This window comes from Prunus persica, chromosome G7 (genome assembly GCF_000346465.2).
Source record: "Prunus persica cultivar Lovell chromosome G7, Prunus_persica_NCBIv2, whole genome shotgun sequence".
In the NCBI taxonomy this organism is placed as follows: Eukaryota; Viridiplantae; Streptophyta; class Magnoliopsida; order Rosales; family Rosaceae; genus Prunus; species Prunus persica.
Genome location: NC_034015.1, coordinates 2,144,116 through 2,279,008, shown reverse-complemented (window position 1 = coordinate 2,279,008; position 134,893 = coordinate 2,144,116). Strand labels below are relative to the sequence as shown.

At 38.2% G+C, this 134,893-nt stretch overlaps 10 protein-coding genes and 1 pseudogene across 14 annotated transcripts in view; 6 read left to right on the top strand and 5 right to left on the bottom strand.

Moving 5' to 3' along the window:
• Positions 1 to 1,439, bottom strand: part of LOC18770850 — a 2,370-nt gene extending 931 nt beyond the window's left edge. The window contains exons 1-2 of the mRNA XM_007203758.2: positions 1,013 to 1,439; positions 135 to 393 (exon numbers count right to left, since the gene is read on the bottom strand). Coding sequence (XP_007203820.2) covers positions 135 to 393; positions 1,013 to 1,201 — 448 coding nt within the window. The 5' untranslated portion in view covers positions 1,202 to 1,439. The remainder of the gene's footprint in view (positions 1 to 134; positions 394 to 1,012) is intronic.
• LOC109950220 lies at positions 20,109 to 21,182 on the top strand. The gene has a single exon (XM_020568300.1). The coding sequence runs from the start codon at positions 20,109 to 20,111 to the stop codon at positions 21,180 to 21,182; it is 1,074 nt and encodes a 357-aa protein (XP_020423889.1).
• LOC109950219 lies at positions 21,689 to 22,423 on the top strand. Its single transcript, XM_020568299.1, has one exon. It carries the CDS (start codon positions 21,689 to 21,691, stop codon positions 22,421 to 22,423), a length of 735 nt encoding a protein of 244 aa, XP_020423888.1.
• Positions 24,069 to 27,993, bottom strand: LOC109950218 (inner centromere protein A-like). The gene is made up of 5 exons (XM_020568298.1): positions 27,361 to 27,993; positions 27,049 to 27,183; positions 26,911 to 26,973; positions 26,746 to 26,808; positions 24,069 to 26,653 (listed from the first exon to the last, which is right to left on the bottom strand). The coding sequence occupies exons 1-5, from the start codon at positions 27,985 to 27,987 to the stop codon at positions 25,760 to 25,762; spliced, it is 1,782 nt and encodes a 593-aa protein (XP_020423887.1). The 5' UTR covers positions 27,988 to 27,993; the 3' UTR covers positions 24,069 to 25,759.
• Positions 40,675 to 44,105, bottom strand: LOC109950217 (putative dynamin-related protein 4A). The gene is made up of 3 exons (XM_020568297.1): positions 44,022 to 44,105; positions 43,657 to 43,930; positions 40,675 to 41,898 (listed from the first exon to the last, which is right to left on the bottom strand). The coding sequence occupies exons 1-3, from the start codon at positions 44,103 to 44,105 to the stop codon at positions 40,958 to 40,960; spliced, it is 1,299 nt and encodes a 432-aa protein (XP_020423886.1). The 3' UTR covers positions 40,675 to 40,957.
• On the top strand, positions 44,148 to 50,940 carry LOC18771053 (annotated as a pseudogene).
• LOC18771166 (dynamin-related protein 4C) lies at positions 65,352 to 68,036 on the top strand. 2 transcript variants are annotated; one of them, XM_020569099.1, is made up of 2 exons: positions 65,352 to 65,367; positions 65,772 to 68,036. In XM_020569099.1, exon 2 carries the CDS (start codon positions 65,774 to 65,776, stop codon positions 67,814 to 67,816), a length of 2,043 nt encoding a protein of 680 aa, XP_020424688.1. In that variant the 5' UTR covers positions 65,352 to 65,367; positions 65,772 to 65,773; the 3' UTR covers positions 67,817 to 68,036. The 2 variants fall into 2 exon arrangements, with proteins under 2 accessions (XP_020424688.1, XP_020424687.1); XM_020569098.1 differs by lacking the exon at positions 65,352 to 65,367 and adding an exon at positions 65,496 to 65,582.
• Positions 69,491 to 71,841, top strand: LOC18770806 (cation/calcium exchanger 2). Its single transcript, XM_007204520.2, has one exon. It carries the CDS (start codon positions 69,807 to 69,809, stop codon positions 71,532 to 71,534), a length of 1,728 nt encoding a protein of 575 aa, XP_007204582.2. The 5' UTR covers positions 69,491 to 69,806; the 3' UTR covers positions 71,535 to 71,841.
• LOC18771593 (cation/calcium exchanger 1) lies at positions 78,808 to 80,991 on the bottom strand. Its single transcript, XM_007204036.2, has one exon. The coding sequence runs from the start codon at positions 80,673 to 80,675 to the stop codon at positions 78,912 to 78,914; it is 1,764 nt and encodes a 587-aa protein (XP_007204098.1). The 5' UTR covers positions 80,676 to 80,991; the 3' UTR covers positions 78,808 to 78,911.
• On the bottom strand, positions 81,261 to 87,761 carry LOC18771124 (protein EMSY-LIKE 4). 3 transcript variants are annotated; one of them, XM_020567831.1, is made up of 9 exons: positions 87,129 to 87,761; positions 85,180 to 85,346; positions 84,906 to 85,015; positions 84,592 to 84,781; positions 84,380 to 84,469; positions 83,132 to 83,368; positions 81,879 to 81,950; positions 81,673 to 81,730; positions 81,261 to 81,586 (listed from the first exon to the last, which is right to left on the bottom strand). In XM_020567831.1, exons 1-9 carry the CDS (start codon positions 87,130 to 87,132, stop codon positions 81,492 to 81,494), a joined length of 1,023 nt encoding a protein of 340 aa, XP_020423420.1. In that variant the 5' UTR covers positions 87,133 to 87,761; the 3' UTR covers positions 81,261 to 81,491. The 3 variants fall into 3 exon arrangements, 2 of the variants coding, with proteins under 2 accessions (XP_020423420.1, XP_020423421.1); XM_020567832.1 differs by lacking the exon at positions 87,129 to 87,761 and adding an exon at positions 85,455 to 85,542; XR_002272447.1 differs by lacking the exons at positions 81,261 to 81,586; positions 81,673 to 81,730 and adding an exon at positions 82,106 to 82,230 and having other exon boundaries at positions 81,880 to 81,950.
• LOC18771173 (polyribonucleotide nucleotidyltransferase 1, chloroplastic) overlaps positions 131,391 to 134,893 on the top strand; it is a 20,637-nt gene continuing 17,134 nt past the window's right edge. The window contains exons 1-2 of one of the 2 annotated variants that reach the window (XM_020568593.1): positions 131,391 to 131,747; positions 132,526 to 132,594. In XM_020568593.1, the coding sequence (XP_020424182.1) occupies positions 131,475 to 131,747; positions 132,526 to 132,594 (342 nt within the window). In that variant the 5' untranslated portion in view covers positions 131,391 to 131,474. The remainder of the gene's footprint in view (positions 131,748 to 132,525; positions 132,595 to 134,893) is intronic. The other variant, XM_020568592.1, reaches the window with a different exon arrangement.

Below are 134,893 nucleotides of genomic sequence, written 5' to 3'. Positions count from 1 at the left end.
AGACCATACTAAGCAAAACAAATTGCAACTTATACTTGCTAGAAGTCAAATTATAAATGGGAGTGCAAGAATGTCCAACGTGCTTGCACATGTGTCTGTAAAACTCATCTTTTTGAGGAAGAAAAGTTATTTACCTAGGCAGCGGACTTTGACAATAATGCCCTGGCTCTCCAATATTGAATCAACATACAGGCCTGAACCAGAACAAGTGGTGCAAAGGATGGCACCTTTGGCTTCACAATCAATGCATCGGGGCTTATTTCCAATGACTTTCTCGGCCAAAGATATCCCAATAGGCTTCTCAATTCTCTCTTCTGGTACGGCCATATCATAACAAAACAGAGATTCAAGACTATTTCTTCGTTTATCCACATCCCCAGCCGAGCACTCAGCCTATAGCACCAAATAAATGTTGAAAGAGATTTAGACTCATCATATACTTTTACGGAAGAATGTATGATTACAGGATACTTCAAATCTCAATTAGTTACAAAAATAAATAAGTCTTCAATCTATCCTCAATGTGTACATAAGGACACACAGCTGCATGCACAATCATGCACACACTGAGAAATGGAACTCTAGATAGCATTAGCAATTTGAAGAACTAAATTAATTCATACTGAATGTCAACAAGAAGGAATTAAAAACCAAAAAGAACCAGAAAATCAACAGATACTTGCGTTAAGCACATGCCCATGTGTACTTTGATTGGTTATATTGCTCCTTCTAAATTCATTATCTTTGATCTTCAGGTTCTGTAAATCTTTATCAACAGTAAAATCCAACAAAAATAAAAGGTTATTTGCTCAACCAAAAAAAAAAAGAAAAAAAAAAGGTCAACCCACAAAAATGCAAAAGTGAGAGAAATTAAAGAAACTCCTAGGGATGCCAATTCGATGAGCAACCAATACACTCCTACTTTCTCCAATGAATCAACAACTCAAAACAGAAATTCCAGGAAAATAAAAGAATATGCACGAAAAGAGAAGGGCAAGAGACAGAAGCTAACCCCATGTGAAGAAGAACGAGAAGCAGAGCCGTTGGGAGAGATGGCAGTGATTTTGGTGATGGCCCTAGCTCGTTCGAAATGAAACGCAGATGTAAATTTGTCATTGAAATTCAATTTTGTCGAAGAAACAGGGATGGCAGTAATCAACGACGCCATATTCACAGCAGCAGCAGCAGCAGTAGAACCCATTGATTAATTTTGAGGTTAACTAATGATCACATAGACATTACAGGGAGGGAAAGAGAAACTAAAAATAATATGTGACGAAATAATATGCAAAATTGAAACTAAAATGAGCAAGAAGAAAAACTTTGGTGTAATCGACTGGAGATTGGTTTGTTGGAGATTGGTTTGTTGGTTCTTGATGTTATCGAATAATTCTTTTGGGCTGAGGATGGCAGATGGCTCAAGCTCACATGTCTAAGACCCCATTGAGCCAAAAAATGGCCCGGTCCTGCTTATTTAGGCTTGCTGAGGCCCGATCAAATATGTAATATAATATGCGATGAATAGCTGAGATTATAAATAAGGATTAAGGGTTCCCCCTAAACTTGTGTTAAGGCCCAAATATATTTCTAGCACAGGACGACACTTAATTTGGGAAGAAACTCAACTTGGGTTAGCAAGAGTTTGTTATATACGCCTGCACACGTGCCACGCCAAGCAAATAAGCAACACGTCACGCTACAAGTTTAAGTGGGCCCAAGTCACGTGAATGTCTGGGGCTTACTGAGCGGGTTGTGGTATGAATAGTTACGAGTATTCACGAGACTCATTGATGGTCCAAAGAGTGGAAGTTTTGGGCTACTTGGGAGCACCAAAACTCAAGCCCATTCTTTGAACCCAAACATTTAGGTAAGTATGAGAGAAAACCTAATAGCCCATAACCTTAAGAAAAGGCTCAAACATCTTAGAAAAATATTCAATAGCCATAGCCCATAAAAAATCCCACATCAGCCAAAGCTTCTAGCAGCTTGACGAAATCAAAAAGAACTCACAAGTCGCTGGAAACAAAATAGCCCAGCCCAGCACCTTATAAAATATCCAGCATCTCTGTTAAAACCAAATCGAAGCCAAACTATCAAAACCAAGCAAACCCATGTGCTGATCACCTTTTTAACTAGCACATGGAGGAGTCCAGCTGCCTGAGGACCGTGGAACCCCAAAAAGCTGCGTGCCTATGGGTTTAGGCTAGGGAAATTTCACCAAAGAAGATTAAATGGAAGAAAGTGAAGAAAAAGGGGAGGGAGGCTTGACAAAATTAAGGTTTCCAGCGCCTATAAAAGGAGCCACTTTCTACCTAGCAAAAACGACCGATCAAAGGCAAGCATCCCCTCTACCTTTCAATTTCATGCCTTGTTCTTCCATCTTCTTCCTCTCTCTCCCAAAACTCATCGAAGGCAAGCAACCATATCTAGAGGGAGAGCAAGCATCACCTCTCATCTCTAGAACCCTTCAATTTCAAGCCATGTTCTTCCATTGCTTCCCATTTTCTCTTCTGTCAAGCCACCCAGGAGCCTGACAAAGCTTTTGTCAAGCTGCTGAAAATCTGTTAAAGCCACCCATGCTTCCATCTTCTTCCTCTCTTTCCATAAACACACATCTAAAGAGCAAGCTTCATCTCTCATCGCTTAAACCTCTGCAATTTCGAGCCCCATTCTTCTATCTTCTTCTATTTTCTCATCTGGTAAATCATTCCAGAGCTTGACAGAGCTTTAGTCAAGCTACCGGAAACTACTCAACACACCCATTGTTATTCCTTTCTCTTTCTCTCTCTTCAACGAACCCTCTTAGAAACCCTTCCCCTTGCCTTAGAATCCCTGTTTCTCATAGGAAATCGCAGCTCTTTCGCTCTCTCATGCTAAACTCATGAATGCTCACCTCCCATGCCACAAACTTCTCATGCCAAGCCAAGAATTTATCTGTAAGAGACTATTGGTTTCATTGGTGAAGAAGACCAAGGTGTTTTGTAAGGCTCAGCTACCCTTTAGAAACATTCTTGGGGTCTGATCCTTGAACTCAGAGTCTAAGGGCAATTTTATACATTTGGCTCTTTACAGCAGCCCAAGCCCATCAGTAGCTGCCAGAACGAAAAAGCCCCAACAACTTGCTTGCTACTTTCAATTTGCACCCTGAACTTTTGTTTGGAAAATTAAGGATTCAAATAATTTTTTAATCAACAATTCCCCCTACCGTCTAAATCAACTTTTTAACATCCAATAGTCCGTCAAATTGTCACTGTTTCGTCTCTCCACCTTAATAACTCCAGTCAGCCCCTTTCCCAATCACACAAGTTGTCTATTTAAAAAAGAAATAAGAAAAATAAAAGTCACTGAAGGGTCAATTCGCATGAGTATTAGTAAATGAGGGTTTGTTTTGGGGAAGAAGAGATTCGACGATTCGGCACTGAATAGATGATTTGAAGATTGAGGGTTTCAAATCGGTGAGATTCTTGAATATGAGTTTTGTGGATTCGACAAAATATGGCTCCGATTATGGGTAGTAGTGGTCGTCCTCCAAAGTACAGTAAGTCTTCTTTTTTCTCTTTTTGAATCATTGTGGTCCAATGACGTCAGTAGAATAGTGTTTCTTATCTCCCTTCTGTAAAGTAGTTTAGCTGAGATTCTTCATTTTTGTTTTGGATGGTATTCCTTTCTGAAAATGAAATATATTTGTGGTCCCAAGGGTAGTGCATGTGATTTGTCTATGCTTGATCTATAATTTTTGGTTTTGTCTGATGTGAGCAAGTTTTTGTTTTGTCAAAAGTAAATGTGTTGTTATGGCTATAATTGTAAGTTGTTGGGGACATTAAGTGTTGTTATGCCTTTGTAGCTGATCCAGATAACTTTACTATAGAGGTTCACCATGGAGGGAATTTTAAGAAGGGGAAATATTTGGGTGGTAGGGTACAATGGATAGTAACTGTATTGGGGATCATTTTTCAATGTTGGACATGTATGACATTGCTACATCACTCTGATATAACCAGTTGAAAACGTGTTTTCACTATAGGAGCACAACAAAGGATTTTTTCCACTAGAAACATATGGCTATGTACTTAAGTTTGTGCAGTAAATTCCTTCATATGGGGTTCAGAATTTGTACCTCTCACATAAGCCAAAACCCCCCTGTTAGAGAGTCAAGCATCTGTTTCTACACCTACATTTCACTTTGATGGTTCGCTTCACCCAAATTTACACCAAGTTGATGTAGAAGTTGATGTGAATACTTCAGATTATGGTTAGTGGGGTGATGGTTGAGATAATTTGTGGGAGATTGAATAAGATCCTGGTGAGTTTGTGGATGTGGCAGGTAGAGTTTGCTGGTTTGAATGTTGCAGATAAAGGGACAAGCTTTAATGTTGTGGTAGACACATTGGATGGTGATGGTGATGATGAATTTGAAGATAATGATGAAGATCTTAATGAGAATTATGAATATGTAGATGAAGATAGTGATGGAATTAGGAAGACAATGATGAGGATGTTGAAGAGGATTTAATTGCTGATGTAGAGAAGCGTGCCAAATTGAAGTTTCAGTTCTTAGACTATGACTATGAGCAATCTGAGTAAGAGAAGGCCAATGAAGAAGTAAATGTAGATGATCGCGATTTTGATAAGTATGTGGTAGATGAAGGTACTGAATCCTTACATAAAGAGCTTGGAGAGGCCTCTAGTGGCGAGTACCATTGCAATTCAGAGGATTTAAGAAGTCTTTCAGAAAAGGAAGAACATGATGAAGTTGAAGGGGTGAAAAAACATAGCCATAGAAGAAAACCTCCAAGGTTTAAGTAGTTCAAAAGAGAGACGGACCTAGTTGATCCCCACTTTCATTTGGGCATGGAATTCCCAACATGCAACAATGCAAAGAGGCAATAAGGTATTATGCTGTTGTAGCTATTAGACCTTTGAAATGGACCAAGAATGATTCAAATAAAGTTAGATTAATTTGTGAAGGAAAGACTATCCCAAAATGTCCTTAGGTGCTTTATGCATCTCATGTGGGAAAGGGGCCAACTAGGAGGATCAAGAGGTACAAGCCTACAAATACTTGTGGAAGGCTTCAAAAGACAAAATAAGCAACTTCTACATGGTTGCCTGCTAGGTTTGATGAGCAGCTACAAGATAATCCTAACATGAGTGGCCAATTTCATGAAGCTTGTGAGGAAGCATTATGATATTGATATAACTGAAAATTAGGTTTTTAAAGCTAAGAGATTATCTAAAAAGAAGACACTTGACAACATTGAAGAACAATACGCAAAATTATGGGATTATTGTGAGGAGTTAAAGGCCAACAATCCTGGTAGCACTGTGTCAGTGAAGACTTAGTTGCAAGGTGAGGATCCTATTTTCCAAAGGATGTATATATTTGTTTTGAAGCATTAAAGAAAGGATTTGTTGAAGGTTCTAGGCCAGTGGTGGGTTTTGATGGGTGTCATTTTAAAGGAAGTCATCCAAGATAGATTCTTACAACAGTGGAGATATATGCAAATAATGGGATGTATCCCATTGCATTTGCTGTGGTTGAAGTTAAGAATAGGGAGACTTGGGCATGGTTTATGCAGATTTTCTTTGATGATATTGGGATTGAAAATGGCAAAGGCTAGGTATTCATTACAAATAAGCAAAATGAGTTAAGAATGGCTATTAATGTTTTGATGCCAACTGCAGAGAGAGCATAGGCATTGTGGAAGGAATTTGCACAACAATTTTAAGAGTGCTGGACATAATGAATTAGCATTAAAGCAGAGGCTTTGGGCAGCAGTTTGGGCAGCAGTTCGGGCAACAACAATACCTACTTTTGATGTTGAGATGGATAGGATGTTATCTGAGTCACATGAGGCTTATAAGTGGCTTAAAAATAGGCCAGCATCTAATTGGAATAGATCACATTTCTCATGCAATGCTAAATGTGATATTCTTCTTAATAACTTGTGTGAGTGTTTTAATGCTGCCATTTTGGAAGTAAGGGATAAGCCCATTGTGAGTTTGCTGGAGATAATTAGAATATATCTCATGTTCAGAATGGCTAGACTTAGAGAATCAAAGTGGACATAAGATGTTGGACCAAGAATCTTTGGAATTATTGAGAAGAATACAACTGACAGTGGTCAATGCATTACCAATTATGGTGCAGGAAAATATCAAATGAACAACATTCATGGTGGTATGTATGTGGTGGATTTAGACAAACATAATTGTTCTTGTAGAAAGTGAAATTTATGTGGAATCCTTTGTCTATATACTATGGCTACTAAAGTAAAGAGAGTGATGAGGCCTCTTGACTTTGTTCATGCCCTTTACAAAAGGTTTGCCTATGAAAGAGCTTACGAGGGCTACATTTCTCCAATGCCTAGTTCATATCATTGGAGAAAAACTGGACACAGACCCATCAAGCCTTCTTTTTATCACAAACAACTAGGAAGGCCAATGATTAGCAGACAAAAGGAAGCTGATGAGATACCAAGAGGGGCAACCAAACTGAGGAGGTATAGCATTGTTATAACTTGTACCAAATGTGGAGTGCAAGGCCACAATGCTGTTAGTTGTACAACACAAGTAAGACATTGTTATAAGTTGTTCCAAACTAATTTATTAATTTCATACATGGAACTGATTTATTTATTTTCATACATGGAACTGATTTCAACTGCTTTCATTAACTTGTTGACTGTTTTAACAATAAAGGGACAAGCTTCTACTAGAGGAAGGCGAGGAGGAACAAGTAGGCCAAGAATAGCAAGAGGAGTTGCTCCAACAAGTGAGGGTTTAAATGGAAGTGGTCAGCAACAACAACCTCAAACTTCAATCCAGCCTAGGAGTCAAAGTCACCCAAAGTTTGGTGCAAGTCAAATTCAATGTTTTATAATTCTGGGTGGTTTTGATGGATTTGACCTTATTTAATTTATCAAATAGGTAAGAAAAGGAGGAATTATCTCCCAAGTAAATCAAGCTTCTACCTCACAAGGCCCAAGACCTTATTTTGCATGGAGTATGCCTCGTTAAAATCTTCCCTCATTGGCATCATCATCACCATCCTTCATATTTTCATCACCAACATTAGTATTTCCATCACCAAATGAATGGTGAAATGTGCCGCTTGGTTCCGCAAAGAAATCTGACACATCCAAATGGGTGATATCCATAGGCTCAGTGAAATCATAAAAAATGTGGCTGAAATCTATGAAGTTTGTTTCTTTTTCTTTTCCCTTTCCCTTAATTGATGCTTAATAAAGATTAACAAGGTGCTTCACCGTACGACAGTTACGAGACCAATGTCCTTTCATGCCACACCTACAGCAAGCCTCGTCATTTTTCTTTTCAGAATTAATCTGCATACCTTTTCATTTTCCTTGTCTTTCTTCATTGTTATTCCACGTCTGGTGGTATGGTGCACTTTTCTTATTTGATGCCTGATTGTGACCACCTTGGTTTTTAAAATTATAATGACCATGGCCACAACCACGACCATGATTGCTTGCATAATGATGCATTTTGTATTTGCTTCAGGAAATGGTTTTGAGCTTGTTGGGTGGGAAATGATGATTTTTCATCAAAAGCTCTTTGTTTTGTTCAGCAACAAGGAGACATGAAATCAGTTGGGAATATTTTGTAAATCTCTTTATCGGTATTGCTATTGCAGGAGCATGTTGGATGCTTTAAAAGTTGTAAATGTTTTCTCCAACATATCTTCATCAGTAACCATGTCTCCACACAACCTCAGTTGAGAGACAGTGTAACGACCCGGTCCTAAATAAATTGGTAATTATTAATTTATTCATATAAAAGACCACTTTGCCCCTAGAATATTTTATTGGGTTCGAATTTGACTTTTTGACCGGGAAGGAATTTGGGAATTTCAACTATACAGTTGCGTAGAGCATAACGAGATGAGTTAGTAGACACATGGTGGGCTCGAATCAGAGTTGTAACGAAAAAGATACGATCAAAACATCGCCAATGGCAAAATTGAAAATTTTCCAAAGTTGGTTTTTGATAAATCTGATTTTTTTTTCCTTTCTCTCTCTCTCTCTCTCTCTCTCTCTCTCTCTCTCTCTCTCTCTCTCTCTCCCTCTCTCTCCCCGCGCACACATACACACATACACACACACACACACACACACACACACACACACACACACTCTCTCTCTCTCTCTCCTCGATACCATCTTTCTCTCTCTTCGATTCACGGTCGTCCGGGCACAACAAAACGTGAGACTGGTCATGTTCGAAGCGGTTCGACATCCCGGTCACGCCGCACCCAAAATCATGACCGGAAACCCTGAATTCCAACCACAGTTTTGACTGGTTCACTCGGGAACTTTCTGCCATAGCACCGCTCCGATCGCTGCCCATTCACGGCGGATTAGGTATGGTTCCTCACCCATTTTTCTAGCTTTACCTGTCTGTTGCATAGGATTGGGTCGATTTTTCGCCTAGGAATCGGATTTTGAAATCTAGGTTTTGGCCGAATTGCAATTTGAAATTCCGGCCGGTTGTTGTCCAAATTGGACCTTCTCGTAGTTAAATAAAATGCTCCACTCGTCGAGTAGGACCTATAGTTGGGAGGGTGGCCCATGATTTTGAGATTTTCCAGTGATGCGTAATTGCTTTGGACACACACGCGTTGCCGGCGAGTGTGGCGGCCCACGGGTACTGTAGAAAAAGGGCATTTTGTCCCGACGCGATCCCCTTGATGTCACAAGGGCGTAGGTGTGCTCGGATTCCAATTTGATTATCGTTTGATCGTTGATCGAATTTCGCCTATTGTGCGTTATCCGGGTTCGATAGGTTTGAACCGTTAGATAGTCTTGAATTCAATATATGTTAATCTAGGCACATCTAGGATCGTGTAGGAATTCACGGATCGTGAATCGGAGCCCCAAATGTTCCGATTTAATTACTTAAAGTTTATGTTTTATAGTAACCGTCCGATCGTGTGATCGTGAGCGATTTGACCGTTCGATCCAGACCAAACTTGCAGGACTTGTGTCCTAGGCCTTGTGGAACCTATAGGAACTTTTGGATCGGAATTTGAAGGTCGTGGGCCCTGTGTGCCCGTTTGACCAAGTTTGGATAGTTTGACCCTTGGTTGACCGTGAGTCTTCTGAGATAGTTTTACATTCCCATAAGGGTTAAAATGATCATAGTGACAGGTCTTGATCGTTAGTTGACTTATGTTGATTATGTGGGATTAGGATATTAGTTTACTGTTTTAAACTAGGGGAAATCGGAAATAAATATTATTAATTATTGTGGAAAATGATATATGATTATTATGTCACATGTGGCATAGGATTTTCGGGCGTGCTGACAGACCCCATACGTGGCATTGGATTTTCCGGCGTATCGGGAGATTATGTGATAGTTAGGTCTCACGTGGCTTAGGATTTTTCGGCGTGAGGATAGACCCCATACTTGGCGTTGGATTTTCTGGTGTATGAGGAGATTATGTGATTGTTAGGTCCCAAGTGGCGTAGGATTTTTTGGCTTTAAGACAGACCCCATATGTGGCGTTGGATTTTTCGGCGTATGGGGAGATTATGTGATGGTTAGGTCACACTTGGCGTAGGATTTTCCGGCGTGTTGACAGACCCCATACATGGCGTTGGATTTTTTCGGCGTATAGGGAGATTATGTGATGGTTAGGTCACACGTGACGTAGGTTTTCCGGCGTGTTGATAGACCCCATACGTGTCGTTGGATTTTTCGATGTATGGGGAGATTATGTGATTATCAGGGAGATGAATAAAGGATTGTTATGTTATATTGGGAAAGACATGTTTGTAGAAAGAACTATGTGTGACTTGATCCTTCAGTAAGGGTACGTAGGCAGCCTAGGTGCAGCCGTGGGTTAAACTTGGACCTTGTCGTTGGTCCTGAAACTTGGTTGATACCAAGGTGCAATTGAATAGTTGTTTCTACTCTCGTTTGGCTAAGGGAGGGTTGTGCAAATGTGTTTGGGTCAAACATGTATAAATATCATTTTGGATTGTTGTACGAGTTGGGCTGAGGCCTTAAACAACTTGCGTTTGTGTTAGGATGTTAAACATCACAATATGGGAGGTTATGTTATCTTGATTACAGTGGGCATTCATAAAATTGTTGAATTCATTACCTGCATTGTTTAGAGTATTATTTGACTTAAGAGCGTTGTTGATGGTTTTGCTTCGGATCATGATAAGCTCATAATTTCACACATTTGCATGCCTTCTTTCCTTAGTAATTTTGTTAGCTTCTCTTTATTTTAAGTCTCTTACCTATGTTTGTGTGCTTTGTAGGTTAAGATAGCAAGGGGATGACATTTGATATAATTCATGCATGTTAAGGGCTGAGTGGCACAAGAGGAATATGGGCTTAAAGACAAAACCAATTTGTGCCACACTCCTTGTCAGTCCAGTTTCGTAGGTCATCTTGCAGGCCTCCTTTCAGTAACTTACACAGGTCGGATGAGGAGACATCCTTCATAGACGTTGTTCCAATGGGTGTCTATTATAACATATCCAAATTTCAGCCCAATTGGATAAATCTGGAGCCCTCAACACGTCAAAGACTGAACCAAGTTCACTGAAAAGTCATAGTTGGCTGCCATCATATTTAATGTGGCTACATCCCTAGAGCCATGTGCTACACATTAGAGCAGCCACACATGGGAGACAAATCAATATGGGCAGCTAGAATTGGCACATGGGCAGCTGGAGTTGGCATATGGGCAGCTAGAATTGGCACATGGGCAGCTGGAGTTGGCATATGGGCAGCTGGATTTGGCACATGGGCAGCTAGAGCAAGTGGAAACAGCTAAGAGAGGTGTGCTTCACCAGCCAAAGGGGAGCACGAAATTGCACTCTATAAATAGAGAGTTGCACACTCATTCAAGGGAAGAGAGGAGAAGGACTAGATGGTGGCAGCAAGGTAGTTCCCAGGACAGCTCCAAGGTCCCTTCTCTCTTTGTGGTGAATCTGAATGTGTGTATGAGAGTAATGGATGAAGTGAATGTGTGTGTCTGCCCTCTCTTCCCTTGAATGAGTGTGCAACTCTCTATTTATAGAGTGCAATTTCGTGCTCCCCTTTGGCTGGTGAAGCACACCTCTCTTAGCTGTTTCCACTTGCTCTAGCTGCCCATGTGCCAAATCCAGCTGCCCATATGCCAACTCCAGCTGCCCATGTGCCAATTCTAGCTGCCCATATGCCAACTCCAGCTGCCCATGTGCCAATTCTAGCTGCCCATATTGATTTGTCTCCCATGTGTGGCTGCTCTAATGTGTAGCACATGGCTCTAGAGATGTAGCCACATTAAATATGATGGCAGCCAACTATGACTTTTCAGTGAACTTGGTTCAGTCTTTGACGTGTTGAGGGCTCTAGATTTATCCAATTGGGCTGAAATTTGGATATGTTATAATAGACACCCATTGGAACAACGTCTATGAAGGATGTCTCCTCATCCGACCTGTGTAAGTTACTGAAAGGAGGCCTGCAAGATGACCTACGAAACTGGACTGACAAGGAGTGTGGCACAAATTGGTTTTGTCTTTAAGCCCATATTCCTCTTGTGCCACTCAGCCCTTAACATGCATGAATTATATCAAATGTCATCCCCTTGCTATCTTAACCTACAAAGCACACAAACATAGGTAAGAGACTTAAAATAAAGAGAAGCTAACAAAATTACTAAGGAAAGAAGGCATGCAAATGTGTGAAATTATGAGCTTATCAGATCATTTGAAGGCCGGAGGCTGTCTATGTGAATTGCATGTTGTTATATTGTGCGTGCTGCTTGTTGGGATATTAAATTGTGAACTTTGTGCAGGTTGAAATTTGAGAAATGTTCAATTTACAAGGGAGACTATGCTGGAATTTCGGTAGAATGTCTTGTGCCTTTATTCCTTTTTGAAAAAAGAGGCTACAGTTTTAGTGAGTGGGCCCGACATTAGAGTGATGTCGGGATTTCCACAGGATTCGTCTTAGGTTTTGAGGAATTAGGGGCGGGTCCTGTCAGACAGTTTTGAACATTGCTGAGTTATACTCATTCATTGTTTTGAAATCCTATAAGCGCGGGTGCATCCAATCATAACGAGCCTTTGAAAGAATTAAACTCTTTTGATGGTCATACCTTTCTTCCAAATTTTTCCATAGGATAGTGGAATCCTTCACCCCAATGTATTCAGATCTCAACCCTTCATGAATGTGATGGCGAAGGAAAATCATAGCTTTCAAGCGATCCTGCCGAGATGCTTCATTTTCCTTCTTCATGGTATTTCCAAGATCCTTTGCATTCAAATGAATTTCAGCATCGAGGATCCATGTCAAATAGTTCTTGCCATAAATGTCAAGTGCAACAAACTTAAGCTTCGTGAGATTTGATATTATTGAATACGTCTAAAAAAATAAAATAAAAAAATTTCAGAACTAATTAATTGTCATGAAAAATTAAAATATGCCTCAATAATAAAAAGGTTATCAAATTACTAAAATAAATAAGTAAATGAACACATGCGTAATTAGTCACTCAAAGCTACATGTTTGAGTTCTATACTTCAAGCTGTAAAATAATTACATAACTTAGAACTTTGGGTTTCGTATTTCAACATGAGATTTGAATTTTATGTGTGTGACAAACAATTGTTTCGCCTATACAAACATTAACATCCACCATCCCAATTTCTTATTGCGATTCATATCATTATTATAATTACCATGACAGACTCTCATACTTGGAAGATTTGATATTCCATCACATTGCTCTCCTCAGTTGCAAAGGTAAAATAGGTTGAGTTTTTATATCCTGAAGAAAAAAAATTATGGAGGATCTTCAGCTGGACACTTCAAAAAAATTGAACGCGCACCTATACGAGCTTGGTTGTTATTTATTATGCATTGGAAGTAGGAAATACAAAATCAACTCTTCACAGTTAGGTTGTTCCATGCTCCAATTTCAAATATGATAGTTGCTCCATTAGTTATGTAGATAGGAACGACATGAAATTTGAATTTTTTGTTTTGTGTGATAGAAAATTGTTTCGTGTGCCTCATTTAGCATACGTACTTTGACATCCACCATCGATCTCAATCTCTCGTTAGGATTCATGTTATTGGCATAGTTACCACGATAGACTCTCTCATTCTATAGCTTTTCTTAAACGCTATTATATATATTCATAAATATTCTGTCTCATTTACTTTCCGTGCAGCTTTAATACTCCCGCACACATTGTCCCTTTCACAAGACTTATGACATTAGCCTTATGCTATATACCCAAAAAACCAATGAAATTTTGGTTTAAGCATCATTATTATATACCCAAAACCTATTTTCCAAGCCTCCTCTTCTCAATCCTTCTTCAAATTCAAGTTTAATTGTGCGAGCCTCTTCTTAATCCTTGCCTCCACCTCCATCAACTTACTCGTAGTCAATAAAAAAAACTTGCTTACAATCTTACAGAGAAGTCTGAAGCTGCCATACGTTAGCCTTGCTCGCCCTTAATTACGCCTTAACTCTTGACAACTCTCCATCATTAGCAACAGTCACATACTCTTCTGAATACTTTTCCCCCCATCTCCATAAGTTACTTCTTCACTCTCAGAAGTCTCTATAATGCCCACATCCTTCTCCCCAATCTTATTTTTCATAGCAATCGCAGACTTCCTTTTTATCAAGTTAATCTTGTTCATCTTCCCTCATACGTCGACATGAGATTTGAATTTTTATGTGTGTGATTAACAATTATTTTGCCTATATGTACATTGACATCCACCATTTTTGACAACTCTCCATCATCACCAGCAGCCACATACTCCTCTCTCCATAAGTTACTTTTTCACTCAGAAGTCTCTATAACGCCCACATCCTTCTCCCCAATCTTATTTTTCCTAGTAATCGTATAATTCTTTTTTATCACGTTAATCTTGTTCATCTTCCCTTATACTTCGACATGAAATTTGAATTTTATGTGTGTGACAAACAATTGTTTTTTCTATATGTATATCGATGTCCACCACTCTTGACAACTCTTTATCATCACCAGCAGCCACATACTCCTCCTCCATCTTCATAAGTTACTTCTTCACTCTCAGAAGTCTTTGTAATGCTTACATCCTTCTCACCAATCTTATTTTTTCTAATAATCGTAGACTTTTTTTTATCAAGTTAATCTTGTTCATCTTCCCTCGTACTTCGACATGGAATTTGAATTTTATGTGTGTGACAAACAATTGTTTCGACTATATGTACATCGACGTCCACTGCTCTTGACTACTCTCCATCATCACCAGCAGCCACATACTCCGCTGAGTACTCTTTCCCCATCTCCATAAGTTACTTCTTCACTCTCAGAAGTCTCTGTAATGCCCACATCCTTCTCCTCGATCTTATTTTCCTAGTAATTGCAAACTTATTTTTTATCAAGTTAATCTTGTTCATCTTCCCTTGTACTTCAACATGGGATTTTAATTTTATGTGTGTGATAAACAATTGTTTCGCCTATATGTACATCGACGTCCACCGCTCTTGACAACTCTCCATCATCACCAGCAGCCACATACTCCGCTGAGTACTCTTTTCCCATCTCCATAAATTACTTCTTCACTCTCAGAAGTCTCTATAACGCCCACATCCTTCTACATATGCTTCATCCAAGAACGGAAGAGCATACTTAGCTCTAATACCAATCACTACTTACTTCTCTAAGATTTTTTTTATCCCATTTTTATGATGTACCTCAAAATTTTGAGGAATTTGTGCATCTCATCCTACAACTAAAGAAGCTATGACGTTAAACTCTTGAATTCCGCCTTGCTCGCCCTCAATTCCCCCTCAACTTTTGAATAAAAAAGCTTGATTACAATCTTACAGAGAAGTCTGAAGCTGCCGTATGTTAGCCTTGCTTGCCCTTAATTCCGCCTTAACTCTTGACAACACTGCATCATCACCAGCAGCCATATACTCCTTTGAGTACTCTTCTTCTATCTCTATAAGTCATCTTCTTCACTCTCAGAAGTCTCTGTAATGCCCACATCCTTCTCCCCAATCTTGGTTTTCCTATTAATCACAAACTTCTTTTTTATCAAAGTTAATGTTCATCTTCCTTCGTACTTATACATGAGATTTGAATTTTATGTGTGTGACAAACAATTGTTTCGCTTATATGTACATCGACATCATTGCAATTCGTGTCATTGTCGTAGTTACTACAATAAAGTCTCATACTTGGAAGATTTGATATTCCATTGCATCGCTCTACTCCGTTGCAGAGGTAAAATAGGTTGAATTTTTATATCCTGAAGAAAAAAAAAAAAACTATGGAGGATCTTCGGCTGGACACTTCAAAAAAATTGTACGTGCACCTGTACGAGATTGGTTATTCTTTATTGTGCATTGGAGGTAGGAAATACAAAATCAACTCTTCACGGTTAGGTTGTTCCATGCTCCAATTTCAAATATGACAGTTGCTCCAGTAGTTATGTAGATATGCCTAACATGAAATTTGAATTTTTTGTGTTTGATAGAAAATTGTTTCGTCTACCTAATTCACTATACATACTTCGATATTCACCACTCCAATATCTCGTTGGGATGCATGTCATTGGCGTAGTTACTCTCATACTTGGAAGATCTAATCTTCAATCGCATTGCTCTACTACAGTTTAGAGATAAAATAGGTCGAATTCTTGCATCTTGAAAAAATCATGGAGAATCTCCAGTTGGACACTCCAAAAAAACTGCATATGTACCTGTACTAGGGTGGCTGTTGTTGATTAAGCAGTGGGGTTAAGAAATACCAAATTAACTCTTCAGGGGTAGGTTGTTCCATGGTCCAATTTATGATAGTAGCTCTAGTAGTTCTGTAGATAGAACCGACATCAAATTTGAATTTTTTGTGTGTGATAGACAATTGTTTCACATGCCTTATTAACGATACGTATTGTGACACCTACTAGCCCAATATCTCGTTATGGTTCATTTCTTTGTAGTGTCCACAATAAACTTTCCTACTTAGAAAATCTGATCTTCGAACGCATCGCTTCACAGAGGTGTAGAGATAATATTGGTCAAATTATTGCATCCTGAAAAAAAGCAAAGGAGAATCTATGGTTGTCACTTTAAAAAAACTGTATATTTACATGTACTAGGGTGGTTGTTGTTGATTACGCTATTATTCACTCGAGACGACAAAGAAAAGAGGAAAAGATGATGGGTAGGTTTTTTCTTCGAATGAGGGAGTGAGGAGTCTAATCTAAGAGTGAGAGAGATGAGTTGAGTGAGATTCATGTGGCGGCTAAGATTAATCTCAATCCTTAAATCCTAGCCGTTAGATTAATCTAACGGCTATTATTTGTGCAAATATAATTAAAAATATATATTAAATTAATTAATTATGTATATGTAGATCGGTTCGATATACCCTCGTTTCAGGTTTTAAAAACGGCATCGACAACCTCAACAGTCGGTCGGTCTTTAAAAACTAGCCTAGTTTGCGGTCGGTTTCTTCTTGTCGGCACTACATCAGCAAGTTGTTAGTCTGTTACGTTTGTTTTTCGAATTTATGCCAACCCTATTTATCACAAAGAGAAATTGATTCTTTAGTCTTTCCTTAAAGGTTCTTTCAATTTCAGGATCATAAGGTATTAATTATATAGTTTTTATCAAAAACAACAAAAATATACCCCATACTTTCATAAATAACAGTTTTTATAAAAACTTTCAAAAATAACCAAAAACTCAGTTAAATAGACTCAAATACCCTCAAAACTACATGAACCTAAGAAGGAAAACCCTATTAGATAAAAGTAGGTGAGTGACGCAGGGCAAAGCTACACCCAACAAGAAAAGAAAAACAAACTGAGGTCCTTTGATTTCAAAGTCTCCTCGACTAGAACCTTTGTCTGTGGCAAAACCCATTGAATTTCACAGCCATGGCGAGCACCAAAATTCAAAGGATTATGACCCAACCCATTAATTTGATTTTCTGGTTCCTTCAAAAGTAAAGCTCACATTTAGATTTGGCTCTTGATTGAAGGCCGAATCATTGGTTTTGATGTGTACATGAATTTGGTTCTCTATGAAGCTGAAGAAGTGAGCATCAAGAAAAAACCAGAAAGAAATTGGGTAAGGAAACCGCATCTTAAGCAATATCGGATATTTTCAATTTTGCTATGGATTATTTTCAAAACTCTACTTTAGATTGCAATCCCTTTGTTTTTATTTGAACAAGTTCAATTTTTTTGGAGCAGTTCTTGATTTACAACATTGATGACAAATGGAGTACCTTTGCTGATTAGAAAAAAAAAGGCATGGGGTACGGTTGTCAAGTGGAAGATCCTGAGGGAGCGGTTGGGGATGGGGCAAATGGCCAGTGAATTCTTGGGTTGGGGAAGATGTTGCTAGGAGTTGGTTGTGGGTGGTGGATGTGACCTAGGGAATCGAGGCCTTGAGGTGGGGAAAGTGGCTTGGGCGTGGAGGTTGACAAGGTGGTGAATTGTTGAAAGAAAGAAAGAAGGGAGAGAAGAGTGGTGGCAACTGGGATAGGCGAGGATGGTGGTGTATTGTTTTTTTTTTTTTTTTAGTTTGTAGGTTTACGTGTGTTTTTGTTTCGAGGGCATTTGAGTATATTTAACTGAATTTTTGGCTATATTTGAAAGTTTTTATAAAAATTGACATTTATGAAAGTATGGGGTAAATTTTGGTTATTTTTGATAAAAACTCTTAATTATACATGGATAGAACGATGACCGTGCATCAACTAAACTAAATACAATTTGTTTTTTCTTTGTTGTTTTGAAAAGAAAACTAAAAATTAATATAACTAAGAAACAAAGGTTAACTAAAAAAAAACCAAAACAATTAAAAATATATATAAACAAATAAAACTTATTAAAAAAAAAAAGAGGGAGGAGGGGGGGGTGGTGTTGTAATTAAGGGCGATCACACCAAGGGAAGCTAATTCGCAACAAGATAGCCCACAATCTTTGTTTCTTTTCTTTATGTGCAGCAATTTAAACTTCCACCAATTATTTCCTTGACTCTTACATAAAATAAAACCAACCAAGTTAAGACATCACAACAATAACTGAAAAAACAAAACAAAAGAAAACAAATAACTCCTAATCTAAGAATTATGATAAGCAACAATGATAAAAGTAGATTGAACAGTTCAATACCTGGAGAGATTGAGCTGGATTTTTGGCAATAATCGAACCCCATGTTTGCTTTCAGTTTTGGCCTAAGGGCGTTATAGTAATTTGGAACCGCATAGGTCGGTTTGGCTTCGTTCTTCCAGATACTTTTCAATGAATTCGAACTGAAGCAGACATCATGTAAGTCTCGATTTTGGTACCAATTCGTAGGAAAAACCAGATTGAATCAGATACTTTTCGATGAATTCGAACTGAAGCAGACATCATGTAAGTCTTGATTTTGGTACCAATTCGTAGGAAAAACCAGATTGAATCAGACTGTGTCTATTCTTAATTAAAATCAATGATAAAAGCCTAACAAACTCAATTAAAATTCATATGAATTCAACCAAAATCTGTGTGGAATTTATGGAAATCAATTAAAATCCATTAATCTATAACTCCTTTGAACTCATTCAAATCTTAATTGAAGACTCACGACTCTTGAAGAACTTATTTTTCATTCATTATAAAAATAAAATATTATTGAATGATATAAAATTTTACACACCTTAAAATATTATTGCATTACTTACTGAATCAAGGACGTCTGCGTGAAATTAGATGATGCATGGGTGAATATAAAATAGAAAAATATGTAAATGTCAAGAGGTCTGGTTCAGTTACCAAAGGATTGCACTTGTATTTTGTCATTGCTGAGGCACATTCAAGGCTAAAAATTCGTCAATAAGGGTTAGTTGAGTTGGTAAGGATTATTTTCTTCGCCCACAAGACCTAGGTTTGAGTCTCGCTGTCGACAATCTCTCTTGGTGGATAATCTGTAAAAACCAAAAAAGGGGCTAAGACTCCCTATGTAATTCCTCGAAGTGGCCTTGGCATGCCCTGGTTATAAATGGGGTAGCCTCCCCTCCCATAAACTTTTCTTCATTAAAATAATAATGAAAATTTAACCAAACTATCCTCCACATAAGCTAGCAATAAAAAGAAAGAAAAATTAGGTTTTAGACATAATTAACTTTATTAATTAGTTTGTAAGATATTGGATATTTTGGTTTTAGTTTTAATACCTAGGAAAAAATTACTATTTTGGATTAGCCCAAAGAGAGGCCCAGATTCGTTGGCCCATTTGTAAACCTATACAGTAAATGACGCTTTTGCCCCTGAATGTTTAAACAAGGCGCGACTTCTCTGTTTCGTTTTCGTTCTCGTTCGTTTGGCAGCAGCTTCGTGTTCTTCTCTGTTTCGTCTTCGAGCTCAGTTGTTTGGCAGCAGATTTCGTTCGTTTGGCAGGCAAATTTCGTTCGACGACGAGCAGCAACGACGAGCAGCAACGACGACGAGCAGAAACGACGAGCAGCAACGACGACGAGCAGAAACCACCACCAACAACGACAACCACTGACGACTATCGAAGCGATTTTCACTCTCTTGGGAAAAAAACAGTAAGAAAATGACCCTCTAACACAGATTTGTCTTCGATTTTAGGGATTACACATTTTTGCTGTTGTTCTTTATGCAATGCAGTTTTTGGAAAAATGGATGAATCGTTGGATTCAAAACTACTCTTTGTTTAGGTTTTGCTTCGTTTATAGGGATTAACCATTCAAAATCGTTGGATTCAAAATTTCTGGTTGTTTGTACTAAATTTTGAACCAGAAACTGCAATGCAGTTTCTGGTTCCATAATTCAATTTCAGAGTGCTTTTTGCTAGGGTTTATGGGAATATTATAACTGCTCATGAAGTCAAACGTGTTTTGATATTCAGTACTGTCTTTGCATTTTGATTTCTGGTTGTTTGTAGCAAATTTTGAACCAGAAACTGCAATGCAGTTTCTGGTTCCATAATTCAATTTCAGAGTGCTTTTTGCTAGGGTTTATGGGAATGTTATAACTGCTCATGAAGTCAAACGTGTTTTGATATTCTGTTTTTGTTTGTTGTTTTGTTTGCATTTTCAAGGCTAATGGAGGTGTGTGTCATTGCCAAGTGCACATATAAGTCGGAAACCATCATGTTTTCAGTTTCATCAGAGTCATCCATGGTTGATATTTTGAAGACTTTGTGTCTGAGGTTTAGGGGTTTGCAGTTGGGTTGTTTCACATTACGGTATTCGGTGCCCAGTTATCCGAGTTGTTTTCTAGAAACGGATAGCGATTTGGACTTGATGAGGACATTTTTGTTGATATCAAATGAGAAGACTGTTGATATTTTAGTGAAGGATTTATGCGGGAGCAGTGAATATAGTGGTGATTTTTGTGTAAATAAGGAGTTGATAGCATGTGAAAAGGGCGAGTCGTCGTGTTCTAGTACTGTCGAAGACAGAAACGAGTTTTTGGGCAGGTCGAAGAGAGCAAGTGCTAAGCCTTTGTTGTCGAATGAGTGGGAGACATACATACATCATGTGGGGCAGAAGTTTGACGGTGGTGCAGAGGAGTTCCGGTTGAAATTGTGCAAGTACGCTCTTGAAGTAGGATTTAATTTTGAATATGCCGGCAATGACAAGAAGCAGGTGGTTGCTGTTTGTTCGAATAAGAAATTGGAGGGTTGCAGCTGGCGTGTTTATGCTTCTCGTTGTGAAGCTACTGGCAGTTTTGTAATTCGGACGTTAAATAATGTTCATACATGTGCGGGTCGGATACGGGAATCAAAGAGTAAGATGATGAGGTCTCGTGTGGTGTCCTCCCTCATTGTGGACAGAATTCGTGCAAAACCAGAGCTGAAGCCAGTTGAGATTATACACGAGTTCAAAGATTATTATGGTATAGACATTTCATACTACCACGCATGGTTTGGCAAAGAGTTAGCTAAATTGGACGTTCACGGTGATGAGTCGAAGTCCTTCAACGAGTTAGTGTGGTATGTGGACGCCGTAAAGGAAACTAACACTGGTTCTCTCTGCACTCTTGATTGTGAAGCTGGAATTAATCGCTTTCGACGGTTTTTTGTGTCTTTTGGTGGTTGCATTGCTGGATTTCAATATTGCATACCCTTGTTGTTCATTGATGCTACGTTTTTGAAGAGCAAGTACAAGGGGTAGCTTCTGTGTGCTTCGGGAAAGAATGGAAATCAAGGTATGGTTACTGTAATGTATTGCAGATTTTCATTTGTTGCAATTTTTAGCAGAAACTGCATTGCAATTTCCCTTTTTTGAGCAGATTTGTTTTCATAAACTGCACTGCAGCTTCCTTTTTTTGCTTATACTTGTGCTTTTGGTTTTGTTTTGCAGGGTTTTATCCTCTAGCTTTTGGAGTTGTTGATTCTGAGACAGAGGAGAATTGGACTTGGTTTCTTCAACATTTGGCTTCTATATTGCTACCGATGGGGAGAGTGGTGACCTTTTTCTCGGACCGCAATCAAGGTTTGTTAAATGCAATGGGGTTTGTGTTTCCCGGATGGCCTCATTCTTACTGTTATTATCACCTCAAACAGAATTTGATATCAAAGTACCTGAAGTCAGGTTATGGGAAACTGCTCCAAGACCGTGTTATCAATTTATTTAGTAGATGCGCATATGCTGTTACGGAGGAAGAGTTTAAGGTAGCAATGGAGGAGTTGGTGATTGTTGGGAGTTCGAAAGTGAAGACATTTATATCTGATTTGTCTAGAGATCACTATGCCAACGCATTTTTCAAAGGAATGCGTTATGGGGAGATGGCAAACAGTTTAGCGGAGTCCTTTAATAATTGGGTTGGTGTGTTTCGAGATTTGCCGGTGCTACCTTTGATAGAAGGGATTCGACAGAAATTGATGGTATTGAATTCTCAACGAAGAATTGAAGCGGAGAAGTGGACAACAGTTTTGTGTCCGGAGATGGAGACTAGACTCTGTGAAAATGCGGAGGCCGGTAGGACTTGGGCAGTTCGTCGTTCTAATAGCACTGTTTTTGAAGTATTTGCTGATTATTCTGTGATGGTTGATCTCGAGCAAAGGACTTGTTCTTGCCGTCTTTGGCAAATTGACGGTTTTCCTTGCACACATGCGGTGGCTGCAATCCTAGCAAAGAGAGATTCAGTTTATGATTACGTGGAGTGTTACTACAAAACCGACTTCTTTCAAAAAGCCTATGAGAGTCCTATTTTTCCTATTCCAGATATTGGGAAAGGATTGGGCAGCAATGGTTCTGCCGCTGGAGTTGTGCTTCCGCCAATTACAAAGAGGCCAGCCGGAAGACCACCAACAAAGAGGATCAAAGTTTTTGGTGAATTTAAAAGGCCATTGAAATGCAGTCGGTGCAGTGTTGCTGGGCACAATAGGAAGACTTGCAAGGCTATTATATGAACACTCCTTCTCATTTGACAATTTTTTATTTTAGATATGGTTTAGCGAATATATAGTCAGTTTCTGCGTTGCACTTTTTGCAAAAACTGTATTGCAGTTTTAGTTGCTTGTAATTGGCTACACCGCGTCTAATTGGATATTGTGATTCTTTTTTGAAGTTAATGAAAATTATACAATTGTTTAATGAGTGAATATTCGTTTTCGACTGCCATTCAATGCTTGTTTTCAGATTTTGAGCAGATTTTGTTGCAGAAACTGCATTGCAGTTTCTGTTTATTTCAGATTTCTGTTTATTTCAGATTTTGAGCAGATTTTGTTGCAGATTATGAGCAGAAACTACATTTCAATGCTGACCTACTTAAATGTGTTTTGAACAAAGTTTTAGTACTTTGATTATGGCTTTGGCTTTTGGGTTCTTTTCACATTTTTGGATATTGTGATTCTTTTTTGAAGTTAATGAAAATTATACAATTGTTTAATGAGTGGATATTCGTTTTCGACTGCCATTCAATGCTTGTTTTCAGATTTTGAGCAGATTTTGTTGCAGATTATGAGCAGAAACTACATTTCAATGCTGACCTACTTAAATGTGTTTTGAACAAAGTTTTAGTACTTTGATTATGGCTTTGGCTTTTGGGTTCTTTTCACATTTTTGGATATTGTGATTCTTTTTTGAAGTTAATGAAAATTATACAATTGTTTAATGAGTGGATATTCGTTTTCGACTGCCATTCAATGCTTGTTTTCAGATTTTGAGCAGATTTTGTTGCAGATTATGAGCAGAAACTACATTTCAATGCTGACCTACTTAAATGTGTTTTGAACAAAGTTTTAGTACTTTGATTATGGCTGTGGCTTTTGGGTTCTTTTCACATTTTTGGATATTGTGATTCTTTTTTGAAGTTAATGAAAATTATACAATTGTTTAATGAGTGGATATTCGTTTTCGACTGCCATTCAATGCTTGTTTTCAGATTTTGAGCAGATTTTGTTGCAGATTATGAGCAGAAACTACATTTCAATGCTGACCTACTTAAATGCTTGTTTTCAGATTTTGAGCAGATTTTGTTGCAGATTATGAGCAGAAACTACATTTCAATGCTGACCTACTTAAATGTGTTTTGAACAAAGTTTTAGTACTTTGATTATGGCTTTGGCTTTTGGGTTCTTTTCACATTTTTGGATATTGTGATTCTTTTTTGAAGTTAATGAAAATTATACAATTGTTTAATGAGTGGATATTCGTTTTCGACTGCCATTCAATGCTTGTTTTCAGATTTTGAGCAGATTTTGTTGCAGATTATGAGCAGAAACTACATTTCAATGCTGACCTACTTAAATGTGTTTTGAACAAAGTTTTAGTACTTTGATTATGGCTTTGGCTTTTGGGTTCTTTTCACATTTTTGGATATTGTGATTCTTTTTTGAAGTTAATGAAAATTATACAATTGTTTAATGAGTGGATATTCGTTTTCGACTGCCATTCAATGCTTGTTTTCAGATTTTGAGCAGATTTTGTTGCAGAAACTGCATTGCAGTTTCTGTTTATTTCAGATTTTGTTGCAGAAACTGCATTGCAGTTTGTTTGTTTCCTTTTGGTTTTGTTGCATCCTGTTCCAAGATTATATTACAGTTTATGCACATGTATAGGAAATATGTTCTCATATACCATAACTAGAAATATTTACAAACATCCACAAGAATTAAGATACATATTGTCTTGAGTTAACGAAAGGCAAATCACTAGAGACGATTAATTACACAGTTTTTGTGGTGTAGGAGTTTTGTGACATATTGTGCTCGATATTCATTCATGAATTTCTTGTCCACGCTTTTTGGAATGGGCTGTCCTTGTGCTATTTTATCCATATAGAACATGACGAACATGCCGCAATCCAATCTGCAAATGAAATACGAGATTAGTTTTTTTTGCTTTTGAATGATTTCAAACTGTAATGAATAGTTGAGTAGACACAATTCTTACGAAGATGCACTTTGTTGAGCACATTCCATGTCATCCTCAAATGGAAACTGCAATGGATTTTGCATAATCCATTTGAGAGTGAGTTCTTCATTTGGAGTCAAATCTTTTTGTACAAGTGTTGGGGGCCCTTCCTTTTGCTTCACAAGTGTTGGTTTTTTTTTTGTTTCTATGAACACTCGTGCTTGAGGTCTTATATATTCTAGCCACCCTTCAACAATATTAACCTGTTTAAAGAAGAAGAAAAAAAGAGAAAAAGAAATGGTAATCAGTGCATTGCATATTATAGTTTTGGTCTGAAATTAGGCAGTATGTATAATACAGAAACTGCAATGCAGTTTCTGTTTGTGTTTGTGCTGAGAAATTAAGACAGTTTCATTCCACTTACAAAGTTTCGAGCAATGTCAATGCACCTTTCTTCTTTTCTACGTCCCAACGATCTAAGTGGATTGTAGTGTCTCCACTTTCGTTCATTTTTGTGAAATGTGAGAAGTGTGAAGTGGAACTCTTCTTGTGAAATAATTGGGAAGAAAAGAACATTGCATTTTCCGAGTTTTTCAAGTAAGGGTTCATACAGGAACCTGTGCCAAGATGGCTCTAGGAAGCTTTGCATGTAAGCCTGATATCACAGAATGGCAATTTGTTAGTATATATTTTTTCGAAAACTGCAGTGCATTGTCTGTTTAAACAATTTTGAATTTTCAAAATAATACTTACCCAAGTCCATGTGGACATGTACTGTGGACTCTCTGTCTGCATGGGCTCTATTTTATCCTCCTCTATTTAGATATAGGCCTCAATGACCTGTTTCACATTGATTGGAGAAAAATGGAATTATAAATGGGGAATATAGGTAGCACAAATAAAAAATACAGTGCAGTGTGTGTTATAGAATTGGTAAATACTTACGTTTTGTGACAGTTCCAGGTCCCATACAATATCTTTGAGATCATGGTTTGTCACTTTCTCATCATTGAGTCCTGCCCAGAAGATATCACTGTGGATTCGAATACATGAAATTCACAAGATTAGTTTTAGTTTAATTGTAATTAAAAGATGAAAGAATTGTTATTTTGGAATAGAGATGTTACCGAAGTTGAGTGCTTAAGTAGTGTTTTTCAATGCTTTCCCTGTCCGGCTTTGGAATTTTCTGCCACACCTTTTTCTGACCCCATCCTAGTTTTTTCTTTGTTTGCTTTTTTTGTGCTTCATCTTCATCACTTGATTGTTGTAGATCCACAGGTATTGAATCATGAAGGCTCGTTCCTTTAGGGGGGTCAGGAATTGGATTTGTGGCATCGGGCTGAGATGCCTCTTATGTTAACTGCAGATTGAAAGGAAACTAATTAGAAACTTCATTCGATAAAACAGAAACTGCAATGCAGTTTCCATTTCTGTAAAGCAGATAACACACTGCATTGCAGGAAACGGAAACTGCATTGCAGTTTCTGTTTCTGCAATGCAGAAAATAGAAAAAAGCAGCAGCTTGAACTGCAGTAATTGCATACCTCCTCGGAAGAGATAAGCTTGAATTGTGGTAGTTCTTCATCATCCTTTTTTGCCTCCTTTTTTGTTTTCTTATTTTTTTCGTACACATAGCAAGATGCTTGAAGCCTCTTTCTTTCTCTGTTCTTCACCCTTTGTACTCTTGAAGGAACATCAGGTGTTGGAGCATCTTGCTTCTTCTCTTCTTCTCTCTCTTCTTGTTGCTTCTCTTCTTCTTTCTTTTCTTCTTCTTTCTCTTCAACTGGTTGTGTTGGTTGTTTTGTAGGCAGATCCATCTCCATTTCAAAGATTGTTGGGTCTGACAACAAGCTTTCAATTTCTGCCTTGTACTTTTCTTGAATCTCCTTTTTCTTGGCAATCTTCTCCATGTCAATACCAGTTTCCTTGCCTTCCAATTCTGCAATCCTCCTTTTCAGATTTTGTATTTCATTAAGCTGAACTGTAGATTCCACTGTCATGGTGGCAGTCACACATTCTTCATTATCTAATTTCTCTATGTATGTTGCCAACTCCACTTCCAGCTCCTTTGATCTCTTTTCTGCTTGGATAAATATATCCCACAATTCCTTCATTTTCTTCTCACTGTCTTCATTCTTTTCATCCTTCCACAGTTGTAATCTTTCCGGGCAAACGAAGCTAGGATCTTGTTGTTGGCGGTAGTTGATTTGGTCTGTCATGGACTTCACCAAGAGGTCTTGAATTGCATCATCAGGTTTTCCCTCATCATCTTCTTTTTCTTTTTCCTGCATATTGAACAGAAACTAATTAGAAACTGCATTGCATTGGAGGAAACGAAAACCGAAATGCATAATTCACTGTTTAGAGATTCTTATACCTTGTCAAGAGGGTCTCCCTCTTCTCCGATAGTTTTTCTCTTTTTATATGTTTTCAAAATACCCTGTACAATGAGATTGAATGATTCAGAAACTGCATTGGATAAAATGCAAACTGCAATGTAGAAAACACAAACTGCAATGCACTGTATACAGATTTCAATTACCTTCTCAACAGTGTCTTCCTCTTCCCTGGTAGTTTTTCGCTTTTTAGGAGTTTTGAAAATACCCTGTACAATGAGAATGATTTAGCATGGATTCACATTCAAGATACATTAAAACAGAACATGCGATAAATTGCATACCTCGATGTCATTCAAGTCCTTTATTTGGTTGAATCTTGTGTGGAGTTCCACAAGACTCCATCTAAGAATGGCAGGAGTTTCTTTCTCCTTGCCAAGGATTGGTTGTATGATGTTTGTCCTCTCACACAGTAGAAACTGCACAGTTCAAAAACAAGATATATCAGAAATTAGGTTGGAAACTGCATAGGATAAAACAGAAACTGCGTTGCAGTTTCCATTTCTGCATTGCAGTAAATGGAAACTGCATTGCACTAAATGGAAACTGCATTGCCTAAAACTCAAAATGCATTGCATAAGCCACTGTTTACTTACCAATATTAGGATAGTGCAACCCGAAACAGCTCCTATAGAGGCTTCTCCTCCCTTCTTTGCTTTTGCTTTTGCTTTTGCGGTCAAGGATTCATTCATGTAGTCTGAAACAGCTCTTGCCCATGAATAGCTTGAAAGTGTGTCTAGATTCACGCAGTGCTCAAATAATTTCCAATGCAAAGTAGATGAAGAGTTGGCAAAAAGGAATGTCATGCACAGCAGAATCAATATTAGGCTGACCACCTCCTTGTCGTAATCAACTTCTTCTTCTTCTTCTTCTTCTTCAGCTTCTTTCCTTTCTTTTCCTTTGTTCGTTTTTTTCTTTTGCTCTGTCTTTGCCTTTTCTTTCTTCTGTTGGTTTGCCAAGGCAATTGTCTTTTGTAATTCTGCTTCTACCTGGTTTTTTGAAGGTTTTCCCTTTTCTCCAAAGTGCCTTGTTCTGAAGGTAGCAGTGTACCTATCATTGACAAGTTTGACAGATTTGCCTTCATTTGGCAGTCCTAGAATCTGAGTCACTGCATTGCTTGTGATTTGGAATGATTTGGTTCCAAATTTGAAGGACTTTGTATCCGGATCAAATGTCTTGAGCAGCTGTGCTAAGTCAATGTCCGACTGATTCATGTTATTCATGTCAATTCTCTGGCGGTAAAACAGCTCGATCAAGTTCCAGAAAGGGGTTTTCTTGAGAAGCTTCTTCTGCCTTTCATTGAGCTTGTCCTTTATGTCTCTAATGATGCTGTTGAAAGCATAGGCATTGCACTGAAATTGGACATAGTCCGGGTGCTTTGCTTTCCGATCATAGTTTGGCTTTGGCTTTGTTTTGATCCTTTGAGCCATCGTTTTGATTCTGTGCTTTGGTTGGTTTTCAGCTTCATTTTTTTGTGGTGACATTTCTTGTTCCATTTTGTGATATGCACTGCAGTTTTTGTGGTCAAAATCTGCAACAAACAACCAGAAACTGCTGCTCAAAATTTGATGTGAAAAGAAACCAAAAGGCAAAAATAGTAGCTAAAACTAATATCAAAACACATTTAAATTCATGAGCAGTTATCACATTCCCATAAACCCTAGCAAAAAGCACTCTGAAATTGAATTATGGAACCAGAAACTGCATTGTAGTTTCTGGTTCAAAATTTGCTACAAACAACCAGAAATCAAAAAGGCAAGAACAGTAGCTAAAACGAATATCAAAACACATTTAATTTCATGAGCAGTTATTACATTCCCATAAACCCTAGCAAAAAGCAATCTGAAACTGAATTATGGAACCAGAAACTGCAATGCAGTTTCTGGTCAAAATCAAAGACAAACAACCAGAAATCAAAAAGGCAAAAACAGTAGCTAAAACTAATATCAAAACACATTTAACTTCATGAGCAGTTATCACATTCCCATAAACCCTAGCAAAAAGCACTATGAAATTGAATTATGGAACTAGAAACTGCAATGCAGTTTCTGGTCAAAATCAAAGACAAACAACCAGAAATCAAAATGCAAAGACAGTAGCTAAAACTAATATCAAAACACATTTAAATTCATTAGCAGTTATCACATTCCCATAAACCCTAGCAAAAAGAACTCTGAAATTGGATTATGGAACCAGAAACTGCAATCAAAATTTAGTACAAACAACCAGAAATCAAAATGCAAAGACAGTAGCTAAAACTAATATCAAAACACATGTAAATTCATGAGCAGTTATCACATTCCCATAAACCCTAGCAAAAAGAACTCTGAAATTGAATTATGGAACCAGAAACTGCATTGCAGTTTCTGGTTCAAAATCGAAGACAAACAACCAGAAATCAAAAGGAAGAAACAGTATCTAAAACTAATATCAAAACACATTTAACTTCGTGAGCAGTTATCACATTCCCATAAACCCTAGCGAAAAGCAATCTGAAATTGAATTATGGAACCAGAAACTGCATTGCAGTTTCTGGTTCAAAATCGAAGACAAACAACCAGAAATCAAAAGGAAGAAACAGTACTGAAACCTTCGTCGGTGTAAAACCTAAAATCGAAGAGAGTACTGATTCATTTTCTTACGGTTTAGCTTCGGTCGTCGTTGGTGGTCTTTGCTTGTCGTCGGTGGTCGTTGCTCGTCGTCGGTGGTCGTTGCTCGTCGTCGTTGCTCGTCGTCGTTGCTCGTCGCCGTTCTCGTCGTCTTCGTTTTTGCTCGTTCTCGTCTTCGTTTCTGCTCGTCGGTTGAGTTTTTGGAGTGAGAGACGAAAGGTCGCGCGAAACCAGTTTTTGAAGTGATTAAATCTGAGTAGTGTCGTTTTGTGTTGTGTTTTGTGGGAATGTTATGTCGTTTTGACAGTTTTAAGTTTTGGTTTATAATTAAATAAATTGTATTTGACAGTTAAGCACAATGGCACATGTAGTAATTTTAGTGTTGTTGGATGTCCTTTTGGTAAAATTAGGTGGCTTTGGTTTTATATTAATTAAGCAAAATTCAGTATCTTTCTTCCAAATTAGTTAAGTTTTTTATGGGTTAAAACTAAAGAACCCTAAAAAGAAACGAGACTAAACAAAAGTAGCTTCATTTAACTAGGAAAAACAACCAATCCTCCATATACGATAAATAACAAAACATATATTAATTCTCTGCATAGCTTAGACCATCACATGCTATGCTAATCACCTAGACTAATGCCATTCATAATATTAGCCAGAATCTCATGGGAATCCTCGAGCTTTTTGATAGTCTTGCTCACTGATAAGTGTTTTATTTCCTATATTTTTATACCTTTTATATATAGGTCTTGTAGGGAAAGTTAATTAAAAAGAGTACTATTACTTTACTTTCCTTATTTTCAGCTATTCTGTGCTTTTGGAAGCATTTCAACTGAAAATCGACTTTTCGAATGAATTTTAGTGCAAGGCCAATTGTAGAAGAAATCTAAGACATTGAAGATCATTGTATCAAAGTTTCATAATTTTCTACCAAGCCAAATGCTCCAGACCTGCAAGTCAAGACAGCCTAAGTTGAAATCCCTTTAGAACTGCATTGCTGTGGAAGATTGAAGATTTGAATAGCTTTCCGATTTTTTCTAGTGGCGTATAATATATGCTTGGAAAGTTTAGAGATAAAGCTACGTTTCTCATATTTTTCCATAATTTTCTAGGATTGGAACCACCCCAAAACGTGCATGCAAGTTGGCTGACGTGTTTCCTAGTCAAAGAAGGATTCTTTCCTAGTTTGTTTCCTTAATTGTTTGAGATTTTGTTTTGCTTTAGGAGAGTTTTTCTAGACCTTTTTAGAGTAGTGTTTAGTTATTTTACACTATATAAGGTCACCCTATGGATCTCTTTAGGGCATCATCTTTTCCATCATCCCCCATATACAACTTTCATACACCCACAAATATATCAGAGAGACAGCCAAGAAGTTGCTGTCGTTGTGTTGCTGTGAAGAATCCAGAGATCAAGTCCATCTGCCAAATCGATTTTATGACAACAATTCTCTTGTTTATCTTTTCTTTTGTCATGAACTAATTTTCCTTGCTAGGGCTACGATGTAGCCTAACCATGAATACTTAATTTTTATGGTTATATTAATTTCTTATTATTATCCCATGTTGAGTATTTGTTATTGTTCTTAATTAATGATTTAAATATCTAGCTAATATTTAATTGATGATCCAAGCGGAGACCGAGAGGAGATGTTTGGTGTTTGCTTCTTGTAACAAATACCATTACTTGAATGAGTGCCCGATAGGGACTAACATGACTCATGCAGTTTTCTTGTAGGTTCTCATAGAACTTAATGGGTTCTTGGTTTTCTAAATCCGTTGCTCGAGAGAGAATGAGTTGTTAATTGAGAATACTTTTGGTTGAGCCCGAGAGGAGATATCGAATGAATTAGGAGAAACCAACTGTCAACATGGATAGTAATTAGGGTTAATTGGCTATAGGAATTAAGTAGAATTGGTTATGGTGAAATCGGATGCTCTAGTGTCTCATCAACTTGATTTTCCAACATTAATTAAATTGCTATTTTTCATAATTGTTTTAGCTTACTTAAATCTATCAATCTTCTTAATCAACTGTTCAAATAAATTCTAAATTAATCATAATTGGTAGTTCATAGGAAATTACAGTCTTTGTGGGAACGACACTCTACTTATTTCTATATTACTTGTACGAATTGTGCGCTTGCAATAATTTCACAACACACACCTTGTCACGCTTCCCTGCTGCCGTCGCAAGGCCCCAACGGCCTTTCAATGCTGCCCCCGCAAGGCCCCACCAACTCATTCACAATATCAATTTCTATCTCTTTGTTCACAAGGTTTGAAACTGTCAACTACAAATGCAAAGCCATGGAATCTGCCAACCTTCTCAAGACAATCTTCCAATAAGCAACCGTTCTCATCTTCAAGTCATAAGCCTGAGGTAGAACATCGGGGTGCCCCGTTAGAGCTTCAACTTCAACCGAGGGCTTGTCGTTGTCATGTAAGACTCCATGTATAGAAAAACCCTGCTGAGCCATTAGCTTATTGGATTGCACGTGTAATCAGTAAGCCTTTCCATTTCGACAATCTCCTTTGTCCAATTAATTGATCTTTCTTTCATCTTTGCTATCAGATTATGGCAACGTCTAGCAAACAACTCGAGCTGATAATAGTCTTCTGAGCGACTCACTAACACGGATAGTACTATCTCCTCAACATAACTCCATACCCGTTTGACAAACTCGATAGGTATACCTGAACTTCCATTCACTTTGCCTTGCAAGATTACAAGAAAAGCAGGGGGGGAAGAAAATTTGGAAGATTAATATCTTTGGCTTACTCCAAAACTTTAATTTCTTCCAGTAATAAATTACTCTTGGGAGTGGCGGATCCACATAAGGTCAAGGGGGGTCAATTGACCCCCGCAAGTCTAGAATCCTTCATAGGAGGTGAAGAACTTGACCCCTGCAAATGCCCAGAAGGTGTTTGATGAAATGCCCCAAAGAAAGAGCAGCCATAGCCAAGAGCAAGCACGATTAGGGGTATTTGAATGAAGTTGTTGTTTACTTCTAATTTTTTGGCATGTTTTTGTGTTAATCCTAATTTTCAATTTGAATTGGTTTTTTATTCATAGTATCTGGTTTATGCATATGTTCAGACTAGAGCCGGCCTTGGCCCAGGGCTACCAAGGCCCAAAATTGTGGGGGGCACAAAAATATGGTTTTTTAGCCTATATATTTACATTTTTTTTTATAAAAAAAACCCAAAACCGTTAGTGTCCTAGAAGGAAGTAGATGTAATCATTAATCATGGCAGCACCAAACCTCTTTGAGATTCTCTAGGAAACTAAATATAAATTATATAATATAATATTTTAAAGAACAAAAATTAATGAAACTAAACATATGGAAACAAAGAGTTCTAAAAAAAAAAAAAAACCAAACAAACGTTCTTATCTTAGACAAAAAAAAGACCTGGCAGTGGCAGCAACACACATTGGAAAGCTTTAGTAATTTGAAGGCCTTTTCTTTGTGTCATTCTTTTTTATAAATAGATGTATAATAGGAATTTTGTAAGAGCTTCGCGAGTACAAGACCCAACCCGGGGGAAAGGCCCCCTAGGCGAGCCCAACGCAGCTCTAGCGTGAGGAAAACAGCCCGGGCAGCTGCTGGGTCCCACGAGCCCGGGCAGGCCCAAGGGCAACTTCCGCCTGGGCTTTAGCCCGAGTTGGGTGACGACATGCTGACGTCAGCGCACGGGAATTTAAATTTTTTTTACCGTTGGTGCGTGAATTACACGCGCCAACGGTAAAAAAAATTTGATTTCCGCGCTTTGACGTCAGCCCTGACAGTACCCAACGGGCAAGTGCCACGTGTCGCGACGGGGACACTCTGATGTTTTTTTTCCAGAAATCCGACGGTCCTCGTTTTTTTTGCTTAAAAAATTGCAAAAAAATTTTAAAAAATTCTAAAATTTTTTTTAAAAAATACCAAAAAATTCTGTATTTTTTCCCTATAAATACCTAACCATTTTATTTACTTTCCACACAGAATCTTCATACAATTCTTCTCCATCCCCAATATTTTTTTACTCTCCACTCACATTATTCACTTTCCTCACCAATTCTCCATACAAACTATTCTCCTTCCAATATTTCTTACTCTCCACTCACATTTTTCACTTCCCACACCAATTCTCCATACAAACTCTTCTCCTTCCAATATTTTTTACCCTCCACTCACATTTTTGTACTGCTTTCCATTTGTATAAAAAAAAATAATAATAAATGGCATCTTTTGTCGAAACAGGGGGCTCGTGGTCAACTCAAGAAGATATTGCGTTGTGTCAGTCTTGGGTGAACGTTAGTCATGACCCCATCACGGGCAATGAGATGAAGTTCCATCATATGTGGAGCAAAATTCATAGAGAATTTTGTCAAAGATCGGGTTCCATTCGGACCGAAATGGCGTTGTCTAGTAGATGGAAACTTCTGAATAAAGAGTTAGGCAAATGGAGAAATGCCTTGACAAAAGCAAGGGAGAACATTCGAAGCGGTCAAAATCTATCCGATGAGGTAAAATATTTATAATACCATTTTCATCAATTTAATGTAACTTTTTTTTTTTGGGCATATTCTATTTCTTTTTCTTGCATAATTTTTTTTTTCTTTTTGCATGTCCAATTTGTCTATATTTTCTTGCATAATCAATTTTATTGTTGCATTTCAAATTAGTTTAATTTTCTTGCATAATAATTTTTTTTTCTTGCACTTTCAATTATTTATTTATAATAGATCATACAAGCACAAATGTGATTCGGTGCCATGGGGTAAGGCAAAAAAAGTTTCGTGCATTTTCAATATTGGGAAGTTGTGAAGGATTGTTCGAGATTCAAAATTATTCCCACCGGTCCTTCGGTTGTGTTGAATGAGACGCCGCTCCACGATTCACCATCAACCGATTCGCCATTGGACTCCCCAATGGAAACGGAGTCACCACTCCCACGTCCGCCGAGACCGATTGGGAGAAAGGCGGCAAAGGCCAAGAGAGGGGGCACTTCGAATAATGAATGTATACAATTATTGGAGCAAATAGCTAAGAATACCTAACTAAGAATTGAGAGAGACTTGAAAAGAGATGAAGTGGACAAGGCACGAGAGGAAACATTTGCAATTCAACAGCAGCATGCACAAGAAAAAGACATGGATGATAGAGAGGAAAATCATGGCCATGGATACGAGCCATATGTCTCCTGAAACAAAGGCTATTGGAAGCATAGACGAAGAGATGTGATGAGAAGAAAACTTTTCCATGACGACGGACCTAGCAATACGGATTGGTTAAATGATGAAAACCATTAGGTTGTATTGAAACACCTTTGCCATATGTTGTATTGTTGTATTATCCTTTAATTTGTTGTATTGTTTCCTTTTCATTAAATAAAAAAAGAATTAAATAATATGACTATTTATTAAAAACATGTGAGCATCAAAACAAAGATTAATTAAAACCAAACCTTAATTTATTGCAAACAACACACAAAACAAACCATACACAAAAGCATAATAATAATAAATAAAAGCATAATTCCAAAAAACACCACACACAAAATAAAGCATAATTAAAAACAAAGCATAATTCCAAACAAAGCACTAATCTTGACTTTATCCATTGTGATTGCCTTTCATCTCCCACAAGTGCTCGATCAAGTCAACTTGACGTCTCTCGTGAATATATGAAGATTGCATTTCTTCATAACGATCAATCATGGGGTTGTTGAATCGACCATCCCGAACTAACGGTTCGGGCTCCATTGGTAGTCCATTTGGTCCCATCAGCCTTTCATATATTCTTGTCAACGCCGTGTTCATGGGATCGGGTTCAAACACCTCTGGAGCATCGTAGTCATACTCATCCTCCACAATTATGTTGTGGAGGATGATGCAAGTCATCATAATACTCCGCAGCACCTCCTCGTCTAGCATCCGAGCAGCACCCCTGATAATTGCCCAACGAGCTTGCAAGATACCGAAACACCTTTCCACGTCTTTCCTGTAACCTTCTTGAAATGAAGCAAAGCTTCTTTCCTTCTCGGGTTGGGGATTCGAAATTGTTTTCACGAATGTCGTTCACCTAGGATAAATTCCGTCAGCAAGATAGTACGCACCAGAGTATACGATATTGTTGATTTGGTACGTGACCTGGGGGGAATGACCTCGCAATACCTCGTCGAACACCGGGGATTGACCAAGGACATTGAGGTCATTCTGAGATCCGGCAACCTCGAAGAAGGCATGCCAAACCCAACAGTCGAATGAAGCTGCGGCCTCTAAAATTATACTTTTTTGGCCCTTTCGATTCCCGTACTCTCCTTGCCAAGCAGTAGGACAATTCTTCCACTGCCAGTGCATGCAATCAATGCTTCCAATCATGCCTGGAAAACCTCGAGCCTCTGCTTTTTGTAGCAGCTTTTGCAGGTCCCTCGGCGTGGGTTTACGAAGGTACTCCCTCGTGTACAAATTTTCCACTGCATCACAGAATCTCACCAAGCACTCTAGGATAGTTGATTTTCCCATCCTTGCAATCTCATCCACCTACTCTGCAGATGCCCCATAAGCAAGCATCCGCAAAGCAGCTGTAAGTTTTTGCTCCGGGATAAGACCCAAAACTCCAACAGCATCATGCTTTTGAATGAAGTATGTGTCGTAATTACAAATATCATGCATGATTTTTTGAAACAAATGTGGCTGCATTCTATATCTCTCTCGAAACTTATGAGCAGGATATAACGAATTTGGAATAAAGTAATCCTCCAAGAGATTATTACCCCGAGACTCTCTACGTCTGTCCACATTTGGGGCACGAGGACGACGGTGTTGCCTTGATTGATTAAGCATACACACCGCTACTGCAAGCATTTGTTCCTATTCTTCATCGGCATCCCGATCTTCTTCAGCATGTCAACGCCGGATTTCTTCCCTTTCTTTCTCTTGCCTCTCTAACACCCTCCTCAAGTTTGACATTGAGAGTAGAATGTGTTTTGTAAAATCTGAGAAATGAAGGAATAAATAAGATATGGTGTGTGAGGTATGAGTTGATGGTGTAGTTTTATAGAGGGATTCAGAAGATAGAGATGACACGTGGCACAATGTTAGAGGATGAACATCTTATCTGAAATCTGAGATTATAATTTAAAAAAAATATCTGAAAATCTTATCTGACAGAGATGACACGTGGCACAATTTTAGAGGGTGAAAATCTTATCTGAAATATGAGGTTATAATTTTTTTTAAATATCTGAAAATCTTATCTAACATGGGACACGTGGTACAATTTTAGATGGTGAAAATGTTATCTGAAATCTGAGATTATAATTTTTTTTAATGAATATCCGAAAATTTTATCTGGAATAAGACATGTGGCAATCGAGATTCTCATCCGAAAATCTTTTCTGAAAAATAATGGACACGTGACAACCAAAAATATTATCCAAAAATTTAATTACAAAAGATTATCAAAATTAATGGTTTAAAGTATTAAAAAAGAAGAAGAAATAAAGTACAATGAATAGTATTTGCCTTAGACTTGCCCTAGACTTAGCCCTCATGGGTGGAACCACAAATGGCAAGGCTGCCACTATTCATGTGAATAGTGGCAGCCCTTGCTTGCCCTTGCCTTAGACTTTGCCCTTATGGGTGGAGTTGCTCTAAGAGACATCTTTGTTTACTTATTTTTCTTTTTATTTGATTTAGCAAAAAACTCAACAAACATTCTTGTTCTTCACAATTGGAAATTTGAAGAAAAAAAATGCTCAAAATTCAAATTTTATTATTCTTTGTTCATTAGTTTTATTGTTATTGTTCGTGTTTTTATAAAAATTAAAAATTGTTACCTAATAAAATTAATTTGTTAATAAAAAAAAATTTAGTTTCAGTTTTTAATTTGTCTAAAAAGACACTCTCTAGAAATTTTCCCTGGGCCTTAGAAAACCCAGGACTGGTTTTGGTTCAGACGATGCGTGTTATTAACCATCTTTTGTCTCCAAGCAAACGGATTGGCATTGGCATTGGCATTTCAAGCTATGTTATTTCTCCTTGCATTGCTGCTTCTCCATTTATAGTGGTGCAAAGTCGTGTGTATCTACATGATGAGGAGAGGTTTACTCCTGGTAGTTGCGATTATTTAAGTTCTATACCTTATGAAATTTTCCACCGTAGCAAAGACGATGCTCTCCCACCGAATGTTTTTAATGGGACCTACTGTGGGCCTTCTCGCCACAGTACACTATATCAGCAGTTTTGATTTTTTAAATATGCATAAGTGGTTGTGTCTTCAGAATGTTTGCAATCCAGGCTTTGTGCTATCTATCACCAGTTCAGATGGTCGTACCATTGCTTTCACTGAGCGAGTAAATTCCTTGCTTTCTGCCTGGGCTACGAAGATGAAGAGGTAACAAATTCCACTTGTCAATCTGGTAACCGGTTAGAAGGCTTATTAAGGAATGATATAATCGGTTACCGGATCGACAAGTGGAATTTGTTCCCTCTTCATCTCCGTAACCCAAGCAGAAAGCGAGCAATTTACTCGCTCAGTGAAAACAATGGTATGACCATCTGAACTGGTGTAGAATGCCTTGATAGTTAGCACAAAGTTTGGATTGCAATCATTCTGAAGACACAACCACTTATGCACATTTAAAAACCCGGAACTGCTGAAATAGTGTACTATAGCGAGAAAGCCCACAGTAGGTCTCATTGAAAACATTCGGTGGGAGAGCATTGTCTTTGCTGCGGTGGAAAATTTCATAAGTTGTTGAACTTAAATAACCGCAATTACCAGGAGAAAACCTTTCCTCATCATGTAGATATACACGATTCTACTCCACCCTAAGAGCAATTCCACCCGTGAGGGCTGGCTCGAGCTTCGTTTCACGTTTCTAGCTAGCTTCAGCAGGCCGGGCAGATGGTGCCGGCCACCTAACCGAGCAAGCCTAAAGGCAAATTGAGCTAGTGCCCGAGGGCTAGCGACGTTAGCGCTGACGCCATGTAAGGTGAGTCCTCATCCACTCTCCTCCTAATAGTATCATATAACTTCACATTTAAACCGATCTCATATGTTTTAGGATCACTTTGCACTAGCACCAAATCACAATAGTACTTCGTTGTGATATTTATTGCAAGCGCACAATTCGCACAAGTAATATAGTGATGAGTGAAATGTCGTTCCCACGAAGAGTGATTTACTTTACCAAGTACCGATTCTGATTAACCCAAAACTTTATTTGAACAATTGATGATGAGATTCGATTGATTAATTAACTAAAACAATGAATATAAACAAGCGTAGAAAAATAAAGTAGTGAGATTCAAGTTATGAGAGCACTAGAGCTTCCGATTTCACCATAGCCAATTCTACTCAATTTCCTTAGCATGTTAATCCTAATTATTCTCTATTCGATACTCCATCCTTGGTTATACCAAAAGTATTCTTATTATCAACCCACTCTATCCCTAGTAATGGAATTAAGATAATAAGAACCCATTAAATTCCTTGGAAACCTACAAAACAACCACATAAGTCATGACAAACATCCCTGTCTAATCATGTAACTCATGGCATCTATTACAAGAAGCAACCCCAAATTGGATATTCCTATCATCAATTTAGCATCAAAACAATTAAATGTTGGCCAAACATTCAAAGCATTAAGCATGGTAATAGATACTCAACATGGAAAAATACTTGGAATTAACATTGACTAAAGTAATTGAGTATTCATGGCTAGGCTACATCGTAGCCCTAGCAAGAAGAAATTAGTTCATGACAACTTTAATAAAAACCATGATAAATAGTATCATAGGAAAGAAGTAACCAATTGAAGATTTGATCTCTGCACGATAGCAACTCTAGCTCTAGGTTATCTTCTTTGTCTCTCTAAAGCACTCTCTCTCCTTTGAGTGTTTCGGCTATGAGTATGAATATGTAGGAATTTTAGGGTAGATGATGGAGGATGGATGATGGGTAATGGATCCTTTCAACAATGACCTAAACTCCTTATTTATAAAACTCCTAGAAATCCTACCTAAGGAATAATTACAATTGTTATAAAAATAGGATTCCTTCTAAAATAAGGTCTTCTTTATTTCTCCTTGTTTGACTTGATAAGACTTGCACCATCTTGAACTAGGAAATTTGACAACATTCCTTGCAACAAAAGGAATGACTTGGCTTCTTTTTAATTGATCTTCATCTTCTTGCCTTTTTAGCACACTTTTGCCTATTTCACAATTCCTTCACAAATCTTACAAAACCAATTAAAAACAACCAATTTAATTCAAGAAATTAATAAATAAATAAGCAAAGAAGGCATAAAATATATATAAAATATAGACTTATCATACTTCAAATTACATTTAACTCTCTTGAGGTTTATGACCATCCCCCCTCCCCCTCCGATGAATCCCGATCTTTGTGATTCAAATCCGGCCCATAAAAGAAGAAAAAGAATTCCAAGTGGGCTTCGTTTGGCAGAGGGCTAGGTGCGTCTCCTCTCTTTATATTCCTGCTGCTTGAGCGAAGTTTACAAAAGTCATATCTTCTTCTCCCATGCCACCACCACAACTGCCATCAGAGGGCAGATCCACAAAGGAGCAAGGGTGGTCAATTGACCCCCGCAACCCCTGAATCCACCACAACTGCCATCTTGGTTTTTCTCTTATTTTTCATTTCAGTTTTTTCTTTTTGTATATATTTTGTTCTTTGTTCTTTTTGCTCTTTACTTTTTATTTTCCATTTTTCCTTTTAATGTATTTTTTATTTTTTTTTTCAATACTAGAATCATAAATAAGTAAGGTTCAATACATTGATATACTAAAATGAGAAGGATTACATGCCAGCTCTTACATCGAATAAGACGAGACAGCTCGGTAAGCGAAGAGATTCCAATCGGATTTTGCAGAAAAATTACCTAGCATGTCTCTATTATTCAAGGTCATTTGTAAGATGCTTTTCATTACCACTTAAACAAGGACGCTCTTCAATCAAAACTAGATAGAAAACATAAGCAGAAATCAATTAAAAATGGAGTTTCCTTCAATTCCTGAAGCCTGCACATATTTGAATTTATCCCTTGCTCCTCCTTCAAACTAGGAAACAACACATGAAAATGTTGTATTTCCACACTCCAATTTCCATATTGGTTCTACCTCTGTGCAAGCTGCAAATATGCACAATGAAATCCCAACAACTATGAACATGCTTACACCATATGCGAACTTGGTAATGGCAAGGAGGTCTAACAAGACTGCAGTGAAAGAGACCAATTTTTTCAGTGCTCATTGTGCTGCTTCGGTAGCAAATGTAGGATTGCATCTGCTAGCGAGGAACCAAGAGTGTGCCACATTGATTGCTCAAGTCGCATCCTTGAAGGATGAAGTTGCCGAATTGCATAGGCTCCTCAAACATGCAAACCGACATATAGAAGCACTAAAAAATAAAAATCGAGGCTTTGCTGTACTAGTGGAGGTCTTACAGACTCGTGTATGACAAATAAGGATTTGAGATGAAGAGATGCAATTCTCTTTGATAATGAACATGAGTATTTTGTATGGTTTTATCTATTAACTATGAATTAGAATATTATCATTTCATTTCGATGGGTCTATTTTCTATAAATAAATAAAAAATAAAAAATAAAAAATAATCTTTTACACGTTGACCCTTAGAATGTAAATTCCTGGATCCGCCATCACTTTGAACACACATCTCAAGTTCATTTGAGAGCTGATTCAGCATCTCAACCAACCGAGCTGTGCAGTGCATGTGTCTGTCTTTGTCATCAATCCGGTTCCTCACACACACATAACCAAGTCCGATGTGCACATCATCTCCTATGACCTTCTCAAGCAACCCTTCAGGTAACTTATCCATTTTCGTAATAACAGCAAGAGTCCCCTCACCATTCTTATCCACACTCTGTGACATCCTAATTGATTCAAAAGTAGTAAAAGCAACACTAGTAGACAACATATTCAAAATGATGCTCTCTTCTGGCTTTATATACTCCGTGATCATGTCTTTAATTTGATCATAAATATTTTCCGGCTGGCCATGAACAGGCACTCTAGTGATCCCGGGAAGATAAACCATTGTCAAATCTGGGACGCCATTATTTTTCAGAGTCAGAGTCAATGGGGTATTAGAAATTCCTTTGCCACTGCCAGCTATAGAATTAGTGGCTTTAATAATATCCTCTGAAATGTGTTCCTCATCTGTGTGGTCCTCTCTGCCATTGTAACTTAAGGAAAGCTCTGATTGAGGACTGGAACTCTGTTTTAGCCTCATTATCAGAGGTACCCTTGTGCAGATACCTTGACCGCGGGGAAGGCTGATGCCAGCCAAGGACTCAAGGACGCTGGACTTACCAGAGGATTGGTCCCCTACAACTACAACGGTGGGAAGTTGGATGTTTTCCTCCGTCACATTTAGGTTATGGAGCTTGTCAACCGCATCAAGCAGAGGACGGATTTTGTGATTGTAGGAAGACACAATAGGTGCAGTGAGAGGTGCTGTATGTTGTTGTTCTGATTGAACAAATGGTAGTGAACCTTCATCACTTAAGCTTGAGGCACTAGAACTCTGCTTTTCCCCTCCCTTTTGTAAAGTGTAGGATACGTAGGAGAAGTATAACTTTGTTTCCTATGAAACTAGGTATATATAATTGTGCAATTACAGATATGGAGAGCATACTTCCATGATATATTGAAGGACATGGACGGTCATTTGAACAGTAAATTGTGATTGAACAAACACCATAATGGTAAATGATTAGCAAAACTTACACAAAATAATTAACTATTAATTCAAGTAAATGTTAATCTAATGTTAAAATGACAACCATTTTAGTTTTCTGCTATATATAACATGTGCTCTTGTTCTTTGTCTTCCCCATCTTGGCATTAGCAGTTATTTAATTCTTGATTTGCCCCCAGTTTACCAAAAAAATAACATACTCTTTGGACTTGAAATATTTTACCAAATTTTAAATAAATGATATTCATTCAAGTAATCAATGACAAACAAACTAGTATATGATTTTCCGAGCAGGGCACCATGCCCTTTGGTCTTTTTTTTTTGGTAAATATCACGACATGTCCCCTCATTTGAATGGTGGGATTAATTCCCGCTCAGGGTTCGACTTCCCTCTAGCAACAAAGTGCTTCAAACGAGTTTCGAACCCCTACCATTGAAGCACCAGGTAGCTTGCCAACTTAAAAGTGGCAGTTTGCCAACCACACCACACCTTGTGGTTGTGCTCTTTGATCTTTCAACATTTGGCGAACTAGTCAATCGCATGCTGAGAAACAAGAGAGATACCCCCTATGCTTATCAGCTCACATATTCTCATGGACGATATGTATTCCGAAGTAGTAGATTGCATAGTACAATATTGGAAGGGACTTGAGGAAAAAAAAAATAAAAGGAAAAACACAACATAACATTATTCCATATGGAAACTAATCCTAAAAGTTGAAGGCGCTTATGTAGAACAGGGATACCACATTCCCATACCACCTTATGTGGCCAATGAAGTGGACATCCACATCAATTAAAATCAAATTAACATTTTCTTTTCTTTTATAATTTATTGACACTTTTTAATTGATGTAGCTGACCACTTCATCTGTCACATAAGGTGGTATGAGAATGTAATATACAAATATGATGAGAGTTGCATTACTCATAAATAAACGCAACACGCAAAGAAACAAACAAATTGGCAAGAATACAAGAAATTGATGAGGTTCAGGGATTTGGGTTATAAGAAGACACAAACACCCCCCCCCCCCAACCCCCCCATGAGGCACCTTCTTCATAACATCCTTCTCCTTTGGCTTTGGGTCACATCAATCTCAATTGGATATTGGAACTGCTTCCCACATATTGTAGATTTTCATCATCAGGATCTTGAGGTACACGCATTTTAACGAAATTGTAAATTGTACAACATGCAATACGTATATACTTCTAAATGTGTACACGATAAAGTTGGTATTTGTTTGTATATCCACGTGATTGCCTTTCGTTTTAACTCCCTACCATCTTTTAAAACGCCATCAAAGAAAGTCACACAAGCTTGCTTTCACAACCTCCATCCGCTCATTATCTCCGTCACAGACTTCTGCTGCTCCTGCCTCCTCATATGTCCCTTTAAATCGCTGAAAGCATGCATATTTATTTAGGAGAATCTATAGTGCAACCCTTAACAAGTGGGAGTCGGGAAAGAGAACTAGGAGAGATAAAGTTGAAAGCTCATAGTAGAAAAAAGTTAATCCACAAACCTGCAACGTGGCACATGGCACTCAGATTCTTTGCAAGCTCGAGCATGAAGTAGAAGGGAGCATGAAGTAGAAGGGCATACCACATCTTCTGACAGAGAACACATCCTCCAGATACACGGTCCTCACATTGAATTCCATGGCGGAAAAGCCCCTTAATCTTACGACAATTGGGGTACTGACATTGTGAGGCAGGAGCTAAAGGACATTTTGATGCGTGCATCAGAACATCAAGAATTTTCCTAATCTCCAAAGCACTTGCTGGAGAACTCCTACCCTGCAAAATTAAAAAAGTGTTAATTATAAGACAAATACATTGGCATCCAAGCCTTTCCTCCACTACTACATCCACGTTCAGCATAATTAACACAAATACCAGCAAAAATATTATTAAGAGAAAGCAACATGATCATCAAGATAGCCATCAAAGATAAAGCTATATGAACAGTCATTTTAAAAACCATCAAAGTCTGCACTGATTTCATTACAAACTAATGGATGTAATCAAATACCAGAAGCAGACCTATGTCAGGGTAACCCTTCTTTGAAGAGAGAGGCTGCACATGAGTTTTCAAATGAAAAGTGAAAAGTGAACTAAAATCGGAAATTGATTTTCGGGAGTTTTCAAAATTGGGCCTCATCTTTGAAATCAGTTTTCACTTTTTAAAATACTAGAAACTAAAATTAGTTACCAAACATATTTTCAATTTTCAATTTTCAAAAGAAGTATCAAAAAATGATATTGTTATCAAACAACCCCTAAGCAATTCAAAATAAAAGAGATTATGCTAGTGTAGCATGAGGGAACAATATCTAGGGTATAATTTAGGGAGAAATTTGAACTCACTTACATACATTCTTTTAATATGTAACTTAAAATGACTATCAGAGTGACAAAACGTGACAATACAGAGGTATTCCCTGGGAGACAAAACAAAGCCAATAGAAGGAAAATGAAAACTGTAAAGCCGCCTAAAATGTGACCTTCGTCTAATCTGGGGAATTATTACTTCAATTTTAACCATTATATTTACTCATTGCAGCTCTTTTGAACCCACAACTACATGTATAAGCAACTACATACAGAATTGATTAACTAACTCCTCCATTGATCCGTACACTTCATAGGGAGCAAGAGGGATACACACAAACCACAATTGATTAAACTAAAAATGTAAAAACATATATTACTCACACCATTCGTTTGAAAAACATATATTACTCACACCATTTGTTTACAGTCATGCTTCCATACTATCCCGCATGTCTTAAAAGAATTCACGAGAGCAGTTATGCTTGGGATAGGTTCGACCTATCTGTTTCTTTAATCCCCTTGTACTCTTCCAAAATTAATTACCAAGAAAAGGTCCTCCAGTTCCAAAATTAATTTCCTCTTTTTGTTCATAAGTATAGCTAGCCTTCCTATGTGCAAGAAACTGACTTACAAACATTAATTAAGTAGTGCAGTGCCTAATGTGCATTCATTGAATTGGGGAAGGATTACATCATGCACTTTCTTTTCAATTTTAGAGACATTACTATTTGACATTGATATTCTCTGTGACTACCAGAATCATACATTGTTTATGCACAGCATGATTTCATGTTATCTGTTGTAAATCAACATCGCATTTGTGTTAAATTAGCTGCTATCAGGATGATACAGGATGATACACATTCACAACACAGTACTTTTGGTCCTCTTGCCCTTATGCAACACACCAGCTATTAATTTTTTAGTTTTTAGTTTTGTTTTTGGTTGCCGCTATCTGGACTGCATTTACTGGACACGTTGCTGGCAATCTCTGTAGTAATCGTGGAATATACAGCATTATCCACACTTTTGTTTTAAGATGTAATAGCCCTATAAGTTCCAGCCCTTCAGTTTTACCTCTTATTGAAATTGTTCACATGAGTACTGAAGAAAGCAATTATCCAGAGAACTAGGGAACCTAGGAAACTACTAAATAAATTGGGAAACTAACAACAAAGAAGGAAATCTGCTCCAGACTCTATTAAAAGGTTTGTCAATGATGTCTGCATCAAATACATTAGCTATTTAGCATCCCCCTCCCTTGAAAATGCTAGAAAGTCAATTTTCACAAAATTAGGTCCCTGTATATTGGGTTCTTAAGTCATGATTTAAGTAGGATTTGTTATAAATAACCCATGTAATTCATTGGAGGATAGTTGAGTTATAGAGTAAAAGTTTATTTTCGAGAGATGGAAATTCTGGTGAGAAGCCAAACCCTTGGTGTGATGCCAAGAATGGGTGTGAAACCCTTAGAGTGATTCCAAACCTATCTTTATTCGTCTAATTTTCTGTTTTCTTTGTTTTCGCTTCTGCAAATCTGATTAAATCTTTCGACCAAAAAAATAAAAAATAAAAAAATAAATCTGATTAAATCTACAATTCACCTATATGCTACATTAGGATTTACAAGGGATTAAATCATAAAGCATAGAGTATTTATAGCTAGCTCTAGGGGAATGTTACCTCAGGTGGGTGAGTCTCACCCTCCAATTCAACCATCACAGGGGTATTCATGCTGCTCATCCAAAGATTAAAAATTTGTGATCGGTCAGAGCCAAAACTTAACAAACCAAATCAAATTTTGGACAGAAAAGGTAAGGTTAGGAATTTCAAATACTTGATCTGCAGAGCACGGGTACGCAAGATTATACTCTCCAGCTATTCATGTGCACCTCCCTGTCCATTGTTCCATTATTCTTCTTCAGCAACTTTTACTTTCATATTATGATACACATAACTAATACTGTATGCTAAGTTTCTTTCCTATATACTTAATTCAGATATTTTAAAAATAAGATTATAGTAAACAGAAAGCATTGAATCCTTACTTCACTCTCTGGCTCTTGTGGCTTATCTTCATATCTGCACAAAAACAAATACATTAACCTGAGAGGGTTGCTGAGGGTCAAATTCATATACACAAACACAGAAACAACTACGAGTGTTATAACAGAGGCAGAGAGAGAGAGAGAGAGAGAACCCCATATCCAAGTCTTTGCAATCGTGGTCCGCCATTGTCGATGGGTGAACAAGTTTTGAGGTGTTCAGAGAGAGAGAAGAGAAGAGTTGAGTTTGGGAGGATGCCTCAGGGACCGGGATTAGGGTTTGAATTTGAAATAAGGTTTTGGATGATTTGGTATGGAGATCATGTGATGCGACATTTTAAACTCCAATAATGCCCATGCTGAAGAAGAATTGGCAAACCAAATAAATATGTGCATTTAGAAAGAGTTTAAAGGCAAAACTATTTTCTTTTCTTTTTTCTTTTTTTGGTTAAATACCACGAATTTTCAATTGCCTCTAACCTCTTTTTTTTTTCCCTTCAGAAAATTAAGGATATAAACTCTTTTTTTTTGCCATTGTTCCTCCTATCGTCTAAATCCTCAGCATTTCTTCCAATTTGCCTCTAAATTAGGCATTACGTATGTAAAACTAATTAAAACCTCTAAAATAAATACAAATTTAGTTTTATACCCAATCTTAGATATAGTCTTATAAAGAAATCATATACCATTTAAAAACTATAAACACACCCAAAAATTGACAGTTGTGGATTTTTTTCAATTTAATAGCTATTTTTCAATTTATTAGTGTGTGTAAAATACCTATATTACCCTTGTACTATGGATTTGAAGAGAAAAATTAGATTTGCCAAAAAACCAAAGCAAATCTCCCAAAAAACCATATCAGATTTGCCCAAAAACTAAATCATATTCATTTTATGCTTTCTCGCTGGTCCTTTCTCAGGTCCAACTATATTCTTCATCTCTGATCTATAATTTTCAATATTTCACCTTCGACTTCTTATTCTAAAATCATGCTTCTATTTAGTTTTTTTTTCGGATTATTCGGAAACTGCATGAGGTTTCAAAAATTATACAAACACCCCTTAGGTTTTAAATTGTTTTAACAAAATCCCTTTTCCATTTTATTTTTTATTATTCAAAGATTGATGATTTTATATGTATATAAAATATTTATTAAAATCTAAGTGCTTTTTAGAATAATTAATTTCATATTTTCCCGTAAATCACTAACATGTACTTTTTTCTTCCAATAATTATAGTAGCAAAGGCCCCTGGGCCTCGTATAAAACATTTTAGCCCAAGAATTATAGTAGCAAAAAAGACTTTTTAAGTGTGTAACGGATGTGCGTATGTGACCAAACAAAAAAAAAGTGTGTAAGTGTCATTCTTCCATTTTTTATATCTACAAATTATAGTCTAAATTACTCTAAATTTTAAGGATTAATGTATTCATGTATGTAGATTATTTGCTGGGCTGTTTACTTTGTTACGGTTGGACGAATCAGAGGATCTTGCCGAGGCAAATAAAAATGGAAAAGGTCTGGATGTCTTAAATCCCTTTAGATATATATTATATTGTACTCTGCAGTCTACTATTATAAATAAAGCACAGAATAGAACATTTATTTTTTCTAGGAGGAAACTTTGGAACATTGTTGTCATATCGTGCATTACGTGCAGAAACTGATAAGTGCATGAATGTTGAAAGACCAAAGGGCACGCAATACTTAATAATTGCACAGGTTGAAACTCCAAAGACGCATGGGATATGATTTGCTAAACGTTTACAAGTCCAGAGACGCATGGGATATGGTTTGATCATTTACGATATTTGATACATTTTCCAATTCCAAAGAATAAATATTAATTTGGAATTTGGAATTGTCCAGAGGTGTGGTTGAAGAATTAATTATGAATAGCTAGTTTCATGACAAACGTATCTATATAATAACCTGTCTCATTTCTATTCTGATCAACAAATCATCACTCTCACTCCCTCTCAATCTCTATTTCTTTCAACTCTTTGCCTGCTACAATTTAGATATGGTAGGAGGAAAGCAAGCTACTGCCTCCAAGAGAAAACCAAGTACTGCAATTTTAAATGGTGAAGGCTCAGTTGCACTGGTTCCGGTATCACAAGATGCGGTACCTATCAACTGTGCTCCTATTGTGTCTTCATACAATGACAAAATTCGTCCCCTGCTCGATGCGGTTGACAAGCTCCGTAACTTGATGGTAATGGATGAAGGCATTCAGCTCCCCACAATTGTGGTGGTTGGGGACCAATCATCTGGAAAATCCAGTGTCCTCGAATCTTTGGCTGGCATCAGCCTCCCTCGGGGTCAAGGTATCTGCACAAGGGTACCTCTGATAATGAGGCTGCAGCACCACTCAAGCCCTCAGCCAGAGCTTTCATTGGAGTACAATGGCATAATTGATCCTACTGATGAAGACAACATCTCTGACGATATTGTTAAGGCAACTAATGCTATTGCAGGGGGAGGGAAGGGAATTTCTAACACCCCATTGACGCTGTTAGTGAAGAAAAATGGTGTTCCTGATTTGACTATGGTGGATTTGCCTGGGATCACTAGGGTCCCAGTTCATGGTCAGCCTGAAAATATTTATGACCAGATCAAAGACATGATCATGGACTACATAAAGCCAGAGGAGAGTATCATTTTGAATGTGTTGTCTGCAAGTGTTGATTTTGCTACCTGTGAATCGATTCGAATGTCGCAGAGTGTGGATAAGACTGGGGAAAGGACGCTGGCCGTGGTTACGAAAGTTGACAAGGCACCTGAAGGACTTCTTGAGAAGGTTACTGGGGATGACGTCAACATTGGACTTGGTTATGTCTGTGTGAGGAATCGCATTGGAGATGAAACGTATGAAGAGGCACTGGCCATTGCTCATGAACTATTTCAGACTCATTCTCTGCTGTCGAAGATCGACAAATCTATTGTCGGTATTCCAGTTTTGGCGCAAAAGTTGGTGCAAATTCAAGCTAACAGCATAGCAAGAAACTTGCCGGAAATTGTGAAGAAGATTAATGACAAGCTGAATTACTGCCTTTCTGAACTGAATACAATGCCAAAGAGTCTTTCGTCTGTTGCTGAGGCAATGACTGCTTTCATGCAGATCATTGGCATGGCTAAAGAATCTCTTAGGAAGATTCTTCTGAGAGGAGAATTTGAAGAGTACCTTGAAGACAGGCGCATGCATTGCACTGCTAGATTGGTTGAGATGCTCAATCAGTACTCAGATGCACTTCACAAATGTGATTAAAGTGACCCTAAGATGAACTTCTTGGTTGAAGAGATCAAGATATTGGAGGAAGCAAAAGGTATAGCTCTTCCGAATTTTCTTCCTCGCAATGCTTTTCTTACTATCTAGCAGGGAAAGGTAAGGGGAATTTCGAGCATACCAATTGGGTTTGTGGAGCAGGTGTGGAGTTATGTTGAGGAGGTGGTTATTTCTGTGTTGATGCGGCACTCAGAAAATTATTATCAGCTTCAACTATCAGCGAGGCGTGCTGGACATAATCTGATGGCTAAGATGAAGGAAAGGTCGACAAAGTGGATGAAGGAAATTGTGGACATGGAGAAGCTTGCAGATTATACATGTGATCCGGAGTATGTTTCTGAATGGAACAGGCTGATGTCTCAACAGAATGCTTTCATAGATGGGGTGTTAAATGATGAGAAACGCCCTTCTGTTGTAGCTATAGAAGGTATTGGGGAGGTGGAGGTTGGTGTTTTGAGGCAGTTCCCTCATGTCTTAGGTCAAGCTTTTGATCTGAAAATGAGGATGACTGCTTATTGGAAGGTTGTTTTAAGGAGGTTTGTTGACTGTATGGCACTGCATTTGCAGCTGTCTGTATCCAACCTGGTGAACAAGGAAATGGAAGCTGAGATTGTTAATGAGTTGATGGGTCCTTACGGTGGTGGCATTGAGAGAATGTTAGAGGAGTCGCCGACAGTAGCGGTGAAGCGTGAGAAACTGAATAAGAGTATCAAGAAGTTGAGAGACTCCAAGGAGGTTGTAGCGAAGATCATGGACAGCATCAATTCTTATGGTGATTAAACGGCTTTCCAAACTTTTGGGGTACTACTATGTGTGGTCTATTAAAATTAAAGATGGAAGTTTGTTTGTCCTTTGTTGTGGTTTTTTGTTTTTGATTTTATTTTTGAGGGCTTTTGTTTCCGTTTTGTTATAGGTGTCGATTGTTTTGGTTCTGGTACTTATTTATTTTCAATGAATTTGAAGTGTTGATTTCTTCCAACTGTTATAAGTCGGACTTGTTGCCTCTCATATTTTCTGCTTTCGTTACCATTTACTTAACTTGAAGCAGTCCTCTAATCCTATCAATGTAGCTAAATAAACTTCTTATTGTGTATTAGGCTTTCTGTGTTTTCTACTATGTTAGTTAAAAGCAGTTATGAAGAAATCTAATTCGGATTATTATTTTCGTTTTCGATTTGTTACTGTTTGATCTAGACTTATTCAGTAATCTATTCATGCTAAGTTACATGAAGTTTTCTGCCAAAACAAAAAAAAAAAGGTCATGTCACAAAATAGATTGAAGTAGAGGCAATTTCTCCAAATAAACTGGATTTTATACACTTGGGATTTGGATGGAATGAAACAAAACAAAACAAAACAGCATTCCCTTGTAACATTTATTTCTGGAGATCCTCTTCTGCTGCTGCTTATTTTTATTTTTATTTTTTAGAGTTTGCTCAAGAAAATATGAGGAACAAACATGAAAAATAAGAACATACAGCCTCTACAAGGTGTTGGCAAGCCGACACTGCAGTCTTTCGCCCTTGTTCATCTGTTATTGCCAAAATTATATGAAGGAAATGAAAATTGTTTAATTCTGGTACTCTAACCTTATTGTTAGAGAAAATGGAAACCAACTTGATCGGGATGCCGTCTATTTGCAATTAGAAGCTTCTATTTTGTTTTGCATTTGTTCTGGCGAACCAAGACTCTTCCTCATTTTTCATGTTCTTTATATCTTCCTGTTTTGATGCATTTTTATGTTTGAAGTCATAACTTGGTCAAGTTTTGTTCAATTGCTGCACAAATATTCATCTAGAGATGTTCACTGGCTGTATTTTACGTAGGTTCTTTAATATGCAATGTGGTTCGTGGAAAGAAAAAAAAAATGTATGACCAAGCATGGACGATGCCACCCGATTGATCCACGACACTTTTTTTTTTTTCTTCTCTATTTTTATTTTGATGGTCTATTTAAATGAGTTTTTGACCATATTTATCAGTATTCATAAAAACTTAACAACTCATTAATTAGATATCATGTCAAACTTAACTTATAATGTGATTATGGGTTAAATGTGTATACATTTAGAGCATCTCCAATGCAAAGATTTAAATTGAGGATGTAAATTGCACTTTTACATCTCCGGTGGAATCTTGATTGAAATATTCCAAGATGTCAAACCATTTTGCTCCAGTAGGAAAATGTAAAATCCCATTCTCTCATTGGAGAGGTGAAATGTCAAAAAGTGTATTTGATTTTTTTTATTAGAATTTTTTAACAACTTAATTAAATAAAGGGAATGAAGAATGATGTGGATATCCAAAGTATATATGAACAAAAATGTAGATATATTAGGAGAAAATCAACAAAAATATGAATCTAATATGATTCTGGTGGTATTGTTGGTGACTGAGATTAAACAATAACGCTACAGGCACCAACTTGTTTACTAACTTTTGGATACCAACACATGTGGCACATGACATGGCAACCCATGTCATCTGCCATATCATCTATTTTAATTACATAATTTGTTATATAAATAAAAGAATTTCACATTGAAAAAAGAAAAAAAAAGAAAAAAGAAACCCATTTAATATTTAGGTCCCTTCCGTCTTCCTCCTTGGCTCCCCCACCCTCTCCTCTCTTGAAAAAAGCCCTAGAAATTCAACAGTCCTCCATGATAGCCAATATATCTCTCAATATGGGAATCAAAGTCAGGATGCCAGTCAAGGTGGATATCAGTATGGGAATCAAAGTCAAAATTCAAGCCAAAATATATGTTTGCAAGATAATCTAGGTGTAAGTGTCGTGGATGTGGGTTTTTCATATTGTAACTATAATTGGATGGACAATCTCAATCAAAGCATTCAACTCTTTCCTTTCAACAGCCACCAGTTGAAACTTCTCAAATTCAAAGCACCAAGCCTATATATGGGCCATCTCTCGTGAATGAGCAGTCTAATGATAATGTACACATTGGGGATGGGATTGCTGTACAAATATGAAGTCTACTTCTTATGACATCTAGATGTGTCAATATGACCTCTTATTTGTACATCAGAAAGTGGAGAAAAAGAAAAAGCACAATGAAAATCCAGAAGGAAAATTAGAATACTATTCATATTAAAACATTCAATATACTCCATTCACGTGTATTAAGTTTGCCCCAAAACACTTAATTGACAGGAACAAACATACTTCAACTTCGCCAATACAAACTTGATTAACAAAATGGTGTATTCACTCTCAAATTCTTAGTGAACCATAATCACAGTACATGTCCGTTGGAATACTTCATCAACCAACACTTGAAAAAACACCACCAGCACTATGAGCAGCCATACATTAGTTGTGCCATCTTTGTATGACATCTTTTTATATCCTTTCTCCATCGCCTGAAAATATACTTTTCAGAAATACGAAAAATTTGCTTTTCAATCAGTACCAAAATTATATGCCGACATAATATTCCCCTAAACTCAAATAGCCGACAATTGCATTTCACCTCATTTGCTTCCTCATTCAAGATTACCTTGAAAATAACACGTTTACTACTTTCCCAAACTTTGACATCTTCATATACTAGAAATTCTACAAGGGCAATATTTTCCTTAACTGATGATAATCCACAATATATTTTACCTGCGAACTCATCCATAAACTCTTTGAATTTGTCAATTGTAAAAGCATCTTGGAATTGCTTTTCAAATTCATAGCGATTCTTGCAAGGAACCCGTGAATTAAAACAACCAAAATCTGCTAGCTTCTCCTTTTCCACCTTATTATGCAAAATCTGCTAGCTTCTCCTTTTCCTTGAATTATGTTGGCGTGACTTGTGGATATTGACTTACTTTCCTTACACACTAAGAATTCCTATTATAATTGTAATTGATTTACTTTAATTCCTGATTTCCTACTGCAAATAGATTTAGGAATTTATTATTTACTTGCCCATTCAGGTTTCGTTGTATTATAAATATGACCTCCTACAAGGAGAAGAATACACAGAAAATTCCCACAAACAAATATTCTCTCATAGTTTTAATATTTTAGCATGGTATCAGACACAGGAATGCTAGATTGTAAACCTGCGGACACTCCTATTATTCAGAATCATCATCTTGGAGAATATCCGGATCAAGTTCCAACTAACAAAGAAAGATACCAAAGGTTAGTGGGAAGATTGATCTATTTGTCACATACTCGACCAGACATTGCTTATGCGGTGAGCGTTGTCAGTCAATTTATGCACTCTCCAAGTGAAGACCATATGAATGCAGTTCTTCGGATACTTAGATATTTGAAGTCTGCACCTGGAAAAGGACTTATGTTCTCAAAGCATGGTCATCTAAATATTGATGGTTATTCAGATGCAGATTGGGCAGGTAATGTAACAGATAGAAAATCCACATCGGGTTACTTCACATTCGTGGGAGGTAATTTGGTGACATGGAGAAGCAAGAAACAGAATGTAGTAGCTTTATCCAGTGCAGAAGCTGAGTTTAGAGGCATGACTAAAGGGATTTGTGAACTTCTTTGGTTAAGAAAGTTGCTTACTGAACTTGGGTATAAACCTACATCCACAATGAATCTCTTTTGTGATAACAAGGCTGCTATAGCCATTGCACAGAATCCGGTTCAGCATGATCGTACTAAACATGTTGAGGTGGATCGACACTTCATCAAACAAAAGCTTGAGGCTAAAGTGTTTCAGTTTCCTTTTGTGAAATCCGAGGATCAATTGGCGGATATTTTGACAAAGGCGATTTCCAGTAAAGCATTCCACAATTCACTAGATCAGTTGGGCATTGGCGACATCTATGCACCAACGTGAGGGGGAGTGTTGGCGTGACTTGTGGATATTGACTTACTTTCCTTACACACTAAGAATTCCTATTATAATTGTAATTGATTTACTTTAATTCCTGATTTCCTACTGCAAATAGATTTAGGAATTTATTATTTACTTGCCCATTCAGGTTTCGTTGTATTATAAATATGACCTCCTACAAGGAGAAGAATACACAGAAAATTCCCACAAACAAATATTCTCTCATAGTTTTAATATTTTAGCAAATTACACTTCGACTTTCCGGAACGTGAACATGCCAAAGTCAAATATTTCAGTTCCCCACTATCTCCCTTTCTTGAGGTCCTTTTACTAACTTCAAACCCCTTTTCTTTCCCGTAATTTTTGTAATATTCAGCTAGCTCTTCCAAGGAATCAAATATTGCTCCAACCTCTGGGTCCTTCACTTTATCTTTCATATTTGTTGGATCTTCCATTTCATTCACTGCACTTGAATACTCTTCCAAATTTGCTGCATCTTCCATTTCATTGAGTTCATTTGAGTTCCCTTCTAAATTTTTTGTATCTTCTATTTCGTTGGGCTCACTTGAATTATCTTCTAAAGATGTTATATCTTCCATTCTATTCGTATTTTTTTTTTCCCTAATAAGTGTTGCCAAATATCTCAAATTAGAACCCCTACAAACTAAATGTACAAAAAAAAGAAAAGAATAACTCATATAAAAAAAAAAACATCAAGATTACTCATTTGTAAATAAAGAGCCGAAAAAAAAAACATTAACTCCCAATAATATTTCACTAGCATGGACCTGTAGCATAGCGAAGGACATATTATTAAGTCATCGAGATTTATACAAAAAGATTTAGGAGTATTTATGTCATTATGAATAAGCTTATGCATCATAACCTATATGCATATATCCATGTCTATTTGTATATGAATCACTTATTGTTCTTTCAAAAGGGAGTTTTTCGTTTTTGTGATGATCAAAAGGCTTGTGTCGGGATTGCTGGGGCGATTTATGCAGAACTTTTGTTTTGTTTTTTAGTTATCATAAAATATGAGTATTAGAACACTAAAACCCAAGAGAAAAAAAAATTGCTCAAGTATGTACGTACCTATCGATGACGTTATTGTGGTTGAATAAAATCGTGCGATGAGAGCTTTAATTCTTCAATGAAGGACTGCTGAATTTTTAGGGTTTTTCGGAGAGGAAGAAGGAGGTTTAACGCTAAATCACAAAGGCTCGGTGCTTTGAATTTGAGAAGTTTCAACTAGTGGCAGTTGAAAGGGAGAAAGCTGAATGCTTTGATTGGAATTATATTTTGGCTTGAATTCTGACTTTGATTCCCATACTGATATCCATCTTGACTGGCATCCTGGCTTTGATTCCCATATTGAGAGATATATTGGCTATCATGGAGGACTGTTGAATTTCTAGGGTTTTTTCAAGAGAGGAGAGGGTTGGGGAGCCAAGGAGGAAGACGGAAGGGACCTAAATATTAAATGGGTTTCTTTTCTTTTCTTTTTTTCTTTTTTCAGTGTGAAATTCTTTTATTTATATAACAAATTATGTAATTAAAATAGATGAGATGGCAGATGACATGGGTTGCCATGTCATGTGCCACATGTGTTGGTATCCAAAAGTTGGTAAACAAGTTGGTGCCTGTAGCGTTATTGGGGATTAAATTTGGAGTGTAATTTAGACTTTGAAATTTATTTTTTTACCGTTGGATTTGATTAATGTTATGTTTAATTTGAATTTAAAAATAATTATTAATTCGACCATTAGATTGAAGTAAAAATTAAAAATTTGGGAGTTGTTGATTGTATAGTTGTTAGAGCACTTCCATCCCAAAGGGCAAGGGTAAGGAAAGGTCTGTCACTGTTCACGTGAATAGTGGCAGCCCTTGTATATTTTGTTTACACCCCTATGGGTAAGGGCAAGAGTAATTACTATTCACTTTAATTTTTTTTTTTTTTTTTTTGAGAAAGAGAAATTCATTCATAAAACCACAGACGTACAAAGAGCGACATGATACAGTGGCCTTGTTAAAACTTTCCTAGGACAACCTCATGGGACAAATCTCAGGAGAGGAAAGAGTACCATACATGTCATTGACTAATAGGAGAGTCTAATTCATGTTACTTTGGACCATTACAATAAAAGAACAAGTCAAAAACAAAACCTAACACAAAGATCTCCGATGAGAACCTCAACTAGAGACCAACACAGTAGACCCACATGAGAGGACCGTAGAAACCCCAAATAGTAAACCCACAGGAGAGGACCGTAGAACATCTCAATTGTCAAAAGAAGCCTTCTATGAGCAAAATCATAGTCATTTGATACCCATACAAACTGTAAGTCATACCATAGCAGAAACTAGGAGAGAACATAGAGGACAAACACAAAAACAACAGTGAAAAGACCCATGAGAAGCAATTCACTTCAACTCAAAACCTAACAAAGAAAACCTCCTATGACCAAGCATAGTTCTTCGGTTGGCGCAGAGTAAAGAAGAGCACCACATCCCAACAACTACTACCAGCGTCGCTGCTGCCGCCACCGTTAAAACAGAGACAGAACATCAGCCACCAAGTATCACAACTCTCCCAAGGAGAGACACAATCCAGCGTCACTACTGTCGCCGTCGTCGAGACAAAGAAAACACCAGTCACCTAGAACACTGCAAAAAATACCAGAAAAAATAACAGACAAACAAACCTAGATCCAAACAGATCTAGACTATCTGGGGAGGGGAAGGGGAGGGGAAGAGGGGAAAAGAGGAAAGGAAAATATGGGAGAAAAGAAAGGGAGACGAGGAGAGGAAGGGGAATATGTGCGGAGGGGAGGAGGGCAGTAGCCACCTCCCTTCCTTAGCTTCCTCGCGGTTGGTTGTTAGCAAGGAGAAAGGGCTACTATTCACTTTAATTTATTTTCTATTTTTTTTATACCTAAACAATTAATTTTGATAAGATTTTCGATTACCAAGTGTCATTATTTATTATAAAATTCTCATCTAAAATTTCAGATAAGATTTTCGGATAAGATTTTAGGTTGCCGCATGTCCGTATTTATTATAACATTCAAATCTAAAATTTCAAATAAGATTTTCGGATAAGGTTCTCGGTGCCACATATCGATATTTATTTTAAAATTCTAATATCAGATTTCATATAAGATTTTCACCCTCTAAAATTGCGCAACTTGTCATCTCTATCTTCTAAATCCCTCTATAAAACTACATCCTCTACTCAGACCTCTCACACCATATCTTCTCTATCATTACATTTTCATATTTTACAAAATACATTCTACTCTCAATGTCTAACCTAAGGAAGGTGTTGGATAGGCAACAGCAAGAAGATGAAGAAATCAGGCTGAAACACGTTAAAGAAGATCATGAGTTGGATGAAAAGGAGAATGAAGTTGTTTTAGCGGTGGGTATGCTCAATCAATCAAGGCAACACCACCATGATCGTGTCCCAAACATAGACAAACATAGGCACTCTCAGGGTAAGAATCTATTAGAAGATCACTTTATCCCAAATTCATTGTATTCTATATCTGATTTTTGAGGGAGATATAGAATGCAGCCCCATTTGTTAAAAAAAAATCATGCATGATGTTTGCTATTACGACACATACTTAGTTCAGAAGTATAATGTTATTGGGGTTTTGGGTCTTCTTTTGGAGCAAAAATTTACAACTGCTTTACGAATGCTTGCGTATAGGGCATCTACAGAATAGGTGGATGAGATTACTAGGATAGGGAAATCAACTATCCCAGAATGCTTGGTCAGATTCTATGATGCAATAAAAACTCTCTGCATGAGGGATTACCTCGGCAAACCTACACCTAGGGACCTCCAAAGGTTTCTAAAAAAAGTCGAGGCTCGAGGTTTCCCAGGCATGATTGGAAGTATCGACTGCATGCACTGACAGTGGAAGAATTGCCTAATTGCTTGGCAAGAAGATTATGGGAATAGGAAGGGCCAAAAAAAGTATAATTATGGAGGATGTTGCATCATTCCATACCTGGGTTTGGCATGCCTTTTTTGGAGTTGCTGGATCTAAAAACGTGCTTGGTCAATCCCTTGTATTCAATGATGTCTTGAGAGGTCATTCCCCCCAGATCAGGTATCAAATCAACAATGCTGTATACTTCGGTGGGTATTACCTAGCCGACGGAATTTATCCGAAGTGGACGACATTTGTTAAAACAATTCTGAATCCCCAATTGGAGAAGGAAAAAAGCTTTGCTGCCTTTCAAGAGGGTTATAAGAAAGATGTGGAAAAGTGTTTAGGTATCCTGCAAGCTCGTTGGTCAATTTTTAGGGGTGTTGCTCGTATGTTTGATGAAGAGGTGCTTCAGAGCATTATGATGACTTGCATCATTCTCCATAACATGATTGTGGAGGATGAGTATGATTATGATACTCCATAGATGTTCGAACCCGATCCCATAAACATGGCATTGACAAGAATTTATGAATGGCCCGTGGGAGGAAATGGACAACCACTGGAGCACAAATCGTTGATTAGGGATGGTCGATACAACAACCGTATGATTGACTGTTATTTGGAAATGCAATCTTCTTATGTTCACGAGAGACGTCAAGTTGACTTGATCGAGCACTTATGGGCCATGAAAGGCAATCACGGTGGATAAAGTCAAGTTTAATGCTTTGTTTGGAATTATGGTTTGTTTCAAATCATGCTTTGTTTTTGTGTGGTTTGTAATGAATTAAGGTTTGTTTTTATGTATGAAATGTTTTTAATAAATAGCTATATTATTTAATGCTTTCTTTATTCAATAAAAGAAAAACAATATGATAAATTAATACATATGGTAACTCTTTCAATACAACCTAATGGTTTTTTATCATTTAACCAATCAATGATGCTAGGTCCATCGTCATAGAAAAGCTTTGTTCTCATAACATCCATTTATTTTAGCTTCCAATAGGACTTTGTTTTAGGAGACATATGGCTTGTATCCATGCCATGATTTTCGTCTCTCTATCCTCCATGTCTGGTTGTTATGCCTGTTGCCTTTCATTTATATATACTTCATATCGTGTCTTGTCAGCTTCTTCTCTTTTTAAGTCTCTCTCAATTTTCAGTGTGTAGTTCTTAGTAATTTCCTCCAAATTTTTTGCACATTCAGTGTTCGAAGTGCTCCCTCTCTTGACCTTTGTCGCCTTTCTCCCAATAGACCTTGGTTCACATTGGATTGGTGAGTTGTCAAACCTCGATTCGAAAAAAGGGATTATCTCCGAATTAAGGCATGAATCATACCATAGTTATAGAAACAAACTCCTATAACTATGATATGATAGAAATAAAGCCAATAATATTACAAACTTATGTAATGAATACAAAGTCAGAGTCGCTGTGGTTCAGAGTTAGTTACACATACTAGAGTAATATTCCAACAATTTATTCTTTAATAATTTTACAAACAGTAACTCACAACACTGATTTAGTACTCTGGTGGAACTTCTCCTTCCTCGGGATTTGCATTGGAACATGCATCATCTATTAGGGTGTGAGCATTTTAATGCCTAGTAGAGTACTGTAACATCCCCCCCTCAAAGCCAGCTATCATCGCTAATCAAAGTGACATGCATTAAACATTTACAAGATAAATAGGTTATGCATATGCAATGATGTCATGAACTCAGTCCCTTCTAAACCCACTAATTCATACTTTAGGTGTTACGCCCCGGACCCAGAGGTCGGTGAAAACTCCAAGAAACCCCTACCTCGATTCCAAAGCATTTCTCCAAGTTAAGAAAATACAAGCTAAGTCCTATATCTCTTCCAGGAATTTCATCATCATCATCTCTCTCTCTCTCTCTCTCTCTCTCTCTCTCTCTCTCTCTCTCTCTCTCTCATTTCACATGTTTAGAAACTATAAGGAGATGCTGCGATTTAGAGTGGTTATAAGGACAAGATAAACTTCAATATTAAAAGGATAAGAACGGTCCATGTTTATTCAAAGATAAATATCTTACAAAAATAATATTATCTAAGTTTTATCCAATATATAAATATATTCTTTTATCTATTTAAATACGGATCTTCAGATTAGGGCATCAAGCGAGCATGTCCCATACATGCATTTTACACTGTGGCTCCGAATACCCTAAAATATAATTTAGTGCCCATCCATTCCTTATCCTATGTTTATTTTGTTTACGAATTTCTCAACTTTCACTTTTCATTAGAGGCCCTGCTTCCACCACCTCAATATATTTAAGCTCTACTCCCGTCACCTAAATATATTTCACATTTTTTACTCAGATATATCTAAAGTCTTCTCCCACCCCTTAGACATACCTTAAACTACACACAAACCCAACCCAACTGTATTTATGATTCATATGTAATGCAACTCAAACGTTCATTAATCTTTGTGGAATGATAATAATATTTCAAATTAAATCACATGGATAGTAATATTCATCCAACATCACATAATATTAAATAAACATTCATAAAACAAAACAATAGTATTCACCTAACAATATCCACCAAGAAAAACAACAATATAATCATATTTAGTACTATATATAAACACCAAGATTAAAAGTGATATAGTCTAATCATTGGGGAAAAAGTTAGAAACCATACCTTGTGTCCAAGAAGCTAAAATGACGAAATTACCCTTCGGAGGTTGCCAGGTTCTCTCTCGTTTCCAGATTTGAAAAATAAATAACATAAATGATGTTAGAAATTTTTATTTTATAAAAACATTTTTTCTCTTAACATAGAGAGTCCACTCCACTCTCCAAGCTAAAACCCTATAAACGACCCGAAACCTATACCATCAGACTCGGATCGATAAATTGAGTCGGATAGACTAAAAATATGGCATCGGAGGCTGCCGGAACAGCTGCCACTAGCCGGAGCCTCGAGTGGGCTTGTTTCGGTTACTGATCATCGTCTTCCCAAAAACTGCAACTTCCCTTGTTTTTCAGATTAAATCCCAGATTTTGTGAGACATTTTTACCAACCAAACGTCAACGAAAATGGGCAACTTATAGTGGTTTTGAAGCTTAATACCTCTAGTTTCTAACCCAACAAAACATATTGAAAACGGAGCTTAAATGAAAGAGAAGTTGGACTCCTGGTTGGTTTTCTGTAGAAAACAGATTTTTTTTTTCCAAACTTTGTACATGTGTTTGACGTATCAAAACTCAACCAAATTCGACGAAACCAATTTTTTTTTTGTTCCTTGCCATGTCTAGTTTAAAACCCAACAAATGACTTCCTCAAACACTGAAAGTATTGGGAGAGAAAGAGACCCAAAGTGAGGCCCGCGGGTTGAAAATTTCCAAAAAATGACATTTTCCATGTTTGGTTCTAAGTCGTTCTCAACCATTCTATCACCCTCAAGTTGTTCCTAAGGCTTCTAAAACTATTCTAAACTTCATACCTATCATTCAAACTCGTCAAAAACTCAAAATGGAACCAAAATCAACAACACCCACGCTTGAAATATTGCTCTATCCACCCAACCCGAAAATAGAAGTTCAAACTCTTCCAATTCAATTTCCCTAACACTCATGTGACTCAAATTACTCTTTAAGCGACTAAATCACACAACCACAAAGTTAAAACCAAAATTTTCGAAATTGACTCACCTTAGATATTTTTTCTTCTCTTCCTCACCCAAATTCCATCTCCTTCATCCCCAATTAATATCATTTGCCTAGACAAGGTGATTCATCTCCAATAGGTGAGCAACTCATCCCATTTGAGATCAAGATCAGATTTTTGAAGAGAATATATAAGGGAAAGGGGGGAGAATGAAGGGAAGAACAAGGTTTGGCTCACAGGTTGGCCTTTTTTAAAATAAAAAAAAATTAATTAAATTAAAATTTCAAACACATAATTAGGGTTAAATAAATTTATTTTATTATTATCATTTTTTTTTTGAGATGTTACATGAGTCTTGATCCATTGGGGAGTCCAATGGTCAATCGGTTGTAGGTGAATCTTGGAGCGGTGTCTCATTCACACAACCGTCGGACCAATGAAAATAATTTTGAATCTCGAACAATTCTTCACAACGTCCCAACATTGGTGATTGATGAAACTTTTTTTGCCTTGGCGAATGACACCGAACCACATTTGTGCTTGAATACTCTATTAAAAAAACTTGGAAATGCAAGAAGATATAAACAAAACAAAAAATTGAAAATGCAAGAAAATATAAAAAGATGTGACATTAAATTAAATAAAACGGCATTTAGAAATATTTTACCTCGTTGCCAAGATTTTGACCGCTTCGAATGTTCTCCGTCACTTTTTCAACGCATCTCTCTATTTTCCTAACTCTTTGTTGAAAATTTTCCACCTACTAGCGAATGCCATTTCTGTATGAGCCAAACTCGATCCTTCACAAAATTATCCATAAATTTTTCTCCACATATGAGAGGACTTCATCTCGGGCAATAACCAACTTTGACCCAACACTCATACAACAAAATATCTTCCACGGTTGTCCACCTGCATTCGATGGAATAGACCATTTGGATTTTTACACAAATGGAATTTAGTAGTAGAAACTTTTGTGTGGAAAGTGAAAAATATTGGAAGGAGATGAATTTCTATGAAGATTTGTTGTGGAAAGTGAATAATATTGGTAGGTATTTATAGAAAAAAATTCCATAATTTTTTCAATTTTTTTAGCCAAAAAATGGATAGCCATTGGATTTGATAGGATTTTTGGATCGAAGGCTCCAGGAGAAACCACGTGACTTGTAGATGTTGGTTTCTGGCAGCTATGGGTCAGCGCTGACGTCAGGTTGGCGTCTGACGTCAGCGCAAGAAATCCAAAATTTGTTTATCGTTGGTGAGTGCATTCCACACCCCAACCGTAAAAATAATTTGAAATTCTTGCGCTAACACCAGCCCAAAGGCAAGGAGACAGGCCAAATCTTCCTATGGGCTTGCCCAGGCTGGTGGGTCCCACGCCTTGTCCGGGCTAGACCCTGCGAGCTGGAGTCTCCTTCAGGGCCTAGGGCCCCTTTTTGCCTAGGCTGGCCCCTGGCGATGAAAGTGCTCTAATGGTCCACTTTTGGGTAGTAAATCCCTCCGCCTAGCCAGAAGGATGCAACCACATACATAAATATAGGGATTTGGTTGAAGCCGCTGGAACCAGTGTGAGGCCCGCAAATTGGAAAAGTTTAGCCCACTTTTTACTCCGTTTTGCTCTAACGTGGGGCCCGCAACCTATATGGACCTCTTTTTTTTTTTTCTTTTTCTTTTTTTCTTTTGTTCCTTGTTTCATGGTGTTTGCTTGCAGTTTTTTTATTTATTAGAATCTCATCTAAATTTTAATTTTTTTTTATAACAAAATGTTCATTAAAAAAACTAGCATAGCATAAATATCTATTAACACAAAATAAGTTTACAATAAAAAAAATTTAACACTTAAATTACAACATAAAAGTTGTAGAACTCTAAATATAGAGCCTCCATTATGGGAGAGATACCTGTTGAGCCCAAAAGATTCTATCGGAGCTCTAAATGAATCTCTATCCACCATTTTTAGAGCCCTATTTAGAGCTTACTATTGGGCTTGCCCTTGGTGTTTTGAATTGAATTGTTGACTTAATGGTGGGCCCCACAACTCAATTTTAATTAGTCGAAAGAGTCCGTAGTGGGGCAAACTTAGTTAAGTTGACTAGAGCGGATGTGCTCCCCACTTTGCACTCGAGTTCAAACCCTCCTTCCCATAGTTTAAATTGAATTAAAATAGATTATCGCTTTTATTAAAGAAAAATTAAAATCAGTGATGGTGCAAGCTTGAAGAAGATGTGAGCGAGTATTGATAAACTCGTGAGTGGGTGGAGCTTTAGCTCCTTGCGCTAGCCACTTTAATTCTCCACTTTTTTCATATGCATTTGTGTCAGTGAGACCCACAAATGGAGATGTAAAAAATAATGTATATCTATGAAATTTTTACACTTCCTAGTGCTATGTAAATTTATATCCTCAATATTCTAGATGATTGGAGCTCTAAATTTGTTTTTGAGATGTAAAATGTCCATTTTAAGGCATTTTACATCTCCCTTGGAGATGCTCTTACTTACCGCATTGCTGACAACCTCTCTATAGTACAAATAGTACCATGCGTTTTACTAGACTTACTCAGCCCACTGCTTAGGTGTAACTTTAATTTTATAGGACTACTAGAAAACTTTTCAAATTCATGCTTCACTAAAGTCCTCCGAAATTAAAGCTATACCTAGTCCTATACATTCCCCCTTTCCAGGACACCCACATCATCAACACCAACTTTTTCCCTTAACAATTCTAATTTTCTTTTAAAAAGCACTCTAGTTCATCTGCTTCTACTTTAAGGAATCTACTTCTACATGAAGGAATCAATATCCTGCTGCAGGCCCTGAAGAAGTGAGGCAAACAGTGTGAGTTTTAAATAAGAAATGCACTAATTCATGTGCTTGCTTTTGTCTGTTGGAAGGAAACCGCATACAATTTGATTGGAAAAATTTCATTAGATGGGGACCAAAAAAACAAATGTTCAATTAATATATATCATTTATCAAATTTTATTAAATAAATGGACAGTCATCCATTCAAAAGCCAATATAATTTTTCTGCTGGGCTAAGGGACATGCGCTTTGGTCTTTCAACATTTAGCACACCCAAAGTTGTGTTGGAGAGGAGAGGTTTCCTTTTTCATTGAAAGAGAAAGCTACAGCTACTCAGAAGAGGGTGGTGGAGAGGTGAGAAGTTTTAGAGAGAATGAGGAAACCACAACTTTGGTTTATCAAAGTAAAGCTGTTTCCTTTTTTTTGCTTTATCAAAGTAAAATTTTCATGCCGTTATGTGCATAAACTGATAAGTGCATGAAATGAAAGGGGAAAACCACAACTTTGGGTTTTCCAAATGTTGAAAGACTGCAAGGGGAAGTCGCTTAGCCCAGAAGAATAACACAGTGGTCTGGTTGAACATTTATAAATAGCTAGCTAGTTTTATTTATATACACTTGTCTCATTTCTCTTCTCATCAACAACCTCCACTATCTCCCTATCTCTCTCTCTCTCTCTCTCTCTCTCTCTCTCTCTCTCTCTCTCTCTCTCTCTCTCTCTCTCTCTCTCTCTCTGAATTATTTTCTTGCTACATTCAGATATGGGAGGTGGAAAGCAAGCTAATCCGTCCGTGACAACATCAAATGCTGCAGTTTTGAATGGTGAAGGGTCATTCGCGCTGGTTGAGGTGGAAAAAGATGCAGTGCCTATCAACTGTGCCCCTATTGTGTCATCCTACAATGAAAAAATCCGTCCCCTACTTGACGCGGTGGACAAACTCCGTAACTTGATGGTAATGGATGAAGGCATTCAGCTCCCAACAATTGTGGTGGTTGGGGACCAGTCATCTGGAAAGTCTAGTGTCCTTGAATCTTTGGCCGGCATCAGCCTTCCTCGGGGTCAAGGCATCTGCACAAGGGTACCCCTTATAATGAGGCTGCAGCACCACTCAAGTCCTGAGCCAGAGCTTTCCTTTGAGTACAACGGCAGAACTGATCGTACCGATGAAGACAACGTGACTGATGATATTGTTAAAGCCACTAATTCTATTGCAGGGGGGGGGAAGGGAATTTCTAACGCCCCATTGACTCTGTTGGTGAAAAAGAAGGGTGTTCCTGATTTGACTATGGTGGATTTGCCTGGTATTACTAGAGTGCCTATTCATGGGCAGCCTGAAAATATTTATGATCAAATCAAAGATATGATCATGGAATATATAAAGCCAGAAGAGAGTATCATTCTGAATGTGTTGTCTGCCAGTGTCGATTTTGCCACCTGTGAATCGATTAGGATGTCGCAGAGTGTGGATAAGACTGGTGAAAGGACGCTGGCTGTGGTTACAAAAGTTGATAAGGCACCTGAGGGACTGCTCGAGAAGGTCACGGGAGATGATGTCAACATCGGACTTGGTTATGTCTGTGTGAGGAACCGCATTGGAGATGAAACATATGAGGAGGCACGGGCCATTGCTCATGAACTATTTCAGAGTCATCCTCTTCTGTCAAAGATCGACAAATCTATTGTCGGTATTCCAGTTTTGGCGCAGAAGTTGGTGCAAATTCAAGCTAACAGCATAGCAAGAAACTTGCCGGAAATTGTGAAGAAGATTAATGACAAGCTGAATTACTGCCTTTCTGAACTGAATAAAATGCCAAAGAATCTTTCCTCTGTTGCTGAGGCCATGACAGCTTTCATGCAGATCATTGGTTTGGCCAAAGAATCTCTTAGGAAGATTCTTCTGAGAGGAGAATTTGAAGAGTACTCTGAAGACAGACACATGCATTGCACTGCTAGATTGGTTGAAATGCTAAATCAGTACTCAGATGCACTTCACAATTGTGTTCAAAGCGACCCGAAGAATAACTTCTTGATAGAAGAGATCAAGGCATTGGAGGAAGTGAAAGGTATAGCACTTCCGAATTTTCTTCCTCGCAATGCTTTTCTTACTATCTTGCAGGGAAAAGTGAGCGGAATTTCGAGCATACCAATTGGGTTTGTGGAGCAGTTTTGGACTTACATCGAGGAAGTGGTTATTTCTGTGTTGATGAGGCATTCGGATAATTATTATCAGCTTCAACTATGTGCGAGGCGAGCTGGACACAATCTGATGGCCAAGATGAAAGAAAGGTCGATTAAGTGGATGACGGAAATTGTGGATATGGAGAAGCTTACGGATTATACATGTGATCCTGAGTATATTGCTGAATGGAATAGGCTCATGGCTCACCAGAAGACCTTCATAGATGGTGTCTTAGATAACAAGAAACGCCCTTCTACTATAACTATAGAAGGTATTGGGGAGGTGGAAGTTGAAGTTCTGAGGCAGTACCCTCTTATGTTACCTCAAGCTTTTGATCTGAAAATGAGGATGGCTGCTTATTGGAAGGTTGTTATGAGGAGGTTTGTAGATTTTATGGCGTTGCATTTGCAGCTGTCTATTTCCAACCTGGTGAACAAGGAGATGGAAGCTGAGATTGTGAATGAGCTGATGGGACCTTACGGTGGCGGGATTGAGAGGATGCTGGAGGAGTCACCGGCTGTAGCGGTGAAGCGTGCAAACCTGAATAAGAGCATCAGAAAGCTGAGGGATTCAAAGGAGGTTGTGGCTAAGATTATTGACAGCATCGTTACCTATGGTCATTGACCAGATTGCCAAGCCCGGAGGGTGCTGCTAGCCTGCTATATATGATCTAGTAAAAATTAAAGAATGAAGTTTGTTTAAGTATTATCCTATGTAGGTGGTTGTTTCTTTCTGCATTTGAGTGGTTTTTTGTTTTTTGTCTGTTGTGTTATTTTGTTTAGAGGGTTTTGATTGTGATGCTTCTGGTCCTTATTTAGTTTAATAAACTTGTTTGCAAATCTCTCTATTCTGTCTTAAGTAAGGTTATTAACTAATTCCTAAATACCAACGTAATGACTTGTTAGATGGTTGTTAAGAGTCCATAACAGCTTTCATGTAAGACTTGTGATGAAGACGGGGCATTTTCCTAAGAGCAAGTCCACCGCAAGGCCTTTTGCCAGGGCAGGACAGGGCTTAGGCCCACGAACGGCTCTAGTGCACAAAGGCAAGCTTGGGCAAGGCATGAGACCCATCAATCCAGTCTAGCCCGTGTTGTTGTCTGGGCAAAGTGAAGTAATGCTGACATCATAATGATGTCAACAACCAATTTAAATAACAAAAAATTTGAAAAAATACTAAAAAATTTAGAATGTTTTTATATTATAAATACATAGCTATATTCTTTACTTCCCACACCAAAATTCTATGCAAATTCATCTCCTCATATCTCATGTGAATAGTAATTGCCCTTTCCCTTGCCCTTGCCCATATGGTGAAAGTGCTGTAAAGGCTGCAATAAAATGCAAAAGAAAGGCAATGTATATACAGTTCTCAACTAGAATACGAGCATTGACATATGGTTCCTCTCTTCAAAGTGTGGTTGCTTCGGTTGTCAACCCTTAGTTTTATTACAAAAGGCATCAGTACTATTAGTAGATGAACCACTTACTATATATAAGATTTATTTTGTCAAATTTCTAATATGGGATTTTACATTGTTCAACACTCAAAGGGATGAACCAGGGAGAATGTGATCAAGGTCGGCATAGAAGGTAGGCCCATAAGGTGGCTACTTAGGACCCTCGAATCATGAGGCCTCCAAATTTTGTCACCCCTATTTTATTTATACGTTTAATTAGTCTAATGTATAAACATAATCATTCAAACCAATTATTTTTTTGGGTACAACAAGTATTCTCAAATAATATAGGAGGGATTCGTAGTCATATAATAAATTACCCAACAATTAGAAAAATCCCAAGAATTTTCAAGCCACAATCCAAGCTCATTGCTTCACTTCCATAATTTAATAAAAATAAAATAATAAGAATAAGAATAATTACACCCACAAAAGTATTGTATATTTGGAGTTTATTGTTTTCGATAATTTGAGAATTTTTTTGGATTAGTATGAATATAAAGTATGGTCTTGATCCCACTTCGGAGGAATCTGAGGGCCGACCTGAATGTGAAGTTAACAAAACAAGGATTGATGTTGAAAGCCGTCACGTAAGTCTATTTCGTGGGTTCTCTTTTGTCTTTTTTGGTTACACGAGGGCCGAAGTTCCAGAAAACCAGAAAAACCTACACTGGTACAAGCCTAGCAGAATCATTAGCCAAGAGGAAAATAATTTGTACGAATTCGTGGGTTATCTTTGCTTTCACAGATGCTATGCTCACCGCGAAAGATGACGTCCCACCCAATTTCCACGTGTAGTTTTAGCTTGAATTGAAGCTTGTCGACTGTCCTGATCCCCATGGCACAATCATATGACACGTGTCCCAGCCATGTCAACATGTGTGATCTATACCTTTCATGGGGAAAGTGAAATATTCCCACAATGTGGCTTGAGTCTCACCAAAAGCTCCATTCCATTGCTTAATCAGTCTGCACAAAAGGGAACCTTTCAAGGCACCAAATTCCAAACCCTTCATCCTTCAATGTTTGTCTGCCTAATTGCCATAAACCCAATTCCTTGCCCATGATCTACTCCAAGTTACTCTTGTGCACAAGCATAGACTAGGTAGGTTCAATTGAACTTCTGTATTTTTGGCCTCAGGTTGAATCTCTGTAATGGGTACCTTAATTTTCATGCCCCAGTATAGGAATTACATCATTTTCTTGAATATCTCACTTCTCTTAGTGGCATGTGCTCTCTTGATTATACATTTTCAGCCTTCAGAATATCTGGTTCTAAGCAGTGTCAGCAATACGCTAGATTGCGAGGGTTTTCTTAGTTTAGATGACTATGAAGCCAAGTGCCTCTACCTTAAATCCGAAAACCCATGTGTCTCTCAAGGCTATATTGACTATCTTTTCATTTTCTATTGCAATTTTGAAAGTTTTCCTCTTTTGGGTTATTTTCTTATGTTTTTGTGGCTCCTGGTTTTGTTCTATGTGTTGGGGAATACAGCTTCTGAATACTTTTGTTCTTCGCTGGAAAATCTATCAAGGCTACTAAAATTGTCCCCTACAATTGCTGGGGTCACTCTGCTCTCTCTTGGCAATGGAGCCCCTGATGTTTTTTCTAGTCTTGTTTCGTTTATGGGCGGTGGGACAGGCGAAATTGGTCTTAATACAATTTTGGGGGGAGCTTCCTTTGTATCATGTGTTGTGGTTGGAATCATAAGCATTTCAATGCGCCAGAGGCGTATTCGAGTTAAGAAATGTGACTTTGTGAGAGATATTTGCTTCTACCTTTTGGTCATTCTGTTCTTGGTTCTGATCTTGATTCAGAGTGAAATAGATGTGTGGGCTGCAATGGCTTTTGCTTCAATGTATATTGTTTATGTGATTGTGGTTTACATCTCACATGCTCATTGGAAGAATGCTGCTGGGGATATCAGTGAATCGAACTGTACTTCCACCAATGACACTGACTTGAGTGTACCAATTCTTAGCAACATGGAAAAGGAAGAGCTTAGTGCTGCAGAGGAAGGAGCTGTAGAAGGCAGTTCTGAAGTACTAGAAGTCAAGAAATGCTGCTCTAATCTTAGATCATCGGCTTCTTGTCGTATGGTTTTCTTCGTACTCGAGATGCCTCTTTATCTGCCAAGGAGATTGACTATTCCTGTTGTTTGTGAAGAGAAATGGTCTAAGCCGTATGCAGTTGCTTCAGTGACACTAGCACCAGTGCTATTGTCAATTCTTTGGAACCATCAATTTGACCGTGTTAGCTTCATGACAAGCTTGGTGATCTATATTACTGGATTGATTTTTGGAGTCACTTTTGGTCTTGTTGCATTTGTGACAACAGAGAAATCAATCCCACCAAAGAATTGCTTATTTCCTTGGCTTGTTGCAGGGTTTCTAATGAGTGTTACTTGGAGTTATTTTACAGCTCAGGAATTGGTGGGTTTGTTAGTTTCAGTAGGGTACTTATTAGGTGTAAGTCCTTCTATCTTAGGGCTAACAGTCCTTGCTTGGGGTAACTCATTTGGAGATTTGATTACCAATTTGACAATGGCTTTGAATGGTGGACCTGAAGGAACTCAAATTGCATTTGCAGCCTGTTATGCTGGTCCCATCTTCAACATTCTGTTTGGATTGGGCTTATCCCTTGTTGGCTCTGCTTGGTCTACATATCCATCACCTCTTGTGCTCCGCAGAGATCCATACCTGTTGGAGACAGTGTGTTTCTTAGCAGGAGGCTTGCTTTGGGCACTTGTGGTTCTACCAAGGAGAAATATGAGGCTTGATGGGGTTTTGGGAGGGGGGCTTTTAGTTGTATACGTCAGCTCTATGTCTTTGAGGTTGATTCAAACACTTGGGTCTCTCAAGCTTCAAAAAGAGATAAACTAATCCTAGTAACTGTGGTATGATATGACTGAATTGTAGATTTGTAAATTAGTTATAATGTAAATAGTTACTTACAAGCTTTGTTTAGCGCAGTTGACAAACTAAGTTGCAGGCTGCTTGTGTTTTTAGCTTCAATTGAGGTGTCTGGTGTAGTTGATAAGCCCCTAATTTCTTGTTTTGTTTGAGTCTATAATTTCTTCTAAATATCGAAATTATGTAGCTTTCGGGAACGCCATGCCTTTGCACCAAGGTATGATTTTCCAAAGAGATTTGGTAATTGCAGGTTTGAGTTGTGAGTCTGTCTAAAGACACAGAATAGCTTGTTCTTACACAATATATAACGTCCTTTGTGTATTGGTAAAGAGGTGGTTGAGCCAAGTCGCAATTGTTATTTTGTGTATTCAAGGATTTGATAAATAACTCCTGCTTTGTTTTTCTCTAACATATTATGTAATAGCCTTTTGCAAGCTCGACACTTGATTTTAATAGTTTTTGCTTCAATAGAATACAATAGCTTATTCTAGCTCTAATGATTAAAAGCATCTACCTACACTGAAGCAAGGTTTAAATTCCCGCTTTACCACGTATCATTGGGTTTTGCTCCATTAAGGACCACTCGAGTGCTAACCGGTTAGTAATTAATATGCTGTTGACCACTCATTTGAGCTCACTCTACAATGTCATCTAATAATTTGAATCGTTCAATTTGTACCCATCATGTGTTGTTTTTAGTTTTTTATTTTTTGGAACTGTGCATAACCATGTATGCAATCACAAACAAAATATTAAATGAATGGAATTAGAAATGGTATTTCCTACATATATATTTTTCTCTTAAGATTTACAGAAATTGGGAGCATTACATAGTATGAACTAATTATTGATTGCAAATATAAGGAGACAAGTTTGGTATATGAAATTATGGGTCGGTTGGTCAGTTCCATCAACTTGAAATTTTCTCAAAGTGGTCCTAAACACTTGCACGGTTGCCCCCTTTGGCATGATAGTATTACTATATACAGTACTCTTCTGGGCCACACGCCAATCAATATGCACAGGAGCCCTCTATTATACAATTGTATTTTGGTTCATTTCTTGCCATCATAATTTACAGGAAGACAAAGGCTTAATAGATTAAAAGAAACAAGAATGGGAAAAAGATAAAGTCCAAAACAAGATTGAGGTTTGGACAAAGTAAAGAAGGGGACAACTCATAATAAATTGGATAAATTATTATTGGCTAAAAGACAACATGGACATGATGTGTAGTGTACAAATCAAGGGTCCATGTTTGAATGTCATTTACTTCCTATCTTTTAAGGCTACGCCAAACTTTGACAGAGAAATATGAGTAATTGATACAGATGTCTCACGGACTGTGTCGGCTCGAGTACGGCTCGTTAAAGTAAAGTCTGGTATGGCACATTAAAAGTAAGGTCCAACACAATGCGGTCTGTTTTTTTAGGCAAGTTGGGACGAGGTAATTATGTCTAATGGATCCGGTCTTGATGACCCATTTAAAGCTTATTTATTAAATTATATTTATTTTAGAGAAAAATAATCATAATATTATTACATTTATATCTTAAATTCAAGTTTATTTGTTTTCTCTAATAATATGTATTAAAATTTAATATTTTCTTTGTATATAAAATAATGATTTTGTTTTTCAAGTTTCAATTTTTAAATATACAAATAATAATCTAGTTATTTTCTATTTAAATGTACTTTAAATAAAGTTATTGACGTCTTTTTTCAACAAATAATAAACCTTGTTTGTATAAACATCATTGTAAAAAGATTTAAATGAAGTTGTAAAAAAAATTATAAAAACAAAATGCAATACATAAGTCAAATTGGGCGTGGCCCCATCTCGGCCCATTTAGTGGCCCATATGAGCTAGGACTGTGAACTCAAGGCGGGATTGATGATTTTCATAAATAGGCAAGCCTTGTATGGCCCGTTTTGCACCCCTAGTAATTGAGATAAAGAGTAACAAGATTGTGAGAATGTAAAGGTAAAAAGTCCCACATTGGAAAGTTGAGAAACTTAACAAGGGTTTATAAGGAGTGGAGCTACTCCCCCCATTGCCAATTAGTTTGAGGGTGGAACCTCAACTTCCTTCATATATGACAAGTAAAGAGACTCACTTTCTTCTATATTTATCATAATTTTATTTAATGCAAATGGCTAGTAGTTAAAGTGTTTAACAGCATTTACCCAAAAATTTTGGATCATAAATTTGATCCCTCATTTTCTCAATATCAATTGTATAAAAGAACATAAGAATTTAATTAAAGTAAGGGTCTTGCAGCTTAAGTGGTTAAAAGCAGTTATTCCTACATCCAAGGTTATAGATTTGATTCTCCCCTCCCAAATATTCACTTGCATAAAAGAAAATAGAATTTAATTAAAATACCTAGCTGCATCGTCATTATTATTCATTTGGTGGAAGATGATACATTTCATGATCCCAGTTGAAGTCAATTCAAACTTGTCACTTTACCAAGCGATGTTGAATGGTTCTCCTCCACAACAAGAGCTTCATTTTGTCCAATTTTAGCGCATTATAGGTCCTACAAATGGCAACATGCCAAAACAATTTTAATCTATATATTGGGAATATGAGATGAGTGGACCGTATACTTTTTGTAGACCTTGACAAGCTTTAACACTAAAATATATAGCAATACGACATTTAGGGGGTGTATTTAATTTAGATTTTAAAAGATTTTAAAGAAGTTTAAAAGTTTAGGTGTATTCAATCATGATTTTATAAAAGTCTATTCAATTTAGACTTTTTAAACTCCATTCAAATTTAGATGTATTCAATCATGACTTTAAAAGAATTTATAAAAGTTTGGGTGTATTAAAAAATTCATTGATTTTAAAGGAAATACGAAAAGTGGTGGATTTCATTTGATAATAGACTATTTTTAGGCCATGACAAATCTTTGTTTCCCCCAGAGATTTTGATAGATATATTATTTTTATTCTCAGTATATATGATTTCACCACTTCTACTCCCACTATTTTATCATGACTATCACCATAGCTCTCTCTTAAAGTATCGTTCCATAACTTTCTATTAAAAAAAATATGAACTAATTAATAATCCAAATTGCCAACATTTATTCTAACTAACCAAAATATATAAGAATCTTCATTAATTAACAAACACAAAAATAATTCAATTTATTCAATTTATTCAATAAACAGCAACAACTAATAAATTAAACCAATTTATACAAGAATCTCCATTAATTAACAAACACACAAAAAAAAACAATATAATCAAAAATTTCTAATAAATGCAATCAACAACAACAACTAATCAAGAAGAATAAAAACGTACAAGAATATTTATTAATCAATTAAAGCATAATAAAGAGATTAGAAATTAGGATAACATACTTTCAATATGAGGGAAAATATAAAACCCATCATATTAGACATACAAACTAACATATTTTTATTAATTAAAAACTCTAATTCATTCAAACTAATCAACATATTAATCAATCTCATCAAAGAAAATCATAAAAAGATTGGGAATATGATAACATACTTTCAATTTTGAGAGCAAATTTCAAACCAAATTGAATTTGGGGTTTGTTGGCGCCGAAGGGAGATTCACATCGGGAGGCCGTCGGATTGGATTGGCTGAAGGTTGGGTCTAGGGGCTAGGTTGGGGTTGGGGATTTAGGGTTTGAATGAGAGCATTGAGTTAAAAACTCATCCCCCAAATCTGTTTTATTAGGCAGCAGAGCTGCTGCATAAGTTTTATTTTATTTTTTTAAAACAACTGAGCCAAAACGACGTCATTTTGGCTAGATTTTTTATAAATAAAAAAAATAACTCGTAAGTGGAACAATGTCGTTTTGACGTAGGGGGAAAAAAAGGCACTGGGCTGCTGAGTGCTGCGTGCCCGCGGCAAGCTACTTGCTGCCTGTGTGTGTTGTGGCTGCTTCCTCTTTAGGGCATTTCATCAAACACCTTCTGAGCAATTTTCAAGGGTCAAGTTCTTCAACTCCTATGGTTGATTCTGGGTTTGCAGGGGTCAATTGACCCCTCTTGCCCCGATGTGGATCCACCACTGTGGGAACTGGCAAGTAAAAACCTTAATCTTACTAAAACAATTAGCTCGAACTTGCTTGAAAATATAGTGTAACGACAATAAAAATGGACCAAGAACTTTTATTTTATGCAATTGACACTATTTTTTTCTTATTTGTCAATGACCCTTAAAATTACTTATGTGTTTTCTTTTGATTTTATAGGCGAAATGTCATACGCATCCAATAATAATTATTGTTATAATGAATAATTTTGGTGGATAAATTTATTTACTGTCACAATAATGCTAAATTAATTAGAGAATAAGTTTCTAGAAGCTGTTTAGGAATGACAATTCTCACTTCTAATTAGAGTATTGTGTTGGCCCGGTCTGGCTCGTTTAAAGTCGGCCCATTTAATAATGGGTCTTGTCGGGCCCGCTCATTTAGAAAAATCATCAATCCCGGCCCGAGCTCACGGGCTTTGCCAGTGCTCGTGCCTGGCCACTAAATAGGCCGATATGGGCTCATGCCAAATTTAACTTATGTATTGCATTGTTTTTGTAATTTTTTTTACATCATTTAAATCTTTTTACAATTATGTACTAATACAATTTATTATTTGTTAAAAAAAGAGGTCAATAACTTTATTTAAAGTATATTTATATAGGAAATGACTCGATTATTATTTGAGTTTTAAAATTTAAAACTTGAAAAACAAAATCATTATTTTATAAAGAAAATATTAAATTTTAATATATATTATTAGAAAAAAGAAATAGATTTGAATTTAAGATATAAATATAATAATATTATGCATTATTTTTCTCCAAAACAAGTATAATTTAATAAATAGGCTTTAAACGGACTAACCTGTTGGATTTCAAGCCGGCACAGTCCGCGATGGGTTACGGGCTGACCTAACCTATTAGACCTAATTATCTCATTCCAGCACGACCCAAAAATACGGACCGTGCCATACCAAACTTTACTTAAACAAACCATGCTCGTGTTGTACTCGGACTGACCCAATTCATTTGGCACCTCTTCTCCCAATATGTAAGGTTACACTTCTCTATGAATACTAATTTAGAGTCTATTAATCCACATGTTTCATGCGAGTGCTCGACAAGCAGTCTGTACAACAAGTAGAATTATTTGTGGCACAGACCACACCAAAGAGGATCTGGATTAAAATACAACACACATCTTAGTCGACCTTTGGACCCGTGCGATATTTGGAACGCTACTTATAGAAAGTCCGGTTTACCTGTTATCAAAGTTCCTGTGCCCCCCAGTTTCCCTGCTAATTTCGTGACATGTGGCAAGCCACTTAACACCACTTAACTCTGTTAACTCTTTTTACTTCTTTTTACTTTCTTTTTTTTTCTTTTTTTTTTTTTGCTTTTTCTCCCTGTTTTGCCCCTTTCTCTCTTCTTCCCCCTCTCCCCCTCCCGAGCTCTTCCAGCAATCTGAAATTCCTTGGAACTGTGAACGAAAAACAAACCCAAGAGATATAATTACAACTCATGCATGAAGAGAATGAATACCATAGTATAGCAATCACGAGGGTGGCCATAAGAGGGAACGTCCTCACGAGTATAGATCAGGCTATAAAGGCTCAAGATTTCAAGGGAGTGATTATCAAACAGGTAATTGCTGCAGTAGGGGAAATAATAGAAAGAGGGTCAGTTTTGCCCGAGTGTTATAGAGAATGGGGCATCGGTATATGTAATGGCCTCGAAACCGTCTATCCTTGGAGTCAATAGAAGCAGATTTGCAGGCATGATATACATATCATATTATTGCACCCTCCACAACCAATAGGACAAAATAAGAGCACGACATTGTTGCACCCTACATAACCAATTTAGATAACCCAACATCACCCAATCCAACCCATTTAATTAGTCCAAAATATAAACCTTTGTGAGTTTGTGGAGAGAGGAACTCAGAAAATAAAGTAGGGAAAAAGGGAGTGAAGGAGAAACTAAGAAAAGAAATAAAAAAAGGAGAGGAGAGAAAAAGAAAAACAAAGCAAAAGCAAAAAAAAAAAAAAAAAGAGAGAGAAAGAAAAAACATGGTGGTGGAGAACTGGAAAAGAGAACAAAAAAGGAAGCAGAGGAGGGGAGACGAAGGAGAGAGGGGGAGAGGGAACCAGAGAAGAGAGAAAGGGGCAGAACAGGAGAAAAAGCAAAAAAAAAAAAACAAACAATAAAAAGAAGCAAAAAGAGTTAACAGAGTTAAGTGGTGTTAAGTGGCTTGCCACATGTCACGAAACTAGCAGAAAAACAGGGGAACACAGAAACTTTGGTAACAGGTAAACCGGACTCACTTGTCTCTCCAACAGGTTGGCGAACTCACCGTGTCCATGGGCTCTCTATGGACCACATAAGTACTTTTAGACCACGTGAAGGAAATGGACGTCCAGTCCAAGTCGATGGATTAAAAGCTTTTGGACCATGTGTGGTGCTAAAAATCCTTTAACATGTCTTGGGTAGAGTCTATCATGCTTAACCATGATATTAGGAGAGCCGAGATTTGAACACAGGATATCGGATGCAGAGATAACTATTTTTGATCACTTGAACTACAAGTCCTTTATGATCTCACATGATACTTTATGATATTAGGAATTGTACATCTAATTTTTAGGCATATTTAAGCTAACTGTTAGGTAAGTCTATTCGTCTTAATTCTATAGATGTATTTTACCCTTAAATATTCAAGCCTCTAAACCCTCCCCTCTTGATAAATAACTATTTTACTTATCCATGGCCCTATACCAAGCTTGCGTTTAGCCTTCAACTTAGCTATTTTTAAGGTAGGATTGAGATACAATTCACAAATTTATTAGAGAATTCCTTTGTTACTTTGAACTATCCCCAATCCAATCAGCTTATGCGGGACCCATTCAATCTGTGTCTCATAGTTGACTAAAAACCATTTGGTGTGAACCAAATTTCTAACACCTTTTATATTGGGGAGTAGATGATGGTATTGAATAGGTCTTATGTATATATGCTTAATTGACAGTGTGATCGGTATGTTCTTATACACGGGTAGCGATTGTGCTAGGTTATGTGAACTAATTATTGGTTTAATGATATTTTTTTCTTTAATTCTTAAAGAGATTTCAAGTTCGAATTCATCTCCCGTTCATAAAAAGAAAAAGAAGAAAATTATAACAAAATGAAATAGTAACTCGACATCAAAACAACTAGACAAAAGGGTACTATTTAACTAAAATGTATGTATATTGATAATGGAAGTTACTATAAACTTGCGACAATGACCCATTTTGAATGAGACATGAAATTAAAATTCAAAAGACCAAGAGCATGGCCATCCTGAGAAACAGAAAACACAAGTAAATTGCCACAAGGCCAATCCCCATATAACGATCCAGCTTCATATCCTTCTTGGGCAAAATCACGAGGGCCCACAGCAAGCCACCCATCAAAAACGCTATCGTTTCATAGAGAGAATGGTCAATGGGAATGACATAGGAGGATGGATACTCGGACCAAGATGAGAAAACCAGTGAGATACCCACTCCCACCAATGTGTTAAACATGGGACCCGCATAACAGCCCGAAATAGCAATCTGGGCCCCATCTGGCCCACCATTCACTGCCATAGCAACATTAGCTATCAAATCATTAAGGGAGTTACCCCAGGCTAGGACAGTAAGTCCTAGAATTGAAGGGCTAATCCCCAATATATTCCCATATGATTCTAACAAACAGACCAATTCTTCAGCAATAATATAAGTCCAGGCTACACTCATAAAAAACCCACCAACAAGCCAAGGGAACAAGCATTTCTTTGGTGGGCCCCAAGTTTTTGTGCTCACATATGCAAGATTGCCCAAAACCAACCCAATCAGCCCTGCTGTCATGTATGTTACTAATTTACCTCTTGAGCTCAGATTCTCCCTCTGTGTGTTGCAAAGGGCAGCCAGCAAAACTGGTGCCAAAGTTACAGAAATAACTGCATATGGCTTTGACCATCTTTCTTCACTCACAACAGGTATGGTCAATCTTCTAGGCAAGTAGAGAGGTAACTCCAAGATATAAATCAATGTTCCCAAATAAGAAAACCCAGAATTTTGTTCTTGATGAACATCAAGACTGGCTTTCGAATTCGTGTCGAAAATAGGTTTATCCTCATCAACATAGCCTAGTAATGGTGTACTAGTACTATCTCCTAAGTCATCAAAGCTTTGTAGCACTGGTAAATTCTTTGAAGCAGCAAGAGATGTTGAAAACCTGTCCCCTAACAATTCTCTGTTTTTCCTTTTGTATAATTGAGTGGCTGAAACTGTGCCAACATAAACAAAGTAAATAGCAAGAAAAGAAATGGCACCCCACAAGTTGATCCTTCCAATAACAATGATTGCAAGAAGAGATGAGAGAGAGAATAAGAAGAAGATCACATCTCTAACAAAGCTGGCCTCATCAACTGCAATCTGTTGAGGGGTAATTAGTATGCTAATAACTCCTACCACAATGCTGGACACAAAGAAGGCACCCCCTAGCACACTGTTGAGGCCAACATCACCATCACCGGATCTCGTGAAAGAAACTATGCTCGAAAAGACATCGGAGGCCCCGTTTCCGAGGGAGAGGAGGGTGACTCCGGCTATGGTAGGAGAGAGCTTCAAGATTTTGGACAAGCTCTCTAAGGAGGAACAGAAATAATTAGCAGCTGTGTTTCCCAACAGATAGAATAAAACAAAAAGCCAAAGTAGAATTGCAGCATGGCCTAGAACTGGAAACTTGCCAAGATTGCAGTAAAATATTTGCAGATAATTGATGTACCCTTTAGGCCTGCAACCTGTTTGTGTTTTGACATACAAGCACTTGGTTTCATAATCTGTAAGTTCATGGAGATTTGTGCAGCCATCAACTAGTTTGATCTCACTGAGATTTGTATTATTGGATTGGCCCAGTAAGCCAGAACTGTGATGAGAGAGAGAATGGAGATGTGTTGTGAAGAGAGAGAGACACAAGAGGAAGAGAAAGGATATGTTGAGGATTAAAAGGGAGAGTTTCTTGGGTTGAAGTATGGAAGTTGAGCTTGCCATTCAAAACTTCCCACACAAGAGCTTGTAGAGGAAGTGTTGCTGAGGATGTAGATATTAATTGAAGTCCATTATTTTTAGAACTTCTGGAGAGGAATCTGTTATCTTTTGGAGAGGTAACGTGCGGTGTCATTATTTTCTTTTTCTTTTTTATTTATTTATAACAAACCTTTACCTATACCAGAAGAAATGACACATGATATATCAGTAACATGGGTTGGTTTAGTAAGAGGTACCTTCATTTTGTTAAAATCTCAAAGCCATAATGATATTTGGAATTCTGACACAGTTTACTTCCTCTGATATGAAATCCCAATTAAATCTCTTATGTACCCGAAATAAGTTCCAGAAAACGAAATTTCCTCGCAGCAAGAAAAAAAGGTGGAGAGAGGGTGAAAAACAAAATATCCACGTGCTACAACTAAAAGAATATGAGAACTGTTCAAACTGCGGGCAACTGAACATTTTTTGTTTTGTTTTTGAAATTGGGGTAACTTTTCAGCAAAATAAACCAGTTGATTTTTACCAACATTTTTGTGCCAAGAAAAACTATTTGCTCACAAAATCTGTCCCAAGCGTTTCTGTCCATAAAGCAACAAAAGCTAACATCTATTCTTAGTGATCACCATGGGAAGCTAAAGTTAGGCGTGGGATGGCCTTGGACCGTATGATAGATAGTTACATATACATGACTTCAAATCTCCAAGATTACCAGGTCAAAATAAATGGCAGCTTCATCATCTTGAATGCCAATGAAAGGAAATCCTAACCATGTGTGTTTCAATAGAACAGAAACCCTCAGTATGTCAACCTACTGGCCTATCCATAGAAGTCATTGCGTATCAACATTTTGCGTCCCGTTACTGGAAGCTGTTCATGAGGATACTTATGCCAGATTTGCTTGGGAGAATCATCTACAAAATCAAGCACTTGTCAATATTCATATTTCAGAAATCAGAAGTCAGAAAGAGCAGAGAGGATTGAAGAAAGAAGTCCTTACCCACGTCTGACACATCAGGCAGTTTGTCAAGTGCTTCAAGGATAGCTCTTTCATGCTCCTAAACCAAAACAAAATTTGGGTTTGTTTATAGTATTACTTTTTTTATAGGGTTTAAAAAATCATAGTTGAGTTCTTATTGGCCAGATAATTAAATTTGAACAAAATGGTACTATCTGCACTGCTGCAGGATGGGGTATAGAAATTACTTTAAGGATTAACTTTGCCTTCTCAACATGAAGTGGGACTAGGCTTTCTTGACAATCCAATAGCTTCTCAACCTGCCAAAAGCGAAACATGCAACATAAGCAAACACACGACAAGCAGCACTTTCTGGGTATACAACTAGGTTTCTATAATAATAGAATTTTCAATCATATGTTTTTATAAAAATAGAATTTTCAATCATGTCCTTTTTGTATCCCGAACTAACCACCTTTCAAGGGCGCAGGTGAGAACATCTTTATATGTTGAGCATACACAAAAGCATGCTGAAAGGATCAGTAACTACGGACAGAGTCCAGAACTACAAAAGACAGTCTCAAGAGTAGGAGATGTCACCTAAGGAAAAGACAAAAAATAAAACTTTTATTGATGTGATTCGTTATGTACAACAGAATTCTTAATGACCTAAGAATTCATATTTCTCAATATGATCGGCGTGGGTGTAAGAGTTTGAAAAGACAAACAAAAAATCAATTACCTCATACAGATAAAGCAGCAAAGAACCCTTCAGAACTAATTGTGTCAATGGAAATTATTCAGATGTCCAACTAAAATTTCTTTTGTTGGCAATTACATACTGATATTTTTAATAATTTATTCAAAGATCATATTTCTTTGGAAAAATATCTGCAAGGAGGAGATCGAGTTCTTTTGGAAAAGTCCATTGGGCATCATACATTGTTGTTCTACTTGAATCTGAGGCTGTTTGCTAATTGAGTCCTGAAGATTCTATCTGTACGTTGGTGGACTGATCCTGTTGTTGTTGTACTTGTATTTATGACATCTTAATAAAATTATTCTGTTTCTTTCTTTTAACAAAACTATAAACAGCTACAAACCCTATATCAAGGTTCATCCAATCATCCAATCAAAGTCTGCTAAAATGTTGGAAGAATCCCATTATAACATACAATTTTACTTTAGCCTGCTCACTAATCTCCATTAATTCCAACTCATGTTTTTAAAAAGGTAAAGATTTTTCGAACATGGCTTAGCCATATTTATAAAACTCCCATGACTTCACATAATTTGGGATCCAATGGTTACCAACATCAAGTACTGGAAACCATCAATACTTCATTTCATATATCTGCATCAAAAGTTGTATTTTAAATTTCCCCTCTAAAATCAGCACCCGAATCCAGTTTAAAAATAAATATCCAAGTTAACTCATGAAAACATTGCAAAAAACAAATAACTATGTAATGAAAAAATATGAACACAACTTTTGGCTCACCTCATAAAGGACTTTGTCTGTAGCACGTATCTTAATCAAATCAGAACTTTTGTTTAAATTGTCAGAGCCAATTGGGTGAAAGCCCATCTTCAATTGAGATTTTACCAGTCCAGTACTTCTGCTACCATATGGTGCCTGAGGGTTACGACCAATTATATGCATAGACTGTCTACCATTCCCAGATGAGAGCATTGCCAAGTCACCACTCCCTTGAGCCTTGCTAAGTTCTCCTTGGTACTGTATAAGTATTTTAAGAAACTTGAGTTCAAAGCATGTGATTTTAGTATAATCATTTAAAGGAAGTTATAGGAAACAAACATAAATCTGAAACTAAACAAATATAAACTGAACCTGTCCTTGGTACAGGATAAGTGAGGTTGGAGTAGGTCTTAGAATCAGCAACTCTAACATATAATTAATGTAATATTGTCCTGATTACATACTAGTTTGGTATAATCCAGTAGAACCAGAGGTTAACGTAGATTGTAGCTGAAGAAGTAAAGAAATAAATCTAAAACTCCTCAAAGATAAATGTAAGGACAGTATAGAAATCTCCCCAAAAGGACCGTGAATAATCAAGAGTGATAAGGAAAAGCTGTAAAAAAATTTGTTGTTAGGATGCGCGTTAGTAATGCATTGACCACTCAATGTACTACATCAAGTTAGATCTATGCCTTAAATCCACATAACCCACAAAAATGCATTTTGATTTTTAATTTTATAATTCCTTGAGCTTCTCTAAGCCAACATCATTATCCAATGACAGAAGCTTTAAGGCATCATTTATCTCGTTGTAAATCCACGGAACAACATTAACAAGTGGACACTGAATCAAACTCTACAGTTTTCTTTACCCATGCAAACACAAAAGACATCAAGAAAACCATTTATACAATTGTTATTGTCAACAAGAAAAGTAATTTAAAGGGAGAGGATCAAGTTGACAATAAAACTCGTCCATCTGACTTGCCAAAACAGTTAACAAATTTATAGCAACTTATAAGTTATAATACACCACTAGGGATATGAATACTCAAAGGTAAGCCCATTCACTACCTTCTAAAATGAAATGTCTGCCTTCTCTTGCAACCACAACTCCAACAAGAGAGACTATGGACTTATATGTTTGCTTCTAGCAGAATAGAGTGACTAGTGAGTGAGTGAGAGACATACAGAGAGAGAGAGAGATGCAAATTTCAAGACTAACACTAGATCAAGTAGCATCGTCACAGTTAAATAAATACATGCCTTCAAGTTCAAAAAAGGGCTGTTTCCTTGAGTCACAAAGTTTCTTCCAAGTTTCACTCTCATTCTACCAATGTCTTTGATTTGGGCATCCTGTGATATTTATTAAAGAGATTTCTGAGACCAAATATCCTTCCATAGGATGTAGAAAGAATGTACTATAAAATAAATGTAATGACAATAAACAATTTTCAGCTTGGAAATTTTCTACTTACTGGTGCAGCAGTAGCAGAAGGGATAACTTCTGCACAAGGCTGACTGCATGAGGAATATTTCTGAGACTTTGAAACAGGAGGATGTTGAGTCTCCACTTCTCTCTGTTGAGCATTGCTCACTAGTTTAGAAGGATATCTAGGAGCATCCTTACCATACTCTTGAGCACAATGGGCATCATTCCGCCATTCCCTGCATAAAATACACCAAAAAAGTGAAAAGAAAAAAACTGTATAAGATTTTCCACAGCCAAGTTATCACAACAATCACAAAAGATGCGTTATTGTATGACTCAACGGGAACAAATTATGAGGACCTTATCACTTTTATCGCCTCGTCTGACTTAATCTTCGTGAGCAGAACTCCATGTTCATCATCTGAAATATTAAGTTCCTTCCGCAGCTCAGTCATAAGTGCCTCTCGTCCCTATATAATAAAAGACCTTTTGGACATTGAGATAACACAAAAATGGATAGAAAACAATTCACAATAACACAAGGAAATAAAAATAATCTGTAGAGACAAATAGGAAGCAACATGATCATGAAATCTGTAAGTGCCAAAAAAGAGGTTAACTTTTAAAACTTTACCCAAGTTAGATTATTCGATTGAGCACTAAAAGCCCTCAACACAGCATGGTATGCCTTTGCTTCCATACGGTGAATCTGAAACTCTATATCCCAATCATCCCTTCCATGAGGCTTTGTTGCTGGAGACATCCTTTCAGATCCAATACCATGATTGTGTTTGTAATTTCCTGATTGAAAAATAAAATAAGACATTCAAAGAACAAAAAACAAAATTCTTTTATTACAGGGAGGTTTGAACCTAGGATCTCTACCCTCACCCCACATCCACCCCTTACCACTTCAGCTAAGGTTCGTGGGCCAACTAACAACTTCAACTCCACTTTTGCAATTGCTTCATTTATTTTCAATTCAGAAAAGAAATGGAAATTACATGAGAAAGCCTAGTAATAGATCAGGCTTAGTTGGCAAATGTTCTAGTTTAGTTTTCGTAGATACCAATGAAGCATATAAAGTAGAATATATAAACTGGAAGCATTTAAAGGTCAGAAAGGTTTCTAAAAGGGGCATCAATTGCATACATTCACTACAAAATATTAATTTACTTCAATCCAAAATTGCAAAGAGCAACCTGATTACAAAGACACAATGAATATCATAAACATTATGGAGAAAATAATATCAATCGTGTTCTAGATTTGCATTCAATCCCAAAAAGTTCTGGTTAAAATGGAAGAAGCACAGATTAACCATGATCAACCTAAACTTTCAGTAATTAGAGATATCAAACGTCCTTTAGACATAAAGCACCTTTTCTGCAGGGAAATCATATTCTAGTCTAACCAAGAAGGGACATCATATGCATCAAATGGTCGTAAACCAGATTCTTATGCCAATAGTCTTTTACTATATTATAGGTAAGAATGCCAAATCCTGCAGGAAACAGTCACTGCACAGAAAAAACCTATAGAACTAACCAGCTTACGATGCTCGTTGGAAGTGGTAAAGAAATCTTTTTTTGGTACGTAGTACAGAAAATAAAAAATCACATGCTCCTTATATATACCAAAAAGCCAAAACTGATCCATATTTGACAAAAATTGAACTCCTCCATGAAACCGAATTTGGTTAGAAATCCCATATAGGCCTAGTAGAAGGGCAACACATTATTTAACTGCCCATTTGTTTTAAACATATGCCCCTGAGCCACCATACAATTAAAAATGTATTCTTGCAGATGAAAGGTGGGACGGGGGTAAATTTCATCCAGCTCCAGGAGAGCTTCTTTCCATTTCAAGAAGTGCAACTACGTTTTAGCACAATATCAATTATGCTTATTTTTACATGTCCTATGACCCAATAAAAAATATCATAAACTAAGGAATTTCCCTACATGCCCTTGCCTATTTTTACATTCACTTTACCTTCATTTCTGTTGACCTAAAGATAATACTAGAAAGTCAGTCACATCCTTCTCTTTTTTTCCTCTTTTTTTCTTGGTGAATTATTAGTATTAAACCCACCAACTCATCCTACATCTCCATAGATATGAGGAGAGAAGATAGCATGTGACCCAAAGGCCACTAGCAAACTCTAAACTCTAAATTGCTCCCACTTCCCAATAGAATTTAATTTAACCTTTTTACAAGGAAGATCCTCTACTGATAAAATTTAATTTACCCATATCCAAGGAAATTCAAAGAAAATTAGTCTGAAATGTGGGTCATACCTGTTACCAAGATTCTAGGCAACCGACAAGTGTGTCTCCCATATACACATACACACATTAAATCAGTTTTTTTTATCACTTAACCTTTGTCAATGGCCAAAAGAAAAGGCTTTGAAATGCCCAAAAACTCTCTAACTAAAAGATTAGTATATTACTGCTCCATTTCTAGAAAAGTTCACATATTTTAAAGCCACCATTCTCTGAACTTTGTTTGGTAACTGGGAAAACAAAAGAAAAGAAGGCGAGCACAATGTGTAGAGTGTAGTAAAGAAGAGAAACATACCCATGTCGCTTGGTGGTGGTGTAAGAGGCTATAAGAGAAAACCCTATGGGCCGAGAACGAGAAGGGTTTCTTTCTTGACCAGACACGATCGCAATGAGAGGTGGGGTTTGCTGCCTACGGTTTACTCTGTTATGACCGTGGTCTGTGGCAAGTCCTCGTCTCTCTGTTTTTTATTTCACCTGAGGCCCTCATTTTTCTCATTTGTCTTTTTTTGGCTTTATATCCCTTGCTTTTTCTTCGCACGTGAATGAGATTCCATCCGCAGTTTGGTAGTGCCTTGTTTTGGTTTCAGTTCTTATTTTTGAAGCCTTGGGAATGATTCTGGATAATCATTTTTATTTTTAATTTTTTTAAATAAACAAAATTTTACTGCCAATAAGGGCAAGTCCAACCAAGAGCTGAGCCCAAAGCTGGGGGAAAAAAAAAAAAATTTCGTTCCAGCGATGAGCCCAATCCCGGGCTGGGAGTGGGTCCCACCAACTTGGGCCAGCCCAAATGCCAGTTTAGCCCGAGGCGAAATCCGCGGGTTGTGACGTCAGCGCAATGCACGCGCCAACGGTAAAAAAAATTTGAACCAGTGCACGCTGACGTCAGCGCGACGCCAGCTCCAACGGGAAGAAGCCACGTGTCGCACCCCCAGCGCTCTGATCAGCTTCTCCGAATCCAATCCAACGGCTGGCATTTTTTGGACAATAAAATTATGAAAAAAAATCGAATTTTTTTTAAAAAAATTCTAAAAAATTCTGATTTTTTTTTTATTTATTTATAAATACCTATCAATACCCTTCACTTTCAACACCAATCCTCATACATTTCATTATACTTCTACTATTATTCACTCTTTACTCAATATTTTTCTCTTTTTCGCCTTGTATTTTTATTTCATATTTTTATGGCTTCTTCTATCGAAACCGGAGGGGCTTGGAGCACCATGGAAGATGTTTCCTTGTGTGAGGCTTGGCTCCAAATTTGTCATTGTCCCGTGTCCGGCAATGAGATGAAATTTTTTCATATGTGAAAAAAAATGCATGCCGAATTTTATGAAAAAAATTCCGGGGTCTACTCGTACGGAGATGGCATTATCTAGTAGGTAGAAAATTCTCAATAAAGAGTTGGGAAAATGGAGAGATGTCTTGGCAAAAGCGATGGACAACTATAGAAGCGAGGAAAATCGTATTAACGAGGTAAGTATTTTATAATTTTTGTTTTATTAAGTTTAATCTCCTAATATATATATTTTGTTAATATTTATTGCATTTTCAATATTTTGTTAATATTTCTTGCATTTTCAATATTTTGTTCATATTTCTTGCATTTTCAATATTTTGTTAATATTTCTTGCATTTTCAATATGTTGTTAATATTTCTTGCATTTTCAATTGTTTCTTAATTTTCTTGCACTTCTAATTTATTTGTAAGATTAATTGCATTTCCATTATTATTATTTTTTGTTACTTGCATATCCAATATATTTTAAATATTTATTGCATTTCCAATTCTTTGTTAAATAGATGATTCAAGCACGGATGTGGTTCGGTGCAACCGGGGGTGGGAAAAAAAGTTTCAACCATCATGAATGTTGGGAGGTGGTGAAATATTGCAAACGCTTAATAATTATTCCGACGGGGTCCCACTGTTGTGTTAAACGAGATGCCACTCCGTGATTCAATGACATCGGATTCACCTCTCGATTCCCCTATGAGTTAAGACTCACCCATCGAAAAGAAGCCAAGGCCCATTGGCTGAAAGGCCGTGAAGGCAAAGAAAGCGGGTAATTCAAGCAATAATAATTCAAAATTTTTTGTGGAAATTGTAAGGCAAAACGGCATAAGAATTGAAATGGAGCAGAAATGCCAGGATAACGAGTTGGCCCTTCAAGCCAAGTATGCACAAGAAAGGGAGTATTTGCGCAAAAAAGATATGGACAAGACGGATCGGGAAACCATGGCGATGGATACAAGTCATATGTCCCCTGAAACAAAATAATTTTGGAAGCTAGAACGAAAGGATGTTTTGACAAGAAGACTTTTCCGGGATGATGGGCCTAGCAACATGGATTGGTTAAATGATGGAAACCATTAAATTAGTTAGCATACCTTTTATGTATTTGTATTTTCCATGTTTTCTATTAAAGTTGTTGTAATTCATGTATTTTATTTTAGTAGTAGTAATTCTTAATGACTTGTATTATATTTCTTTATTTAATAAACAAAGCATTCAATAAACTATCTTTTTATTCAACATATTCCATACTTCAAACAAAACAAAATAAAAATAAAAAAAACTACAAACAAGGCACAATAATAATAACAAACCACAACCAAACCATAATAAATAAAAATAAAACACAACCTAACCATAACTAAATAAAACATAATCAAAGCATCTATGCTCCATCATTCATCTTCATTGCCTTTCACCGCCCATAGATGCTCCATCAAGTGAACTTGACGCATTTCATGAATATGCGAAGATTGCATCTCTGTATATCGATCTATCATTCGGGTCATGAAATGACCATCCCTCACCAACGGTTCCGACTCAAACGGTTCTCCACTTGACCCCATGGGCCTTTCATAAATCCGTGTCAAGGCCGCGTTCATTGGATCCGGTTCGTAGACCTCTAAAGCATCATAATCGTACTCATCCTCCACAATCATATTATGGAGGATGATGCAAGTCATCATAATTCTTTTGAGGATCTCCTCATCAAACATACGGGCCGCACCTCGAATAATCAACCACCGAGCTTGAAGGATGCCAAAACACATTTCGACATCTTTCTTGTATCTTTCTTAATAGGTAGCAAATAATTTTTGCTTCTGAGATCAGGGATTCGGAATGGATTTGACAAAAGTGGTCCACCTCGGGTAGATGCCTTCAGCTAGTTAATACCTTGTCTGGTACACTGTATTGTTGACTTGATAGGTGATATTGGGGCCCTGGCCTCTCAATACATCGTTGAAGACCGGGGATTGACCCAGCACGTTGAGGTCATTTTGGGATCCTGCAACTCCAAAGAAGGCATGCCAAACCCATGTGTCGAAGCCAGCGACGGTTTCAAGGATGATACTTTTTTGGCCTTTTCTATTTCCGTAATCACCTTGCCAGGCAGTTGGGCAATTCTTCCATTGCTAGTGCATCAGTCGATGCTACCAATCATTCCTGGAAATCCTCGAGCTTCTGCTTTTTGTAGAATCCGTTGAATGTCCCTGGGAGTAGGTCTATGCAGGTAATCCCTAGTGTACAGAGTTTCAACTACTTGACAAAATCTTACCAAAGCCTCCAACGTAGTGGACTTCCCCATCCGGGCAATCTCATCCACCTGATCAGCAGATGCTTCATACGCCAACATTCGTATAACAGTGTTGAGGCCCAAAAATCCAAGGGGCTAAGCCCAAGTTGACTATTGGCCCAATAGGGCCAAGTAAACGCAAGAAAATTTAGGGAACGAATTAATACGAGCTACGGGCCACATGCCACGCCAAACAAGCACGTGCGGGAAGACCAAAAACATGCTAAAAAACATGCTCACTCCTATTGAACTCGGCTATAGCCTATGATGATAGGATAAAAATCCAAGCACAAGCATAGGTGTCGGAACCGCCATGCCAACACCAAGATGTGTTACAAGCTTAGGTGGGCCCAAGCCACCAAAATTACCCGGGGCTTGCTTGAACGGGTTGTGGTATGGATGGCAACGGGCTTTCATAGGACCCATTGACGAGCCAAGGAAATGGTAGTTTTGGGTCACTTGGGAGGCCCAAAACTCAAGCCTATTTCTTTGGCCCGAAATACATGGGTTAGCATAAGAGAAGAGAGAGCATGACCCAATACCTTAGAAAAAAGGTGCAAAGCCTGTTAGAGAAGGCTAGGACAATTAGAAGGCCTAAATGTGCTGTTAAAGTGCAATAGGCAAGCTGCTTCCGGCAGCTTGACGAAAGCCCAGCAGACTGACCCAGAATGACATATCACCAATTCAAAGCCTAGGAAAGAAAAGCCCAGCCCAAACTCCCTGTAAAATATCTGGCCAAGCACGTTTTGTCCCTATCCAGGAAAGTCAACAGCAAACATCTCAAAAACCAGAGGAAATCCACACAAGCAAGAGGTTTTACCCGTTGGGTAAAACGTAGCTCCTTTCCCTCCCATTGTTCTGGCAGCTTGCATAGGAAAAATCGAGAGAAAAGCAAGCGGCTCTTCACCTCTATGATGAAGGGCCAGCAAAACCGAGACCTTGGAACCACAAATGGGTTCCTTACCCATGTGTCTTGGGCGGACGGAATTCATCAAAGAAGACGAAGTGGGGGAAAACAATGGAAAGAGGGAGGGAAGTATGACGGAATTAGAACCCTTAGCGGCTATAAAAAGGAGGACTTCTGCTACCCAGAAAACCAACCCATTTTCAGAGCTCGACCAAGCATTGTCAAGCAGCTGGAAAATCTACTCAAGCCATCCCATCTCCTCCTCCATTCGTTTCCTTCCTCCATTAGGAAGGAAATCAGCCAAATCTTCCTTTGCTTGCTCTAAACCTCCACCCCCCATAGGAAAATTCATCTCTCTCTCTCAAAATTGCTAAACCTGTGAAAGCCTAGCTCCCATGCCACATGCTCTTCAAGCCAAGCTCTTCTGCAAAACTGGTCAAGCTTGTTTGGGCTATTAGTGAAGGAAGCCTGAGAGTGTTTTCGTAACGGTTTCATCAGACTTTGCGAAAAACACTCTTCCAGGCGCTTGGTGTCGAACCCAGGCACTTGGGGAATTTTGCTCACTTCTCTTCTTACGGCAGCCCAAGCCCATTCGTCAGGCTGCTGGAACAAAAAAGCCCCAACAAACAGCTGTAAGCTTTTGCTCCGGAAGAAGCCCCAAAACCCCAATAGCATCACACTTTTGAATAAAGTATGCATCATAATTGCAAATATCATGCATGACTTTATTGAACAAATGGGGTTCATTCTAAATTGCCTTCGAAAATCAACATCAGAGTACAAAGAAGTTAGAATAAAATAATCTTCCCAAAAATTCTTACCCCGAGAATGCCTATGTTTGTCCACATTCCGGCTGTGACCGACTTGTGAACCACGGCGGCGACCTTGGTTCTCTTCATCTTGCAAAGCCACTGCTATGACAACTTGTTCATCGACTTGTCTATGCAACACATTGATTTCATCTGCTCTACGGTTTCTCTCATTTGTTTCTCGCTCTTGCCTCTCCAAGCATCTCCTAAAATCTTCCATTGAGAATGAATGAAGTATGAATTCTAAACTCTGAGAAATGAAAATATAGAAAGATGTGGTGTGAGAGGTATGAGCTGAGCCTCTGGTTTTATAGAAAATTTTGGCAAGATAGACATGCCACGTGGCTTGATTTGATTGGATGAAAATCTTATCTGAAATTTGAACCCAAATTTGTATGAAATTTGAATTTTGAAATTCATCCGAAATTTGAACCCAAATTTATCTGAATTTTGAATTTTGAAATTCATTCGAAATTTGAACCCAAAAATTTATTTGAATTTTGAATTTTGAAATTCATCCGAAATTTGAATCCAAAAATCTTATCCGGAAATTTTATCCGATTATGAATAGTCTTGACACGAAGGAACCCGAAAATCTTATCTGAAAATATTATCCAAATTAATTATTTTCATTAAAAAATTTGTGAAAAAAATAAAAAAATGAATAGTAATTGCCCTTAGCCATGACAATTGGTGGAAACACAAAATACTATTTGCAAGGGCAACCACTATTCATGTGAATAGTGGTTGCCCTAGCTCCCCCCTTGCCATGGCTAAGGGCAAATGGGTGGAGTTGTTCTAAACATCAAAACCAACAAAACAAACAAGTGTTGTCAAGATAGCCACATGAAAACCAGAAATATCCCTTCTACATTACATGATTACAACATTCCAATCAAAATAAATAAAGGGCTAGAAATGTAGCAATGTCCTTGAACTAAGATTCGACTTTGCTTTTCGTCCTCCAAAAATCTCTATAATCATCCTTCAATCACCACTCGTCCTCTTTGTCAATTCTGTTTGTTTAGTCAAACAATATGGGTAGAATATTTTCAAATATATTTCATTATTCGAAAGGAGGTATTTATAATACAAGGTTACAAACCCTAGTGGGGTTATATTAGGAAATAAGACAAAACCTAATTACATAATATCTATACAAAAAGGAAATAATTAAAATCCTAATAGAATAAGAAAGAAATATCCTAATATGACTAGGATATCTCGCCAACACTCCGCCTCAAGTTGGAGCAAAGACGTCACACGCATGCCCAACTTGTCAAGTGAGTTGTGGACGATGCTAGTAGAAACAACCTTCGTAAGGACATCTGCTAACTGATACTCAGAACTGATGAATGGGAAGGAAACAATCTTTGCATCCAACTTTTCTTTAATGAAATTTCGATCAACCTCTACATGCTTTGTATGATCATGTTGTACAGGGTTATGAGCAATTGCAATCGCAGCCTTATTATCGCAATATAAATCCATAGGCTTCTTAGGCCCAAACCCAAAATCTCTCAATAATCTCCTCAACCACAGTAACCCACATACACCATAGGCCATTCCACGATACTCGGCCTCAGCACTAGATCGAGACACCACCTTTTGTTTCTTGCTTCTCCAAGTAACATGATTACCACCAACAAACGTAAAATACCCATACGTAGAACACCTATCAGTAGCTGAACCTGCCCAATCAGCATCTGTGTATCCTTCCACATTTGTATGATCATATTTAGGAAACATTAATCCCTTGCCATGAGTTACTTTGAGATATCTCAAAATACGCGTCACAGCTCCCATATGATCTTTACTAGGTGAGTGCATAAATTGACTCACTACACTTACTGCATACGCAATGTCAGGACGTGTATGAGCTAAATAAATTAGTTTCCCTACAAGTCGTTGATAGCGCTCCTTATTAGTAGGAACTTGATCAGGATATAACCCCAACTTGTGATTCTGTTCACTAGGAGTATCAATTGGTCTACAATCCAACATTCCAGTTTTTGCAAGTAAATCTAAAACATACTTCCTTTGAGACAAGAAAATACCATGCTTAGATCTGGCCACTTCAATCCCGAGAAAGTACTTCAGGTCACCTAATGATTTCATCTCAAATTCGGATGCCAGATATTTCTGGAGACTCTGTATTTCTGCCTGATCATCTCCAGTTAGAATCATATCATCAACATAAATTATTAAAGCTGTCAATTTACCTTTGCGACGCTTTAGAAACAAAGTATGATCCGAATTACTTTGTACATACCCAGACTGTCTCATAAATGCAGCAAACATCCCAAACCAAGCTCTTGGAGACTGCTTTAATTCATATAAGGATTTCTGTAGTTTGCACACCATACCCTCCTTAGAGGTTACAGGGATACCCGACGGAGGATCCATGTATATTTCTTCCTTGAGGTCACCATGGAGGAATGCATTTTTGACATCATATTGTAACAGAGGCCAATCACGATTAGTAGCCAAGGACAAGAGTACACGTACAGTATTGAGCTTTGCTACTGGAGCAAAGATCTCCGTGTAATCCACTCCATAGGTCTGAGATAACCTTTTCCTACCAATCTTGCCTTGTAACGATCAATGGAACCATCAGCCTTGTGCTTCAGAGTAAACACCCATCTGCACCCAACTACCTTTTTTCCTTTTGGTAAAAGGACTAGCTCCCAAGTGGAATTCTTATTTAAGGCTTCCATCTCAACATGCATTGCATCTATCCATTTAGGGTTTAATAAAGCATCCTGCAACTTAGTTGGCACACATACACTAGATAATTGACACAAATATGATGCATATGACTTAGACAGACGATGAGTTGACACATAATGGTTAATGGAGTATTTAGATTTGGCATGTATATCAGGGGAATATTGCACTTTAGGTTTACCACGAGTAGTGCGTGGGAGTAATGGATAAGTAAACACATCATTAGAAAGTGCCTTATCATCATCACGAGTTGATTGGGACAGTGGCAGGGCAGATGGGGGTCTTCTATCGATCTCATCTTCACAGGAGTCACCAATATCACTATTACTTTCTACTGGCAAATGGCAAATCTTATTAAGGAATTCAAATGGCGACCGGTCGATTTTGCACAAATTGTTGTTTCGACGCACTTGGCGACCGGTTGTCACCTTCTTGGCGACCGGTCGGTTTTGCACAGATTGTCGTTTCCACGCAGTCATCACGCATCGTACTAGACGATCGGTCAGTTTTGCATAGATTGCTTGTGATGCCTCTGTACATTCAAGATTTTCCATTCCGAAATTCTTCAATTCACTCCCCATCTCCCTCTCTCCCCCTGAATTGGAGAGGAGAAAGAGACATAATACGGTACTTCTTCATGAAAGGTGACATCCAAAGTAACATGTACCTTCTGTGAAGGAGGGTGGTAGCACTTGTAACCCTTCTGAGTGGTAGAATAGCCAATGAAGACACAGCGGAGAGCACATGGGTCAAGTTTACTCCGTTGATGGGAGTAGACATGAACATAAGCAACACACCCAAATACCTTCGGAGGTAGCTTAGAGACCGAAACCGGAGGAGTATGGGCACATAATATATCAAGCGGAGTCTTGAAATCCAGAACCCGACTAGGAGTACGATTAATCAAATAGGCAGCGGCCAAAACACCATGTCCCCAAAGATGGTAGGGAACAGACATATCCAACATAAGGGTGCGAGCAACTTCAAGTAACTGACGATTCTTATGTTTAGACACACCATTCTGTTGAGGAGTGAATGGAGTGGTAGCTTGATGAATGATACCTTGATCACGGAAGAACTGGGTCAAGGTATGATTCACATATTCACCTTCGTTATCAGTTCGAAATACTTTAACACTAGCATGAAACTGAGTAGACACCATAGTACAGAAAACAGGAAGAATAGAGGCAACATCATGTTTATGCTTCATCAGATATACCCATGTTAAGCGAGTGCAGTCATCAATGAACGTGACAATCCAACGGAAACCATGAGAAGTCACACGGGCAGGGCCCCATACATCAGAATGTACTAACTCAAAAGGCAATGCAGCTTTATTATTACTCAAGGGAAAAACAGTACGGTGGCTCTTCGCCATTACACAAGTCTTACATTTGAAGCTAGACTCATCACACGAACTAAATAACGAAGGAAACAAATGCTTAAGATAACCAAATGACGGATGTCCTAAGCAACGATGCCACAACCAAAGTTGTTGCTTGCCTTTGACACTGCCACCCTGGACTTTATTAGCTACACACCTACGAACTGCTGCAACCGGTAACTGTAAGTAATACAACCCCCTTATCCGTTTACCATGCCCAATCTTCTCGTGAGTCTTGAGATACTGGAAAAAATAATGAGTAGAATAGAAAGTAGTAAAAGCGTTAAGTGTATCAAGTAAACGCCCAATAGACAACAAATTGCAACGAATATTTGGAACCAAAAAAGCATGGGACAGAGATAAAGAAGGAGTGAGGTGGATGGTACCTTCACCGGTAACTGGGGAAGGTAAACCATTAGCACTAGTAATATAGTGGTCACGAGGGTTACGAGACAACTCATCAAACATATTATCATCATAAGTCATATGATCAGAAGCACCATACCTGGCATGGTATTAGAAGCACACAGATTTGCAGACGGGCCCGGAGGACGGGTCTTATCTTGAGTCATAGTGCAGGCGGCCTTGGGATCGTGCATACGAGGTTTGTAGTCAGCAAACCAATCGGGGTAACCATGCTCCTTAAAGCACTTCTCAGAATAGTGATTCCTATTACAATGACGGCATTTAGGAGGACCGTCAAGAGAGCTAGGGGTAGAGCTAGTAGGACGCGACCCAGCAGAAGGAGAAAATTTTCTGGATGAAGAGCGACCATTCGCGTCGTACTGGGCAACCGGCCTTTGACGTGCTGGGTCGACTTTGAAGGCCATAAAACCTCCTCCAAGCATAGCGGACTGACGGGTGTCTTCCCTCATGACTATGACATAGGCCTCGAGAGGGGGAGGTACATGACTAAGAGCAAGGATACGGCTATGGACACCATCATATGGTGGATCAAGTCCTTCAAGAAAATCATAAACTTGATCGGCTTCAAGTTCTTTCAGACGACGAGCCCCATCATCAGCACAACTATATTCATGTGGACGCAGACAATCAATCTCCTGCCAGATAGCATGGAGTTTTTCATAGAACACTTTGACAGATTCACCATTCTGACACGTAAGGATAGACTGCTACAGAAGTTAAAACAGACGAGAACTATTCTGAGTCACAGTATAGGTCTTCCGGGCGGCCTCCCAGATTCATAAGCAGTAGCACCATGTTCAAACAATGCACGAACTGGCTTAGTCATGGAATTGAGAAGCCATGACTACACCAGGCAATTATCTTCTTCCCATTCGGCATAGGCAGCAGAATCTGAAGACGGAGCAGGCTTCTTCCCATTGATCCAACTTGCCAAACGATGACTAGTAATTGTAATATGCGCACCACGAGACCAAGAGGCATAATTGGAGCCATCCAATTTGTCAGAAGTAATCGGGATAGAGTAATCATGTGAGGGACGTTCCTCCTTTGTTGCAAACGCACTAGCACTCACCACGATTTTGGAATCATCAACCATGATAGCAGAGGAAAAAAAACACGAAGTAGATACGACAAACACAGCACAGGCACGGACACAAGAACCCTAAAAGAAATTAGAGCACATAGTAGAACACGAGTTGGCACAACACACACAGGTCACCAGAAAGTCGGCTATGATGCCAAGTCAAACAATATGGGTAGAATATTTTTAGATATATTTCATTCTCCGAAATGAGGTATTTATAATACAAGGTTACAAACCCTAGTAGGGTTATACTAGGAAATAAGACAAAACCTAATTACATAATACCTATACAAAAAGGAAATAAATGAAATCCTAATAGAATAAGAAAGAAATATCCTAATATGACTACGATATCTTGCCAACATGTTTTTCGGTCAAAATTAATCACATGTGATTCACGTGAGTTTGTTTTAAGGCAAATAAAATTTTTACTGAGTCACCACCTTTCAACCTAGCCACGTACTGCCCCCTTCCCCCAATCAAAACTCTCTATGTCTAATCACACACAGACGCATAGCTTTTCTAGTTTGATTTCATCTATTTGTAGCATAAAGCAAAAGAACACATCACTATATGCAAAAATAAATAAATAAAAAATCTTTTTCTCTCTATGTGTGAAATTCAGTACCTTTTCAAAATCAAGCAAGAATAACATAAAACGAAGGCTCTATAGAGCAAGACCATCAATAACCCACAAAGCCTGTTCCTTTTCCCCACACGCTCAAACTGAAAATGGCTCAAATTCTCAAAGACCGAGTATTTGGTAGTTCAAATAGACACATCCAACGCCTTAATCCAATCCAAACCACCATACTCGTTTACCCAATTGAAGGTCTTTATCTGAGGGAGGGGGTAAAGTTAGGGGTAGTAGCAGTGGTGTGGTTGCTGGGTGGAGGCCAGGGTTGGATGGTTGAGTTACCATAAGAGCAGCATTTGTAGGTAAAATATAAAGATAATTGCTATATTTATATAATTTCGAAAATAAAACTTCACTATAAATTTGAAATAAATACAAGAAAATAACAACAAGGAAATTAAAAATAGTTTACAAATGATCGAGTCTAAAACTTGGTTCTATCTCCTTAAGACGAAATTGCCTCCTCACATGTGCTTTTAGGATTTCTTGGCAAACGTCTCCCATGATACATCGATTGACTTCTTGTTGAAGTAGCACTCTAATCCCCAAGAAAAGCAAACTTAGACTTGTGTATGAACTCTCTCTTACTAACTCACTATATTTCTGAAAATACAATGCTATGAATGCTCTAAAAACTACTATTGTGGGATGACAATTGGATGAATGAAATGTTGTAGGACCTTCTCTATTTATAGGCAACAAGGCCTCTGTTCAAAAAAGATATGATTGAAAAATATCAACAAATGTGTCTTTTCCTGTTACAACCATAAGTTACCTTCTTTTGAAGAGGAACCTCTCAATTATGAAATGTCCAAGAAGTGCTATGTTTCAATTACTATGAAATAATGCAACTTTTCATATAAAATATTATTATTTTGTTCACAAACAACAAAATAAATAATATTTTATTTTCCTCTGTTAAGAACGTGACTATTCCCAATTGATACATTCCAATTCGTAAAAGTAACGTACTTAAAGTCACGGGTCCCATAATTTAATTTCCATTAAATTATTAAAAAATTAAATATAATATTATAATTTTCTAACAATTCCCCACATGAATGGAAATTAGTTAATGCAAACACTTGAGAGAATTCGATTGACACCACATCAAGATAGGTAGCTTTTGGCCTTGAACCTTCCATACTGAAGTAAAATCGGATTTACTAGCTAATCAGTGACCATGATGTCTGTTTGTGCAAAAATCCTCGCGAGAGAATATTCACTTCTAGATCCTTCGCCCTTTGATCTTCCTTATCGCTCTTCCTTGATTCCTGTAAAAAGACCGAAGTAAATAGACCACACCCGAGGGATGTTAGCCAAAGGCCCTCCACTGCCTAAGTTAGTTCGAGTGTTTGTAAGGAAACAATAGCTAACAAAAGGGTACGGAGATGTATGTATGGTGTGAACCAGGCGGCTGAAGCCGTGTGTGGTGGCCGAAGCAATGTGGAGAAAATACCGAGAGTAGAGAGTGGAGAGGGCTTCAAGTATTTTTCTCGGGTTTGAGAAGTAGGTTTAGATGTACCTTGAATGATGAATGAAGCCATATATTTATAGAAGTCTCGGAGGCTAGGGTTTGGTAGAGAATGAAATGCTTATTAGGAAGGAATTTATTCTTTACCCAAATTCGTAGAGATTGAGTCCATTAGGGATTTGATTGGGATCCAAATCTCCTAATTTGATGATGATTATATATCTTTATTAGGATAATATCTGAATTAAATTAAATAAAGATAATATCCTATAATTAAGATATTATCCCTATTAATTAATTGGCCAAATAAATTGGTTCAATTAATTAATTTAAGGGATAATCTTCTTTTCCACGTGGCGTTCTGGAATTTGAGACAAAAATATTTGCTCCCACAAATGCCACCCAACTTCTGCTTGGCGCTTGTGCGACATGTAGGAGATGAAATTATTTTTCGGGCTCTCCAACTGTGTCTGGGCTTTCTTCAAAGAGTTGGACTGCTTTTGCAGATTGGATTCCCAATTGGAGTAAGCTTTTGATTGTTCATGGAGTTGGATTCCCAGTAGGAATGGGCTTGTGGTTCTTCTTGACCCGAGTTGTCTAACTTGTATAAATACAGGGCTTCTCTTCACTCTTTCTCACATCGCAAATTTAACTTCTCTACTTTCTAGCTTGAGAAAGATTTTGGAGAATTTGTACTGCTTGTCGGAGAGAGGAGTTGTCGTGCATCCCAAGGTGAATCGAGCACGTAAATATATATATTTGGTCTTTTTTTCTTTTCTCAGCGAGGACCAACTGGAGGCCAAAGACGGTTGGAGTGGCAATGGCCGCTAATGGTTGCTGAGAGAGGATCGGGAGGAAGTTGATTGTCTATCCCCTACCTAGAATGTTGAGAGATGGAAGCAAAATGGTCCAGACTCTGATGATCTGCAGGCTGGGCAGGAGGAGTGTTCTGCCAGACCTCCCTAAAAAAGGAAGGCTGATGTCAAGTAATCAAGAAATGAAGCTGCAACTTCACGGGTGAAGGATGTGTCTCAATTGAGGAAGAAGCCAAGGATCGCTTCTACGGAGAAGAGTCAAGTAGGAACTATTCCCCTGTCATCAGCTAGGGTTAAACATCTTATTGGTGCAGATTGCAAGAAGATTGGTATGCACAATATTCGGGATGTTCCACTCAAGCCTCTTGCAGACAAGCGTGGAGACCTGATATGCTCCGTGAAGTGGTTTGCTCACGAACTAGTTCACTTGCTGAGAGGTAAAGAGATGCAAATATTCCTCTCTAGAGTTCGGGTCGTCTGCCCTAGTTAAAGGATGGAGGTTGAACTAGGAGGTCTGCTCATCCGTCCAACCATCACAATCCCAGCTGTTGAGTCACGAGTAGTCAAATGTGGAGTTGATTCTGCGTCGTTGACTCCTTTGGAGGTGAGGATGGTTGCAGCCAAGAAGACTAGAGAGTCATCTGCTTGGGTGAAGAGCTCTTCTGCAACGTTAGTGGCTAATCTCAAGGTGGACAAGTCCTGTCCTGCAAGGGATGCAAACATGTCTGATCTGCTCAAGTCTAACTTTCTATCAAGTCTATCCACTTGTACTGAGTTGTTTGATCAAATCCGTCAGGCTAGTGATCCTGGTATTTTCTCAAGTCTTTTCCTGGAAAAACAAAGAGAAGCAACATTTCATCTACTTAAAAAAGAAGTAGTTTTTGCTGCTGAAACTATCCGGAACTCGTCTGTTGTTGCCCCTTTTTTTGCTGCTGACTTGGTTAGTAAAAAAGATGCATACTTTCATCTTAACCTCAAGAATGGAAATGATCCCTTCTATGTCATTGGAGATGAAGACATCGAGATGCTCTGTCATGACTTGCTCCATATGCAAACTGAGTGGGTTAATGCTGTGAATATGGAAGGAGCTGAAGAGTAGGTGGCTGAAAAGGCGGTGGCTGAAAAGGATGGAGCACAGGAGTATGCAGCTGATGAGGTGGTGGCAGACGTCATGGATTAGGCAGGTGGAGCTGGTGAGAGCGTGATTGATCAGGTGGATGTTGAAGAGGCTGTAGATCAGGGATCTCATGCTAGCGTCTTGGAGTAGATGAAGATTCCTTTATTTCTTTTCAGCGTTTATAGTCTGTTTATTTTTTATTTTTTATTTATAGAATAATTGGTCTTGTTTGACCATCTGCTTTTTGTTTAAACTTGGTCAGTTGGTCACTTTGCTATGAAAATTTCAGTTATTATTTTTTCAACTTCAATTTGCATATTGTCTTGTCAATTGCTTGAGTAATCGGCTAGTGGCTTGGCTGTAACTTTCCCTTAGGATATTGAAAAAATCCAGGGCCCTCTTTGAGGGACTCCGGGCGTATTCTGCATCTCTCGGAGGATGCTTTGGTTGTCTCCCTACTTCTCTCTTAAGCCGCTCCTTATGGGCAGGTGTATGACTATCCTGCCCCCTTTAGAAAACGGATAGGAACCTGGATACCTCTTTTATGAAGCATGGAGACCACCTTTTAGGAAATTCCTGGCGCACCCTGCATCTCCCTTAGGACGCTTCTGTACGGGCTGCGTCTCTCATAGGATGCTTCTAGTTTTCGCCCTGTGTCTTCAGAAGGACCTTCCTTATGGGCAACTGTATAACTATCCTGCCTCCCTTAGGAAATGAATAGGAACCTGGATACCTCTCTCATGAAGCATGGAGACCTTTTTTTAGGAAATTCCTGGCGCACCCTGCGTCTCCCTTAGGATGCTTCTTTGTGGGTTGCGTCTCCTGAAATACGCTTCTGGTCGTCGCCCTGCGTCTTCCTTTGGACGCTCCTTATGGGCAACTGTATGACTATCCTGCCTCCCTTAGAAAAAGAATAGGAACCTGCATACCTCCCTCAGGAAGTATAAAGACCTCCCTTTAGGAAATTCCTGGCTCACCCTACATCTCCTTGTAGACGCTTTTTTGCGAGCTCATCTCCCGTAGGACGATTCTGGTCGTCGCCCTGCGTCTGCCGAAGGACGCTGCTTATGGGCAACCGTTTTTTTTTTTTTGGTGGACACTCTGGAATGAGAAACTGAACTTTTATTGATGTTCATGAGATTACATCGCTTTATTCGAAATGGAAATAACTAAATAAAGAACCAGGAACTTCTAGTAATTGCTTCTCTTCTTCAGAAATGTGCAGTGCTCAGTCATCTGCTTGGAGCTGAGCAGGTAGGAGGAAGTGTCATGGATAATATCTTTGAAGGTGGTAGGCATTCCATTGTCGTGGAATTTCCTTTCCATCTATGGTGTCAAGTGTATAGCTCCTTTTGCCCCCAGACCGGCTGATCATGTAAGGGCCTTCCCAATTGGGTTTCATCTTTTTGGATCCTTGCCTTTGCGAAGTGATGAAGGCCTTTCTTAGCACAAGGTTGCCTAGTTGAAACTGTCTTATCTTGGCTCTTTTGTCGTAGTAAGATTTAACCGCTGTTGATAGGAGGCGACTCGGACAATTGCCTTCTTGCGCTCGCCTTCAAGTAAGTCAAGGTTGAGCCTCATCTGCTCTGAGTTTTGCTCAATACTACACACTTCAATGCCTATAGAAGGGACAGTGACGTGAGGAGGAATAATTGCTTCAGTTCCATAGGCGAGGGAAAACAGGGTTTCGCCAGTTGATCGTCCCTTCGGCGCCTTCTAATCTCTTCTTTTGACAATCCAATATTATTTTGTTGGATGCCTCGGTCTGGCCGTTGCCTTGAGGATATCTCGGGGTAGACAGATGCTGCTTGATGCCGTATTTTTTGAAGAATGCGGTGATCTGCTTGCCGATGAATTGTGAGCCAGTGCTGGTAACTAGTGATTGTGGGTAGCCAAATCGGCAGATGATTTTTCTCCAAATAAATCGTTCCACATCAACTTCTTTTGTAGATGGTAGAGCTTCGGCCTCAATCTATTTAGTAAAGTAGTTAGTGACGACGATCATCATTTCTTTCTTGGTAAGTCCCGTTGGCATGGGGCCCACTAAGTCGATAGCCCATTACATGAAAGGCCACGAACTATTCTGCGGGTGGTAGATTTCAACAGGCAGGTTAGGAACTGTTTTGTACCATTGGCGGCGATCACATCTTTCAACCTGCCCCAAGAGTGGTTGCCACACTCGCTATCATGAATTTTGCAGAGGACCTCAAGTGTTTGAGGGCATTTTATGCAAGTGAGGTGAGGGCTGGAGTATGATCTGTGAATGAGCTTGTCGCCTTGCGTGTAGTATCTCGTGGCTTTCTATTGGACCTTCCTAACTTTGAACTTATCCGTTAGTAGATTTCCATTACCAAGTAGTCGATGATGGGGTCTTGCCAGTGGGGGTCTTCATCGATCTGCATTGAGTCAGTTGGCTCTATTTCTTCGATGCTTGGCCGGTCAAGGTGTTCGACTTGGATGGAGTGTCTGAACTGGGTGTCCAGCGCTGATCCTAGGCTCGCCAACGCATTTACATGAGTTTTCTTCGCTCGCGGAACTTGTTGGATGGTGAAAGTAGGGAATTCTTGCAAAAGTCCTTTGACTTTGTCGAGGTACTGGACCATTCTTGGATGTTTTGCCATGTACTCGCTTGAGGCTTGATTTGTGATCAACTAGGAGTCTAAGTAAATGGCCAATCTTTTGATCGACAGTTCCTTTGTTAGGCATAGTCCTACGAGCAATGCCTCATATTCTGCCTTGTTGTTTGAAGCAAGAAAGCCTTGTGTGATGGCGTGTCCCAACAAAGTTTCATCTGGGGTGATTATAACGACACCTACCCCCGTTCCCTTGTGATTTGATGCTCTGTCTTATACAACTGCTACATGTCGTTAGGCAGGTTTGAATCGATAGGGGAGGTATCGTCTACTTTTTCCTTGTTTTTGGTGACCAGCTTCTGTTCTTCGGCTGTCGGAGTAAACTCTACAACAAAATCTGCTAAAGTTTAAGTTGTTATAGTAGTCTTCGACCGGTAGAGGAGGCCGTATTGACTAAGTTCGATAGCCCATTTCATGAGTCGCTGAGAAGTGTTGGGGCTGTGGAGGATCGATCTCAAAGAAAATTCTATCATGACAATTATCTGGTGTGCTTAATAGTAGGGCCTTAGTTTTCTCGCGGAAACCACAAGCTTAAAAATGAGCTTCTCCATTTTTGGATAGCGAGTCTTTGCATAAAAAAGAGCTTTTGAAGTGTAGAATACCGAATGTTGTGCCCCCAGCTCTTCTCGGATGAGAGTTAAGCTGACAGCTGAGTCAGACACCGCCAGGTAGATGTACAAGTCTTCGCCTAGTATCGGTTTTGAGAGTAAGGGAGGTGAAGTGAGGTAGGTTTTCAAGTTTAGAGAAGCTACTTTGCACTCGTCATCCCACTTGTCCTTGTGTCCTTTCTTCAAGGCTTTGAAGAATGACATGCACTTGTCAGTAGATCTCGAGAGGAATCAATTGAGAGCTGCTGCTCTACTCATTAGATTTTGTATCTCCTTTGTTGTGGCAGGTGACTTCATGTTAAGTATAGCCTTGATTCGGATGTGCCAAATTCCTTTTTGGGTGACCAAATATCCTAGGAATTGGCCGGATGAGACTCCAAATATGCATTTGCTCGAGTTCAACTTCATGTTGTATTTTCGGAGCAGGCTGAATGCCTCGGCAATGTTTTTAATGTGTTTTGCTTGCTGCGGAGCTTTGACTAACATATCATTTACGTAGACCTCCATAGTCTTATCGATTTGCTCCTTGAAAATTTTGTTTACTAGCCTTCGGTAGGTTGCTCCAGCCTTCTTTAGCCCAAAGGGCATGACTTTGTAGCAGTATGTACCTTTTTTGATGATGAATGAGGTCTTTTCCTTGTCGTCTTCATGCATCATGATTTGATTGTAGTCGGAGTAGGCGTTCATGAAGCTTAATAGTTGATTGCCGGAAGTTGAATCAACGAGCTGATCGATTCTTGGTAGTGGAAAGTTGTCTTTAAGGCATACCTTGTTAAGGTCGATGTAATCGACGCACACTCTTCATAAGCCTTTATCTTTCTTTACTACTAGAACAATGTTCGCCAGCCATTCTGCGTAGGAGACTTCTTCAATGAAACTGACAGCTAGGAGCTTGTTGATCTCGACATCAATGATGGAAACCCGCTCAGGGGCAAATTTGTGTCTCTTCTATGCTATAGGCTTGATAGCTGGGTTGACGTGTAAATGATGGCAAATAATTTGGGGATCGATGCCTAGCATGTTGGATGATGACCACGCAAATATGTCTTTGTTGTTATAAAGGAAAGCTGTAAGCTCTTCCTGATTTAGGCATGAGACAATCCGCACTTTTCTCTCTAGCTTATCAGGATCAAGGGGTACTAGCTCGACGTCCTTTTCGGGCTTTTATCAGTCTTCAGGAGAGACCTCTGGACAGATCCCTCGACTTGGTCCTGATTCGGGTCTGCTCGGCCGTCAGGAACAGGATATTCTTTCTCCTCTACTTGTTCTACTCCCTTTAGATCTGCCTGATTCACAGGGAGGAACTGTGTTTGCTTGCTTCTCTTCGACTCTTGAACTGAGCATTTCCTCACAATTGCCTAATCACTGTTGATCTAGCTGACACTGCCCCCAGGGATTACGTAGCGGATTTTCTGATGTGCGATGGAGGTGATGGCGTTGATCTTGCTGATTCTTGGTCTGTCCAGAATGCCATTGTAGGTTGAGACTTCATCAATGACCATGAACGTTTGCGAGCTGATTACATGTAGGGAGTATATGTCGAGATCTATCATGCCCACGGTAACCGTTGTTGGGGTATTGAAGCTAGTTTAGTGACCTAGCTAATTTATTGATCTTTGTCTCTAAGCCCATCTATTGGATGACTACCAATTGTAGGATATTGGCTGCATTGCCCTCATTTGCATGGATTCGGTCAACCATGGCTTGAGCGATTTGAATGCTGATGACAAGGGCGTCGTTGTGTAATACATCAAGGCCGATTAGATCTTTCTTTTGGAAGCCAATCACGGGATCGTCTTCTGCCAGTGGGAGACTAATGGAAACCTAGGAGATCACAGTGTCCTGTTTGATCTTCCCCTTCTTTTCTTTGTTGGTCAGCCTGGACTCCTCGAAGTCGGCTATAATTGTATTAATCCTTATGACCTTCTGGGGTGGCTCCTTGGGGTATTGCGGTCTTCAATCTGCTTTGCAATGAACTTCGTGCAGTGACCTTCTTTCACGAGTTCTTTGAGGTGCACTTTCCAAGCAAATCAATTATTCGTATTATGCCTGTGCGTTGTATGGAAGGCACACTATTTTCTAGTATCCCTCTTGTCCAGATTTCCTTTCAAGGGTGACAGTCTTTTTACCCAAGGTTTGTCTTTCACTTGGGCTAAGATTCGATATATAGGGATGAAAAATTTGGTGTAGTTCTCTTTTGTCGTAACATCACCTTGTAGACGCGACCTGCGTTTGTCTTTGTCTCTGCTACTAAGCCTGTCTCTTTTTTTGGCCTGCCGCTTGGTCGGCTGATCTTCCTGCTCAGTAAACTTCTTCGCGGCGATTTGATCGTCATCCCAGAGCACATAGCTTTCCGCGGTCACGAAGACCTCAGCTAGAGTCTGGCTGGGAGTGATAGTCAGCTCGTGGTATAAGTCGTGTTCAGCTGGAAGACCTTTCTTGAATGCAGAGGATGCGATTCAGTCATCGCACCCCACAATGTTGGCTTTTTCTGCTTTAAATCTCTTGATGTAATCTCGAAGGGATTCATCGGGTTTTTACGCAGGTTGTACAGGTAGTCAGGGTTCTTTTTTATTGTCCGGTTAGAAGTGTATTCTTTGATGAAGACGAAAGCAAGCTCTTTGAAGCTGCTGATGGACTCGGATGGCAGGGTGTTGAACCAGTCCTTCAAACCGATTCGCCAGAAACTACAGGCCTATGACGCCAAACGGTATGAGGCAATGAAACTTGAAGTAGACAAACTAAAGACAATCGGCTTCATCCGGGAGGTAACTTACACTATTTGGCTTGCGAATTCGGTCCTTGTCAAGAAGACTGATGGGGCCAGCGAATGTCCCAGGACTATACAAATTTAAACATGTCTGAAGGACAGCTTCCCACTACCTAGAATCAACCAACTGGTGGACGCACAGCTGGCCATGAGCTCCTCAGCTTCATGGACGCCTATTCAGGCTACAACCAGATTTTCATGAATCCCGCCGATCGTGAACATACAACATTCATCACCGACAAAGGTCTCTACTACTACAACACCATGTCATTCGGCTTAAAGAATGCAGGGGCAACATATCAAGGGTTGGTCAATAAAATATTTGCCAAACTCATTGGAACCTCGATGGAGGTCTATATGGACGACATGCTGGTCAAAAGCAAGACCACCAACGATCACCTCCACAACCTCTCCCTAATGTTCGGCATTCTACAGAAATACAACATGCGTCGCAATCCCAACAAATGCGTCTTCGGCGTCTCATCCGGCAAATTCCTAGGCTTCATGATTAGTTAACAAGGCATTGTGGCTAACTCCAAAAAATTCATGGCACTACTCGATATGCAGGTACCGAAGACGAAAAAGGATGTTCAGAGCCTCACTGGACAAGTTGCCACCTTGGCCCGATTCGTATCCAAGGCCACTGACCGATGCACCTTTTTCTTTAAAGCTCTCAAAGGCAGCAAGCGACAGATCGTATGGACTACCGAATGCGACTGAGCTTTCCAAGACCTCAAAGCTTACATAAGTAGAACGCCTTTGCTGTCGAAACCTCTCTCGGGAGAGAAACTCATTATCTACCTGTCAGTCTCAGCAACAGCATTAAACTCCATACTCATCAAAAGGCCAAACGGCATCGAACTCCCCATCTTCTACACAAGCCATGCGCTGCAAGAAGCGGAGCAACGGTAACCTCAATTGGAAAAGCTAGCTTATGCCCTTGTCCTCTCCGCCCGCAAGCTTCGGCCCTATTTCCAGGCTCACACTGTTGACGTGCTTACCAATCAGCCCCTACGCCAAGTCCTACAGACGCTAGAGACATCAGGACGACTGATCAAATGGGCCATCGAGCTTGGAGAATTTGACATTCACCGCCACTCTTGACCTGCTAAAAAAGGACAAGTCGTAGTCGATTTCATCTCAGAACTGACGCTTCCATCGAAAAGCGAACGACTGGCCGATCCCATCCTAGAACTGCCCTCGGCAGCCCTAAACGATCATCCTGCCGAAAAGGCATTCGATCCAATGATCCCTCAGTGGACACTATATGTAGACGGTTCATCCAACCGACAGGGCAGAGGAGCAGGCCTAGTCCTCAAGCCAACGAACTAAACAACAATTGAATAAGCCATTCGGTTCCAGTTCCGTGCCTCCAATAACGAAGCAGAATAAGAAGCCCTCTTGGTAGGCCTTCGGCTTGCTAAAGACATGGGAGTCAAACAACTAACAATCTGCAGCGATTCCCAACTAGTTGTTAACTAGGTAATCACCGAATTTGAAGCAAAGGACAAATCCATGGCGGCCTACTTAGCGTAGTCTCGCCGATTGCTCAACCAGTTCAACACATACCAAATTCGGCAGGTCCTTGGATTCGAGAACAGTCATGCCGACGCTCTCTCAAGACTTGCATCCGCGATCAACGACCGGGTAGGACGCCACGTGCCAATTGAAATCGTCACTCGACGGAGCACTACCGAAGCTGAGGTTCATGCTGTTCGGCAAGGCTCAAGTTGGATGGATCCAATCCACACCTACCTAACTGATGGCATGCTTTCGGCTGACAAAACTGAGGCCAAAGCCGTTCGCCTTCGATCAGCATGGTATCTTCTTCTGCAAAAAAAACATAGTACCGACGCGATTATTCCCTACCGTTGCTACGCTGCGTCACCCCACAACAAAGGGACTATGTTATGCGAGAGATTCATGAAGGTGCTTGCAGTGACCATTCGGGAGCCCAATCTTTGGCCTTCAAAACCGTTCGACTAATGGTCGCCCAATCTTTGGCCTTCAAAACCGTTCGACAAGGCTATTATTGGTCTACTTTCCACTCTAATGTCGTCAAGCTTGTACAGCAATGTGGCCCGTGCCAACACTTTGGCTCGATTCCAAAGCTGCCAGCCAAACCTCTCACCCCGATGGTCAGTCCTTGGCCGTTCGCACAGTGGGGACTGAATCTCAATAGCCCTATGCAGCAAGGCAAAGGATAACTCAAATTCGCAGTCGTCGCGGTGACTGCTTCACAAAGTGGGTCGAAGCCGAAGCCCTTGCTACGATCACTGTCGCTAAAATCGAGTACTTCGTATGGAAAAACATCATTTTCCTATTCGGCCTCCCAAACACAATCATCACGGACAACGGAAAACAGTTCAATTGCTCTCGCTTCCGACATCTATGCTCCCAATTCAATATCAACATTTTCTTCGCATCTCCGGCGCATCCACAATCCAATGGACAGATAGAGGCCATCAACAAGATAATCAAGAAAACGCTAAAGAAGAAGCTCAAAGCTGCTAAAGGCGAATGGCCAGAAATACTACTAGAGGCACAATGGGCCATCAACACATCATACCGAAGGCAACAGGCGAAACCTCGTTTTCCCTTGCCTTCGAAACTGAAGTTGTCGTGCCTGTCGAAATTATTGCACCAACACGTTGAACGGCATCTTACGATCCATACTAAAATCAAGCCCAGCTCGCTCTGAACCTAGACCTCATCGAAGAGCACCGATCACAGGCTTAGCTTCAAAATGCCGCATATAAGCAACGAACCTCCAGATATTACGACTCATGCATCAAATGCCGATCGTTCAAGGTAGGGGACTGGGTTTTACGCAAAGTCTCTCTTGCAACAAAAAACCCTGCCAAAGGCACCCTTGGCCCTTCTTTGGACCGAGTACCTACCGATTGCGTGGGTCCGATGGTCATACCCTTGGTCACCCTTAGAATGTCGAACATTTAAAATATTACTACAAGTGACTAAACCTTCGGCCATTCCATTTTTGTAAAATTTGTCTTCAGCATTATTGTCTGTTTACCTATTCTATGCAATCAGTTATGCCTTAAACAGCACCACAGTATCAAACGTGTACTACCTACGACATGTATACATAAATATATTAGAATACATAAAAACAACAAAGCTGATTAAAAGTTGACTTGGATAAAAAGCCACAAATGGGCTATATGTCTTACCAAAATCACGCCTTTTGACATCATACAAAAAGATTTTAAAAAAATATTAAAAAAACAAATTTATCTAAGCTACTGAGTTGGAGGATCGGCAACGACAGCAGACGGTGTAGGCACGGCCTCATCCTCCTCGCTGCTAGAGTCGGTATCATATAAGGAATCGACATCGACATCTTAACCCTCATACGCCTCTATCGTCTCCTTTGTAACATCTTCGGGCAACGGAGGAGGATCCCGGAGGAAGTTCAGGTTCAGCTTCTTATCTGCATTGTAGCTCTTGAACCGGTAGACGAGGTCGTCACACTGGTCCATGACTTCCTTATCCAGCAAAATGGTGAACTCATCCGAGGATCGGTAGTTGATGATGGCTTCCTTCTTGGCCGCCTCCGCCTCCGTAGCACAAGACCTAACGGCCGCTTTCTTTGCCACCTCTGCAGCAGCTCTAGCCTCCTCGGCACCAGTCAAAACCTTCTCAGCTTCAGCCAGCTTGGACGAGAGCTCTGCAATCTTAGCTGCATTCTCCTCGGCGTGCCGATCCGCATCTAAGATAATCTTGCCAGCCTTGGCGATCTTCACTCGGCTGTCCTCAAACCTCTCTTGATACCGATCAGCAGCATTCAAGGCTCGCTTCATGCAGAGTCACATCTTCATATCAGCATACTAAACAAACATTCTGCCAGTATCGATCTTATAAACACTTGAAAATTACAACACACAACACTTACCGCAGCTTGAAGACGGAATGCTCGGTCGGCCTGTTCGTGCACCATCTTCCCCGGCAGCTGCTCTAGCTCCGGGAGCTCCATCTGCGCACCGTTAATGATGCAATTGATGAACGGCACAACCTTCCAGGGGCACACCACGTTCACTGGCTCGGCATTTCCCTCCGCCTCATCACCAGGAATAAGGATGGTTGCATCCTCATTCGGCCCCCTTGGCCTATTCGGCAAAGGTGTCACATTGAGGGCACCCTCGATTTTCCTCTTCCCAACTCTGAGAGCCATGTCGAATAGGTAATTAGCATACACCACCGATGCATTCATGGTCGTCAAATCGGTAAGTGCTCTGGATCAACCACCTTGGACAGGTCTTAGGCACCTAATGCCAAACGACCGGTCAGCACATCTGGCCGATTCTGCCAGATAACCTCGGAACTCCCGCCAGGGCCTATCAGGGCACATGTCGACCGTCGAAGACTCTCCCACAAGTCCCACATTGAAACTAAGTACTAAGTGATCACCCAACACCCCCTATAAATAAAGCCCCTTGGCCTAGCCAAAAGGTAAGACTGTTTACTTGACTTGTGCTTTCACATTGTCAATAGAATTGCTCTTAGTCACTAACTTTGGCATCGGAGGGTCTTCGGCCGGCACCACATCGGTGCTTTAGACCTCACCTACCGTTTCTCTTCTCAGGCCGAATCGAGCTTCGCACCTCGAGAAAGGACGCTCCGGACTGAAGGCTCCTTGGGTCCGAACCATCCACATCACCTGTAAGTTTACCTTATCTCTATCTGCACTTGTGAGGGATTCCATATAGCTTCCAACGGGAATTGGTTCTTCGGAAGAGGGAAGCGAAGCGCCTTTCTTCACGATCCTCATTGATAGGGTCGTCATGTTGACCTTCTTGAGGGCCTAGCCTTTCGTGAACATTTCCCTGCTGACCCAGGCGAGCGTGGATGTCATACAGTTATTTTGTGCCCTTCCATTCGTCGCTTGACTATCACAATGTAAACATATTGAGGGCACAGGCTTCGACCAATTTGGAATATCTTTTAAGAAATTATGAAGCCACTCAGCTTCTTCTCCAACTTTATCCAAAGCAATAAATTCATATTCCATAGTGGATCTGGCAATAAATGTTTGTTTTGTAGATTTCCAATTTACAAGTGCACCTCCTAATGTAAAGACATATCCACTTGTGGAGTTGGAGTCTCTCATATTTGATATCCAGCTTGCATCACTGTAACCTTCTAGTACAGATGGATATCTTGTGTAATGCAATCCATAGTTCTTAGTATAGCTCAAATACCTAAGAACCTTAATAATCACTTTCTAGTGATCTCTTCCAAGATTGCTTGTATATCTACTCAATTTATTAACTGAGTATGCTAGGTCATGGTGAGTACAGTTTGTGACATACATCAAACTGCCGATTATTGTGCGTAATCAACTTGTGATGTACCTTGACTAGTGTTCTTCGTCAATTGAAGATTCACATCATATAGAGTCTTTGCAGGATTATCTTCATACTTACCAAATTTGGCAAGTATTTTCTCAATATAATGTGATTGAGACAAGACTATTCCATTCGATGTTGTAGAGATTTTAATTCCTAGGATAACATCTGCAATTCCCAAATCTTTCATATCAACTTTATTGGACAAAATTCTTTTAGTAGATTTAATCATATCATTATCACTTCCAATCATAAGCATGTCATCTACATAAAGAGATACAATGACATAACCATTTTGAGTGATTTTTGTGTGAACACATTTATCACACTCATTAATTTTGAATCCATTTTGACATAATTGCATTGTCAAATTCCAAATGTCAGTGTTTTGGTGCTTGCTTTAAGCCATGTAAAGACTTAACAAGCTTACACACTTTCTTCTCTTGTCCCGAAATAACAAATCCTTCCGATTGTTCCATGTAAATTTCCTCTTCTAAATCATCGTTTAGAAAAACAGTTCTAACATTCATTTGATGTATTTTAAGATTATGCAAAGCAGCACTTGCAATTAGCATTCTAATGGATGTTATTCTTGTAACCGGCAAATATGTATCAAAGTAGTCTAGGCCTTTTTTTTTTTTTGCTTATAACACTGTACTATAAGCCTTGCCTTATACTTATCTATAGATCCATCTTCTTTTGAAAATCTATTTGTAACCGATAGGTTTATTTCCAGGAGGAAGATCCACTAATTCCCATATATGGTTTTGTAGGATGGATTCCATTTCAGCATTGATAGCTTATTTCCAAAAAGGAGCTTCATGGGATGATATGGCTTCCTTATAAGTTTGAGGTTCATTTTCCAACAAATAAGTTAGAAAATCATGATCAAAAGATTTAGATGTCTTTGCCCTTTTACTTCTTCTAGGTTCAACCTCTTTTTCATGTCCATGGTCAGATTAGTCTTGATGATTTTCAAGATGACTACTATCATAAGTTCTTTTAAGAGAACTTTGCTCATGTGCATCTTTACAAGGAAAAACATTTTCAAAAAATGTTGCATTCCTTGACTCAGTAACCGTATTCACATGTACATTATCATTATTTGATTTATGTACAAGGAATCAATATGCACTGCTATTAGAAGTATAACCAATAAATACACAATCAATGGTTTTGGGTCATATTTTAACCTTTTTAGGTTCATGGACCACTACCTTAGCCAAACACCCCCATACTTTGAGGTATTTATAGGAAGGTCTTCGTCTTTTCTATAATTCATATGGTGTCTTTTTCAACTTCTTGTAAAGTAATTTGTTGAGAATATGATTTGTAGAAAGTAAAGCTTCTCTCCACAAATTCTAGGATGCTCTAAAACTTATCAACATAGCATTCATCATTTCTTTTAATGTACGGCTCTTGCATTCAACAATACCGTTCTGTTGAGGTGAATATGGAGCGGTAGGGTGATGAATAATTCTATGTGGAGCACAAAACTCAGCAAAGGGTGCTATATATTCACCACCTCTATCACTTCTTAAAACCTTAATTGATTTGCTAGGTTGATTCTCAACTTCACTCTTATAATGTTTAAACATTTCTAAGGCTTCACATCTTTGCTTCTAAGTAGATAGACATAGCAATATCTAATGCAATCATCTATAAAAGTAATAAAGTACTTTTTACCACCTCTAGTCTGCACAAACTTTAAATCATAAATGTCGCTATGAATTAAATCTAGAGGTTCTACACTTCGTTCTATAGAATGAACTGATGTTCTAGTAAGTTTAGCTTCAATACAAGTTCCACATTTTTTACTTGTATCAATGTTAAACTTAGGTAATAAATCCATGTTAACTAATCTACGAATAGTATCATAATTAACATGTCCTAGTCTACCATGCCAAACATTTGGGGACTCAAGAATATAAGCCGAACTAACTGTGTTCTTATTATTCGTAGGAGGTAATAGTCATTACATTCATCTGAATAAACCATTATTCAAGTACCTTTTCCCCACATACATCCCATTCTTAGTGAGTACAAATTTGTTAGTCTCAAATACCAATCAAAAACCATTCTTGCTTAACAATGTTCCATAAACCAAATACTTCCGAATGTCAGGCACATAAAGCACTTGGTTTAGGGTGAGTTCCCTGCCCTAAGTCATCTTTAGAACCACCTTTCCCTGTCCTTCAACCTTGGAAGCTGATGAGTTTCCCATGAACAGTTGCTCCCCTTGGTTCAGTAGTTGATAAGTAGTAAACATCTTCGTATCATAGCAGATGTGGAGTGTAGCTCTAGTGTCCACCCACCATTATTTGGTATTGCTTACTAGGTTCACTTCAGAGATTAAGACCAAGTGGTTAATCAGATATCTCATTGGACAATTTCTCCTCGTCGATCATGTGAACTTCTGTGGTTTTTCCCTTGCTTTGACAGTTCGCAGCTCTATGACCGTGCTTGTTGCAGTTAAAGCATTTTCCCTTGAACCCTTTGTTCTTCTTTGAGTTCCCTTAGTGAGAACCTTTCCCTGAGTGTTTCCTCTTTTTCTTGTTCTTTGGCTCATCCTCCACTACATGTGCTTTAGCCACCATGGAGTTACCACCGGTTTTCTTTTCAGAACCACGATTGTCTTCCTCAATCCTTAGCCTCACGATAAGATCTTCAAGTCCCATCTCTTTGCTCTTATGCTTGAGATAATTCTTGAAATAATTGCAGCCACTGAGAAAGTCTCACTCATAACCATGTTTTCTGCCTCAATCTCATGCAGAATAACTTGAAGTTCTTGGACTTGGTTGATGACCATCTTGGAGTCCACCATCTTGAAATCAAGAAATCGACCAACCACGAATTTCTTCATGTCAGCATCTTCAGTCTTGTATTTCTTGTCAAGTGACTCCCACAGGGCCTTGGAAGTTTTGATTGGACGGTATACATTGTACAAAGTATTGTCAAATCCATTAAGGATATAGTTTTTGCAAAGGAATTCCGAGTGATACCATGCGTCTGCAGCAGCCACTGCTTCTGCAGTAGTACCAGTAGCAGGAGCATCTTCCTTCAAGAACTTGGCCAAATTGAGTGTGGTCAAATAGAATAGAATTTTTTGTAACCACCTCTTGAAATCAGTTCCATTGAACTTCTCATATTTCTCTCCATGAGAAGAGGAAGCAGGGATCACCACAAGTAAAGCATGAGCCACACATTTCCCTTGTTATTACTAGTACATTACTACTAGTAACACCAGTTATTTTCTTTCAATAAAGAGGAAAATTCATAGTTTAATTTAAAAAATAAACCAACAACTTTTAAGAAACTAAAATAAATTTAAGATTCTTAAAAAACAATAAATATAGCAATTACCAAAAAAAATTCGTCTTAAGATTGTTGGTAAAATATAAAGATAAATGCTATATTTACAGAATTTCGAAAGTAAAACTTCACTATAAATTCGAAATAAATACAAGAAAATTAAAAATACTTTATAAATGATCGAGTCTAGAACTTGGTTCTATCTCCTTAAGACGAAATTGCCTCCTCACAGGTGCTTTTAGGATTTGCTTGGCAAATGTCTCCTAGGATACATTGATCGACTTCTTGTTGAAGTAGCACTCTAATCCCCAAGAAAAGCAAACACAAACTTGTGTATGAACTCTCTTAATAACTCACTATATTTCTGAAAATACAATGCTATGAATGCTTTAAAAACTGCTATTGTTGGATGACAATTGGGTGAATGAAATGTTGTAGGACCTTCTCTATTACAAATTGGATGACAATTTGTTCAGAAAATATGTGACTGAACAATATCAACAAATGTGTCTTTTCCTGTTACAACCATAAGTTACCTTCTTTCAAAGAGGAACCTTTTCTTTTCTATCAGAATCGGACTTCAAATAGATATGCAAATCTCTACTCTGAAATGTCCAAGAAGTGCATTGTTTCAATTACTATGAAATAATGCAACTTTTCGTATAAAATATTATTATTTTATTCACAAACAACAAAATAAATAATATTTTATTTTTCCTCTGTTAAGAACATGACTATTCTCAATTAATACATACCAATTCGTAAAAGTCATGTACTTAAAGTCACGGATCCCCCAATTTAATTTCTATTCAATTAATAAAAAATTGAATATAAATATTATAATTTTCTAACAGGATTTTGAGTAGGAGAAGAACGAAAGGCCAACAAGCAAGCACAGAGGTCAGTAAAGATGGGAAGGGGAGGAAAGTTGAGGAGATCGGCGACAAGCATCTTGTAGTCAAGACCTAGGCCACAAAGGACAATAGTGATAAGGTCTTTGTTGGAGATGGGTTCGTTGATGGTTGCCAAGGCATCGGCAAGAGATTTGGCATGGCGAAGGTATTCATCAATGGACTTAGAGCCTTTTTGCATATCTATGAGTTGAAAATGGAGAGTGGTCTCACTGGCAGTAGAGGACTTTGAAAAATGGCATTGCAGACAATTCCAAATATCACGAACATAGTCACAATCGACGTTGAGATGAAGGATAGATTCAATAAGTGTGCTGGTCATGTAGCTGACAATAAGTTGGTTTTGTTGATACCACTGGTCATATTCGGGGTTAGATTTGTGAGTAGGGGCGGTGGTGGTGGTTTCTTGATCAGTGGTGGAAAGGGATATAGTGGCAGGGGGTGAAGGATTAGAGCCATCGATAAATTTTCAGAGACCATGGCCAACAAGGAAGGGTTTATTTGACGGAACCAAATAAGATAGTTAGAGTCCGAGAGTTTGATGAAGTGAGAGGAGTTGGGGCTAGGAAGAGACAACAGGCAGGAGGAAGATGAATAAGACGCCATAGGGTAAGACAAGGAGAAAGAGCGAAGAAGGACAAGATCGGTAGGAGTAAAGTCCTAGGGTTAGGCTGATACCATGTAGACAATGTATTTCCTCTTGTATTAATCAATTGTATATAGTACATATTTATATGGGTACAATAGGTCTAAAGGGATTTGCCAACATTACAGCCGTGTATTATAGGAAACTAATTACTAGGAGGAGAATTTGGGATTGATAGGATTGCTTGTTGTACAAGGAGAGGATCACAGACATGATCGTTGACAGGAGAGCGGAGAGAATGATTTTTTTATTTAAAATTTTTAATAAATGAGTCTACTTATGTAATAAATATTTTATATGAATTTTTCAATTTGCCCTTAATTTTGATAGAAAATTTAACTGAATTGACGAAAAGACGAGTGATGCAACAAAATATCTAATTGAAGGACAACCATAACAATTTTTAGAGGTGAGGGACAAAAAGTAAAGTTGGGTCTCAGTTGAGGGACTATTGCCACATTTTAGCCTAAATAAAATGAAAGTTGATCTCCCTAAATTTTGATGAAGTAGAAGTCCACAACGAATTCGATCCCATAACTATGCTGAACTTTGTCCCCTTTAATATCCTGAAAATCTCTCCTATTTCTCTACCCCCCAAATCACCCAAAAGACCAATAATCTTCTATGGAGATTGATTCTGGGGAGAAGCAGAGCGTGGGAGATCCTTCTCCCCAAAAATAATTATGGCCCTTCCAGAATCACTCCTAAATGCACGCTTAATTATCTAATGGATGTACTTTTCGATGAGTTTTAAAAAAATAATACAAAAGAAAAATAGGAAAGGCAGAGGTCAGTTGGGCATGCCAGTGAGCCCCGCCTTGCACACAAGTAGATTAATAGTTTAGATTGTCGCTTGTATTAAAAAAAGAAACACAAATGACCAAGTTGTTTGTTTAGCTGTCTTTTTTTTCGTAGCAGATTTTTGTTGCAACATTTAAAAAAAGTGGCAAATGATCAAAACACCTACAAGGAGAGCAAGATCTTTTTTAAGCCAATCAATAATTTTTGTACAACACAAATTGGGAACAACATGTCAAATAATAAAGACACATAAGTCCCAAAACAAACTTCACATATTTATTTCTTTACCAAAAGATTCCTTGTCAATTATTTGTTTTAGTTTAATGGCGCATGTGTTTTCATTTTTCCTTTGTATGTGTTGGTGTTATAGAACATTTAGTTTTTCATTTATAAGTAGAGGCATTTGGTAAGAAGAGGAACGTCTGAGAAGAACAACTTGTGGTGTTATTTAGTTGTCAATAAAAATACTCATACATCCACCAAAACATTCCTTCTCAATTAACTTTTTTAGCTTAGTGGTGCATGTTGCACATTTATTTGTCATTTGTTTGCATGTGATCTTTCTTATCTGTTGAATGTGTAAAACCAGGCCCTAAGCTCTAAAAGCCTGTAGAGAGGGGGTGAAGTAGGCTATGGGACAATAACCTAAATTTAAAAATAAATAAATAAAGTTCTTTAAAGGCACACAAGCACAACACACAAACAATTTCGTGGTTAACAAATTAAAACTTGTAACAGCGGAATGCAAATAACACAAAAGAATTGTTGACCCAGAAAACCCAACAGGGTGAAAAACTGAGGGCACCAAGCCAGGAGATATCCAGTTTACTCAATTAAGAAATACAAGAAAAACGAAAGAAGACTTAGCTCAATCTATCACCTATAGACAGTTACAATCCAACCTTTCAGCAAGCACCTTTTCTTTATCTCTTAGCAGCAAATCCTCTCAAGAGCACCAAGCTCAAGTTGCATGTAGTTTGATGTATGAAGTGAGTTATGGTTTTATTGATTCATCTATCTCAATCACAAAGTATGATTGAGCTAGACAAATGAAACCTAAGTGTTGTGAAGATTAAACTAGAAGCAATGAATCATGAAGCATATAGTTTAAATCAAAATAACACAAAAGAAACAATGAAACTTTCCACCGAAATCTATGTGAATGTACTTGGAGGACATTTATGTGTATGCAATTATACTCATACTCTCAAGCATTCAACAATGGTTGAAATAATAAAAATTGTTTTTGAATGCTTAATAGCAAATTAGAATTGTTTTTCAAAAACTATAAACATGACTGCATAAGATTTTTAAATGTATGTACAGTTTCTATTTTTCCTTCATAAATGAATGGTCTGCTTCATATTTCAACAGAAAGTGCAACACCTATTTTCCTGCATAGTCACGTTTGATCAGAGACAAGTTTTGTTTAAATAGACTTCGATGAAAACAAGTTTCAAAGAGGAAAGATCAAATGCTCTAATCAAGAGAATAAGATAAGAAGGCATATGCAATCTGCATATCCAGTTGTTGAGAGTATGAAGCAACATATTATAAAATAATATTGTTAGTTCAAGATAAATAACAGGTTGTCGGAAACAACCATTTGAAATAAAGAACCATGAGCCATAATGAAAGAATAGAAGCAACCCATGCTTTTGTTATATGCATGTGAAATAAAGGCTTGCACAAGAGAATGGTTGAAGAGCATGTGCAAATGACTTTAAAAATAATTTCTTTTTTTAAAACCACCTTCAGGAAAAAGCAATATAGAACCATGAGCCACAATGCATAAAACACACGCAAGTACAAATGCAAAAGTGAATGATATAATAATTTCATAAACAACCAAGTCGGTTATGGGGCCATGATCCACAAAGAATAAAGAGAGGAAAGCTTTCTTTTTGAAAACAGCTGTAGGGAACATGGGAGGACAATGGGTAGCCACAAGGTGGCCCATGCACCGCCTGCAACGGTGGGTGTCTTGAGAAATTTTCGGCGATGAAAAATCTCCAAATCACTAGCTAAGCTCTATACCAACACAATCAGACTAGCAAGGGGAGCAAGTTTTGTTCTCGGACCCCCGCAACTTTTCAAGCTTAGGCCGGCCTCTATGGTAAATCATGGTGTCGCGCAACCTAGGGGAAAGGAAGAGGGAGAGGAGATGAACCTTATCCAGGTATTGGCACAGCCTAAGGTGGCAGGAAACATTGACAGCGACGGTGGAAGTTTCAGAGTGAAACTTCACGTCGTTCCAGTCCAAAATCCTTAGGTTTTTGAACTGGTAAAAGGGGTGGGTTAAGTAGAGTACGAAGAGACGAATATTTTGGGACCGATCTTTAGGGTTTAGGGTTATGCCAAAATTACGGTTATGCCACTTCTTCTTTTTAAATCAGAATTGAGCCTACCGCCTATCTACAAACTCATATTCACGAGCTCTATGCAACGGTGCTACTCAATTCCCCAAATTCATTTCTGAACAAAAAGTGACTAAAGTACCCCTACTCACAAGGGCAAAAACGTAATTCCACAATTAAATAAGTAAATAAAAATAATTTGTTGGGTCGGGGTATTACATACCCAACTGCCTCATTAAATGCCAACAGCACCAACTGCCCAATAAATGCTTTTGGTGGACTATTCTTCTTAGTCTCTTCATGGTAAGCTTGACTTTTGTTCCTCTTTACGAGTTCCCAAGCTAATTTGTCTTCTATCTTCTATTGATATCTGCTCTCATGTATGGCTTCTCTTATGTGAAGTACATGGCTACAGGAATGTGCACACATGACTCATTATATATTATAACAGCCAACTAGGATTTTCTGTGAACTTGGTTTAGTGTGTGGTCCCCAATTTGTTTTTACTAAGTTTTGCTATCCGAGAATTAGTTTAGTTTCTATCAAGAACAAGATAAGATCCATGAAATTTTTATTGTTGTTGAAATCAGAGTGTTCTGCACACTGATAACTTACGGTGCACAATAAATGAATTACTTTGATGGGGACGTCTTGTGCTTAGAGCTATCTACTAAGATATAAAGTGTTTGGTATTGTAGAGTGGAGGCTAGTAAGTGAAGATGATGCCTAGGAGACCAACAACACCATTGTCTAAAATCCAAAAGAACCTTTATTCCACTCCGGGTGGTTCAAAAGTTCATGAGGAGAAAATTATAGTCACTATTCGTTTGAGGCCACTTAATGGATAGAGCAAGCAATGTACGATCTTATCGTTTAAGACTGCCTGGATGAGCACACTATTGTTTTCAAGAACTCAAATCATGAGCGGCTTGCAAACCCATACACCTTTGGTATAGCTTACATCAAAAGTTTTATATTCTTCTTATGCTTTCACCGGTCTTATTATGTTATCTTTGACAACAGAATAGAAGTTTGGATTTGTGAAAATATTTTGAGTGCTTTTGAAGAGAGGGGAAAGAGATAGAGGAGAGAGAAGGATGAGGCATATGGGGCAATGATGAGTGATGGTTGGGAGGTCAGTGGACGTTGTGGTGTGGGTGGCTATTGAAGAGAGGGGATTGCATTTAATTATTTTTGCAGCATCCATGCTCATGCTTAGAAGATTGATGGGTTGGTTTGTGTAGGTACAAGAAGGAAAGTCGAAAAGGAATAGAAGGGTTGGCCTGAAGCTTCAATTGGAGTGACAATAGAGCTTCTTTCATGGAGCTCCTTTTGTTTGCAAAGTGTTATGACCAAAATTGAAAAATTGAAATTTCGTTGACCAAAATTAAATTCGACCCTAACCCACTAATCAAAATTGTAATTACCTCAAAAGAAAAAGAATCAGACTTCTGCCCAAACCGGTCGAACCAAACCGTCTTAAATTGGTTTGGTTTGGTTTGGTTTCCTCAATGATTTTTGTCAAAACTGAATTGAACCAAACTGTTATATTGTAATTTGTTCGAGTGCAGTTTTGTGGTAAAATCAATCCAATCTCAACCATGCCTGCCCCTATTTCATTGGGCATATGACTTAAAATTGCATTACACAATGTAGTGGTGGGCATTCAAACCATAAACCCAAGCCGAATTGGGCCAAAATAAAAAATAAAAAAACCGAGTTGACCAAAAATCGAACTAGATCGGTTTGGTCCAGTTCTAGTTCTGGTTCTTGTAATGAAAAAATTGGATCAGACCAAACCAGATCAACTTTGTATTTTTTAATAAAATATTTGACCCCAATGCTAAATTTCTAAGCTCATAACTAATATTTCCCCAAGCCAACTCCAAATTACCTTCCTTTGCATGAAATTGGGCCAGTTCTGAATTTTTAAGCCCCAAAAAAAAATTTAATTGTGTTTAAAAAAGAAATCATAGTCCAAAATTAAAAACCAATCAACTTATGGGAGCAGCTTGTGGTTGTCGGCTTGCTATGGTGGCCCAGCTTGTGGTTGTAGGATTGTGCGGCACATACCTGTTAACAGTGTTAGGGTTTCCAAATGTTGTGTTGTATTTTGTGGGCTTTTGCCTTGTGTGGGCTTTTTGCCGTTACGTAGGCTCTTGGCCTCTATGTGGGCTTTATGCCTTTATATGCACTTTGTTAGTTTTATTTGTAGTAGGCTCTATGTCTGTTTGTATTGTATTTTGTGTGACTCAATTATTTGAGTTCATTTTGATGTAATCTGGCTTTGACCTTCCATTCAATGAAACTTGATTTCGACAAAAAAAAAAAAAGGACTTATGGACAAACTAGACCACACCGGAATTATTAATTTTTCATCAAAATCAAACCAAATAAGACCAGAAAAATAGTGCCAATTCCAGTTTCAATTTGGAGTAAGAATCAGACTGAATCAGACCATGCCCACCCCTAATTTTTACAATTGCGCATTAAGAGCAACTCCAGCGAAGGGCTGAGCCCAAGGCTGGGGGGAGAAAAAAAAATGACGTTCCAGCGAGGAGCCCAGGCCCAGGTTGAGAGTGGGACCTATGAAGTCGGGCTGGCCCTCAGGCCAGTTTAGCCCGAGTTCGAGCCTGAGGGTTGATGAGGTCACGCGCGACGTCAGCGCAACGTCATCGACGTTATAGCCAACGGTAAAAAAAATTTAAACTCGCGTGCGCTGACGTCAACCCTGCGCAAGCTCCAAAGGGTAGAAGACAGGTGTCACGCCCCTAGTGCTCCGATCTGCTTCTCCTCCAATCCAACGGCTGGCATTTTTTTTGCAATAAAATTATGAAAAAAAAAATCAAATTTTAAAAAAAAAAATACCTATCAATACCCTTCACTTTCAACACCAATCCTTATACATTTTCTTCTACTTCTACTATTATTCACTCTTTATACTCAACATTTTCCTCTTTTTCACCTTGTATTTTTAGTTCTTATTTTTATGGCCTCTTCTACCGAAACCGGGGGGGCGTGGAGCACCATGGAAGATGTTTCATTGTTTGAGGCTTGGCTCCAAGTTTGTCATTGTCCCATGTCAAGCAATGAGATGAAATTTTTTCATATGTGGAAAAAAATTCATGCCGAATTTTGTGAAAAAATTCCTGGGTCGACTTGTACGGAAATGGCATTGTCTAGTCAGTGAAAAATTGTCAATAAAGAGTTGGGAAAATGGAGAAATGCCTTGGCAAAAGCGATGGACAACCATAGAAGCAGGAAAAATCTTAGTAACAAGGTAAGTATTTTGTAATTTTCGTTTTATTAAGTTTAATGTCCTAATATATATATATATTTTAATATTTATTGCATTTTCAATATTTTGTTAATATTTCTTGCATTTCCAATTGTTTTTTAATATTTCTTGCACTTCCAATTTATTTGTAAGGTTAATTGCATTTCCATTAATTTTTTTTTTTTTGTTACTTGCATATTCAATATATTTTAAAAATTTCTTGCATTTTCATTTTTTTTTTAAATAGATGATTCAAGCACATATGTGGTTTGGTGCAACTGGGCAAGGCAAAAAAGTTTCAACCATTTTGAATGTTGGGAGGTGGTGAAATATTGCAAATGCTTCAGAATTATTCCCACGGGTCCCACCGTTGTGTTAAATGAGACGCCACTCCGTGATTCAATGACATCAGATTCACCTCTCGATTCCCCTATGAGTCAAGAGTCACCCATCGAAAAGAAGCTGAGGCCCATTGGCTGAAAGGCTGCGAAGACAAAGAAAGCGGGTAATTCGAGCAATAATAATTCAAAATTTTGGAGGAACTTGCAAGGTAGAACGCCATAAGAATTGAAATGGAGCAGAAATGCCAAGAGAACGAGATGACAATTCAAGCCGAATATGCACGAGAAAGGGAGTATTTGCGCAAAAAAGATATGTACAAGACGGATCGGGAAACCATGACAATAGATACAAGCCATATGTCCCCGGAAACAAAATAATTTTGGAAGCTCGAACAAAGGGATGTTATGCGAAGAAGATTTTTCTAGGATGATGAGCCTAGCAACACGGATTGGTTAAATGATGAAAACCATTAAGTTAGTTGGCATACCTTTTATGTATTTGTAATTTTCATGTTTTCTATTAAAGTTGTTGTAATTCATGCATTTTATTTTAGTAGTAGTAATTCTTAATGACTTGTATTGGATTTCTTTATTTAATAAACAAAGCATTCAATAAAATACCTTTTTATTCAACATATACCATACATCAAACAAAACATAATTAAAATAAAAAAAAATACAAACAAGGAACAATAATAATAACAAACCACAACCAAACCATAATAAATAAAAAACAACACAACCAAACCATAACTAAATAAAACATAACCAAAGCATCTATGCTCTATCATTCATCTTCATTGCCTTTCATCGCCCATAGATGCTCCATCAAGTGAACTTGACGCATTTCATGAGTATACGAAGATTGCATCTCTGTATATCGATCTATCATCTGGGTCATGAAATGACCATCCCTCACCAACGATTCCGGCTCAAACGGTTCTCCACTTGGCCCCATGGGCCTTTCATAAATCCGTGTCAAGGCCGTGTTCATTGGATTTGGTTCGTAGACCTCTAAAGTATCATAATCGTACTCATCCTCCGCAATCATATTATGGAGGATGATGCAAGTCATCAAAATGCTTCTGAGGATCTCCTCATCAAACATAAGGGCCGCACCTCAAATAATCAACCAGCGAGCTTGAAGGATGCCAAAACACATTTCGACATCTTTCCTGTATCCTTCTTGATAGGTAGCAAATAATTTTTGCTTTTGGGATCGGGGATTCGAAATGGATTTGACAAATGTGGTCCACCTTAGGTAAATGCCATCAGCTAAATAATACCCCGTCTGGTAGACTGTATTGTTGACTTGATAGGTGATATTGGGGCCTTGGCCTCGTTGAAGACCGGGGATTGACCCAGCACGTTGAGGTCATTTTGGGATCCGGCAACTCCGAAGAAGGCATGCCAAACCCATGTGTCGAAGCCAGCAACGACTTCAAGGATGATACTTTTTTGGCCTTTTCTATTCCCGTAATCACCTTGCAAGGCAGTTGGGCAATTTTTCCATTGCCAGTGCATGCAGTCGATGCTACCAATCATTCCTGGAAATCCTCGAGCTTCGGCTTTTTGTAGAAGCCGTTGGAGGTCCTTGGGAGTAGGTCTACGCAGGTAGTGCATAGTGTATAGAGTTTCAACTGCATCACAAAATCTTACCAAAGCCTCCAACGTAGTGGACTTCCTTATCTGGCCAATCTCATCCACCTGATCAGCAGATGCTCTATACGCCAACATTCGTATAACAGCTGTAAGCTTTTGCTCTGAAAGAAGTCCCAAAACCCCAGCAACATCACACTTTTGAACAAAGTATGCATCATAATTGCAAATATCATGCATGACTTTATTGAACAAATGGGGTTGCATTCTAAATCGCCTTCGAAAATCAACATCAGAGTACAAAGAAGTTGAGATAAAATAATCTTCCAAAAGATTCTTACCCCGAGAATGCCTATGTCTGTCCACATTCCGAAGGCAGTTGACTTGTGAACCAGGGTGGCGACCTGGGTTATCTTCATCTTGCAAAACCACTACTATGACAACTTGTTCATCGACTAACCACTACTATGACAACTTGTTCATCGACTTCTCTCTGCAACATATTGATTTTATCTGCTCTACGGTTTCTCTCATTTATTTCTTGCTCTTGCCTCTCCAAGTATCTCCTAAAATCTTCCATTGAGAATGAATGGAGTATGAATTCTAAACTCTGATAAATGAAAATATAGAAAGACTTGGTGTGAGAGGTATGAGCTGAGCCTCTGGTTTTATAGAAAATTTTGACAAGATAGAGATGCCACATGGCTTGATTTGATTGGATGAAAATCTTATCTGAAATTTAAAATTCATCCGAAATTTGAACCCAAATTTATCTGAATTTTGAATTTTGAAATTCATCCGAAATTTGAACCCAAAAATTTATCTGAAATTTGAATGTTGAAATTCATCCAAAATTTGAACCCAAAAATCTTATCCGGAAATTGTATCCGATTATGAATAGTTTTGACACGTAGGAACCCGAAAATCTTATCCGAAAATATTATCCAAATTAATTATTGAGGTAAAAATTTTTGTGAAAAAACAAAAAAATGAATAGTAATTGCCTTTGCCATGGCAATGGGTGGAAACACAAAATACTATTTGCAATGGCAACCACTATTCATGTGAATAGTGGCTGACATAGCTCCCCCCTTGCCATGGCTAAGAGCAGCTCTAGTGCTGTCTCAAACCCGGGCAAAAGGCCCCCTGACCGAGCCCAAACGCCCTCCAGTGCGAGAGAAGAAGCCCGGGCAAGAGCTAGGTCCCACTAGCCCCGGCAGGCCCAAGGGCAAGTTTCGCTTGGGCTTCAGCCCGAGGACTATGATGTCAGCGCACGGTAATTCAAATTTTTTTTACCGTCAGTGCTGACAGAATCCAACGGGGATGCTCTGATCGGTTTTTTTTCCAGCAATCCGACGGTCCTCGTTTTTTTGGCTAAAAAAATCGAAAAAATTCTGAATTTTTTTAAAAAATACCAAAAAATTATGTATTTTTTCCCTATAAATACCTAACCATTTTATTTACTTTCCACACCAAATCTTCATACAATTTCTTCTCCATCCAATATTTTTTACTCTCCACTCACATTTTTCTACTACTTTCCATTTGTATAAAAATAAAATAAATGGCATCTTCTGTCGAAGTCGGAGGCTCGTGGTCAACTCAGGAAGATATTGCGTTACGTCAGTCTTGGGTGAATGTTAGTCATGACCCTATCATGGGCAATGAGATGAAGTTCCATCATATGTGGAGCAAAATTCATGGAGAATTTTGTCAAAGATCGGGTTCCGTTCGGACCTAAATGACCTTGTCTAGTAGATGAAAACTACTGAATAAAGAGTTAGGTAAATGGAGAAATGCCTTGACAAAAGCAAGGGAGAACATTTGAAACGGTCAAAATTTTACCGATGAGGTAAAATATTTATAATTGCCATTTTAATCAATTTAATGTAACTTTTTTTAATTGCATATTCTATTTCTTTTTATTGCATAATCTTCTTTTAATTCTTTTTGCATTTCCAATTTGTCTATATTTTCTTGCATAATCAATTTTATTCTTGCATTTCAAAATAGTTTATATTTTCTTGCATAATATATATTTTTTTTCTTGCACTTCGAATTATTTATTTTTAATAGATCGTACAAGCACAAATGTGGTTCGGTGCCATGGGGCAAGGCAAAAAAAGTTTCGTGCATTTCCAATGTCCGGAAGTTGTAAAGGATTGTTTGAGATTCAAAATTATTCCCATCGGTCCTCTGGTTGTGTTGAATGAGACGCCTCTCTACGATTCGCCATTGGACTCCCCAATGGAAACGGAGTCACCACTCCCCCGTCCGCTAAGACCTATTTGGAGAAAGGCGGTAAAGGCCAAGAGAGGGGGCACTTCGAACAATGAATGTGTACATTTATTAGAGCAAATAGCTAAGAACACCTCACTAAGAATTGAGAGAGACTTGAAAAGAGATGAAATGGACATGGCACGAGAGGAAGCATTTGTTTTTCAACAGCAGAAGGCACAAGCAAAAGACATGGATGATAGAGAGATGAAAATCATGGCCATGGATACAAGCCATATGTCTCCTGAAACCAAGGCCTATTGGAAGCTAAGACGAAGGGATGTGATGAGAAGAAAACTTTTCCATGACGACGGACCTAGCAATGCGGATTGGTTAAATGATGAAAACCATTAGGTTGTATTGAAGCACCTTTGCCATATGTTGTATTGTTGTATTATCCTTTAATTTGTTGTATTGTTTCCTTTTTATTCAATAAAAAAAGTATTAAATAATATGACTATTTATTAAAAACATTTGAGCATCAAAACAAAGATGAATAAAAAACAAACCTTAATTTATTGCAAACAACACACAAAACAAACCATACATAAAAGCATAATAATAAAAAAAAAAGCATAATTCCAAAAAACACCACACACAAAATAAAGCATAATTCCAAACAAAGCACTAATCTTGACTTCATCCATCGTGATTGCCTTTCATCTCCCACAAGTGCTCGATCAAGTCAACTTGACGTCTCTCGTGAACATATGAAGATTGCATTTCTTGATAACGATCAATCATGGGGTTGTTGAATCGACCATCCCGAAGTAACGGTTCGGGCTCCATTGATTGTCCATTTGGTCCCATCGGCCTTTCATATATTCTTGTCAATGCCGTGTTCATGGGATCGGGTTCAAACACCTCAGGAGCATCATAGTCATACTCATCCTCCACAATCATGTTGTGGAGGATGATGCAAGTCATCATAATACTCCGTAGCACCTCCTCATCTAGCATCTGAGCAGCACCCCTAATAATTGCCCAACGAGCTTGCAAGATACCGAAACACCTTTCCACGTCTTTCCTGTAACATTCTTGAAAGGAAGCAAAGCTTCTTTCCTTCTCGGATTGGGGATTTAGAATTATTTTCACGAATGTCGTCCACCTATGATAAATTCTGTTGGCAAGGTAGTACGCACCATAGTATACGGTATTGTTGATTTGGTACATGACCTGGGGGAATGACCTCGCAATACCTCGTCGAACACCTGGGATTGACCAAGGACATTGAGGTCATTCTGAGATTCGGCAACACCGAAGAAGGCATGCAAACCCAACAGTAGAATAAAGCTACGGCCCCCAAAATTATACTTTTTTGGCCCTTCCGATTCCCGTACTCTCCTTGCCAAGCAGTAGGACAATTCTTCCACTGCCAGTGCATGCAATCGATACTTCCAATCATTCTTAGGAAACCTCGAGCCTCGCCTTTTTGTAGAAGCCTTTGGAGGTCCCTCGGCGTGGCTTTGCAAATGTACTCCCTCGTGTACAAATTTTTCACTGCATCACAGAATCTCACCAAGCACTCTAGGATAGTAGACTTTCCCATCCTTGCAATCTCATCCACCTGCTTTGTAGATGCCCCATAAACAAGCATCCGCAAAGCAGCTGTAAGTTTTTACTCCGGGATAAGACCCAAAGCTCCAACAGCATCATGCTTTTGAATGAAGTATGTGTCGTAATACGAATATCATGCATGATTTTTTGGAACAAATGTAGTTGCATTCTATATCTATCTCGAAACTTATAAGCAGGATATAACGAATTTGGGATAAAATAATCCTCCAAGAGATTCTTACGCTGAGACTCCCTACGTCTGTCCACATTCAGGGCACGACGACGATGGTGTTGCCTTGATTGATTAAGCATACACACCGCTGCTGCAAGCATTTGTTCCTCTTCTTCATCGGCGTCCCGATCTTCTTCAGCATGTCTACGCCGGATTTCTTCCCTTTCTTTTTGTTGCCTCTCCAACACCCTCGACAAGTTTGACATTGAGAGTAGAATGTGTTCTGTAAAATCTGAAAAATGAAGGCATAAATAAGAGATGGTGTGAGAGGTATGAGTTGATGGTGTAGTTTTATAGAAGGATTCAGAAGATAGAGATGACACGTGGCACAATTTTAGAGGGTGAAAATCTTATCTGAAATATGAGATTATAATTTTTTAAAAATATATGAAAATCTTATTTGACATGGGACACGTGGCACAATTTTAGAGGGTGAAAATCTTATCTGAAATCTGAGATTATAATTTTTTTTAATGAATATCTGAAAATTTTATTTGGAATAAGACACTTGGCAACCGAGATTCTCATCCGAAAATCTTTTCTGAAAAATAATGGACACGTGACAACCAAAAATCTTATCCGAAAATTTAATTACAAAAGATTATCAAAATTAATAGTTTAAAGTATAAAAAAATAGGAAATAAAGTATAATGAATAGTACTTGTCTTAGACTTAGCCCTCATGGGTGGAACCACAAATGGCAAGGCTGACACTATTCACGTGAATAGTGGTAGCCCTTACTTGCCCTTACCTTAGACTTAGCTCTTATGGGTGGAGATGCTCTAAGGGCAAATAAGTGGAGTTGCCCTAAAAATGGCACATTTTAAAAATTGTTAATTTCATTTAATTTAAAAATATTTTTTCTTTCATTTTCTTTCTTTCAACCTTGCGCGCCTTAAAACCATACAAGCGGATAAAGTCTGCCCTCTCTCTCTCTCTCTCTCTCACCAGCGAGCGAAGCGGCCACAGTGATAGAAGAGAGAAATGTTGGCAAACCCTAACAATGGCAGACTGCACTGCCCTAAGCCCTCCCAATTCCTGCACCCACAAAGGCCCAAATGTTTTCTCTTCCCAAACTGCCCTCGTTCCCCCTGCTTCACCAGCAAGTCCAAGTTTTGCAATTTGTCCCTGCTTCTGCCCGGAAAGAGTGGCAAGGGGTTTGGCATCAGAGCTTTGGCCGAGCCCGGAGTTTCAACGAACGGTCCTCAGGGCTACCCTCCCCCATACTCTGTCAAAATCCCTGTTGGTGATAGACATGTGAGTGGAGTTTTGAGAAATTTGGTTTAGTTTCAACTTTGAAGGAATGCATTATATTATAATTGGGATTTATCTTTATCACTTTGTGTTTCTTTTTATGTATAGAGAAACTTTGGATAGGATTTGTATCAAGTGCAGGGAATAAGTAATTGTGCTGGAAGCTTTTGTAGAAACTTAGTTACGTCGTTACTGTTACAGTTAATCATAGCCGAAAAGAATGATATATTGAAGAAGGAGTAGAATAGGATGGCAAACCAATTTTCAGAAAAATATTTTGGTGTGCAAAACTTGTAAATGAAACAAACTTAGAATGGGAAAAAACACAGTGGGTCTTGCTGATCATTTCAAGCTAGTGTCAGAAAAAACTAATCCTGTTACTTCGCATTGTCAGATTATTTTCTTTTGAGCTATTTTATCTCTTTTCAAAGGGCTCTTATCATGTGTTCCACTCATACGCGCCTGGCATATGCAGTGCTTTCCAGGAAAATTAATTTCCGCAAAACGCAATTAGATTAAATTCCTAGTAAATGGAACATTCCTTAGGACTGAAAGGTGATATAAAAAGAAAAACATAGGTTTTTACTGAACGAAGTTCTAATAGTTCTGTGCACCTTTTTAGAAGTGTTAACAAGGCCCTTAGTTTCCAGAAAGGATATTTAGCAGTTCAATTAAATTGTGTTGAGAATTGTTTCATAGGTACTTGTTTATTAGAAAAAAGATATGCTAAATTAAGCTCGGTTGTATCATCATGTAATATTTTGTTTTGGAATCATTACAGATTTTGGTTGAGACAGGTCATATTGGGAGACAAGCCAGTGCCTCTGTTACAGTGACAGACGGAGAAACCGTAAGTTATAATTGTGTGCCTGAAAAAAATGGTTCCTTTTCTGGTGTTATACTATTACCCTACAGTTTTTTTGATTTTTTTGATTTTTAGTAATTGCTTTTATATACAAGCAAGAGGGATTAGAACAAGGGTTGGGATGTCGACTGACACTGAAAATGTCCGTCAACATTTTAGAATTTGTCATTGACAGCTCAGAAAAATGTTGGTGACATGTGAATTGGATCAACTCTATAAATTAGATCTTGATTTAAGTCAACCACCTTAACCTAGGGCTGCATTCCTAATAATCTGGCTATATTGATGACATGTACTAATGACAAAGGTTTGTGAACGTTAGGATGCAATGAACATGTGTGAAAACTAAAGGCAAGAGTTCTCTGAAAATCAAGTTGAGCACTCAAAGTAGTTTGGGAATCAAATTTGAAAGGCTCATGAGCTTTGCGAAAAGGTTCGCACAAAATCTCTTTTAAAGTCTTCCAGTTGAAGGTGCAAAGTTTTCTCTAAAATTTTGCAAACTATATATTTGCATGGTCAGACAAGGTTTTACAAACCCAGGGTAACCTCCCAAGCCTAAAACAAGTAAGTTTGAACAAACTTAAATTGAATAAGAAAGTTCAAAATTAAAAATCTGGATTTTAGAAAATTTCTTGAAGCAATCTCATTCGGTCAATATACTATCTACGGATCTTGACTTGAAAGCCACTAACTTTGTAGTTTTTAAAATCATTTGGAAAAATTTTCAAGCACACATTATTAAATCCAGCCTCGTCTGCTGGAGATTTGCAAAACAATTGATTCTACCCAGAAAAAATCAACTTTATCTAATTTCCAAACATTTTTTACTTTAAAGCCATGCAATCAATAATGCATTGTCATGTAAATGTGGAAGTCTAACACCCTAGAATTGCTGATGTTAGTATTTTAAGTCCCCGAGCTACCAAAATCAAGTCAGATATGGGAGCTTATTGAAATTCTCATTGCTTAAACCATATAAAGCAACTTGAGTGGCCTTTGTTCCATCTTGACTAGATTTAACCAGACACAGACTCAATGTTGGCTAAGGAAATGCCAAATGCCAACATAGAAACATAGACTTAGTACCAGTTAGTGTTATTGCTTTGGATTCAAAATGGGCTTGGCTTTCTTTCTGTATTGAAAAAAGGCCTATATTTTGCATTGGGCCAAGTTAAAATGGGCATGTGTCTTTCTTTTAAAAAATTGTTTTATCTAACAAGTTTCAGATTGGGTTAGTGGCTTGCATAATGTGTGTTGACAATATATTTGGGTCAATTGGTATTTTATTTTATTTTTAGTTTTACCTTTTGCCTGGCATTTTTTTATTATAAATTTTTATAGCTTATGAAATGCAGAAATGCAGAAATGCAGGGATAAACAATGAGATACCACAATTTTGCTTATGTATCTGTCCAAACTTTTATATACATGCACATAAATTATTTATAAGCATAATTTAGTCAGCATGCTAACTTCTTTTTACCATGTTGTATATGATATATATACAGAAATTCTCCTATGCGTCCAGATGTTATTATCGTGCAGATGCCATGTATTTTCTACTACCCCTCTCTTCTTTCTTCCCTGTTTACAATGGCATCCGCATGATAATAACGTGTGGACATTTCGGATGAGAGAATAACTGTATATATATAATTGAATATACTATTTGAGGAAATTGATGCTTTGGGAAGGGGAAAGAAAGCCAAAATTCTCTGGGGTAGTCTGATGCAGGCAGTGGTTTGGAACCTATGGCTGGAACGTAACAGGAGAATTTTTGAGGATTATAAGGGAGTGGGAGTGGCAGAATTATGGGATAGAGTGAAGTTTTGGGCTGCCCTTTGGGCATCAACTTCCCTTGCCTTTAAGGATGTACCCTATCCTACCATTATGCGCAATCTGCTGGCCGTAGTATCTTAAGGGGTTGTTTTATGTTTGGTTGGTTAGATATGTGTTGAGTGGCCTTGTGTCTGTTTCACTGGCTAGTGTTTTTTCTTTTTATCTGCGTTCTAAATGCCCTTGTTTTGATCCTTACAATTTGAATAAAAATGTTTCTATTAAAAAAAAAAAAAAAAAAAAACTATTTGAGGAAATTAAAGTGTTGTATATATTATTGACTGATTTACTAAAGTATTCCATGATTCTTACCTATATTTCCAATTTTCCATAATTTTGGAGTATGGATAATGTGACTCTGATATCAATATTTTTATCCTTTACTAGCTTAAATACAGATTTCTCATCTAATAATGGAAAGCTAAAAGGTTTTGCATTGTGTTATGCA

Bases quoted from the DNA above. Each gene is read 5' to 3' on its own strand.
- LOC109950220 (XM_020568300.1), top strand. From the start codon at position 20,109: ATGGAGGTGTGTGTCATTGCCAAGTGCACATATAAGTCGGAAACCATC.
- LOC109950219 (XM_020568299.1), top strand. From the start codon at position 21,689: ATGGAGGAGTTGGTGATTGTTGGGAGTTCGAAAGTGAAGACATTTATA.
- LOC109950218 (XM_020568298.1), bottom strand. From the start codon at position 27,987: ATGAATAACATGAATCAGTCGGACATTGACTTAGCACAGCTGCTCAAG. The intron at 26,974-27,048 runs GTATGCAATTTA...CTCATTGTACAG, and splicing joins AGGACTTGAATGACATCGAG to GGTATTTTCAAAACTCCTAA. The intron at 26,809-26,910 runs GTAATTGAAATC...CTCATTGTACAG, and splicing joins AGGAAGACACTGTTGAGAAG to GGTATTTTGAAAACATATAA.
- LOC109950217 (XM_020568297.1), bottom strand. From the start codon at position 44,105: ATGACTGTTCATATAGCTTTATCTTTGATGGCTATCTTGATGATCATG. The intron at 43,931-44,021 runs GTTAATTATGCT...TTAATTTTGCAG, and splicing joins ATATTTTTGCTGGTATTTGT to GGTAGGAGTTCTCCAGCAAG. The intron at 41,899-43,656 runs GTTTGTGGATTA...TTGTTCAATCAG, and splicing joins TGCCATGTGCCACGTTGCAG to AACAACAACATACAGCACCT.
- LOC18771166 (XM_020569099.1), top strand. From the start codon at position 65,774: ATGGGAGGTGGAAAGCAAGCTAATCCGTCCGTGACAACATCAAATGCT.
- LOC18770806 (XM_007204520.2), top strand. From the start codon at position 69,807: ATGGGTACCTTAATTTTCATGCCCCAGTATAGGAATTACATCATTTTC.
- LOC18771593 (XM_007204036.2), bottom strand. From the start codon at position 80,675: ATGGCAAGCTCAACTTCCATACTTCAACCCAAGAAACTCTCCCTTTTA.
- LOC18771124 (XM_020567831.1), bottom strand. The intron at 84,470-84,591 runs GTAAGTAGAAAA...TAAATATCACAG, and splicing joins CTTCTGCTACTGCTGCACCA to GATGCCCAAATCAAAGACAT. The intron at 81,731-81,878 runs GTAATTTCTATA...GTTTTGGTTTAG, and splicing joins AGGCAAAGTTAATCCTTAAA to GAGCATGAAAGAGCTATCCT.